Source organism: Mauremys reevesii, linkage group 10 (assembly GCF_016161935.1).
Source record: "Mauremys reevesii isolate NIE-2019 linkage group 10, ASM1616193v1, whole genome shotgun sequence".
Classification (NCBI taxonomy): Eukaryota; Metazoa; Chordata; order Testudines; family Geoemydidae; genus Mauremys; species Mauremys reevesii.
Window position 1 is genome coordinate 47,486,872 of NC_052632.1, and position 140,515 is coordinate 47,627,386.

Genomic DNA, 140,515 nt, shown 5'->3' on the forward strand with positions numbered 1-140,515 from the left:
CAGTAAAGATGCTCAGCAGACACCTACAATGACGGTATAATTTTTTCAGCAGAGAAAGCGAGGCTTTCAGAGTGAACAGGTTTGTTAATGTTTTGCATGGATAGCAACACATCAAAGGAAAGATCTTTAACAAATTGTTTCAATTGAGTTTACATAGGTGATAAAGATTTCAAACATACATGCAAGTCTACATGCAAAGTAAACACATATGTTCCAAAGTTTAGCCTCCTCTCTTGAAGGACAGACCGAAAATCCATTAATGTTCTTCTCCCTTTCTCTTCAGCAACACTCCACTTCCCCTTGCACATCCAGAGTTCAGGTAGAAACTGTTGGGAAAGAAGGAAGCATCTCCTGACTGATCATGCTGGGGGCTCTACCTGTCTCCAGCACTCTGGACCCTCAGTTACCACCACCACTTGGGAACCCCGATCGATTAAAGCTTCACACAGTGGTGAGAACCCAGCTCGCTCACTCTCAATATAGCCTTCTGTCCCTGACTTGTGTTGATCAGTTTTAGTTTTCTAAACTTTACTTTTATAATCAAATTTAAGTTATATTTAATATTATAACTGTTTTGTTTGTTTAGCTCCCCTGTGGTTATTACCTGGCAATAAATAATTTTCATGGTTAAGCTGGTTGCTTCTCTCTCTCTCTCCCTTATAGGTGTTTTTTGGCTTCCTCATTCACTCCGCAGCAATGTTCCTCATACCTAAGATAAAGATCTCTGCAGTGTCCAAAAATCCTGTGGGGTTTGCTCATCAAATAGATCACTATCATAACAATAGTAATGTGAAAGTGGGTGTGACTGTTGGATCACAGGAACCCCCTTGGGAACTGCCAACTGATGTGCCAAGACTACGTCTGCCCCTGTTTTCCCTGCCAGCCTGAGAATCCAGTACCCTGTCTTGCTGAACCAGAAATGCCAGTCCACTCCAACACAGACCCAGGGTCTGAACCACGTGCCCCAAAATTGCAGACTTAACTGAAAGCAACTCACAGAAGTGTGCTCGTCTTTAACACTCAGATGCCCAACTCCCAAGGGGATCTAAACCCGAAATAAATCAGTTTAACCCTGTATAAGGCTTATGAAGGGTAAACTCATAAATTGTTCGCCCTCTATAACACTGGTAGAGAGATATGCACAGTTGTTTGCTCCCCCAGGTATTAATACATACTGTGGGTTAATTAATAAGTAAAATGATTTTATTAACTACAAAAAGTAGGATTTAAGTGGTTCCAAGTAATAGCAGACAGAACAAAGTGAATTACCAAGTAAAATAGAATAAAACACATAAATCTAAGCCTAATACAGTAATAAAACTGAATACAGGTACAATATCACCCTCAGAGATGTTTCGATAAGTTTCTTTCACAGATTGGGTGACAGCTTGGAGGTGCTGTTCAACCCAGCCTGCTGAATCCAAGGGACATATAAGGGGTCTGCTTGGGAGTGCTGATTAACCCAGTCCTCTCTGACATGCTCTGTTAATGTGTGTGTGTCTGATTCTGGGTCTGGAAGAACCCAGCCCTGGGGAACCTAGGTCCTGCAGGATAGCTCCATTGGGAGTGAACTTGCAGCAGGGAGAAGTAGAGCGCCGTATGAGAACACAAGTGACACATAAATGTTCTGGACATCAGAAGGAAGTTATATCAAGGCAAACAGTCATTCCAGGTCTGGAATTATACATTAAGTTACAGAACAGAGTGGCCCTTCTAAAGAAGAGAAATATATTCAGTGTAAATAAGTAAACATGATATAAATTAGTTCATTTTTACCTACTTTACACTGTTCAGTTTTTTAACAAATATACAAGATATATTATATAAATTACCAATGACAACAAGGTTAGTCAGGCTCAAAAACTGATCACTGCCTTCTCTTCCATTTTCTTGATCCAACCAGGGCAGATTCACCAATAACCCATCATATTCAGACAAAACTGGGAGTTAAGGTCAGGGAAGACCCTCAGCCCCTTCCCCAGAAACTAAGAGACACCATGAAAAAGGAACGCCACTCAATGTTAGCATTGAGGGTGATCGAGGAGTCTTTCAGTGACTGGAAAAGCCTCGTGGTATTGGTCCCTAAACCTGATGGAACCACCCACTTTTGCATTGACTTCTGCAAGGTTAATGCAGTATCAAAGTTCAATGCATACCTAATGCCACGTGTTGATGAGCTGCTTGACCCGCTAGGAGAGGCACAGTACATCACTACTCTGTACTTAACAAAAGGATATGGGCAGATCCCCCTCACACCCAGCTCCAGGGAAAAGGCACCTTTCTCCATCACCTTTGGGTTCTTCCAATTCCAGACCATGCCCTTTGGTTTGCATGGGGCCCTGGCCATATTTCAGTGACTAATGGACCAAGTTCTCCACCCCATAGCTGGTATTCAGTTGCGTACCTAGACAACATGGTGATTTATAGTCGCAATTGGCAGAACCACTTGAAACACGTGACCACAGTGCTACAGTCCCTTGAAGAGGCCGGCCTGACAGCAAACCCCACTTAATGTCACCTCAGTAAGGATGAGACCACCTACCTCAGGTACACATTGGGAAAGGGCACAGTCTGACCCTTGATTAGCAAGTTTCAGGTTCTCCAGCTGTAGATTTCTCCAGCTGTACACTGATTTCTAGGACTGGCTGGGTACTACCGCTGTTTTATTCCAGGGTTCTCCTCCATTGTGGCTCCTCTTTCTGATCTCCTCAAGAATGAGAGTCCCAAAAGGATCCAGTGGACCAGAGCCTGTGAGGAGGCTTTTCAAACTCTGAAAGCCCAGCTCAGTCAGGAACTCATCTTGTACAGCCCTGACTTCACCAAGGAGTTCTTGTTATAGACGAATGCCTCAGATGTGGGCCTAGTAGCCTCTGTATGTCAGGTAGTAGGAAGTAACAAACACCCCATACTTTACATTATCCAGAAGCTGTACCTGAAGAAGAAGGCCTACTTCCTAATCGAGACAGAAGCCTTATCGGTAAAATGGGCTATGGACTCATTCCGTTATTACATTCTGGGCACGCACTTCACCCTAGTCACTGACCTTGCCCCTCTCCGTTGGCTACATGCCATGAAAAACACAACCCCTGAATCATGAGGTGGTCCCTTTGTCTCCAGCCCTTCTCCTGCATCCAGCTCCGGGCTAGGAAAGCTCGTCTGAATGCAGACTTCTTTTCATGGGATGATGGAGAGCAGTTGTGGGGGGGTGTCTGACAGACCCCCCCTAATGGAGTTATGGGAGGGAATATGTGAGGGAGCAGAGAAACTGCCACCTGGTATGGCAGGTGCGAAAGAAAACCTTTGGGTTCAGCTAGCCCTGCCTTGCTATATCTGCAGCAAATGCCAGGCCTGGAGATGGGGAGAAAAGAAGGGAGCTGGGCTCACCTGGGAGCTGACTAATGAGGAGGCAGGAGCTCTCTGTTTGCCTGCCTAAAGAGATTGGTGACCTGCCAGCCAGCACAGCCACTGGAAGCAAGTAAGCCTTCCCCTGCCAAAGGGAGCCTGCAGATAAGCTCCAACTGTGGGGCAACTGGACTAGTGGGAACAAACTTTTGTGAGACTTTAGTAGGAAGTAGCCCAGAAAAACTGGTCTTGACACACAAGTAGTAGTATATACCTCGATAATATTCATCACCATGTATTTTTTACAGATTTCCACGCCCCCTTTAGTGCTTATATCCCACCCTCAATTCCCATTTCCGTTGGTGTCGAGGTTTGGCGACATCGGCCATTTTGAAAAAAATATATTTTTTTTAATGTTTGAATAGGGGGAATGTTGCATGCTTGTGCTTTGATTCATTTGGTTGATTGTTTAGAGAAAAAGGTTGAAAGAATAGCATGAGAGAGCTTAAAGATTAATAAAGAAAGCTTTGGTTAGGTTTAGAGGAAAAAGGAAAGAACGATTATTAAAGAAAAGAAAAGTTGTTTGGTTAGATTTAGTAAGGAGAAATGATTTTTAAATAAGAGGGAGGGAGAAAGGGATAGCTCAGTGGTTTGAGCACTGGCCTGCTAAACCCAGGGTTATTAATTCAATCCTTGAGGGGGGTCTGTATCTATTGGGTTTCTGGGAAACGGGGCGGGCAAAGCCCGCCCCATGCTAACGGAACCCCCCCCCAGCATAAGGGGAGCTTCCACAGGGCCTCAGAAACCCACTAATTGCGGGGGACAACTAATAAAAGAACAGGGACAGGAGTGCGGTCAAAGGGTCATAAGAAGGGAGCCTGACGGGAACACCGAGCAGAGAACCGGACAGCGCCCACTGCTCCTCGAAGGCGTCAAGGGAGCCAGCGGACGCCACCCAGAGGAACTCCGCCCGGAGACGTGAACAGACTAAGGATCGGAAACAAGCCCCACAGTCCCAGGAGTCTCCATTGGCCAACCGCCTCTCTCTGGTCACGTAGATGGCCATTTTTGCCAGGGCGAGGAGGAGGTTGACCAGGAGGCCCCGCGACTTCGTGGGGCCACGGATAGGGAGTCCGTGGAGAAGGAGGTGGGGGGAAAAGTGCAGTCAGAAACGCAAGAGGATATTAGTGAGGAGCCGGTATAGGGGCTGCAGCCTGGCGCACTCTACGTAAACGTGCGCCAGGGTCTCCCTCATGCCGCAGAAGGGGCAGGTGTCTGGGACAGGGGTAAACCGCGCCAAGTACACGCCCGTGCTCACGGCCCCATGGCGTGGTTTGGAAACGGACCGGCTGCAGATCGTGCAGCCGGCTGGCGGAGAAGGGGCGGGGGGCCGGTCGGGTCCACGGGGCAGGGGCCCGATGAAGAGGTCCGGAGGGCTCGGGGTAGGGGGTGGGCGGGGCGTGCCCTCACGCAGGACCCGGTCGAGTAGGCCCGAGCAGCGGGCGGCAAAGCGGCCTTCACCTCCTGTAGTATGAGCTGGGGAGTACAAGGTCTGGAGAGCCCCATCCGCCGAGCGAGCGTCAGGATCCAGCCAGTCTCCCCGGTCGTAGTCCAGGAGGTCTCTGACCCTGGTGGCTTCTGCCAGGACCAACCTCTGGCGCACCGCGGGGGACTCCGCCACCTGCACACGGAGCTGGGGGTTGTGTAGCAGGGGCTCCGCGAGGAGATCTGCCCCTCAGTGGCCGCCACGGACCTGGTCGCAGAGAACCTGCGGAGGAGGCAGAGGAAGGGCTTGATCGCCAGGGTGTACAGCTGGCCCGAGAGGGGGCACCCCTGCCGGACTTCCCGCCCGAAGCTGACCGGCTCAGTCAGGGTCCAGTTGAGCCTGACCAGACACTCTGCGGAAGCGTACAGCACCTGGAGAAAACCCACAAACTGGGATCCGAAGCCTAACACCTGCAGAGTGCCCAGGAGATACGCCTTCGCCTGATCCAGGGACAGGAGGGCGAACGACAGACCATCCCTGCACCCAAGCTCCAAGAGATCCCGGACCAGATACAGGTTATCGAAGATGCTACGGCCCGGGACGGTGTAGGTCTGGTCTGGGTGGATCACGTCCTCCAGCACGGCCCCCAGCCGCAGCGAGATGGCCTTGGCTACGATCTTGTAATCCGTGCTGAGGAGCGAGATGGGACGCCAATTCCGTAAGTCGTGGAGGTCCCCCTTCTTCGGCAGTAAGGCGAGCACGGCTCGCCTGCACGAGAAAGGGAGAACCCCGCTCCGCAAGGACTCGGCCCAGACGGCGACCAGTTCTGGGCCGAGGACGTCCCAGAACACGCGGTAGAACTCCACGGTCAGCCCGTCCATGCCCGGAGACTTGGTGGGCATGCGGCGGAGGGCTTCCGAGAACTCGGCCAGAGAGAGAGGCAGCTCTAGCCGCTCCCGGGCGCCCGCGCTGACCGTCGGGAGCCCGTTCCAGAGCACTCTGCAAGCGGCAGGATAGGTCGGATCCGGGGAGAAAAGGCGTGCATAGAAGTTCCGGGCCCTCTCGCACATCTCCACCGGATCCGTGACGGGGAGCCGTCCTCTGCCAGAAGGCAGGTGATGTGCTTCTTGGCCCCCCTCCTTTTCTCCAGGGCGTAGAAGAAGCGGGAGCCGCGATCCATCTCCCGAAGGAGGCGGATGCGGGATCGAACAAAGGCGCCCTGGGCCCGATGGTCCTCGAGGACCCGGAGCTCCTCCCGCTTCTCCTGGCACGCCCCTCAAAGGGATGGATCCTCGGGGCTGGCGGCCAGACGTCTCTCCAGCTCTAAGACCTCCTGCTCCAACTGCCCTATCGCCACATCCCTCCGTCGGCTGGCGCCCCGGGTGTAGTCACGGCAGAAAAGCCGGGTGTGCACCTTCCCACATCCCACCACCGCCGCGCCGAGGAAAGGCACGCCGCTGCCCTCGCCAGGCCAGCCAGAACTCCTGGAAGGACGCCATGAAGCCCCATCCTCCAGCAAGCTGTTGTTAAAGTGCCAATAGGCGGCCCGGCCTCTCCGCGTGAGAGAGGCTGTCACGGTGATGAGGTGGTGGTCCGAAAAGGGGCCGGCGGACGCTGGAGGACTGGGCCGCGAGAGATGGAACCGTGACAAATAGATGCGGTCCAACTGGGAGGCGGCGACCGATGGGCTTCCACCGGACATAGGTGAACGTGGAGGCATCGGCGGGTGGTGGTCGCGCCAGACGTCCACCAGGGAGTGATGGGTGACAATCTCCCGGAGGACGTCCACAGCGGCGGGCTCTGCTTGGTCCCAGCGGTCTTGCTCCTTTAAGACGGTGTTGAAGTCCCCGCCCAGGACCAGGCACTCGCGAGGATCCAAGGAGCCGAGGAAGGCGGACGCCTGCTGATAGAACTGCAGCCGCTCCGGGGCGATGTCGGGCATAGACGTTGACGAGGTTGACCACGAGCCCTCCATGCGGACCTGGAGGTGCAGCAGGCGACCCGGCACAACCTCGGCGACCCCAGCACCTCGGGCCGTAGGTCGGGGGAGAACAGGTTAGCCACTCCAGCCCGACGGGTTGTGAGATGGCTGAAGTAGACCCCGTCCCCCCACTCCAGCCGCCAGCTAGCTTCAGCGGCAGGATCCGTGTGGGTCTCCTGCAGGAAAACCATGGAGTACCCCCCCTCCCGAAGGAAGGAGAGCACCTGGCTCCTGCGGAAGCCCACCCTACAGCTCCGGGTGTTCAATGTGGCAAAGGTGACGAGTGCCATGAGGAGGGCTGCGGGGGATCCTTGCTGGCAGGGGTGCTCACGGCTCCCGTTGGGCCACGCAGCAAACCGTGGCCCACCCCGAAGGTGAGCAAGGAGTCACGGAATTTGCGCACCCGATGGTAAGCCGCGGCACCCTGCTTCCCAGTCCTCTTGCCCTCCCCCATGAGGGCCCTCATGGCTAGGAGGATCTTGTGGAAGTCCCCACAGCGCTGGAGAGCAAGCGGGATCTTGTTGTGGGAGCCCCGGACGTCCTCCAGGAACTCCCGCAACTCCTCTCTCAGCGTATGGGGGGGTGGGGCCTCTGGTGCGGCCCCGTGGCCTACTGGGACGGGCAAGCAAGGGGCGGACCCTGGCTCAGTGGGAGGGCGGCGGAGGGAAGAGCGCAGCCCCTAGTGGGTCACGACTGTGGAACTCAAAGGCCGCTCCCTGGGAGTTATCCTCCGGGAAAGGGAAGGAGACAGCTCCAGGGGCGGCAATAACATCATGGGAGGTGGAGGGGGCAGGGACGGGGTCAGGAGTAAGGGCAGGGCTGGGGTCAGGATCAGGGGCGGGGGAGGGACAGAGATGGGACCCTGGGCCGCAAGAGCTGGGCCATCAGTGGGTGGCTCCTCGCGGCCAGGCACAGGGGTTTGAGGGGTAGGGAGGGGGTCCCCAGTGACACCGGGCTCGGGCTCAATGGCAGGTAGAGCAGCCTCGGCGTGGAGCAACGCAGAACCCTCAGGGGGGCCCCCCACCCGGGAAGGAGCTCGGTTGCCCCGCACCACCAAGGGACACCCCCGGTAGCCCATCTCCCGGCGACGAGGCACCGGCCGTCGCCACAGCAGGCTCGGCGGCCAGCAGCAGGGTGCCGTCCGCAGCCAGGCAGGCTGAGGAGTCCAGGGGACCCTCGGAGGCGGGAGCAGACGCAGCAGGAGGGTCGGTGGAGCATGGGGAAGGGGAAGCTGGGGTGAGGTCGGCTAGGTCGAGGCCCGCTGACAAGAGGTCGTCCTCCCCCAGGGTGACTGGGGTCAGACCCAGGGCCTCGATCTCCGCAAAGATGGAGGGGAGCTCACCTCCCCCCACCCCGGGGTCCTCCCCACTCGCACCCAAGGCGACGCTTACCTCGGGTGTTGCAGGGGGCACAGGCGGCAAAGGAACAGGAGGGGCCTCATCGGAGGCCTCCGGAAGGAGGGACTGCGGAGGAGGGATGGTGGTACCTTCCGGTGCTGCCACGTCTTCCCTAGCCAGAACCGGCAGATGGGTCGACCCCGTGGGCATGGCGGAAGGCTCGGTGTCCGTAGCCCCTCTTCTGGTCTTACGGGGGGCTTCCACGTCAGATGGCACGAGCGGAGCCCGAGCCTTCCGCTTGCCCCGCTTACCCTGTACCCGGGTCCAGCCCTCCATGGCATCGTCTGCGGGCTGGTTAACAGGGGTTTGGCCAGGGGGCAAGGATGCCAGTTTGGGGGCTTGGAGAGGCACAGGTGGGACAGCAGGAGAGAGGGAAGAGTCCCCCTGGGGAGAGCCCTCTCCCATGCCCGGCAGTACCCCGCCGCACCCTCCTCCACAGGCCCCGCCAGAGTGCAAGCAGCAGAGGCAGGGCTCTCCCGCTCGTCTGGGCGCCCTGGAGGACGTACCCCTGAGGCCCGAGCGGGAGCAGTGATGGGCTGAGGAGGAGGAGGGGCGACTCTGGGCACCGGGCGGCCAGGGGCGCCGGCGGTGACAGGGCCAGCACCCTGCCGGGGTTCGGGGGTCCCGGGCGCTCCTCCGTGCCAGGCCAAAGGGCAGTCCTCTGAACATGCCCGTCGCCTGGCAGAGGTAACACCGGGCCTCCCCGTCGAGTAGTGCACCCGGTAATGGGCCCCTGGTAGGGGACCAGGAAAGACCTCTCGGCGCCTCTCCGCCACGCGCCGCGGTGGGAGTTGAAGCTGCACCTGCCGGTGGAACGAGAGGACGTGACGGAGGGCGGGTCTTTGCAGCCCAAGGAGAGGGCTCACCATGGAAATGGGCTTCCCTAGGGTCGAGAGGGCGGGTAACAGGGCGGCATTGGGCAGGAAAGGAGGGACAGAGGTCAGGACCACACGAACCCCCAGGTCCTCCAGTGGCTCCAGGGGGACGAACATGCCCCCCCACCGCCAGGCCCTTCTCCACCTCCTCCTGGGTGGCAGCCTCTGAGGCAAGGAAGAAGACCACCTTGCCGCACATTTTGGAGGCCGCCACGATGGCCGTGGGCCCCACCACCCTCGCCAACGCCCGCACGTAGGTCTCCACGTGGGGCGAGGTGGGCACCAGGAGGCAACGGACGCCGTGCTTCCGGGTCAAGGTGGGGAAGGGGCCCCGGCCGCTGTAGATGGTAGCGGAGGCGGCGGTCGGGGGAGATGATGGAGCGGCGGGCGGGGGGGCTGCCGCCACCTGGGCGTGCGCTCTGGGGGCCAAGGGAGGGCGCTGCGGCGGTGGCGGGGCGCGGCAGCGTAGCAGGCTCTGCCATGGAGGGCTTAGTCTTCCTAGCGGGGCCCTGTCCCTTCTTTTTGTCCCGACCCTTTCCACCCATTGGGGGGGCTCCCCCAGAGTCGGAGGGGGCGAGGGACGTGGCAGCAGCAGAAGTCACCCCGCTAGTCGCCACTGCCGGTGCTTCAGCGGGAGCGGTGGCAGGTGGTCCGGCTCCGGTGGTTGAGGTCAAGACTGGGGGGTTTTGGGGGGAAGCAGGCGGGGAGGGGACGGGCGTTGTCCCAGGGTCCCACCGCCGCATCTCCCGCCATGCTGAGTAGGAAGGGAGGAAAACACCCGAGAAAGGGAGGGGGCGAAACAGGCCAGCCACTCCTCTCCGCGAGGCGGTGGGCAGGAGGAGGGTGCCAAAAATGGGGAGGGGGGGCAGATAGGGGGAGTATCGAGGACTTGGGGGGGGGTGTCAGTCACCGACAGAGGATTGAAATCCGGCTCCTCTAGCTGCACTAGGGGAGGGGAAACAAGAGCAATGGGGCGTGCAGTGCTATAGGGGCAAACTTAAACAGGGAGAAGCACAAGCGCACTGATGGGGCTATGGGCGCACGAGGAAGGGGCTAATCAGGGTGAGGGGCTGCGGAGGAGGGAGCCAACCAGGCTGGGAGTGGGGCAGAGGACCAAGGGGCTGGCTTCCGGGCTGGGGCAGGACAAACAACGCGGCAACGGGCCCGGGGCCGGGCAGGCAAAAAAACCGAAGCGGGGGTGGGGGGGGAGGCTACGTGGGGCAAACGGGGCAGGCAACAAGGGGCAAAGCTAGGGGGCCTGTTGCAGAGGGGAAGGGGACAGTCCGGGGAAGGCGGGGGTGCGTGCACCAACGAGAACTAGTGCAAAGTCTATGGCTGGCTGGCTGCTGCTGGAGGCCCAAACGGTAGCACTAGCGCGTGGCAGGCCAGGCAAGCAGCTGAGTCCCAGAGGCAGGAACTGAGGCAGATGGTAAGTGGCCTGCGGGGGTGGTGGAGGGGGCAGCGGTGGTGGTGGGGGTTGGGGGGGACACAGATGGACCAGGGGGCGGGCTCCACACCACACCCCCTGTGTCCCCACAAACACAGTCTAACCCCCCACCACTAGAGGACAGTTTGAGAGTTACTCAGTCTTTGAAGGCCCCCTCCACTGTGGTCTCCAGAGTCCTGTGCGCTCCCCAGCAGCCAGTGGTCTTCTCAGCCCTCTTCCTCCTCTTCCAGGCTCCAGCAGCTCCCCAGGACAAACACAGCTCCAGCAGCAGCAGCAGCTCCTCCTTCTCCAGCAGCCCTGGTGGCCAGGCAGGAAGGACCCCCCACAGGTGGTAGCTATAGTGGTGGTGGTGTGGGGGGGTCCTGGCTTCTTCCTCCAGAGATGGGGGAGTGGGGGCTGGCCAGCAAGGACCCCCCACCCCTCACTCACTTGCTCAGCAGCAGCAGCAGTCCAGGGAAGGAGCACTCCAGCCAGCAACAGCAGCCCAGGAAGGGAGAAGGCGCTCCAGCCAGCAAGGCAGCCAGAGAAGGGGGAATGCTCCAGCCAGCAGGGCAGCCCAAGCAGGCAGAGCAGTAGCAGGGAGGGACCCCTGCTTCTGCCCTGAGGGGTTTAAAAGGGGCCTGGCAGGGTTTGAGAGTGGCTGCTCTCAAGGCTGGGCTGATTGGGGGAGTGGCTGCAGGTGAGGCCACGCCCCAAACTGAGCGACAGCTGGCCCCTATAAAAGGCCAGCGAAGCCAGAAGCAGGCAGTCTTCCTCTGCCTGAAGAGGAAGAAGGGCCTGGCTGCAGGGGCTATAGGCAAGGTACCTAGGGTGAAGCAGGGCTGGGGAAAGGCTGAGGAGCTGGGGGCTCCAGCCTAGAAAGCCCCAAGCTGCAGCCTAGCGAAGGGCCAACAGGTACTGGGGTTGCAGAGGGCAGCCCAGGGTAGGCTAAAGCAGCAGGTCCAAACCCCTTTGCTTGTGATGAATAGGCTGATACTGCAGTCTGCCCCAGAGTGTGGGGCTAGACAATGACTGGCAGTAGCCAATACTGAGGCAAGGTGGGGATAGAGGGTGGGGGTTCCCTGGGCAGGGGAAACCCAGAGAGAACGGGGTTACTGCTAGAGCAGCACCCCATGTAAAGGGCACCAGGTCCAAGGTGGGATACGGGGGCCTGAAGACAGGCGGATCACCGGCTTGCAGAGGGCGCTCTGGACTGGAACGGAGCTAATTCCCGGAGTCACCAGCAGGAGGTGTCGCGGGGGTGAGTCCGACCCGTCTACACGTGGTGGAGAATGCGGGCATAGCGGTCCGCCCCTGAGACAAGGGGCCAGGGCAAGGACTATGGGACTATTGCCTGGACTTTGAAACGGTGGAGAAAATGAAGAAATGAACAGAGACTATTACTGGAGAGCCTGCGGCAGGAGAGAGATTCTCTGCGGGCCCAGCTGAGGAGAAAGCTGGGCCGGTAGAGCACCCCACCTGCCCCCCGGTGGAGGGGTTCTTGAGGTGGGGTTGTGTAGCAGGGTGGACCCCTGCTCCTGCCCTGAGGGGTTTAAAAGGGGCCTGGCAGGGTTTGAGAGCAGCTGCTCTCAAGGCTGGGCTGATTGGGGGAGTGGCTGCAGGTGAGGCCACGCCCCAAACTGAGTGACAGCTGGCCCCTATAAAAGGCCAGCGAAGCCAGAAGCAGGCAGTCTTCCTCTGCCTGAAGAGGAAGAAGGGCCTGGCTGCAGGGGCTATAGGCAAGGTACCTAGGGTGAAACAGGGCTGGGGAAAGGCTGAGGAGCTGGGGAGCTCCAGCCTAGAAAGCCCCAGGCTGCGGTCTAGCGAAGGGCCAACAGGTACTGGGGGTTGCAGAGGGCAGCCCAGGTGTAGGCCAAAGCAGCAGGTCCAAACCCCTTTGCCTGTGATGAGTAGGCTGATACTGCAGTCTGCCCCAGAGTGTGGGGCTAGACAATGACTGGCAGTAGCCAATACTGAGGCAAGGTGGGGATAGAGGGTAGGGGGTTCCCTGGGCAGGGGAAACCCAGAGAGAACGGGGTTACTGCTAGGGAGCAGCACCCCATGTAAAAGGGCACCAAGTCCAAGGCAGGACACGGGGGCCTGAAGACAGGCGGATCACTGGCCTGCAGAGGGCGCTCTGGACTGGAACTGAGCTAATTCCCAGAGTCACCAGCAGGAGGCGCCGCGGGGGTGAGTCTGACCCGTCTACAGGGCCATTTAGGGAACTGGGGTAAAAATCTGTCTGGGGATTGGTCCTGCTTTGAGCAGGGGGTTGGACTAGATGACCTCCTGAGGTCCCTTCCAACCCTAATCTCCTATGAAAGAGAGGAAAAATAAGCACAGGGCAAAGGAAAAAAAGGTTTTAGAGAATCCCCAAAAAAAGGCAATAAGAGAGGCTGTGTTACTGAACACATGCAGAGCAAAACTTCCTACGCCAGCAACCATTGGTAGTGAAATGATAGCTATTCTGGGCGGCAAACATTGCGAGCTAGCCCCGCCTTCGGTGGACCAATCCCTAGCTGTTTTACAGAATGCACTTTTTGAACCAATCCTTTTTAAAAACGTGTCCTTCAGAAACGGATTATTTGAAAAACTCTAGCCAATGAGCATTTGACTGTGTGTATAAAACCACATGTTTTTGTGACCAGCAGTTTTAAAATTGGTAGCCTATGGCCATGTCCTTTTACAAGATGCCTACAGACGCCAAGAAGCCAGAATTGCCTGTGGGTGCCCCAGCTCATGTTCAGAAGAGATGACCCATTTATACTTATTTTGCTAAAGAGGAAGACCTGTTGCCAAACCCTGCATTTCATCCTGAAACTGAACCGAAGAAACAGGAAGCCTTTATGGAGTCACTGCCAGTTGTAAAAGAGAAAAAGGATAGTGTGTGAAAAAATTTGTTGCCGGCTTTGGAGGAAGCAGACTCGAAGGCAGAGGTAAGCAGGGCTGGCTCCAGGGTTTTTGCCGCCCCAAGCAGCAAAAAAAAAAAAAGGCCACAATCACAATCTGAGCCACTACCGCCGCTGCTTCAGTCTTTGGCAGCAATTCGGCAGCTGGTCCTTTGCTCTGAGAGGGAGTGAGGGACCCGCCACCAAAGAGCCAGACTTTCCGCCCCTCTCCGTTGGCCGCCCCAAGCACCTGCTTGCTGGGCTGGTGCCTGGAGCCGGCCCTGGAGGTAAGGCCCTTTTTATAACAAACTGATGAAAAATTACAAATGTTTTATAAATATTTATGGTTAAATATTTTTTATTTTTCAGTGGCAAGGACATGGCAACCGAGGGACGGTTGGAGGATAGCGATGTCGAGAACCAACCGATAGACCCCCAAGTCATGGAAAGATGGCAACATTGTTATGTTAAAAGCAACAGAAAGCTTTACCAGTTGTGAAAAAATTATTACATTTATGCTCTTAAAAATGATTTTTTTGTTTTTTGGACAGATAACCAAGTCAGGGACATACAGGATCACCTCTCTGGTGTGTGATGAGTGGCCGACAGATGCAGAGCCAGAAGAGCACGATGAAGTAAAAGCAGCTTAAATTATTCAAAAGAAAAGAAATATATCGATATAAGGTGGTGGTTAAATGCTACTATATGGTTGTGCTTAATAATAGGTTGCTGAAACGATTACCGATGGAACCTCTGCCTATGGTGATTCAGAAACAAACGATACAGCCAGGGTTTGCAGCGAGCCGTTGTCAAATGTAGAATCAAAAGAACATGATGAGGTAAAAACAACTTAGAGAATCTTGAAAAAAATATAAATATATATATGTAAGGGGCGGTTTAAACAAGGCTATATGTTTGAGTTTAATAACAGGGAGCTGACACGGTGCCCGACAGCGCAACAGCCGGGGATTATGATGATTCAGAATAAGACGAGGGTATGATTGAGGTAGCATGAGTAAATTGTTTGCCTTTTTTATTTTTAAATGATTGCACCAAAGAATTTAAAACATGTTTTTTTCCTCTGCTTTTGCCAGACATGTTCAGAGAATAAAGAGAGACGCCCTTTGAAAAGAATAACCATGATATGCACCTGCTGTTCTTGCATGAAGCAAGATTTTTTTTAAAAGACTGTAAAAAGTAAGGAGAGAGACTAGCAGAGCTGCAAAGATGACGTTATGGCCGATATTATTATTATTATTTATTGTAGTAAAAACCATTTACCACTGCTTGAAAAAAAACTTTTTGAAAACTGTACAGCCTGAGCAGTAGACGCTCCCAATCCACTTAGTCACCCTGGTATCTTTTGGGGTTGCTCAGAAGTATTTCACCAGATTAGACATATTTCTTCTAAACTGATGTGGCCCACATCCTAAATATAATTATAGCCAAAGGCTACAAACTGAAAAAGCTTAACATGACCACTGAAATTGTAATTGAAGTTGTCAAAATGATCAGGGAGGTTGCAGAGATGTCAGACCCGGTGGCATTGCTGGTAGACCTATCAAATAAGGTGGCAGCGAAAATTGGCCGATCAGTATGTAGCAGGGATGGTAAAATGGATTCTAAAACTTTTTACATGCCAGGTCCTTACCCTAAAGTGTCAAAAAAAAACCAACCCTGAATATTGATTAAGATGCACTGTAAAATAAAAAAGCCTGTATAATCATTTCCTTTGCTTTTGCATTAAAGTGTATATTTGTATCCTATATTACTTTGCTTCTGTATTAAATAAATGTGTATAGTCATATTGTATATTACTGTGCTTCTGCTATAAAAGCTTGTCTTTTAAAAAGGAAGATTTGTATAACCGTTTCTGTATGAAATAAAAACAAAAGCAAAAATTTGATCTTGTGTATACATATGTTTTAAAGTAAGATGGGTTAGACATGGTGAGGTTGCTAAAGAAAATTTATGTGTCCTGGAGAAGTTGGGAGTTTTGAGGGGTGTAAAACCCTTATTTCAGGCTGCTAAAAGGCACCGTAAAACTTTGAGCAGCAAGCAGGTTGCAGCTTGGCTTGCGGATCAAGATGCTTACACTTTACATAAGGATTAAATTTAAAAGAAATAAAATGGTTGTGTCTGATGTAGATGCGCAGTGGCAGGCGGATTTGGTTGACATGACCTCCTATTCTAACCACAACAATGGTTGTACATATATTTTAATGGTGTCTAAATACACCTGGGCGATATCCCTAAAGAATAAGACAGGGGAAGAGGTGGCAAAGGCATTTAAAGCTATTTTTAGACAAGGCCGCGTGCCTCAAATTACAAACAGATTGAGGAAAAGAGATTTAAAACAAAGCTTTAAAGACTTTAAGCAACATGGAGTACCAATAACGAAGTCAAGGCCAGGTTTGTGGAGAGGTTTAACAGAACTTTAAAATCAAAGATGTGGAGGTATTTTACCGCCTGTAGCACCTTTCGATACATCAATGTGCTGCAGGCCTTCATAGATGGTTATAACAGAAGTTATTACAGAACTCTCAGAGGATGCCCGATCGATGTAACACGTGTGAATGTGCTGAGTGTATGGAAAACCGTCTACGGGGACAGTTTAAAAAAGGCGCCACGAGTGATTTTTAAGAAAGGGTATAAGGGTTTCTAAAATGAAGGATACTTTTGAAAAGATATATCAGCAAAATGACTGAATGAGGTTTTACATTACTTTACCTAGCAACGCTTCTGCGGGGGCTTTTCCTCAAAATACTAGTTCCAATTTTACAATAGAACTGATGAAATATTTATTGTGTTTGGGGTTTTATTACGAGGACAGAGGCCTGTGTATGCATTACAAGATTACGTAGAAGAGGAAGTCACAGGCTCTTTTTATCCCGAAGAATTACAAAAAGTAAACCCTAACCAGGACTGCGTTTACAGGGTACAAAAGATTCTAGTGAAAAAAGGCCGGGAAAGGAACGAGTATTTTTCAGTGAAATGAAGAGGATGGCCTGAAAAATTTAACAGTTGGGTAAAAGCATCTCAAGTTCAAGACCTCTAATAAAGGGGAAAAAATGACTGAATGAGGTTTTACATTACTTTACCTAGCAACGCTTCTGCGGGGGCTTTTCCTCAAAATACTAGTTCCAATTTTACAATAGAACTGGCCAAGCCCTTAAATTTTATATGTTACTGGGATGTCACTTTATCGGAAATACATTATTGTCACTCACAGAACACAATTTTTCACAATACACTGTTTGTGTTAGCGTTGAAAAAATAAATTTGATCCTACAACATAGACGCCAGCTATTATTCAAGCATTTATCATTTAATAGAGAATATCAACAAGAACATCGACAAAGATTCTGAAAAACCGGAGGTCAGTGTCATTTACAGCTTGGTTACTAGAAGGTTAAGTTAAAAGCAAACAATGAAAATTACTTTTTTTCTGCACAGGAAGAATTGGCAGCAATATTGGGAATGATTCTGAATCATCCGTGTAATATAGCACCACACCCTGCAGACATCATGGGAGTGTCTGCAGGGTGTGTACATGTGTGTGTACTCTTAATATGTGTACATGGACATAGAGGAACATCAGTTAGTGGGGGACTACTACGTGCTGCTGTTGCGCTGCATGCCCATCCACAGAAGCAACAACGAATTTATTACCATCACATATGACAAAGTGCATTACATCCCCATGAGTGAGTGAGCAATTACAATTGAAATAAAGATGGATCAGACTAAACACGTTTCATTTAGTTTTGGGAAGATGATTGCTAAACTACATTTGAGCCCCAGGAAACTTGACGAATGGTGACTATAAAAAACTACAGGGATCCCTTTTTGTATAGGAATTACTACAAGGCCCAGGCTGGTTATGCCCAGGGGCGGCTCTAGAAATCCGGCTGCCCCAAGCAGCGGGGAGCGCTGCGCCGCCCTTCCCCGGTCCCGCGGCGGGTCCCGTCTTCCTGCGGCTCCGGTTGAGCTCCCGCCGGCATGCCTGCGGCAGGTCCACCGGAGCCCGGGACGAGCGGACCTGCCGCAGTCATGCCTGCGGGAGCTCAACCGGAGCCGCGGGAACACGGGACCCGCCGCAGTCATGCCTGCGGGAGCTCCACCGGAGCCAAATGCCGCCCCCCCGGGAAACGGCCGCCCCAAGCGCCTGCTTGGTGCGCTGGTGTCTAGAGCCGCCCCTGGTTATGCCTTACCGGGCTATCAAGGATTACTCGTCATGTACGGGGTCAGTTTAGGAGGGATATTCCACAGTCTTTTTAGAAAAGCCGTGCTGCTTTTGAGAAGGGGTTTTGAAATTATTAAACCCCACATGAAAACAGCCGCAAAAAATATAACCAGAGATGTAGCGAACCACGTGTCTAGCACCATTATAAACAAAATAGGAGTGCACACGCCACAAGAAGGTTCTGGTTTAGTGGTGATGAGAAGAAAAAGAACAGCGTCGCACCAGCCCTTTAAAAAAAAAGCTGCCAGAAGACGGCTCAGCCATAAACCTAAAAGACACCCTAAGAAAGGGAAGCGGAGCATCGCCCGTGGTAAGAGGGATATATTTTAAAATGGCTGTTATTCATTGTGGCTCTAACAAATGCACCAACTCAGAACTGGATTTATTTCAAATAGCCCCAACACAAACCAGTATCGAGAATAGCTTTTATGCATGGGTGGCAAGTTTGTAAAAATTTTGGTGGTGCCCAGAACCCGCCCCCCAACTCTGCCCCCCCAAACTCCGCCCCCACCTGCCTAAGGCTCTGGGAGGGGGCTCAGCGGTGGAGGTCTGGGGTGCAGATCCTGGGCTGGGGATTAGGGTGCAGGAGAGGTGCAGGGTGCAGGCTTTGGGATGGAGTTTGTGTGCTGGGTGCAGGCTCTGGGCTGGGGTAGAGGGTGGGTGTGCAGGAGGGGGTGAAGGGTGCAGGCTTTGGGACGGAGTTTGGGATTGGGAAGGGGTGTGTGGGAAGGGGAAGGGGGTGCACCTTCTGGGGAGGGAGTTTGGGGATAGGAGGGAGTGCAGGGTGAGGGCTGTGGGGCTGAGGATGAGGGGTTCATGATGCAGGAGGGGGCTCAGGGCTAGGGAAGAGGGTTGGGCTGTGGGGTGAGGGCTGTGGATGAGGGGTTCATGATGTGGGGGGGCTCAGGGCTAGGGCAGAGGGTTGGGATGTGGGGTGAGGGCTCTGGCTGGGGGATGAGGGGTTCATGATGCAGGAGGGCTCTGGGCTAGGGCAGTGGGTTGGGATGTGGGGTGTGGGCTGTGGGGCTGGGGATGAGGGATTCATGCTACAGGGGGGCTCAGGGCTGGGGCAGAGGATTAGGGTGTTGGGGGATGAGGGCTCTGGCTGGGGGATGAGGGGTTCATGATGCAGGAGGGGGCTCAGGGCTAGGGCAGAGGTTTGGGGTGTGGGGTGAGTGCTGTGGGGCTGAGGATGAGGGGTTCATGATGTGGGGGGGCTCAGGACTGGGGCAGAGGATTAGGGTGCGAGGGGGATGAGGGCTCTGGCTGGGGCTGAGGATTAGGGTGCAGGGGGATGAGGGGTTCATGTTGTGCAGGGATGCTCAGGGCTGGGGCTGAGGATTATGGTGCAGGGGGATGAGGGGTTCATGTTGCGCAGGGGGGCTCAGGGCTACAGGCATGATACCCTTGCTATGCAGTTTTTGACAGGAAGGTTTCATAAAGACATGATGGGGGCCCACAAAAGCACCATTTTGGTCGGCGCAGGTAACAAGGGGTTTATGCACAGGGACAGACTAATGGCCAGCAGCAGGAGGCTGGATTTGTTGGGGCCTCTACACAGTGATTTGTTTTTTCAAGAAAAACTATTACTGAATGGCATGGACTTGAAAATTAAACGGATGCATAGCAAAGATATTTTTTGCCTCATGAGCGGGAATGCCAACCAGAATTATAATGTTCACATTATTTCAGTGTCCCTGTTTGTAAAATGGGTGAAAGTGACCCTGGGGGTCTGTTTGGGGCACGCAGAAGCTCTAATGATCACCAATGCTAAGTACCCAGTAGACGGGGTGGGCATAAAGGTGTTTAGCATTCTGGCCAGCAGTTGTGTCAGTAACCAGGAAAACCTCTTTTTGGGACAGTAACCCAAGCAGCTCGTAATCAGTTTTATAGATAATGAAGGCTTCAGCGGCAGCTATATTAAAAACCCTTTTAACTTTAAACATTATAACATTAATTTTGTGGCCTTGTATGTGGATGGTGAACAGGTGTCGGTGAAACCCCTATAACCCGATATTGAGAATGAAAACTGTGTGAGGGAGTACACGCAGCTTATGCAAGTGACTGGGAAATATGTAAAAGAGCGATTGATCTTGAATGACCGTGGTGAATTTGCAGTTTCTCCTCCCTTGGTGTTCACACCTCAACTGGTAGAAGAGGGCCTCATCCTCCCTGATTGAACTAACCTTGTTATCTCCAGACTGAGGGCTTGGCTACACTTGAGAGTTGCAGCTCTGGTGGAGGCTTTCCAGTGCTGCAACTTAGTAACTGTCCACACCTGCAAGGCACATCCCTGGCTGCAGCGCTGGCTATACACCTGGTCTGCTTGGGGTATAACGAGTGCAGCGCTGGTGATGCAGCACTGCTCGTCAAGTGTGGCCACACACCAGCGCTGTTATTGGCCTCCAGGTTATTAGGAGATATCCCAGAATACCTTTTCAGCCACTCTGCTCATCAGTTTGCACTCTACTGCCCTGGCCTCAGGTGACCCGCCCTTTAAATGCCCCAGGTATTTTAAAAATCCCCTTCCTGTTTGCTCAGCCAGGTGTGGAGTGCAATCAGTGAATCTTTCCAGGTGACCATGCCTCCACGTGCCAAACGAGCCCCAGCATGGAGCAATGGCGAGTTGCTGGACCTCATCAGTGTTTTGGGGGAGGAAGCTGTGCAGTCCCAGCTGCGCTCCAGCTGTAGGAATTACGATACCTATGGGCAGATATCAAGGGCCATGCTGGAAAGTGGCCATGACCGGGATGCACTGCAGTGCAGGGTTAAAGTAAAGGAGCTGCGGAGCGCCTTTTGCAAAGCCCGTGAGGGAAACCGCCACTCCAGCACTGCCCCCACAACCTGCCATTTTTACAGGGAGCTGGACACGATACTTGGGGGTGACCCCACTGCCAATCCGACGACCACGATGGACACTTCTGAGCGGGGTGGGGGAGAGGAGGAGGGGGGGAGGAAACCGAGAGTGAGGGTGTTGCGGTGGGGGGAGACACCCCAGAGTCCCAGGAGGCATGCAGCCAGGAGTTCTTCTCAAACCAGGAGGAAGGTAGCCAGTCGCAGCAGCCAGTACTTGGTGAAGGACAAGCTTTTATTTTCAGGATGGAAATGTTTCAGGAGCGGATGGGGGATTAAGGCTGCATGCATGCATGCCTAGATGTGGAATAGCCCATTGATGTGGTATATCATGTCGCGGTAATCTCCTCAAAAGTTTCAGCCAGAGCGTGGGCAATGCACCTGCGCAAGTTTATAGGGAGAGCCACTGTGGTCCTTGTCCCAGTCAGGCTAATGCATCCGCACCACTGTGCCGCGAGGGGTCAGGGGACCATTGCTGCACACAGGCAAGCTGCATAGGGGCCAGGGTGGAATCCGCATTGCTGTAGAAGACCTTCCCGCTCTTCCCTGGTGACCCGCAGCAGTGAGATATCTTCCAGGATTAACTCCTGTGGAAAATGTTGGGAGAGTGTTCAGTGCAGATGCCCCCTGTAGCTGTTTGCTGTCCCCAATGCACAGAAACCCCTGCACAGCCCTGAAGCAATCAGTCCCCCTTACTCACCATTTCGTGGCTCCTGTGGGTTATGTGCACTCTGTTTGGTATGGGAAAAGTATGCTAAAGTGAAGACTGTAAACTCCTTCACTGTGTGGGAATTACTGTCTGGATGAGATTATGAACAATGCTACCCCTGTTAACTGTTGCCATTTTTGCCTTTCGAAAAGCGACCTTGACTGCTGGACTGCCCGTCTCCTCGTCTGCACAGAGACTACAAAACCTCAGGAAGAAGCCGCGAAAAACCAAGGAAGACATGCTGAAAGCAGTTATGGATCAGTCTGCCAGAGAGAGTAAAAACCTGCAGGACTGGCGAGAACGGAAAGCAGGATCCCCCGGAGAAATGCAGCAGCCAGGAGGAAAAGCACAAAGCAGCTGATAAGCATCCTGGCACGCCAAGCGGACTCTATCCAGTCACTCGTAGCCATGCAGGCAGAGCAATACCATGCTGTCCCCCCCCCCCCCCGGCCCAAAGCTCTTTCCCTTGTGCCCCAATGTCAGCTCCAAACCTCCTTCCCCAGCATCCAGGTTCTTACCTCCACCAGCTGCCTCCAACACCTGTACATTCACCAACCAGTCCTGAGAACTACGACCCTTACTCTCTGCACTCAACCCCCATCACCATGCAGTATATGCACCCTGAAGTGCAGCACTCATTGCACAGCACTCCAGACAGGACATATTCAAACCTGTGACTGTAGAGTTCACCAACCCACCACCCTGCCCTTTTAGGTTCCAAATTGTTTTGTGTCTGTCAAGGAAGTTATTTTATTTTCAATAAAAGAATTCTTGGCTTTGAAAGAAGTCTTTATTATTGCAGAAAGTGAAAGATACCATAGCCCAGTACAGAAACAGGCACTGCAAATCATTTTAGGGAAAACAGAATCCTACTAACATTGTAACCACTGCACTTCACTCCCATGCAAGGCAACAAACATTACTGTTGGCTTTCAGCCTCAAATTCCTTCCTCAAGGCATCCCTAATCCTTGTAGCCCTGTGCTGGGCCTCTCTAGCAGCCCTGCTCTCTGGCTGTGCAAATTCAGCCTCCAGGACTTGAACCTCGGTGGTCCATGCCTGACTGAATGTTTCACCCTTCCCTTCACAAATATTATGGAGGGTACAGTACGCGGATATAACAGCGGGGATGCTGCTTTCCCCCAAGTCTAGCTTCCCATACAGAGATCTCCAGCACCCTTTTAAATGGCCAAAAGCACACTTCACAGTCATTCAGCACCGGCTCAGCCTGTAGTTGAACCGGTCCTTACTCCTGTCAAGCTTCCCTGTATAGGGTTTCATGAGCCAAGGCAGTAACTGGTAAGCGGGGTCTCCAAGGATCATAATGGGCATTTCGACGTCCCCTACTGTGATCTTCCTGTCTGGGAAAAAAGTCCCTGCCTGCATCTTCCTGATCAGGCCACTGTTCCGAAAGATGCGTGCATCATGCACCTTTCCAGGCCAGCCTGTGTTAATGTCAATGAAACGCCCACGGTGATCCACAAGTGCCCGGAGAACCATAGAGAAATACCCCTTCCGATTAACGTACTCGGATGCTAGGTGGGGGGGTGCCAGAATAGGAATATGCGTCCCATCTATCGCCCCTCCACAGTTAGGGAAACCCATTTGTGCAAAGCCATCCACAATGTCCTGCACGTTCCCCAGAGTCACGGTTCTTCTTAGCAGGATGCGATTAATGGCCCTGCAAACTTGCATCAAAACGATTCCAACAGTCGACTTTCCCACTCCAAACTGGTTCCCGACCAACCGGAAGCTGTCTGGAATTGCCAGCTTCCAGATTGCAATAGCCACCCGCTTCTCCATCGTCAGGGCAGCTCTCAATCTCGTGTCCTTGCGCCGCAGGGTGGGGGCGAGCTCAGCACACAGTCCCATGAAAGTGGCTTTTCTCATCCGAAAGTTCTGCAGCCACTGCTCGTCATCCCAGACTTCCATGACGATGTGATTCCACCACTCAGTGCTTGTTTCCCAAGCCCAAAAGCGGCATTCCACGGTGCTGAGCATTTCCATGAATGCCACAAGCAATTTAGTGTCACACGCGTCAGGCGACTCAATATAATCGTCGGACTCCTCACTGTCACTTTGGAGCTGAAGGAATAGCTCAACTGCCAAACATGATGTGCTGGCGACATTCATCAGCAAAGTCCTCAGCAGCTCGGGCTCCATTTCCCACAGAAATCGCGCTTCACAGAGACTCACAATGGCACCAAATGTGGACGGAAAAACTGTGACTGCTGGGATGTGAAGTGATACACCACGGGATATTGGGACAGGAAGTGGAATGACCCGCACCCTTCCATCCCCTTCCCACAACCCACGGCGCCAAAATGGGACGAGGTGCTCTGTGGGATAGCTGCCCACAATGCACCTCTCCCAACAGCGCTGCAAATGTGGCCTCACTGCAGCGCTGGTAGCTGTGAGTGTGGCCACACATCAGTGCTGTCCCTACACAGCTGTACGAACACAGCGGTAACTCCCAGCGCTGCACATCTGCAAGTGTAGCCAAGCCCTGATTCTGGCCTGCATATTTATACCTGCCTCTGGAAATTTCCACTATATGCATCTGACGAAGTGGGTATTCACCCACGAAAGCTTATGCTCCAATACATCTGTTAGGGCTTGGCTACACTTGAAACTCCAAAGCGCTGCCGCGGGAGTGCTCCTGCAGCAGTGCTTTGAAGTGCGAGTGTGGTCATGGTGCCAGCGCTGGGAGAGAGCTCTCCCAGCGCTGCAGGTACTCCACCTCCCCGAGGGGATTAGCTTACAGCGCTGGGAGCCGCACACCCAGCACTGGGGCACTGTTTACACTGGCGCTTTGCAGCGCTGTAACTTGCTGTGGTCAGGGGGGTGTTTTTTCACACCCCTGAGCGAGAAAGTTGCAGCGCTGTAAAGCGCCAGTGTAGCCAAGGCCTTAGTCTATAAGGTGCCACAGGACTCTTTGCTGCTTTTTAAAGATCCGGACTAACACGGCTACCCTTCTGATACCTGATTATTAATATCATCTAGCAAATTTTCAATAGTGGTGTCAATGGCCACCATGGCCTCTGGACAGAGTAATGGGGGTCACAAATTAGTGAAAAAATTTCTTGAAAATATTCATAAGCATTAAAATATTCATAATACAGCTGAGGAGGTGTATTAGGAGTGGGAGAATCTGTACTTTCAGAAGAGGGGGTCTATGTCTATTTCCCTTTCTTGGTTGGGCGGGGTCGTTTTCATAAAAAAGCTCTGGCTTTTTAAAGTTTCTTCCCCAAAAGCCTCCTCAATCTTTTAGATTTTTTCCACTTCCCCTACCCCCCCAACCCCTCTTAATGTTTTTAGGTTTCATGTTTAGTCCCACCCTCCCTTCCTCCTTCAACACGCTTTCCACCTTTTCAAACAGTGCATGTGTATCTTATCTTTTGGTCTAAAACCACCCTTTCTTCTGGAGAATGTTGCTTTTGAAACACCTCAAGATTTGGCTTTGAAAACTTTTTATCTAGTAAACGCTTAAGAGATGTACAAACACTAAACAGCTTATTACAAACACAACTGATGCAGCAAGACCTACAGGTTGGTTGTTATTTGTAGCAATGGTTCTATGGTGACCAGAATCAGGGAGGGCTGTGGCAGGGTGATGACTCACTGGCACAGTGCCTCCTGCTGGTCATCCAGGGAATTAGCTCCGTCCAGCCCAGAGCACCCTCTACAGGCCGATGTCACGCCTGCCGCTGGCCCCTGTGTCTCTCCCAGACCCCGGTGCCCTTTGTCCAGGGGTTCTGCCCACCACAGTACCCCCTCACTGTGGGTCTTCTCTCCCGGGGGAACCCCCTATCCCCACCTTGCCTCAGTGGCTACTTCCAGGCTCCGTTTAGCCCCCATTCACTGGGGCTGATGGCAGTCTGTTAACCACTCACCATTGGCAAGGGTGGGTCGGACCAGCTGCCTCTGCCTATTCCCGAGCTGCCCCTCTGCAGCCCTAGTACCCTTTTGTGGACCCTTAACTTGGCCTGCAGCCTGGGGCTTTGCTAGGCTGGAGCTCCCCAGCTCCCTCTGCCCTTCCCCAGCACTGCTCCACCCTAGGTACCCTCCTCAGCTTCCCAGGCAGCCAGGTCCTTCTCTCTCTAGGGAGCTAGAGAGTGTCTCCTTGTCCTTCTGGCCCACCACCCTCTTATAAGGGCCAGCTGGGCCCTGACTGCACTGGCTACAGCTGTGGCTGCTTTGCCAATCAGCCCAGCTTTTCTCCTGCCACCACTGTCTCCCAGGGCTGTTTTAAAGCCCTTCAGGGCAGGAGTGGGGTAACCACCCCGCTACAGGTGCTGACACTTGACCCTGCTCAAGCCCATGCCTGGACACTGTTGCTGCTACAGGGTTGTTTGCCTTTACCCTTTTTAAAGTTGATTTCTTCTGGGCTGTGATGGCATAGGGTTGCTCAGAACTAGGGATTTGACCCCTTTGCATCGCTTACCAATGTCCCTGGAAGCTTCAGAAGTAGATTTCTTGGAGGTGCAGGGCTGTTCAAAATCGGGGGGTCTGATCCCCTTTTTCTCACCCCTGGAAACTGTCGCTGCTTCAGAGGACAGTTTCTTGGCCCTTTTTAAGGATGGTTGGCTCTGTGTAACGAAGGTTTTGGATTTGCAGGGCTGTTCAAAATCAGGGGGTCTGATACTCTTGCTTCCAACACTGGAAACTGCAGCTGTCTCAAAGGGAAATTTCTTGGCCCCTTTAAGTGAGATCCCTTTCAACATTTCTTCTTGTGGGATAACATTTGATAAATCTGCCAATATACACCTCTACCCCGATATAACTCTGTCCTTGGGAGCCAAAAAAATCTTACCGCGTTATAGGTGAAACTGCGTTATATCGAACTTGCTTTGATCTGCTGGAGCATGCAGCCCTGCCCCCCGGAGCGCTGCTTCACCGTGTTATATCCGAATTCATGTTATATCGGGTCATGTACATAAACAAAATGTTTTTAACACATAATCCCATATGTTCTTTTTACTAACAGCCAGAAATATATCCCCCATATATATATTTCTAAAGCTTTTACACATAACCCATCCTGTGACGCTGAAACACTTTATATAGTACTGGTGCTGAAACTGTTCAAATACAATGTCCAAAAAAAAATTTTTTAAACTGCTATTCTGGCTTATGCCACATGGGTGCAGTACAGCTCCAAAATTCTCAACAATTGCCAGCAAAACTTCTCTCTCTCTCTCTTTTTTTTTTTTTTTCCTTAAACAGTAAACCCTTTGGGGCAAAGGCAACTTCTTTTTTACTAACAGTAACAAACATAGCCCCAATATACATGTTAATGCACAACCCCTGGAGGGGGTGGGAGGGAAGGTACACTAATTCCAATAACCGTTATTTCAAACACATTAAAAAAAACAGCTAATACCGTCTTCTGTAATCTTAGGAAAACCTATCTGTTGATTTTGACTGCCATCTTGTTCTAAATTAAAAAAAAAATTAAATCTTTAAAACCATTTCTTTTAAAAATAAACCATAATTGTGTAACACTTTAATCAGCTTACCAAAATTTAAAACTTCTAGTGCAGAATCTGGTATGTCAAGGAAAAAGGTATTGTCCTATTTGAAAGGAAAAAAAATAAACTTTTAACTAAACCCAACACATGCATAAAACAGTGGTGGCACACACACATACACACACACAAATAGTAATTTTTCTTACCATGTCGTTGCTCCCCATGACAACAGAAATCTTGTATCAGCAATATTTCTTTGACAGCCTCCTCTCAGGCCAGCTGTACGCTCTGGTGATCGAGCCCTTCTTCTGTCTCGTCCGCTGGAGGCTGATGGGGTTGGTGCTGCGGGAGCCAGAGCTGCGGGTGGTCCAGTCGGCGCACTCCGACGACGTGCTCCTCGTGGTACAGGACCCGGGCAACTTGGTGCGGGTGGAGGCTTGCCAGGCCGTCTACTCGGCAGCCTCCTCTGCCTGGGTCAACTGGGTCAAGAGCTCTGGCTTGGTGGTTGGGGATGGGTGGCAGGTGAGCTCCCTCCCACCATCAGGCCATATGATGGAGCGCGGGTCCGCTGATTTATCTTATCATAGAATATCAGGGTTGGAAGGGAACTCAGGAGGTCAACTAGTCCAACCCCTTGCTCAAAGCAGGACGAAACCCAACTGAATCATCCCAGCCAGGGCTTTGTCAAACTTGACCTTAAAAGCCTCTAAGGAAGGAGATTCCACCACCTCCCTAGATAACCCAATCCAGTGCTTCACCACCCTCCTAGTGAAAAAGTTTTTCCTAATATCCAACTTAAACCTCCCCCACTGCAACTTGAGACCATTACTCCTTGTTCTGTCATCTGGTACCACTGAGAATAGTCTAGATCCATCCTCTTTGGAACCCCCTTTCAGGTAGTTGAAAGCAGCTATCAAATCCCTCCTCACTCTTCTCTTCTGCAGACTAAACAATCCCAGTTCCCTCAGCTCTCCTCATAAGTCATGTGCCCCAGCCGCCTAATAATTTTTGTTGCCCTCCGCTGGACTCTCTCCAATTTTTCCACATCCTTCTTGTAGTGTGGGGCCCAAAAATGGACACAGTACTCCAGATGAGGCCTCACCAATGTCGGATAGAGGGGAATGATCACGTCCCTTGATCTGCAGGCAATGCCCCTACTTATACAGCCCAAAATGCCATTAGCCTTCTTGGCAACAAGGGCACACTGTTGACTCATATCCAGCTTCTCGTCCACTGTAACCCCTAGGTCCTTTTCTGCAGAACTGCTGCCCAGCCATTCGGTCCCTAGTCTGTAGCAGTGCATGGGATTCTTCCATCCTAAGTGCAGGACTCTGCACTTCTCCTTGTTGGACCTCATCAGATTTCTTTTAGCCCAATCCTCCAATTTGCCTAGATCACTCTGGACCCTATTCCTACCCTCCAGCATATCTACCTCTCCCCCCAGTTTAGTGTCATTTGCAAACTTGCTGAGGGTGCAATCCATCCCATCATCCAGATCATTAATGAAGATGCTGAACAAAACTGGCCCCAGGACAGACCCCTGGGGCACTCCACTTGGCACCAGCTACCAACTAGACATCAAGCCATTGATCACGACCCATTGAGCCTGACAATCTAGCCAGCTTTCTATCCACCTTATAGTACATTCATCCAAACCATACTCTTTTAACTTGCTGGCAAGAATACTGTGGGAGACAGTATCAAAAGCTTTGCTAAAATCAAGGTGTGACGGGTTGGATCATAGAAAGCCCCTTGGGAGCTGCCAACTGATATGCCAAGACTACTTCTACCCCTGCTTTCCCTGCCAGATCAGGACTCCAGCATCCTGTCTTGCTGAGCCAGACACTCCCGTCTGCTCCAACACAGACCCAGGGTCTGAATTACTTGCCCCAAAACTGCAGGTTTACCTGAAAGCAGCTAACAGAAGTGTTCCTGTCTTTAACACTCAGAAGCCCAACTCCCATTTTACCCTGGATAAAGCTTATGCAGGTAAACTCATAAATTGTTCACCGTCTATAACACTGATAGAGAGATATGCACAGTTGTTTGTTCCCCCAGGTATTAACACATACTCTGGGTTAATTAATAAGTAAAAAGTGATTTTATTAAATACAGAAAGTAGGATTTAAGTGGTTCCAAGTAGTAACAGACAGAACAAAGTAAGTCTCCAAGCAAAATGAAATAAAATGCGCCAATCTATGTCTAATCAAACTGAATACAGATAATCTCACCCTCAGAGATGCTTCAGTAAGTTTTTTCCTCAGACTGGACACCTTCCAGGCCTGGGCACAATTCTTTCCCCTGGTACAGCTCTTGTTCCAGCTCAGGTGGTAGCTAAGAGATTCTTCATGATGGCTCCTCTGTTCTGTTCCACCCATTTATATATCTTTTGCAAAAGGCGGGAATCCTTTGTCCCTCTGGGTTTTCACCCCCGCCCCCACTGGAAAAGCACCAGGTTAAAGATGGATTCCAGTTCATGTGACATGATCACATGTCACTGTAAGACCCCAAGCCGTCATTCCTCCCAGCCTGACTTACAGGAAGGCCTGCCTGCAAACAGAGCCATCCAGTCAATTGTCCTGGTTGATGGGAGCCATTAAGATTCCAAACCACCATTAATGGCCCACACTGCATAATTAAAGAGTTATATTTCATATTTCTAGTTTCAGATACAAGAGTGATACCTTTATACAAATAGGATGACCACACTCAGTAGACAATAAGCTTTGTAATGATATCTTACAAGAGACCTTTTGCATGAAGCATATTCCAGTTACATTATATTCATTCATTATCAATTTTTTATAAAATCATATAGACTGCAACGTCACACAAGGTATATCACTGTGATGTTCCCTTGGTGTTATCTGGACCAGTGACTGCTAGGTCACTCTAGTCCTCGATTCTGGGAGCCATCTTTACCCTGCTTTGCTGTGAAAACCCCCACACCCGGGCTGCTCACACACAGCCTCTGGCATGTAACCTGCTCCTTGGATTGTGCAACCGAATGACACTAGCCAATATCTCTGGTCCCAGACACAACCCTAGGAACCTCCGTCTTGCAGTGTCCAGTTATGCCCACTGGACGCTGCAAGCTTATATGAGTGTGTCAATTTACCAGGCTTGTTATCCCAAGGTGAGTCTCTGACACGCTTCAAACCAAATGCACTGCTTCAGGTAGAATAAACAAACAGATGTATTAACTACAAAGATAAATTTTAAGGTATGTAAGGCAAAGCATAACAAGTCAGATTTGATCAAATGAAATAAAAGCAAAACGCATTCTAAGCTGATCTTAACACTTTCAATGCCCTTACAAACTTAGATGCTTCTAACTCTTCAGCCAGGCTCTCCCCTTTGATCAGCGCTTCAGTCACTTGGTGTGGTGTCTGTAGATGTAGGTGGAAGAGAGAGGAAAAGCATGGCAAATGTCTCTCCCTTTATCATGTTCTTTCTTCCCTCTTGGCTTTGCCCCCCACCTTCAGAGTCAGGTGAGTATTACCTCATCGCAGTCACAAACTGACCAAAGGAAGGGGGGGACTCACTCAAGAATCCAACATATCCTTTTGTTGCCACCTAGGCCAGTGTCCTTTGTTCCTGTGAGGCTGGGCTGGGTTAGAATAATAGAATATTAGGGTTGGAAGAGACCTCGGGAGATCATGTAGTCCAATCCCCTGCTCAAAGCAGGACCCACACCAACTAAATCATCCCAGCTAAGGCTTTGTCAAGCCGGGCCTTAAAAACCTCTAAGGAGGGAGATTCCACCACCTCCCTAGGTAACCCATTCCAGTGCTTCACCACTCTCCTAGTGAAATAGTGTTTCCTAATATCCAACCTAGACCTCCCCCACTGCAACTTGAGACCACTGCTTCTTGTTCTGTCATCTGCCACCACTGAGAGCAGCCTAGCACCATCCTCTTTGGAACCCCGCTTCAGGTAGTTGTAATCCCCAAGTCCATTTCTGCAGAACTGCTGCTTAGCCAGTCAGTCCCCAGCCTGTAGAGGTGCATGGGATTCTTTCTTTCTAAGTGCAGGACTCTGTTGAACCTCATCAGATTTCTTTTGGCCCAATTCTCCAGTTTGTCTAGGTCACTCTGGACCCTATCACTACCCTCCAGCCTATCTACCTCTCCCCACACGTTAGTGTCATCTGCGAACTTGCTGATGGTGCAATTCATCCCATCATCCAGATCATTAATAAAGATGTTGAACAAAACCAGCCCCAGGACCGACCCCTGGGGCACTCTGCTTGATACCGGCTGCCAGCTAGACATTGAACTGTTGATCGCTACCCACTGAGCCCGACAATCTAGCCAGCTTTCTATCCACTTTATAGTCCATTCATCCAATCCATAGTTTTTTAACTTGCTGGTAAAATACTGTGGGTTTGTCCTATACATGCCATGATGAGGTGTGAACTGCCTCATCTGCTCTTGGAGAGTTTTTGCCTGGGCTTATTTTAAGCCAAGAAGACACATTTTCAGCCTCATAACTATATACATGAAATTATAATCTATAACATTACTGTAATAACAATTACTATAACATCAGTATAACAACAATGTTCAGTGCATCATGAGCCTTCTGAAGACACCCAACATGACAAACTTTGCACTGGATAACACACAATCATTTTACAAGGATGAACATGGGGGTACTGGGGTTCAGAGTGTCACAATCACGTCCACCGCTTTCCCCATATCCACAGAGCCACTTATCTCATCATAGAAGGAAATCAGGTTGGTCAGGCATGACTTGCCCTTGGTGAATCCATGTTGACTATTCCTGATCACTTTCCTCTCCTCCAAGTGCTTCAAAATGGATTCCTTGAGGACCTGCTCCATGATTTTTCCAGGGACTGAGCTGAGGCTGACCTGTAGTTCCCCGGATTCTCCTTCTTCCCTTTTTTAAAAGATGGGCACTATATTTGCCTTTTTCCAATCGTCTGGGACCTCTCCTGATTGCCATGAGTTTTCAAAGATAATGGCCAATGGCTCTGCAGTCACATCAGCCAACTCCCTCAGCACCCTCGGAGGCATTAGATCTGGCCCCATAGACTTGTGCATGTCCAGCTTTTCTATAAAGGCTTTAACCTGTTTAACCTGTTCTTTCACCACTGAGTACTGCTCACTTCCTCCCCATACTGTGGTGCCCAGTGCAGCAATCTGGGAGCTAACCTTATCTGTGAAGACGGAGGCAAAAAAAGCATTGAGTACTTCAGCTTTTTCCACATCATCTGTCACTAGGTTGCCTCCCCCATTCAGCCCCACACTTTCCGACTTTCTTCTTGTTGCTAACATACCTGAAGAAACCCTTCTTGTTACCCTTCACATCCCTTGCTAGCTGCAACTCCAATTGTGCTTTGGCCTTCCTGATTACACCCCTGCATGTTTGAGCAATAACTTTATACTCCTCCCTAGTCATCTGTCCAAGTTTCCACTTCTTAAAATCTTCCTTTTTGTCTTTAAACTCACTGAAGATTTCTCTGTTAAGCCAAGCTGGTTGCCTGCCATATTTGCTATTCTTTCTGCACATTGGGATGGTTTGTTCCTGTGCCCTCAATAAAGCTTCTTTAAAATACAGCCAGCTCTCTTGGCCCTGATCTGCACTACGAGTTTCGGTCAAATTTAGCAGCATTAGATCGATTTAACCCTGCATCCGTCCACACGACGAAGCCATTTTTGTCGACTTAAAGGGCTCTTAAAATTGATTTCTGTACTCCTCCCCAATGTTGGGATTAGCACTGAAATCGATCCTGCTGGGTCGAATTTGGGGTAGTGTGGTGCATATTCGATGGTATTGGCTTCCGGGAGCTATCCCAGAGTGCTCCATTGTGACCGCTCTGGACAGCGCTCTCAACACAGATGCACTGGCCAGGTAGACAGGAAAAGCCCTGAGAACTTTTGAATTTAATTTCCTGTTTGGCCAGTGTAGCAAGCTGATCAGTACAGGTTACCATGCAGAGCTCATCAGCACAGGTGACCATGGAGTCCCAGAATCGCAAAAGAGCTCCAGCATGGACTGAACGGGAGGTACTGCATCTGATCGCTGTATGGGGAGACAAATCCGTGCTATCCGAACTCCGTTCCAAAAGATGAAATGCCGGAATATTTGAAAAAATCTCCAAGGGCATGAAGGACAGAGGTTATAACAGGGACCAACAGCAGTGCCGTGTGAAGCCTACCAAAGAACCAGAGAGGCAAACGGCAGCTCTGGGTCAGAGCCCCAGACATGCTGCTTCTATGATGAGCTGCATGCCATTCTAGGGGGTGCCCCTACAACTACCCCACCCCTGTACTTCCCTCCTCCACCACCCCTCCTGGGCTACCTTGGCAGTTATCCCCCCATTTGTGTGACGAATTAATAAAGAATGAATGAATTTGAAACAACAATGCCTCTGCAAGTGGAGATCAAAGGTGGGAGGGGAGGGTGGTTGGCTTACAGGGAAGTAGAGTGAACCAAGGGGGTGGGTTTTCATCAAGGAGAAACAAACAGAACTTTCACACCATAGCCTGGCCAGTCATGAAACTGGTTTTCAAAGTTTCTCTGGTGCACAGCACGCCCTGCTGTGCTCTTCTAACCACCCTGGTGTCTGGCTGCGCATAATCAGTGGCCAGGCAATTTTCCACAACCTCCCACCCTGCCATAAACGTTTCCCTCTTACTCTCAAAGATATTGTGGAGCACACAGTAAGCAGTAATAATGATGGGAATATTGGTTTCACTGAGGTCTAACTGAGTCAGTAAACTGCGCCAGCGTGCTTTTAAATGTCCAAAGGCACATTCTACCACCATTATGCACTTGCTCAGCCTTTAGTTGAACTGCTCCTTATGACTGTCCAAGCTTCATGAGCCATGGGAGCAAGGGGTAGGCTGGGGTAGGTGCGACTACGTGGTGCTGCCGATTGGGAGAGCAGCCTGAGGCAGAAGCCTCCAGCTGGCATGATATTCCAGGCAGGACTGAATCTCCATTAGACGAAACTTAAAGAAGAGAATGACCTGGAGTCATTCCTATTTTTGTCCAGGCGCCCCCGACCAACATCACCCAGGCCAGCCAGGAGCACCTATGTCTGCCCAGGCGCCGCTGACCAACCTAACCCATGTCAGCCAGGAGCACCCATGGGACAACGATGACAGCTAGCAGTCGTATTGCACCATCTGCTGTTGGCAAGGCAAAGCAAGGGGATGCTGCTGTGTAGCACTGCAGTACTGTGTCTGCCAGCAACACCCAGGAGACATACAGTGACAGTGAGCTGAGCGGGCTCCATGCTTGCCGTGTTATGTCGTCTGCATGGGTAACCCAGGAAAAAAGGTGAGAAACGATTTTTTGCAGTTGCTTTCATGGAGGGAGGGAGGGAGGGAGGGAGGGAGAGAGGGGGGCCTGACGACATGTACCCAGAACCACCCGTGACAATGTTTTTGCTCCATCAGGCATTGGGAGCTCAACCCAGAATTCCAATGGGCGGCGGAGACTGCGGGAACTGTGGGATAGCTCCGAAAGTCGATGCTAGCCTCGATACTGTGGACGCACACTGCCGACTTAATGCGCTTAGTGGAGACACACACGATCGACTGTATTACATCGATTTCTAAAAAACTGACTCCTATTAAATTGACCTAATTTTGTAGTGTAGACATACCTTTGGATTCCTTTCCCTCTCATATTAGCCTCCAGGCATAGGCAGCGAGTTACATAGGCTCATGGTGCCTGGGCTCCAGCAATATTCCAAGCCCAGCTCTACCAATGTTTGGGGCCGAGTCTCTCCCCCGGCCCCTCCTGCCAACCCCACACGCCTCCCCCGAGTGTCCCCTGGCCCCCACTTGTTGCCCCGCCCCGCGCCTTCCAGGGTCCCTGGAGCAGAGCATCTCTGTCTCTCTGCTGCAGCTCCATGCTGCCTCCTGCATCAACTGCTGCTGCAGGGTCCTAGTGCCCCCTGTTCACTACTGTCAAGGCAGGCTGACCCTGAGCCTGCCCTTCCCCGTCAGACCCTTTCACTTTCCAATGGGACCCTCCACCAGCACAGCCCCCCCACCCCAGTCACCGCTCCTGCCCCACGCTGGACAAGGGGAAGCCCCACCCCCAGTGAGTGAGGGGCAGCAGCAGGGGAGGAGGCGCACATGTGATGGCAGGCCCCACCCCTGGCACCCACTGCAGGGGAGACAAGGGGGCTTCCTGTACTTGAGAGGGGCCCTAGGAGCACATGCAGTGACAGTGGTGTGAGCTGAGTGTGGTGCAGGGGGAAGTGGGGGGGGACCCTCCCCCGGAGCTCGCTGCTGCCTGTGGAGAGAGGGCCAGGGGGAATCCTCCTCTCCAGCCCTTGCCCTGGGGCAGCCTGTCTGCACCCCAAATTCCTCATCCCCAGCCCTGTCCCACCCCAGAGCCCTCAACCCTCTGCCCCAGCCCTGAGCCCCTCCCACACCCCAAACCCCTCATCTCCAGCCCTACTGCAGAGCCCTCACATTTTTACATTATTTTTAAAAATATACAATCGAGTGGGGAGCTAGCTCATGGAGGAGAGATAGCTCAGTGGTTTGAGCATTGGCCTGCTAAACCCAGGATTGTAAATTCAGTCCTTGAGGGGGCCATTTAGGGAACTGGGGTAAAAAGCTGTCTGGGGATCAGTCCCCCTATAAGCAGGGGGTTAGACTAGATGACCTCCTGAGGCCCCTTCCAAACCTGACATTCTATGTATATTTAATGTTGTAGTTATGTTCCTGAAAAATGCTACTTTAAGTGAAATCCAATTTCCCCATAAGAATTAACGTAAATGGGGAGTTAGGTTCCAGGGAATTTTTTTTGCCAGACAAAAGACTATATTTTATATATATACACAGTATAAGTTTTAAACAAACAATTTAATACTGTACACAGCAATGATGATTGTGAAGCTTGGTTGAGGTGGTAGAGTCAGAGGGTGGGATATTTCCCAGGGAATGCCTTACTGCTAAATGATGAACTAGAACTCGGCTGAGCCCTCAAGGGTTAACCCACTGTTGTTAATGTAGCCTCACACTCTACAAGGCAGCATGAATTGGGTGCGGGGGAGAGACAGCATGGGAGAGAGATATAGACACACACCCTGTGTGTGTGAGAGAGACTTTGAGACAGCAGCTGCTCCAAGCAATCTCCCTCTATTCTGAGCCCTGCCATGTGGCCCCCAGCTCTGTGGAGATGGGGGGCAGGAATGCGGGAGGGGGACTCACTGACAACAGCACCCCTCTTCCCCACCCACACACACATAGGGTGACCAGACAGCAAGTGTGAAAAATCAGGACAGGGGATGGAGGGTAATTGGAGCCTAAGTATGAAAAAGACCCAAAAATCAGGACTGTCCCTATAAAATCAGGACATCTGGCCACCCTACCTGCACAGCAAGCAGGAGGCTCCCGGAGCAGCTCCAAGGCAGAGGGCAGGAACAGCACAGGACATTGGGTGGGACGGACACCTGAACTGCCCAGCAATAGATAGCTTGCTGGGCGGCAGCCGCACAGGGAACTTAGGAGAGCTGATGGGGGGAGCTGTTGGCCCACCCTGGTTCCAAGCCCCCACCAGCTAGCTCCAATGGGCTGCTCTTTCTGCAAACTGTGGACAAAGCAGGCAGCTGCCAAAGAACACTATAAGGGAGTACAGCGCAACTTTAAACGAGCATGTTCTCTAATTCAGAGGTTCTCAAATTGTGGTCCACGGACCACCACTGGTCCACGAGCTCCATTCAGGTGGTCTGCGGATAGTTCCCTTTAAGGTGCACTCCTGGGTGGCCGCACATGAGAGAATGAAGGGCCATCCACCTAATTAGTGGAGCCATGCAGGCGTGGCTCCTCTAATTACGTGCCTGGACCCTGGAGAAGATGCACATGTAAGGTGAGGTGGTGGCCTTGTGGGGAATAGGGAGTAGGTAGGAGGGAGCAGTGGTGTGAGAAGAGGGGGTTGGGGGAATTTGGGACGTGCAGGGCTTTGGCAGACAGAGAAAGAGGCTCAGGGCTGCGGCTGCTGGGGAGAGACCCCCTTCCTTCCCAGCTTCGACTCTGTGGCTGCTGTGGCAGAGGAGAGACCCACCCCGCCTTTCCAGCCTGAGCTCAGGGGCTGCTGTGGCAGGGGAGAGAGGGAAAGAACCCCTCTTCTTTCCAGTCCCAGCGTGGGGGCTGCTGCGGCAGGGGAGAGAGGGCACATCCATCGCATTAGAAAGGTTAAACTGATATTAAAATATGAGTTGTGTGCTTTTATGTGTAGAACAAAAAAATTATTATTATTATTTAGGGTTTTTTTATATAGTACTTTTATCCAAAGCGCTTTACAATAGTTAGATAATGGTTCATACAACATTTGGAAAGATCATTAAGTGGTCCTCCAAGACCCTCAGCAATTTTCAAGTTGTCCATGGAAAAAGTTTGAGAGCCACTGCTCTAATTGATCAACAATGTAGCAACAAAACAACTTTAACCGGGATGACTTAAAGTGAGGAGTTACTGTATATTGGCTTACAAGGCAGGTGTGTGGGCGGGGGGCGGGACTTGGACTTGGACTTGTTCTGGGCACCACCAAAAATTATACAAACCTGCTGCCCCTGCCTCCAGGGGATCCTGACCATCAGTTCCCTGAGGGAATCATTGCCTTTCTGACTTTGGGTCTGTATTCCGCCACTCTCCTTTCTTCCTTTTGTCAGGATCCTGAACTCAACCATCTCATGGTCACTGTTGCCCAGGCTGCCACGCACTTCTACTTCCCCTACCAATTCTTCCCTGTTTGTGAACAGCAGGTCAAGAGGAGCATGGCCCCTAGTTGGTTCCTCCAGCACTTGCACCAAAAAGTTGTCCCCAACACTCTCCAAAAACTAATATTTGAATAAAGCTAATGTTATTGAAAAGGTAACATAAACACAAGGAATGCTTCACTAGACACCCAAATTGTTCTACTCTGTTTTTATGGTTTACACACTGTAGTTGGCTTTTACTGTCAATAGTTTATACTCTTTCTTTATCTATATCAGGGGTCAGCAACCTATGGCACGCTTGCCAAAGATGGCATGCGAGCCGATTTTTAATGGCACGCTGCTGCCTGCCAGAGTTCTGGCAGGCAGCAGCGTGCCATTAAAAATCCTGCCCAGCCCAGCTCGCTCTTCTCCGTCATCTGCTCCGCCACCCCGTGGGGGCAGGGGACAGAAGCATAGGTGTGTGCACGGGGTGTGCCCAGGCACATCCTGATGCAAGGGAAGGCAAATGGCCCCAGTCTCCCAGTGCAGCAAGCCGTGGGGGCCGCACTCCTGGGCTGGAGCGCCGAGCCAAGTGCAGCAAGCTGCCGGCCCCTCCCACATGTTCCCTCCTCCAGGAGCCATGGCGTTGTGCGCAGGGTTGCCTGCTTCTGCAGGGCAGTGTGTCTGGCTCTGCGCGGAGCAGAACATGCTGCTAGGAGCCTCCTGGTAAAGGGTCCGGGGCCAGGGGGGTTGGAGCAGGGTGGGTTGGATAGAGGGTGGGATCCCGGGCAGGGAGGTTAGGGGCGGGGTCTCTGGAGGGGGCAGTCAGGGGACAAGGAGCTGGCGGGGGTTGGATGAGTCGGGAGTTCTGTGGGGGCTGTCAGGAGGCAGGGGTGTGGAGCGGGGGTGGGGAAGGCAGAGAGCAGGGTGGGTTGTATGGGTCGGGAGTTCTTGGGGTCCTGTCAGGGGGTGGGGAGCAGTTGGATAGGCATGGGAGTCCCAGGGGTCTGTCTGGGGGTGGGGGGTTGGATAAGGGTCGGGGCAGTCAGGGGACAGATGGGGGTAGGGTCCTAGGGGGGCAGTCAGGAGACAAGGCTCAGGGAGGCTTAGATAGGGGGTGGGGTCCTGGGGGGCAGTTAGGGGCAGGGGTCCCAGGAGGGGGTAGTCAGGGAACAAGGAGTGGGGGGATTGGAGGTTCTGAGGGGGGCAGTCAGGGGGCGGGAAGTAGGAGGGAGTGGATGGGGGCAGAGCGGGGGCAGGGATAGGTCATGGCGGGGGCGGGGCTAGGGCAGGGCTTCCTGGGTGCACACCCTAATGAAATGTGCTGTGCACGCCTATGGGCAGAAGCTTGGTCCTGCTGGCTTCCCTGCCTCTTCCCGTAGTGTGCTGGGTTCCTGCCCCTCCTCTGCCTCTCCATCCCTCCTTCCCTGCCGGCTGATCAGCTGATGGCCTTTGCGAGGGAGGGGGTCGAGAAGGAGCAGAGTCAGTATGCTCGCTGCTCCTGTCGGAGGCAGAGAAGAAGCGGGAGCAGGAACTTGGGGAAGGGGTGGGTGAGTGGGTGGATTAGGGGCATATCCCCTCCAGCCCCCTGCCCTGACTCCCCTCACACACACCCAGCCCTCTGCCCTGAGCCCTGACCCCCCCTCACATACACCCAGCCCTCTGCCCTGACCCCACCCACATAGCCCTCTGCCCTGAGCCCTGACCCCCCCTCACATACACCCAGCCCTCTGCCCTGACCCCCCCCCACATAGCCCTTTGCCCTGAGCCCTGATCCCCCTCACATACACCCAGCCCTCTGCCCTGACCCCCCACAGCCCTCTGCCCTGAGCCCTGACCCCCCTCACATACACCCAGCCCTCTGCCCTGACCCTCCCCCACAGCCCTCTGCCCTGAGCCCTGACCCCCCCTCACATACACCCAGCCCTCTGCCCTGACCCTCCCCCACAGCCCTCTGCCCTGAGCCCCGCAGCCCCACACACACCCCAGGCCCCAGGCCCTGAGCCCCGTGCCCTGCACACCTCCCAGGCCCCTGCCCTGAGTCCTGTACCCCCCTCATACACACCCAGCCCTCTGCTTGACTCCTTCACCCCCACCCCACGACCCCAGCCCTAACTCTGGCACCACCACACATACCCAGCCCCCCCTGCCCTGACACCTGCACCCCCTTCACATGCCCCCAGCCCTCTGCCCTGACTCTTGCACCCCCACATACACAGCCCCCACAACCCATGCACCCGCCACATCCTGACTCTTGCACCCCCCACATCCCCACCCGCACCCTGAACACCAAACGGGAGGTCCTGCACACACACACACACATTCCCACCTGCACCCCTCGCACCAAATGGGAATTGCCCAGGTAAGTGCCCCATACCCAAACCTCCTGCCCCAAACCTGAGCCCCTCCCTCATTCTAGCTCCTGGGCAGACCCTTCACCCCCAGCCCTGTGCTCAGTGCACTCCCACCCTCAGCTCAGTGCAGAGAGAGAGGAAGAGAATGGGCCAGAACCAGGGAGAAGGGCCAGAATCCCAGACCGGAAGTGGGCTGAGCGGGTCCAGCAGCCGGGACCCGGCTGGCAGGAGTCAGCGGATGGAACCCCTGAGTGGCAGTGGGCTGAGCCGCTCAGCCCACTGCTGGTCTGGGGTCCCAGCCACCGGCCCTGCACAGCCTGCTGCTGGTCTGGGGTTCTGGCTGCCGGACTCTTGCCAGCTGGGGTCCCAGCTGTAGGCCCCGCTCAGCCCGCTGCCGGCCTAGGTGAACAGAACCCCAGACCAGCTGAATGGGCTGGCGGTGTAAGATCAACATTTTAATTTAATTTTAAATTAAGCTTCTTAAACATTTTGAAAACCTTATTTATTTTACAATACAACACTAGTTTAGTTATATAATATATAGACACAGAGAGAGACCTTCTAAAAAACATTAAAATGTATTACCAGCACGTGAAACCTTAAATTAAAGTGAATAAATGAAGACTCGGCACATCACTTCTGAAAGGTTGCCAACCCCTGATCTATATGATCACACTCTCTTGACAGAAATACCTGTGCTCTTGCTGGCTAATATTGTTTGAGGTGAATGATATTGCTGAAGTTTCACATTCTCATGGCAGATAAGTTTGCTTAAATGTTAAGATTCTGTAAAGAATAGTCACTCTAGCCCCGATTCCACTGTAGCCCCAATGTGTGTGTGATTGGTGAGCATATGCAGAGCCCCATTAAAGGCTGCAGCAGCCTGCCTGTGTATTTTTGATTGCAGGATTGGGACATATATTTGTTTCTTGCTTCTGAAGTGATAGTCAAGTACTTTCTTTAAAAGCTTAAAATACCTTTCAAATAATCTTAAAATACATTAAAAGTGATGGTAATAGAAAGAAAACATAACTGTTTTCATGACTGAAAGGTAATTAGGTTCCTCGCTCTTCCTCTACTGTCTTGGGAAAGCATATTTTGCACTGAAATACTTGACACAATATTACAGAAACTATATTTATAAGCTGGAAAGGCAACCAGAAACAGTAGAGAAAGTGATGAAAATACCTATGCAGGAAAACTGTAATTTATAGAATAGGCCTAATCTGAAAAATGACTGTAAAAAGGACTTTGGGAAGTTCCATATTTGTTATTTTCTAATTATTCCAGATCAAATCCATTCCACCTACAAGATGGAACAATTCATCCAAATTCAGCCTAGTACCTGAAAATCCAGCCAAGTTCTTTCCATCTCACACCTACTCACCACTAATAAAGATTCTGTAGACCAAGTTCTCCCCTCAGTTACTGTTGTGCACTCTTCAAATTATATTCTCAGTAATACATGTGCAATCCCTTCACTGTTGTAAATGATTAGTGTGATGCTCTGTACCTCAGGGGAACACCCAGCACTCCCATGTTCATCCTTGTAAAATGACTGTGTGGTATCCAATGCAAAGTTTGTCATGTCAGGTGTCTTCGGAAGGATCGTGATGTACTGAGCATGGTTGTTAGAGTGATGTTATAGTATATAGGTTATAATTTCATGTATATAGTTATGAGGCTGAAAATGTATCCTCATGGCTTAAAATAAGACCAGGAAAAAACTCTCCAAGAGCAGAGAGGCAGTTCACACCTCATCAGCGCGTGTATGGGACAAACCCAGCCCAGCCTCACAGGAACAAAGGACGCTGGCCTAGGCAGTAACAAAAGAATCTGTTAGACTCTCGAGGGAGTCACCCCCCTTCTTTTGGTCATTTTGGAACTGTTCACCTGGTCCCCCCACTACAGAAGGGATGTGGACAAATTGGAGAGACTCCAGCGGAGGACAATGAAAATGATTAGGGGGCTGAGGCACATGACTTATGAGGAGAGACTGAGGGAACTGGGGTTATTTAGTCCGGAGAAGAGACGAGTGAGGAGGGATTTGATAGCAGCTTTCAACTACCTAAAGGGGGGGTCCAAAGAGGATGGAACTAGACTGTTCTCAGTGGTGGCAGATGACAGAACTAGAAGCAATGGTCTCAAATTGCAGTTGGGGAGGTCTAGGTTGCATATTAGGAAACACTATTTCACTAGGAGGGTGGTGAAGCACTGGAATGGGTTACCTAGGGAGGTGGTGAAATCTCCCTCCTTAGAGATTTTTAAGGCATTGCTTGACAAAACCTTGGCTGGGATGATTTAGTTGGTCCTGCTTTGAGCAGGGGATTAGACTAGATGACCTCCTGAGGTCTCTTCCAACCCTAATATTCTATGATTCTATGACTCTGAAGGTGGGGGGCAAAGCCAAGGGGGAAGAAAGGACACGATAAAAGGGAGAGACATTTGCCATACTTGCTCTCTCTTCCACCTACACCTAGAGACACCACACCAAGTGACTGAAGCACTGATCAAATGGGAGAGCCTGGCTGAAGAGCAACTAGCCAGCCTGTGGTGAGAAGCATCCAAGTTTGAAAGGACACTGAAAGTGTTAAGATCAGCTTAGAATGCATTTTGCTGTTATTTCATTTGACCAAATCTGACTTATGTTTTGACTTATAATCACTTAAAATCTATCTTTATAGCTAATAAATATGTTTGTTTATTCTACCTGAAGCAGCGCGTTTGGTTTGAAGCATGTCAGAGACTCTCCTTGGGACATATCAATTTTTTTGTTAGATTGATGAACCCATATAAGCTTGCAGCATCCAGCGGGCATAACTGGACACTGCAAGACGGAGGTTCCTGGGGTTGTGTCTGGGACTGGGGGTATTGGCTAGAGTCATTCGGTTGCACAATCCAAGGAGCAGCTTACATGCCAGAGGCTCTGCGTGAACAGCCTAGGAGTGGGGGTTCTCACAGCAGAGCAGGATAAGGCTGGCTCCCAGAGTCAAGGATTGGCGTGACCTAGCAGATCACCAGTCCAGATAACACCAGAGGGGAACATCACAATTAGGAATTAGTAACCAATTCTGTTGATGAGACCAAAAAAATACTATAATACAGGTCTTTCTCCTCTGCTGGGATTACAGAAGTTAAAAGTAGTAAAAATGTATTGTCACTAAAATCAGCAGATATAACTCTGAATAAACACACAAGGACATATCTGTTAAATGAGAAGGTACTTAGTCACTTTTCAGAGTAGAACCACATTTTAAAACTAATACACTGATTTTATTGGAGGTTTCATTGATAGTATATACTAAGAAGAAATACTGCACCTACTTATCTTTTTCCATACGTCCACCACACTGAATAGCCTTGGATTTGCTGACTAGAAATAAATCTGGTTGGTGAAGCTGTCATGCTAGGTGTCCTTTGCTACTTTTGCCAGTCAGATGGATTTGGTGCCTTCTTTAAAGTTGATATACTGAACTTCTCTGTTAGATCACTGGCATTGTTAATTAGTGCCACTCCCTATATGGTGAACCCATGTAGTGTAACTAGATGCTTCCTATTTTCTGGATTGCTTTGTTTCTTAAATTCCCTTGCTTTTTCCTTTTCTATTCCTTCAAAAACAATGCCAGTGATGAGTCTTTCTTTGATTTTTTTTCCCCACTCCCTATTTCTGCCATGGATCAATTTGCAAAGTAAGAATTAAATGATAATGGGGGCACTGCATGCCATTGTCACTTGGGCTTTGTCACTTTCTTCCCATCAATGTAGGCTCCAGAGAACTGGTTGTGCTGTCTGTGTGCTGTGAACGTGCAAGTTTGCACCTGGGTGATGTGGTAGTAGGTAGGCATTCCTTTCTTTTTCAGTATTTTTTCCCCCTCAACTCCACACAGTGGATGAACAAGGCCAATTTCTTGAGACACCAATTTGGAGCGAATTTCCCAGCTTCTTTCTCTCAGAGCTGATCAAATGGCAGCCAAACGTGATTTCCAGACCTGGTGATCTCCAAATATTATCCTGGCTAATTACACAAGCCATAAGATCTGGTTCATAGAGAACCCACTTTGAGTCCTGCAGGGCCCAGTGTGGCAGTGAAGTAGGGTTGCCAACTTGTGCTGCCCCATGCCCCGTCCCTCCTCTGAGGCTCCTCCCATGCCCCGCCCTTTCTCCAAGGCCCTACCCCACTCACTCAATTCCCCTCCCTTTTCTCACTCTCCCCATCCTTGCTCACTCATTTTCATTGGGCTGGCTGGGGGGGGGGGAAGTGTGGGAGAGGGTGAGGGTTCTGATGTAGGGCCGGGGATGAGAGATTTGGGGTGCAGGAGGGTGCTCCAGGTTGGGACTGAGGGATTTGGAGTGTGGGAGTGGGATCAGGGCTGGGGCAGGAGGCTGGGGTGGTGTGTGTGTGTGTGTGTGTGAGGGCTCTGTCTGGGTGTGCAGACTCTGGGGATGAGGGGTTTGGGGTGTAGGAGGGTGCTCTGGGCTGGGACCAAGGGATTCAGAGGGCAGGAGGGGATCAGGGCTGGGCCAGGGGGCTGGGGCATGGAGGGTTGTGAGATTTCCGGCTGTGGGTACGGGCTCAGAGGTGGGCCTGGGGATGAAGGGTTTGGGGTTTAGGAGGATGCTCCAGGCTGGACTGAGGGGTTTGGAGGGCAGGAGTGGCATCAGAGCTGGGGCAGGGTGTTGGGGTGAGGGAGGGGGTTGCAGGCTCCAGGAGGCGCTTACCATAGGTGTCTCCCGGAAGCAGCGGCATATCCCCCCTCCAGCTCCTATGCGGAGGTGTGACCAGGAGGCTCTGCATGCTGCCCTGTCTGCAGGCGCTACTCCCATAGCTCCAATTGGCTGTGGCTCCTGACCAGTGGAAGCTGTGGGGGCAGTGCTAGGCGCAGAGGCAGCCTGCAGAGCCCCCTGGCTGTCCCTATGCATAGGAGCCAGAGGGGGCTGTAGTGAGGCGGTCTGGCTCCCGGCCGCTCCTGAGAGGGAGGAGCCAGAACAGCCGCCACAGTGGGTGGAGCCACTGCCGCCTGTCCCCGCCCCCCGGAAGTCAAGGGGCGGGACAGGAAGTATAAGAGCCCCGGCCCAGCGCTCAGTTGCAGCCCGGCGGCCAGAGAGGACAGACGCTCCTGACCGAGCTCCTGCGGGACCGAGCCTGCCCCGAGCCTGGTACCCTGAAGAAGGCTGGCCGAGCCTTCTCCGAGCCCGGTACCCTGAAGTGGACTGGCCGAGCCTTCCCCTAGCACGGTACCCTGAGGAGGACTGGCCAAGCCTTCCCCGAGCCCGGTACCCCGAGGAGCTGCCCGAGTGTAACCCCGACCCGCGTCCTGAGGAGCAGCCCGAGCTAGCCGGCTCTCAGCACGACGAGGAGCCCATGGTGTGGGACCCAGCGCCGGACACCAGTAATGAGCAGGTACCCATGGAGGGGGAAATGGAAAGTAGCCCGGGGGTAGCTGACCCCAGTCTGGCTACAGCAGACTGTGAGCCGATGTCGGTGTGTTGCGGTCAGGACCCCACCGACACAGCAGCAGACTAACTGCCGCTGTTAGGGCCCCGGGCTGGGACACAGTGGAGTGGGTGGGCCTGTGTCCCCCCTGCCACCCCACTCATGGGTGGCAGTCTCCCCCTCATCCCAGCGCTCAGACGGAGAAGTCTGGACTTACCGACTGGTTGCTCAGCTCCTGCCAAGGACCTGAGCCCTGAACTGTTGCTCAGCTCCTGCCAAGGACCTGAGCCCTGAACTGTTGCTGTTGCTCAGCTCCTGCCAAGGACCTGAGCCCTGTATCTGTTGCTGCCCCACCCTGAGCTAGGGCTTGGGCTTTATAAACTGAACTGCTGCTCAGCCCTGCCTGAGGGTCTGAGCCCTGTACTTGTTGCTGCCCCACCCTGACTGAGGGTTTGGGGCTTAAATTGCTGACTTTGTTTGCTCAGCTCCTGCCTGAGGGTCTGAGTTAAAATTGCTGTTTGCTGCCCTGCCTTGACTGAGGGCCTGGGGCTTAAACCACTGACTCTGTTTATTGTTGCTCAGCCCCTGCCTGAGGGTCTGAGCCCGTGGACCTTCGGAGACTGACTTGTGGATTTAGGCCGTGTAGTGACGCAGTCTGGCTCCCGAGACGGCCGAGCCCCCACACCGGACCCTTACAGGGGCACATGCTAGCTACTTCTTGGGAGCTATGGGGAGTGGAGGCTAGCACGGAGCCTGCCAGCCTCACTGTGGGGTGCCGCCAACCGGACAGTCAATGGCCCAGTCAGTGGTGCTAACTGGAGCTGCCGGGATCCCTTTTCGACCGGGTGTTCTGGTTGAAAACCAGACTCTGGTCATCCTATAGAGAAGCCTAGAATGGTAATCTGAAAAGATCATTTTTGTCTGCAGATTTGGATTGGCAAGTGTAAGGCAGGAGGAGGATTGCCTGGAAATTATTTGTGCCTCATCCCAAGATCTGTGGGATCATCCCCACCGTCTTAGTGTCTTCATGGGCCCAAATAACCTTTGGACCCGTGAAACATCATTACATTGAGACACTGCATTTTGCTGTGATGACATTTTAACACAAGATGAGGGGCACAGACACTATGGTAAGGCTAGTTTAGGTTACCCTGCTAAACCTGCAACCAAGAGCAGTGGTTCTCAACCAGGGCTGCATATACCCATGAGGTCCAGGGGGGACATCAACTCATCCAGATATTTGCTTTTTATGTTGCTTGTTGTAAACCTAGGCATTAGCAAAGTCTGTACAAACTAAAATTTCATACGATTGCTCTATATACTATACATTGAAATGTAAGTGCAAAATTTATATTCCAATTGATTTATTTCATTTTTATATAGTAAAAATGAGAAAGCAATTTTTCAATACTAGTGTGACACTTACATATTTCTCAGATTTTGTAAGTAGTTTTTATGTGAGGTGTAACGGGGGTACAGAAGCCAACTCATACTCCTGAAAGGGGCTCCACCTTCCCAAGGTCAGGTTGAAATGCTAGTGGCTTGTTTACTGCTCATGCTCCAGCACTACACAGTGTGGGCTATAAGGTGCTTTGTAATAACTGAGCACTCTGGGGCATTAATGCCCTGAACCAGGCTGTTCCTTTCTTTATCACACCCCAGTTGGGGCACATGGGCAGACCCTCCCCCCCCCCCTAACTCTGCATGGGCACTAGTCTAATGGTCAGCGCCTGAGTCAAGACCCAGGCAGGATAGGAGCACTAGGGCCAAGGTAGGCACAGACTCATAGAAAATTAGGGTTGGAAGAGACCGCAGCAGGGCCGGCTCCAGGCACCAGCTTATCAAGCAGGTGCCTGGGGCAGCAACTTTGGAGCAGGGCGGCACTTTCAGCTATTCAGCCGGCCCTGGACCGCAGGAGGTCATCTAGTCCACCCCCTGCTCAAATCAGGACCAATCCCCAACTAAATCATCTAAATCACAGGAATAATTACGGCTGCTGGTCCTAGGGTAGGGCTGGCACAGCCTCTCAGTCAGGTGATTTGGCCATTCCAGACCTCGCTTCGCCCCCCACCCGGGGTTAGCAGCAGCCCACCGCCGCTGGGTCCCAGCTTGCCTTGCGCTGCCACGCGAGGGGGCGGTGCTTGAGGCGGAACCCCCCTGGCCGTTTCGCGCCTCACTTCCCACGCGCCGTGCTCGGGGGCGGAGCCTCGGGAAGAGGCGGGGCGGAGGGGCATCTCAGAGGGGCAGGCCCGGCCCGAGAGAGGCAGTGGCCAGTGGGGGGGGACCGGGACCGGGGTCGGCGCAGAGCGAGCGGAGCCGGAGCCATGGTGGCAGCGGCGGAGAGAGGTACAAGCCGGGCGGTATAGAGACCCCCTCCTCAGAACTCGGGGGAGCGCTGCGCCAAGTGACTGCGGTGGTATCGATTGACCAGCCCCTCTCACATGACTGAGGTGTCACGTGACTGTTTCCCCAGAGCTGGGTCGGGTGCTTCTGCTTGCCCCTGGGCGCTGTGCACAGGCTTCTCTTCCCCAGCCTCTCGCTGGGACCTTGGATGCCCCGCCGTTAGGGAGGGGTTCGGGGACCCCAGTTCCCCGGGGTCAGGCCTGCTGCTGCAGGGCCTGGGGACCCTCTTCTTTGGGCCCGTCTCCACAGTGTATGGTGCTCTAATTCCCTTCCCTTTGTGCTGTGGGTCATGCCAGCCTACTGCTGAATCCAGGAACCTTTAGGATTAGTGTGTTACTATGTGTATTATGGAAGCGCCTAGGAGCCCCAGTCATGGAGCAAGACCCTGTTGTGCTAGGTGCTGTACAAACACAGAACTCTATATTTGTCCTTCCCCTCGGGATTGGGTCTGATCCACAAGCTCAGACCAGGGGATCCCCGAACTTGCCAGTTGTCACAGAGTTCCTGTAATATGCCACCATAGAGCCTGAGGTGCCCACAACACCTCCACCCAATCTGGGACAGCCGTCAACCCCCACTGCAGAACTCCTGAATTATTTCAAAACCATGCCCTCATGGTTGCTCCAAGAAGCTGCTTCTGCATAGCCCTGGGTTAATCCAATTCTATACCATGGTCTTGATATTGTTTTAACTCACTGCACCATCCCAATGTCCCATGGCAGGTTACAGTGCTGTATGTAGTGGAGTGAGAGGTGATGAGCATTGGAAGAGGTCTATGCTGGTAAATGTAGTATAGTTCCCTGAAACTGTTGGTAATCCCACAACATTAACCCTGGTTGCATTGTTGACTATATACTTGCTAATAACTGTGAATTTCTAGTGCACTCACAGTGTATGTAGGTGCTATTATGTATAAGAATCAGTAGAATCTGTATTATGAGAGAGAGACTATTGAATGGCATTGGGAATTAGTGTGCATGTATATATAATCACACATGGGTAAAAGCATTTTGCTTCCTCACAGTTCCCTTTACAGCTTTTTAGTACTTTGAATATTTTATATTTCAAAAATTGAGTATGTTAAGACTCCATCCCCTCTGCCTGTTGTATACCCCTCTCCTTGTGAAGAGGCAGAAAGCGGTATGGATCAGTTTGACTGGAAGAGGGGTGGGTAGGTCTATCAGAGCAGGAGGGAGCAGTTTGGCTCCCAAAACCTCACTGAGCCAGGAACTTCAACCACTCCAAAAGGGGCATGCTGAATCCTGAGCCACTTGCCCGGGGCCCTGGGGGACAGATTGCCCCCATTTCTGAAATGGCAGCCCACAGGGAAAGAGACTCCCAGCATGCACTGCAGTCTGCCTGTTTGTGCCATGGCATGCTGGCAGTCACAATTCTCTGTTAATTCTGCTGGTGGCTTAAGGGTTTGTGGTGAAAATTAGAGCTGCCTGAGAGAGATTGGCACACTTATAGCCACTACTAAATTTCCATATAATTTGACACACACTTCACCATACTGTGAATACTAAACAGAATTCTATAAACCAGTTTACAGTGACCAGTATGTCAGGTCTAGCATACTCTAAAATGAATATTACTTGTATATCACCATAGACGTGCACAATACTTTATTATACAGGTATAAAGAGATTCCCGGCCTCAAAGAGCTGGTCTGCGCAACCTTACCTTTGTGCGGAGACCCACTGAAATTAATCGGGACTGGCATGGGGTAAGGGTCCCCATCAATGCAAATCCAATTGTGGGATCAGGGCTTAAGAGAAGAACAGGAAAAATCAACACAGGGATACGAAATAGCATCTCACAATTATTAGGGACCGAATTAGACTAGGGACTGAATGGCTGGGCAGCAGTTCTGCAGAAAGGGACCTAGGGGTTATGGTGGACGAAAAACTGAATATGAGTCAACAGTGTGCCCTTGTTGCCAAGAAGGCTAATGGCATTTTGGGTTGTATAAGTAGGGGCATTTCCAGCAGATCGAGGGATGTGATCATTCCCCTCTATTCAGCACTGGTGAGGCCTCATTTGGAGTACTGTGTCCAGTTTTGGGCCCCACACTACAAGAAGGATGTGGATAAATTGGAGAGAGTCCAGCGGAGGGCAAGAAAAATGATTAGGGGGCTGGAGCACATGACTTACGAGGAGAGGCTGAGGGAACTGAGATTGTTTAGCCTGCAGAAGAGAAGATTGAGAGGGGATTTGATAGCTGCTTTCAACTACCTGAAAGGGGGTTCCAAAGAGGATGGATCTAGACTGTTCTCAGTGGTAGAAGATGACAGAACAAGGAGTAATGGTCTCAAGTTGCAGAGGGGGAGGTTTAGGTTGGACATTAGGAAAAACTTTTTCACTAGTAGGTGGTGAAGCACTGGAATGGGTTACCTAGGGAGGTGGTGGAATCTCCTTCCTTAGGGGTTTTTAAGGTCAGGCTTGACAAAGCCCTGGCTGGGATGATTTAGTTGGGTTTGGTCCTGCTTTGAGCAGGGGGTTGGACTAGATGACCTCCTGAGGTCCCTTCCAACCCTGAGATTCTATGATTCTATGATTAGTTAGTGTTAGTTGATATATCTATATATTTAAAATAGGGTTTTTTAATTATTAGCAGATCAAACTGACACTTGTCTATTGTCAATGACAAACTTTCAGTGAGTTTTGAATTCTAAATATGTTACAGGACGTGTGTATATAAAAGTCCCAAGAATGGCACAAACTTTGTCAACATGAGCATATTTTGTAACATAGACAATAACATGTTTGTTCACTCTACAGCTTATTACAGGTTCCTAGTGCTTTTCTTCAACTGCCTCTTGACTTTTGGCTCTTACTTCTGCTTTGATATTCCCAGTGTCCTGCAGGAGCAGTTTCAAGGGGTAAGTCACTAGGTCACAAGGGGAAAGATAAAACTTTTGCTAGGCCCCCTTGACTGCAGTCAAAGAGGAGACTGGGAAAGTGGTGTATAAATTGAAAAGCAGAGATTCCCAGTCACAAACAGGGAATTTAAAAAAGAACCTGAGAGATGTTCTGCTATGAAGAAGTCTAGTGCAGGGGTTCTCACAACATGCTAAGAAAGATGGATTCACTGTATCCAGACAATGATATCTAGACAGTCCAGGAGAGATGGTAACTTGTACAAAGCAAGTGCAAGCAGTTGGAGGAACAATTGTTGTTTGGTGACTTATGTACATGTTACAGGCTAATATCTTTCCCATGCTCAGTCACAATGTAGTGTAGATTGTTAGTATTATATTTACAGGACTATAGATGTTCACGGTCTCTGTTGTAGATTTTATAATCTAAATTGTATTGAAAGAACAGGGATGTTTAATTAAAAATTACCTAAATCAATTACATCAAGCTGTTGTAGTGACTGCAAGTGGGTCTGTGATTAAACTGAGAAGTAAACCAAATAATGCTCCTAACTGATATAAGTAAAGCCCTTTATTCTATAGGGTTCATACTACTACTATCTCCACCTCGTTCAGTGCACCAAGCCTCTCCTTTATTAAAGAAATGAACTATCTGTATTGCAGAGTACATTTTCCTCCATAGAGCATTGGGTGCTGTTGTAGACCAAGATCTGAGATGCTTACTTGGAGCTCTTGATTGTTTGTGCCACTGTGTGATGTTCCCCTCTGGTGTTATCTGGACCAGTGATCTGCTAGGTCACTCCAATCCCCGACTCTGGGAGCCAGCCTTACCCTGCTCTGCTGTGAGAACCCCCACTCCTGGGCTGTTCACGCTCAGCCTCTGGCATGTAAGCTGCTCCTTGGATTGTGGAACTGAGGGCATGGCTACACTTGCGAGTTAGAGCGCATTAAAGCAGCCCCATGCACTCTAACTCACGATGCATACACACTAGCAAGGCATGTAGAGCGCTCTGACTCCGTAGCTAGAGTGCTCCTGGTAATCCACCTCGGCAAGTGGAATAACATTTGATGTGCCCCCGCTGGAGCGCCGCAGCGCCAGTGTGGACACCCTGGTCTGTTAATGCTCTCTGATCGGCCTCCAGAAGTGTCCCACAATGCCTGTTCTAGCCACTCTGGTCATCACTTTGAACTCTACTGCCCTGCCTTCAGGTGACCAACCGTCAGACCCGCCCTTTAAATTCTCTGGGAATTTTGAAAATCCCCTTCCTGTTTGCTCAGCCAATCTTTCCAGGTGACCATTCCTCCACATGCCAGGTGATCCCCAGGATGGAGCAATGGCAAGGTGCTGGACCTCATCAGTGTTTGGGGAGAGGAAGCTGTCCAGTCCCAGCTGCACTCCAAGCCGTAGGAATTACAATACCTTCGGGCAGATATCAAGGGACGTGATGGAAAGGGGCCATGACCGGGATGCACTGCAGTGCAGAGTTAAAGTGAAGGAGCTGCAGAATGCCTACTGCAAAATCTGCAAGGCAAACTGCTGCTCCGGTGGTGCCCTTGCAACCTGCCGTTTCTACAAAGAGCTGGACATGATACTTGAGGGTGACCCCACCTCCACTCCGAGTACCACCATGGACACTTTAGAGCCCAGTTGAACAAGGCAGGAGGAGGAGAAGGAAAGCAGGAGCGAGGGTGCTGAGGAGGAGGAAGACACCCTGGCATCCCTAGATGCATGCAGCCAGGAGCTGTTCTTAAGTCAAGAGGAAGGTAGCCAATCGCGGCAGACAGTGTTTGGAGAAGGACAAACACCAGAGGAGGTGCCTGGTAGGCGGCTTTTATTTTGGGACGGTAGTTATTTGGTGCAGGCTCTTGGGGTGAGGAGGGTTAGGGCTGCATGCATGCCTAGATGTGGAATAGGGCCTTGATGTGCTCTCTTATATCGCAGTAATCAGCCTCAGTGATCTCTTCGGAGGTCTCATCCAGAACTTGGGCAATGCGCTTGCGCGGGTTTCTTGGGAGAGCCACTGTGGTCCTTGTCCCAATCAGGCTAACATGTCCGCGCCACTGTGCCATGAAGGGTGGGGGACCATTGCTTCACACAGGCAAGCTGCATATGGGCCCGGGTGGAAGCTGCATTGCAATAGAAGACCCTCCCTTGCTTCCCAGGTCACCCTCAGCAGCAAGATATCTTCCAGGACAAACTCCTGTGGAAAATGTGGGGACAGTGTTCAGTATAGGGACCGCCTGCAGCTGTTGGCTCTCCCCAAGGCACAGAAACCCAGAGGACAGTACAGCCGTGAAACAAGCAGTCCCCCTTGATCCCATGCTTACTCACCATTTTCGGGCTCCAGTGGGTTATGTCCGCTCACTTTGTGATGGGCAAACTATGCTATTGTGTAGACTGTGCTTGCCCTTAAGTACGGGGGAGTCATTGTTCTGTCTGGTGTTGCATTTTGCCTTTACAGATGCAACCGTAAGATCTCAGCAATCCATGTTATCACCATCCGAAAGACTCTAAAGAATTAGGAAGAGGCCACATAGAAGCAAAGAAGACATGCTGCACAAAGTAATGCAGCAGTCCCTTAACAAGAATCTAAAAGCACAGGAGTGGAGGGAGAGTGAAAGAAGGATCCGCCAGCAGAATGAGGAGTGCCGGCAGCAAAGCATGGATCGGCTGATAAGCATCATGGAGCGCCAAGCGGACTCGATTCAGGCACTCGTAGCCATGCAGGTGGAGCACTACCGCACCCGCACCCCCCTGTCCCAAAACTCTTTCCCTTGTGCCCCCATGTCACCTCCAACCCACTTTCCCCAACCAGCTGCCTCCAACACCTGTAGCTTCACCACCCAGTCCTGAAAACTACGACCCTTACCCACTGCACTCAACCATCACCATGCAGTATAGCCATCCTGAAGTGCAGCACTCATTGCACAGCGCTCCAGACAGGAAGGCTGAGTATGATAACAGGACATACACAAATCTGTGATTGTACCGTTCCCCACCCCATCCCATTGCCCTTTCTGTTTCCCAAGCAGATGTTTCTTTTCAATAAATGGATTTTTTTTGGCTTTGAAAAAATTCTTTATTATTGCATAAAATAAAAGATACCTTAGCCCAGGAAAGCAGCAGGAACTGCAAGTCAGCATAGCAAACACAGATTCCTACTAACATGGAACCACTGCACTTCACTCCCGTGCAGGGCACCAAACACTACTCATGGTTTTCAGCCTCAAATTGCTCCCTCAAGGCATCCCTAATCCTTGCAGCCCCGTGCTGGGCCCCTCTAATAGACCTGCTCTCTGGCTGTTCAAATTCAGCCTCCAGGTGTTGAACCTCCAAGTTCCATGCCTGAGTGAATCTTTCACCCTTCCCTTCACAAATGTTATGAAGGGTATAGCACGCGGATATAACCGCGGTGATGCTGTCATTGGCCGGGTCCAGCTTCCTATACAGAAAGTGCCCTTTAAATGGCCAAAAGCACACTCCACAGTCATTCTGCACCAGCTCAGCCTGTTGTTGAACCGCTCCTTGCTGCTGTCAAGGCTTCATGAGCCATGGCATTAATGGGTAAGCGAGGTCTCCAAGGATCACAGTGAGCATTTTGACTTCACCTACAGTGATCTTCTGGTCTGGGAAAAAAATCCCAACCTGCAGCTTCCTGAAGAGGCCAGTGTTTCGAAAGATGCGTGCATCATGCACCTTTCCAGGCCAGACTGCGTTAATGTCAATGAAACACCGACAGTGATCCACAAGCACCTGAAGAACCATAAAGAAATACTCCTTCCGATTAATATACTCAGAGGCTAGGTGGGCTGGTGTCAGAATTGGAATATGCGTCCCATCTGTCGCCCCTTCACAGTTAAGGAAACCCATTTGTGCAAAGCCATCCACAATGTCCTGCACGTTACCCAGAGTCACGGTTCTTCTGAGCAGGATGCGATTAATGGCCCTGCAAACTTGTATCAACATGATTCCAACAGTCGAATTTCCCACTCCAAAGTGGTTAGCGACCAATCGGTAACTGTTTGGAGTTGCCAGCTTCCAGATTGCAATAGCCACCTGCTTCTCCTCCGTCAGGGCAGCTCTCAATCTCATGTCCTTGCGCTGCAGGATGGGGATGAGCTCCTCACACAGTCCCATGAAAGTGGCTTTTCTCATACGAAAGTTCTGCAGCCACTGCTCGTCATCCCAGACTTCGAGGACAATGTGATCCCACCACTCAGTGCTTGTTTCCCAAGCCCAAAAGCGGCGTTCCACGGTGGAGAACATGTCCGTGAATGCCACAAGCATGCTCATGTCGTATGCGTTACTTGAGTCGATATCATTGTCAGTCCTCACTGTCAGTTTGGATCTTAAGCAGTAACTTGACTGACAAATGTGATGTGCTGGCGAGACTCGTCAGCATATTCCTCAGCAGTTCAGTCTCCATTCCTGCAGACCGAAAGGGAAGACAAAGTGCCCTGTACAAAAAATGTTGAAAGATGGTGCCAAATGTGGATGGAAGCACAGGGATTGCTGGGTGCGAAGTGATGCATCATGGGGCATTGGGATAGGACCCAGAATGCCCTGCACCCCCCACCGCCTTCCCACAAGCCACAGCGCCAGAATGGGAAGAGGTGCTCTGTGGCATAGCTGCCCATAATACACTACTCCCAATGCCACTGCAAGTGCTGTAAATGTGGCCATGCCAGTGTGCTTGCAGCTGTCAGTGTGGACAGACTGCAGCGCTTTCCCTACTGTGCTCTCCAAAGGCTGGTTTAACTCAAATCACTCTACATCTGCAAGTGTAGCCATGCCCTTAATGACACTAGCTAATATCTCCAATCCCAGCCACAACCCTAGGAACCTCTGTCTTGCAGTGTTCAGTTATGCCCGCTGGACACTGCAAGCTTATATGAGTTTGTCAATTTAACAAAGAAATTGATATGCCCTAGGCTTGTTATCCCAAGGAGAGTCTCTGAGACGCTTTAAACCAAGCACACTGCTTCCGGTAGAACAAACAAACATATTTATTAACTACAAAGATAGATTTTAAGTGATTATAAGTCAAAACACAAGAAGTCAGATTTGGTCAAATGAAATAAAAGCAAAATGCATTCTAAGCTGATCTTAACACTTTCAGTGCCCTTACAACTTATATGCCTAAGAACATAAGAACGGCCATACCGGGTCAGACCAAAGGTCCATCTAGCCCAGTATCTGTCCACCGACAGTGGCCAATGCCAGTGCCCCAGAGGGAGTGAACCTAACAGGCAATGATCAAGTGATCTCCCTCCTGCCATCCATCTCCATCCTCTGACAAACAGAGGCTAGGGACACCATTCTTTACCCATCCTGGCTAATAGCCATTTATGGACTTAACCACCATGAATTTATCCAGTTCTCTTTTAAACACTGTTATAGTCATAGCCTTCACAACCTCCTCAGGTAAGGAGTTCCACAAGTTGACTGTGTGCTGCGTGAAGAAGAACTTCCTTTTATTTGTTTTAAACCTGCTGCCTATTCATTTCATTTGGTGACCCCTAGTTCTTGTATTATGGGAATAAGTAAATAACTTTTCCTTATCCACTTTCTCAACATCACTCATGATTTTATATACCTCTATCATATCCCTCCTTAGTCTCCTCTTTTCCAAGCTGAAGAGTCCTAGCCTCTTTAATCTTTCCTCATATGGGACCCTCTCCAAACCCCTAATCATTTTAGTTGCCCTTTTCTGAACCTTTTCTAGTGCTAGAATATCTTTTTTGAGGTGAGACCACATCTGTACACAGTATTCGAGATGTGGGCGTACTATGAATTTATATAAGGGCAATAATATATTCTCAGTCTTATTATCTATCCCCTTTTTAATGATTCCTAACATCCTGTTTGCTTTTTTGACTGCCTCTGCACACTGCGTGGACATCTTCAGAGAACTATCCATGGTGACTCCAAGATCTTTTTCCTGACTCGTTGTAGCTAAATTAGCCCCCATCATATTGTATGTATAGTTGGAGTTATTTTTTCCAATGTGCATTACTTTACATTTATCCACATTAAATTTCATTTGCCATTTTGTTGCCCAATCACTTAGTTTTGTGAGATCTTTTTGAAGTTCTTCACAATCTGCTTTGGTCTTAACTATCTTGAGTAGCTTAGTATCATCTGCAAACTTTGCCACCTCACTGTTTACCCCTTTCTCCAGACCTTTTATGAAAAAAGTGAATAGGATTGGTCCTAGGACTAACCCTTGGGGAACACCACTAGTTACCCCTCTCCATTCTGAGAATTTATCATTAATTCCTACCCTTTGTTCCCTGCCTTTTAACCAGTTCTCAATCCATGAAAGGACCTTCCCTTTTATCCCATGACAGCTTAATTTACGTAAGAGCCTTTGGTGAGGGACCTTGTCAAAGGCTTTCTGGAAATCTAAGTACACTATGTCCACTGGATTCCCCCTTGTCCACATGTTTGTTGACCCCTTCAAAGAACTCTAATAGATTAGTAAGGCACGATTTCCCTTTACATAAACCATGTTGACTATTGCTCAACAGTTTGTTTGTCTATGTGTCTGACAATTTTATTCTTAATTATTGGTTCGACTAATTTGCCCAGTACCGACATTAGACTTACCGGTCTGTAATTGCCGGGATCACCTCTAGAGCCCTTTTTAAATATTGGCGTTACATTAGCTAACTTCCAGTCATTGGGTACCGAAGCCGATTTAAAGGACAGGTTACAAACCTTAGTTAATAGTTCTGCAACTTCACATTTGAGTTCTTTCAGAACTCTTGGGTGAATGCCATCAGGTCCCGGTGACTTGTTAATGTTGAGTTTATCAATTAATTCCAAAACCTCCTCTAGTGACACTTCAATCTGTGACAGTTCCTCAGATTTGTCACCTACAAAAGCCAGCCCAGGTTTGGGAATCTCCCTAACATCCTCAGCCATGAAGACTGAAGCAAAGAATCCATTTAGTTTCTCCGCAATGACTTTATCATCTTTAAGCGCTCCTTTTGTATTTTGATCGTCAAGGGGCCCCTCTCACCACAGGCTGGCTAGTTGCTCTTCAGCCAGGCTTACCCCTTTGATCAGCACTTCAGTTTCTTGGTGTGGTGTCTATAGATGTAGGTGGAAGTGAGAGAGAGCAAGCATGGCAAACATCTCTCCATTTAATCATGTCCTTTCTTCCCTCTTGGCTTTGCCTCCCCGCCGCTTTCAGAGTCTGGTGAGCATTACCTCATTGTAGTCTCAAACTGACCAAAGGAATGGGGGTGACTCACTCAAGAGTCCAACAGATCCTTTTTTCCTGCCTAGGCCAGTGTGCTTTGTTCCTATGAGGCTGTGCTGGGTTTGTCCCATACATGCCCCTCTGCTCTTGGAGAGATTTTACCTGGGCTTATTTTAAGCCAGGAGGATACATTTTCAGCCTCGTACCTCTATACGTGAAATTATAACCTATAACATTACTGTAACAAGTACTATAACATCACTGTAACAACAATGCTCAGGGCATCATGAGCCTTCCGAAGACACCCAACATGACAAACTTTGCATTGGATACCACACAATCATTTTACACGGATGAACATGGCGGCGCTGGGTGTTTCCCTGAGGTACAGAGCGTCACACACTGACTGTCAGGGATCCTAGAAATCCATTTGTCAAGGAAAAACACGGAATTTGCATTTTTACAGAGAATCTTTAGTTTTTACATTTTGTGAAAAAATAAGAACATATACAGTGGAATCCTGATTATCCAATCTAACTGGGAGCAAGGCTAGATTGGGTAATCAAAAATTCAGTAAATCAGGCGAATGGGCGGGGCCTGGTCTGCCAGCTTAAAAATTGTAAATACATCAATAAACATTGTGTTCTACTGATACCTATACATATATTATGGTTAAGCAAACTAAAGTTCAGCGTTTCATTTTAATCGTGGAAAAAAATGGATTTTTATGGGCTTTTTTAATCAGATAATTTTTTTATTTTTATCACAGAAAACTAGGATCCCTGCTGATCATTACTGCTGATGGATTATGTTCAGTCTCTGGCAAAGGGATGGGTTTACTCATGTGCACCCTCTGCTAGTAGATCCAAGACATGTGATTGGCTAAAGTTCACTGTCCTTCCTAGATTATGGAGCTGGGCCTATGACTTTTAGAAGGCCTGCAAGAAATTCTTACACACTCAGATAATAAAGACTTCTGAAGAGACCCCAAACTAAGATGGGTTCAGAGAAGGAGAGTGTGCACCATTGCTACTGTTTTGTGGTGATGGCATTGAACTATGATTTATAAGGAATTGGAACCAGATCTCCTAAAAGTTTTTATAGCAGGGAGCTGGAATGAGGTCTCATTACTGAGGCTTCATTAGTTTTATAAAAGCTGCTGCAGAACACTTCTCTGTACCTTTATTTAGTATCAGATCATTAAAAATTAAGCTACAGCTGATTACAATACACAGACCAAGTGCATTTTGCAATGCAGTATCCTTGCCTTTCTCTCTGATTCAAATCTCAGTGGTGTATTTATAAGAGGTGCTGAGACCCCACAGCTCCTATCAAAGTCATGTGCCAATATATATTTATACCTGTATCTGTAATTATCACTCCATGCATCTGAAGAAGTGGGTTTTTTACCCATGAAAGCTTATGCCAAAATAAATCTGTTAGTCTTTAAGGTGCCACTGGACTCCTTGTTGTTTTTGTGGATACAGACTAACATGGCTACCCCTCTGATACTTGGTATCACAGTCTACGAATGTCAAACCACAGTAATTTCCAATGGGTTTCCCAGTTGCCAGTGGGAAATAGGTTCTGCTGTAGTCTCTTATGATCCCTTGTATATTGTTTCAGCTCCTTTGTCACTCAGAACATTTTAATTACTATCGTATCCTCAAGATGCATACGCTATACACACAAGGCCACTGAAAATCTTTGAATTCCTTCTATCAGGTTGGGAAGTGAGTGGTGGAGATGAGTCTAGAAAGGAAGTCAAAACCAGGCTCTTGTACCTATTGAGGCCCACCACCCAAAAAGAAGGTTTGGCTAATTATTGTGTAAATCCAAATTAGACCTCTATTACTGTTGGAATACAGACTTTTTATGTCAACTTGTTACACAGAACCTAACCTGCCCCAATGGAACCCAGCATAATGGCACTGGACATAATGGCACATTGGCCTGCGTGGAAGGTCTGGGGATGACGCCTGCACAGTACAACCTGCTGTATGCAATCTATGCTTGGACGTGAGTCACCTTTCTTCTGTTTAGGGGAGGCATCATGTGCACTGGTCATAGGATGTGCAGGGAGTAAAACCAAACGTTTGTGGTATTCTCCATAGGAATGCGCTGGTGGTGATTCTGGCTGGATTCCTGATTGATAAACTGGGAAATCACTGTAAGTCCCAATTATTTCGTTATAGCTGATCTTTCTTCTTGCACAGAAGTGACCTTTCCAGCTATTCCTTCAATGGAAAGAGATATTGCTTCCCAACACCAGAATTACCTTTTCAGTAAGGTCCTGCAGCATGAAGCAGTGTGGGCAACAAACAGAGCAAACCAAGGAAGATACTTCCTTCTGGTGTGAAGAGAAGATGAGTGTAACAAAGGCTGCTCCATAGAATTACAAGCATAAGGGATCTCTGCTGTTAACTTGCACAGTTCTCCCTTTGGCCTGATTGTAGATCACTAGAATTTAGTATGACACACAACAGTTGAGTAAACATTGTTTTAATCTCCTGACACGCGATAAAAGGAAGACAGATAAGTTCAGAGCTGGCAGTGGATGTGACTGTCTGATAGTCCTGTATTCTTCTCTTCTACATGGCCTTCTATTTGGTATCTGTCATCATGGTATCTAAGCTCCACAACACAGTAAAGAATGCAGTCCTGGCTATTCCGTGTAGGGCTGGTCAGCATTCTTGTCTCTGTTTTTGCAGATGAGGACACTGACACAGAGGTGAAGTTACTTGGCCAACATCAAAGAGTCAATGGCAGAGCTAGGAGTAAGACTCAGGAGTATGAAGCCTATAGGCTTGTGGTTGAGCCACTTAACGTTCCTCTGCCTCAGTTTTCCCATGTATAAGGCACACAATAATATTTTTCTCCTCTGCAAAGTGACCTAAGATCCTTCAATGAAAGGGGCTATATAGTAGTAAAATAATATGTCATAGAGAAAATTTGATGGGAGACCCAGGGATTTACCTGTCCTGGGATAAAAATTCAGAGCTCCTTTCCTATTGCACAGTAATTTTCTCTTTATTTATTTTATTTTATTTTATTTATCCATTGCCTTTATTTCAATGTGTCCCTGTGTTTTTCTGTCTCCCTCCCTAGTTGGTGTCTTTCTTTTCTCTTTCCTGATTGTCTTGGGATCGTCCATCTTCGCTCTGGGCTCTCACTTCAAGGGAACTCAGTACCTTCTGCCGCTGATGCTGATGGGACGGTTGCTGTTTGGATCTGGGAATGGGTCACTTACCAGTAAGGAATCTGAGAACTCCTGTCCTGGTTAGACCCCAAATGGGATTTTTGTCCCTGGGCCTTTGTTCCTACAGTCAGACCTTCACCTGCTCTGTGCACCAGGAACCAGGCCTGAGTGGTGATGGATGAGGACAGAATATTTGGTCTGCCTGCTGGGAGCGTAGAACTTTCATCTGCCCTTCTAATATTAAGATCCACAATTTTAACCAGCCTTTGCCCCCTCCTGGGAGCAGCAGCTGCAATACTCACACTACAGCTTGGCTTTTCAGAAGCCACTTGACCTCCCCCCTGTTGCGGCAGTGGTAAGGGCTATCCCAAAGGGGTGCTAATCTGACACACTGTATCTCTACCTCAGATATCCAAGAGTCTTTGACTCTGATTCCATCTGGCCCACCAAGCATGAATTGGGAAATTGCCCCAGGTAAGTGTGTTTAATGCACTAGGCTCGGTTTCTGTGCATCTATTGACATAGCCCTTTCTCCTCTGTTCCCACCCCCTCCAAGTTGTGCAGAATCGCATCACTGCCTTCTGGTTCAAGGGGAAGGAACTGGCCTTGGCATTTGGACTGACCCTCTCCTTCTCCCGGCTTGGGAGTGTCCTCAACTTCTTCTTCACCCAGCAGTTTGAGACCCACTTCGGTATCCAGTGGACACTCTGGGGAGGTGAGCTTTTCCTTCTGGCTTCTGCTTCACTTGCTTCTAGGCCCAAGACGAAGCAGCCAAGCGATACTGTCTAACTCTGGTAAAGAATATGCATAGGAAAGATAGTGAACCTGGTGTGTGGCAGGTGGGCTGTGTGTCTTCCAGACAGCATTCCCTTGCTCTCCTTCCTGGCTTGAGGACACAATAGAAGATGCTTCATTGCTGGCTGAAGCTTCCTTCTAAAACTGTTGCATTTGCCTCTAGCTTTGTTTGCAGCCTTTCTGTGACTTTACAACACTTGCAGGAACGTGTGAACAGTATTGTGTGTGAATGTATACTCTCATTGAATCAATGGAGTAAAACTGAATTACTTGTGTGTGTACACACACACTGCCATATTCTGGGTTGGCAATGCACTCTGACCAATTCCCACTGAGTCGATGATAGTTTTGCCTGTAGACATATTTTAACATGGGTCAAATTCTGAATATTTATAGATTTAAGACCTCACCTCAAGAAAGCATGTGTCTGTGCGTGCATGCGCGCGTATGTACGGGGGGGCGGGATTTTCACTTCCCTGTTTTTGATGTAGTTCTGCTCTGGCCTCCATGTTGCTTGACGGTTTTTTCCTTTTCACATTGACAAATGGAATCCCTGTGTAGCAGACACTATGATGTAGGGTCATAATATTGCCTAGATGATGATGGTGCCTGGGTATTATGGTGGTGGGTGTGTTAAAAATGCCTTTGAGGAGATGGTAAAGGGAATCACTGTGTTTGTACTTTGTGTGGGGTCTCTTGGAGATGGGGAGTGTAGGATAAATATACTTACCAAGTAACAAATCAGTGAATGTTGTACCAGTCTTATTCAGGGATGTGATTCCAGCCGAGAGGCAACTATGAGAAAAATCCTGCCCCTCTGCTCTACTAAGATGTTCTCTCAACCAGCTCTGCTTTAACAGATTCCCCTCCAGATCTTTGCTGTGTACTTGGGTGATCATTTTCCAATTGCAGCAGCATCAGAACAACTTGAGTATCCTACATGTGGAGGGTTAAATACACCAATGCTAAGCAAACGCACATCTGAACAGGCTTTTCAAGTGAACTTTGCTCGATTTTTCCAAAGGATTCAGATAAAAAACTAGTCTGATTTGCAACAGTCACTTGGGGGCAAATTCACTGCTGGTATAACCCAGCATAACTCCATTGATTTATTTCTGAGTTGTACCTGTTTACACCAAGGCTCAATTGGACCTTCCTTATCTGCAGTTACTCTACAAATGTGAGGCAGACCATCAAGTATGGGAGTTGTTTTTCTCCCATCTGTTTTCTGGAGACAGGCCGGGTGATCTCCTGGTCCCATGGTCTCCTGGTCTCTTTAGCCGTTTTCAATAACTAGGACTATTTTAATCCTCAGCTGGGGGAGGAAGGTGTCAATAAGCAGAAATATTAATACTAAAGCATAGAATCATAGAAGATTAAGGTTGGAAGAGACCTCAGGAGGTCATCTAGTCCAACCCCCTGCTCAAAGCAGGACCAACCCCAACTAAATCATGCCAGCCAGGGCTTTGTCAAACCGGGCCTTAAAAACCTCTAAGAATGGAGATTCTACCACCTCCCTAGGTAACCCATTCCAGTGCTTCACCATCCTCCTAGTGAAATAGTGTTTCCTAATATCCAACCTAAACCTCCCTCACTGCAACTTGAGACCATTGCTCCTTGTTCTGTCATCTGCCACCACTGAGAATAGCCAAGCTCCATCTTCTTTGGAACCCCACTTCAGGTAGTGGAAGGCTGCTGTCAGATCCCCCCCTAACTCTTCTGTTCTGCAGACTAAACAAGCCCAGTTGCCTCAGCCTCTCCTCATAAGTCATGTGCAACAGCCCCCTGATCATTTTTGTTGCCCTCCGCTGGACCCTTTCCACTTTGTCTACATCCTTTCTGTAGTGGGGGGCCCAAAACTGGACGCAGTACTCCACATGTGCTGAATAGAGGGGAATAATCACTTCTCTCAATCGGCTGGCAGCGTTCCTACTAATGCAGCCCAATATGCCGTTAGCCTTCTTGGCAACGAGGGCACACTGCTGACTCATATCCAGCTTCTCATCCACTGTAATCCCCAGGTCCTTTTCTGCAGAACTGCTGCTTAGCCAGTCAGTCCCCAGCCTGTAGCAGTGCATGGGGTCCTTGTTGAACCTCATCAAATTTCTTTTGGCCCAATCCCCCAATTTGTCTAGGTCAGTCTGAACCCTATGCCTACCTTCCAGCATATCTACCTCTCCCCTCACCTTAGTGTCATCTGCAAACTTGCTCAGGGTGCAATTCATCCCATCATCCAGATTATTAATAAAGATGTTGAACAAAACCGGCCCCAGGACTGACCCCTGGGGATCACTCCGCTTGATAGCTGCCAGCTAGACATTGAGCCGTTGATCACTACCCGTTGAGTCCGACAGTCTAGCCAACTTTCTATCCACCTTATAGTCCATTCATCCAGTCCATACTACTTTAACTTGCTGGCAAGAATATTGTGGGAGACCGTATCAAAAGCTTTGCTGAAGTCAAGATATATCATGTCCCCCACTTTCCCCATATCCACAGAGCCAGTTATCTCATCATAGAAGGCAATCAGATCTTATTATATTATCAGATCTTATAAAATAAGTGAAAACTTGGCCTTACAATCATAGAATCATAGAATCTCAGGGTTGGAAGGGACCTCAGGAGGTCATCTAGTCCAACCCCCTGCTCAAAGCAGGACCAAACCCAACTAAATACCCATCTTAGAATCATAGAATGTTTGCAACCCAAATTTTTCAGCCTTGTGCTGATCCATACATTGTAAAGGATCCAACTTGTGGCTCAATGGAGAAGTGCTAGTCATGTTGTAAGAGAGAAGTCAGGAAGATGAATCGTGCAGAGGGCTCTGTCATTCAGCTCTCTCTGCTCCAGGGAAGTCCTAAAATCTCTTCTGTGTTTGCAGGTACCCTGCTCTGTACGTTGGGTTTTATTTCAGCCATCACAGTCAGCATGTTGGACAAAGTGGGCATGAAGCAGCTTGGCTTGGATGGGGTTATCCAGCAAGAGTCCAAGAAAGTGGTATGTGGAATACAGACCGCCTTTTCCTCCAGAGCCTTGAGGTTCTGGCATGGGCTAAACTGAATTTTGTTGTCTCTGCTGAGTTTATTTTGTGACTAAAGTTTTCAATAGCAGTAGCTGATCTTGGCCAGAAGAGGGAGCCAATGCCACTTATCCAAGTTTTATATGGTAGTTCTTCACATAAGTCTCTTAGGCTTCTGCAGCTGCAAACAACAAGGGATCATGAAAATTAAACTAAACAAAGAGAATAAATGTTGCCAGCCTATTAGAGACCAGAGCCAGCACTCTGAGCATGAGGAGTCAGCAAACATTCACCTGAGTTCATTGTGCAAGTTGCTTATGAATACAGATGAGATTCTAGCCTCCTCTTGTGTGATTTACAGAGTAATCTGGTCAGAACTAGCCCATCTTCCTGCCAAGGCAGAACCAGTCTTTGTGCTACACTCTCCAAGAGTATGTCTATACTGCAATTAGATACCTGTGACTGGCCCATGCCAGCTGACTAGCCCAGCTGGGCTAAGGGCCTGTTTAATTGTGGTGTAGACGTTCAGGGCTCAGGCTGCAGCCTGAGCTCTGGGACCCTCCCAAATCTCAACACTGCAATTAAACATCCTGGTGAGCCCAAGTCAGCTGGCATGGGCCAGTCATGAGGGTCTAATTGCAGTGTAGACATACCCTTAGTGTCCCAAGTAACAGGGCTGCCATTGCTTCAGGTCATCAGATCCATTAAACTTCAGAAGAGTATACCCTGACGGAAGGTCTTAATGATAGTTTTCCATTCTTAATGTACTGGTTATATTCTGATATTTCCCTTCATTAATAACTCCTAGTTGTACCTACATCCCTGCTGTGTTTCATCCCATGGTTTGCCTCTGGCAGCTGCTAGTTCTGCTCAGAAAAGTCTTCTGCTGCTACAGACTTTTATGAAGGGAAGAAAAAGCACTTGACCATACGGCCAGAGAAGGGTGGTGTGTGGGTATGGAGGGGCACAGCAAATGCTGGAACTCCCAGAAGCGAATGAGTGACCTTTCAGACTCCAGTCACCAGCTGGCCTTTCTCATGGAATAGTAGAGGAAGAAGGTAACATCATTATGAAGTTGGAAGTAGTCTGTATCCTATTAATCTAGGGGGCTTTTCTCTTTACAGCGAGTTCAGGATGTCCGGCGACTGCCACTTCGCTACTGGCTCCTAGTCCTAACCATCATGTTCTTCTACAACGGGGTCTTCCCTTTTGTGGCAGATGCCAGGTACTGACCAGAAAGGTAGCATTGGTGCTGGTAACTGTTCCCAGCACTGGAGCTTTGGTACAGAGCTAACAGTGTCCATCTTCCTCTCCATTCAGCTAGCCTGGGAATCTCAGAGGAATGGGGAGCTTTCCAAACAGCTTGTTTACTGCTGCCTTTGTGAGCACAAAGCCAGAAAGGGAGCAATGTCCCTCTCAAGCAAGGTGCTTAACATTTAGCTATAGAACATCAGGGTCCTTGATTCTTATCTCCCTTGTACCGTGTTATGCAGCCATCTCTGAAGATGATGCGAGACATGGGGATTTCCAGTCCAAAGCAACCTTAAAGGAACTTGGATTCTTCCAGAATTCCAAAGATTGGAGACATTCCAAATTTGCTTTCCTGCAAATTAATACTTCTCCCCTGACCTAGGTGGGACAATGGCAAAGAGGAAACCCATCTGACCGGCACCTGAAAGGCTCATGAAGTGCATCTAGATGTAACTGCCCAGCTTCTGGGGTCAGGGGGTTTGTGCTGCATAAATCCATTCAAGTAAAACACTTACTGTAGTGGCAATGTCAACAGGAGGAAGGTGCTGAGGGCTCCAGTGGGATCAGATTCATGGCCATGATGCTGTAAAGTGTTTCCTGGCTAAACAACTCAGAACCATTGCAGCCTTCCCAAGGTGCCTCCCGGGACTGCTACACATGTGAGCAGCTGCCTGGAAGGTGTCCAGCAGCCAGCATCTTAAGATAAGGCATAGATTAAAACTGCTGTGCATGGCAGTTCCTACAGCACACTGCCATTTCCAAAATTTTAGAACCTCAGTGGGAGGGAATGCAGTTAGAGTAGCAGACTAGGGGTTGAGAGACCTGGGTTCTTCCCACCGTGGCTCTGACACAGACTCTATATAACCTTGGGGAAAGTGCTTCTCCTCTGTCTGGTTTCCTCATTTTGCAAATGGCTATACTTCTACTTTTCTAAGAGGTGGCTTGCAAAACTTAACATTAGCAAAGTGCTTTGAGATCTTGGGAGAAAAATGAAAAGGAGGGCTCTATATTTATAAATATAAACAAACAGCTCAGCAGTTTGGGGTGGGGAGGGGTCCTTGCACGCTTCATAGGTTCATAGACTTAAGGAAAGAAGGGACCATTATGGTCATCTAGTCTGACCTCCTTCACAATGCAGGCCACAGAATCTCACCCACCCACTCCTGGAACAAACCCCTAACCCAGGGGTAGGCAACCTATGGCAAAGGTGCCGAAGGCGGAACACGAGCTGGTTTTCAGTGGCACTTGCATTGCCCAGGTCCTGGCCACCGGTTCGGGGGGCTCTGCATTTTAATTTAATTTTAAATGAAGCTTCTTAAACATTTAAAAAACTTTATTTACTTTACATACAACAATTGTTTAGTTATATATTATAGACTTATAGAAAGAGACCTTCCAAAAACGTTAAAATGTATTACTGGCACACTAAACCTTAAATCAGAGTGAATAAATGAAGACTCGGCACACCACTTCTGAAAGATTGCCGACCCCTGCCCTAACCTATGTCTGAGTTATTGAAGTCCTCAAATCGTGGTTTAAAGACCTCAAGGTGCAGAGAATCCCCCAGCAAGTGACCCCGTGCCCGATGCTGCAGAGGAAGGCTAAAAACCTCCAGGGCCTCTGCCAATCTTCCCTGGAGGAAAATTCCTTCCCAGCCTCAAATATGGTGATCAGTTAAACCCTGAGCATGTGGACAAGACTCACCAGCCAGCACCCAGGAAAGAATTCTCTGTAGTAACTCAGATCCCACTCCATCTAACATCCCATCACAGACCATGGGGCATATTTACTTGCTAATAATCAAGATGAATTAATTGCCAAAATGAGGCTATCCCATCATACCATTCCCTCCATAAACTTATCAAGCTTAGTCTTGAAGCCAGATATGTCTTTTGCCCCCACTACTCCCCTTGGAAGGCTGTTCCAGAACTTCACTCCTCTAATGGTTAGAAACCTTCATCTAATTTCAAGTCTAAACTTCCTAGTGTCCAGTTTATATCCATTTTGTTCTTGTGTCCACATTGGTACTAAGCTTAAATAATTCCTCTCCCTCCCTGATATTTATCCCTCTGATATATTTATAAAGAGCAATCATATCTCCCCTCAGCCTTCGTTTGGTTAGGCTAAACAAGCCAAACTCTTTCAGTCTCCTTTCATAAGACAGGTTTTCCATTCCTCGGATCATCCTAGTAGCCCTTCTCTGTACCTGTTCCAGTTTGAATTCATCCTTCTTAAACATGGGAGACCACAACTGCACACAGTATTCCAGATGAGGTCTCACCAGTGTCTTGTATAACGGTACCAACACCTCCTTATCGCTACTGGAAATACCTCACCTGATGCATCCCAAGACTGCATTAGCTTTTTTCACAGCCATATCACATTGGTGGCTCATAGTCATCCTGTGATCAACCAATACTCCAAGGTCCTTCTCCTCCTCTGTTACTTCCAACTGATGTGTCCCCAATTTATAACCAAAATTCTTGTTATTAATCCCTAAATGCATGACCTTGCACTTTTCACTATTAAATTTCATCCTATTACTATTACTCCAGTTTACAAGGTCATCCAGATCTTCCTGTATGATATCCCGGTCCTTCTCTGTGTTAGCAATACCTCCCAGCTTTGTGTCATCCGCATACTTTATTAGCACATTCCCACTTTTTGTGCCAAGGTCAGTAATAAAAAGATTAAATAAGATTGGTCCCAAAACCGATCCCTGAGGAACTCCACTAGTAACCTCCTTCCAGCCTGACAGTTCACCTTTCAGTATGACCCGTTGTAGTCTCCCCTTTAACCAGTTCCTTAGCCACCTTTCAATTTTCATATTGATCCCTATCTTTTCCAATTTAACTAATAATTCCCCATGTGGAACCGTGTCAAATGCCTTACTGAAATCGAGGTAAATTAGATCCACTGCATTTCCTTTGTCTAAAAAATCTGTTACCTTCTCAAAGAAGGAGATCAGGTTGGTTTGGCACGATCTACCTTTTGTAAAACCATGTTGTATTTTGTCGCAATTACCATTGACCTCAATGTCCTTAACTACTTTCTCCTTCAAAATTTTTTCCAAGACCTTACATACTACAGATGTCAAACTAACAGGCCTATAGTTACTCGGATCACTTTTTTCCCCTTTCTTAAAAATAGGAACTGTCTTAGCAATTCTTCAGTCATACGGTACAACCCCTGAGTTTACTGATTCGTTAACAATTCTTGTTAATGGGCTTGCAATTTCATGTGCCAGTTCCTATAATATTCTTGGTTGAAGATTATCTGGGCCCTCCAATTTCATCCCATTAAGATGTTTGAGTTTGGCTTCTACCTCGGATGTGGTGATATCTACCTCCATATCCTCATTCCCATTTGTCATCCTACCATTATCCCTAAGCTCCTCATTAGCCTCATTAAAGATTGAGGCAAAGTGTTTGTTTAGCTATTGGGCAATGCCTAGATTATCCTTAACCTCCAACTCCATCTTCAGTGTTTAACGGTCCCACTTCTTCTTTCTTTGTTTTCTTCTTATTTATATGGCTATAGAACCTTTTACTGTTGGTTTTAATACTCTTTGCAAGGTCCAACTCTACATGGCTTTTGGCGTTTCTCACTTTATCCCTACATGTTCTGACCTTAATAAGGTAGCGTTCCTTGCTAATCCCTCCCATCTTCCACTCCTTGTAGGCTTTCTTCTTTTTCTTAATCACCTCTCTAAGATGCTTGCTCATACAGCTTGGTCTACAACATCTGCCTATGAATTTTTTCCCCTTTCTTGGGATGCAGGCTTTTGATAGTTTCTACAACTTTGACTTGAAGTAATTCCCGGCCTCCTCCACCTTTAGATCCACAAGTTCTTCAGTCCAATCCACTTCCCTAACTAATTTCCTTAATTCTTTAAAGTTAGCCCTTTTGAAATAAAAAACCGTAGTCCCAGATCTATTTTTGTTTATCCTTCCATCTAGTTTGAATTGAATTAGCTCATGATCACTCGAACCAAGGTTATCCCCTACCACCATTTCTTCTATGAGGTCCTCACTACTCACCAAAACCAAATCTAAAATGGCATCCCCTCTTGTTGGTTCTTCAACTACTTGGTGAAGGAATCCATCATCTATCGCATCCAGAAAAATCTGAGCCCTATTATTATTACTAGCACTTGTCCTCCAGTCTATATCTGGGAAGTTAAAGTCTCCCATGATCACACAATTCCCATTAGAGTTTACTTCATTAAAAACATTAAAGAGGTCTCTATCCATATCCAAATCGGATCCTGGCGGTCTGTAGCACACCCCAAGCACTATCTATGGGGAGGCTCTAGTAGCTTTCTTCCCAAATGTGATTTTTGCCCAGACAGACTCTGGCGTATCCATTCCATCACTTCTTATTTCTTTACAGTTTACCTCATCATTGATATACAATGCTACTCTACCACCTTTGCCTTTATTTCTGTCTTTCCTAAACAGCACATAGCCTTCAATACCTGTACTCCAGTCGTGACTACTATTCCACCATGTTTCTGTTATCCCTATAATATCCGGTTTCACTTCCTGCACCAGTAGCTCTAGTTCCTCCTTTTTGTTACCTAGGCTCCTCGCATTGGTGTACAAACATCTTAATTCTTGCTGTTTGGCTTCACTCACATTCTTTACCCGATTAGGCACAGACATTCTATCATCAGTATCACCTATTAGACTGGTATCTATGCTACCCTTCCTCCTTATGTCCATTCTCCTACCCACGGCTGTATCCTTTCTTACTTTGTTTTCTTCCCTCTCAATGTTAAATTCCAGTGTGGAGATTACCTGGACATCTCCCAACCATGTCCCCCAGATTCCTAGTTTAAAACTCTCTTAATCAGTTGTGCCAGCCTCCATCCTAGAAGTCTATTTCCCTCCTTACTCAGGTGAAGTCCATCCTGAGAGAACAGTCCTCTGTCCATGAATGCTTCCCAGTGGCCATACATCGCAAAGCCCTCCTTATAGCACCACTGTCTGAGCCATCTGTTGATCGCCATAATTTTGTCACACCTTTGTTGCCCTTCTCTAGGAACAGGCAGAATCCCACTGAAGATCACCTGAGCCTCGATTTCCTTAAGCGTCTTCCCCAGTCTGGCATAGTCTCCCTTGATACGTTCCAGCGAGAATCTAGCTGTATCATTCGTTCCCACATGAAGGACAATCAGCGGATTCTTTCCCGCTCCCGTTAGGATCCTTTTCAGCCTCAGGTCCACATCCTGTATCTTAGCACCCGGCAGACAGCACACCCTTCTGTTCTCTGGATCAGCTCTGGTTACAGGCCTGTCTGTTCTTCTCAGTAAGGAGTCCCCAATCACCTGCCTTTTCCTGGTGACAGTGCAATTCTCCGGTCTATCCCTTGTTCCCTCTGGCTGCAAGTCCTCTCGATTTCTATTGTCCCTTGCAATCCTCTGCAACCCATCCGGTATCCTCCAGGGGCTCATATTTGGTGTTGTCTCTATTGACTCTTCACCTCTTCCTATAGGGCTAGCTGTTCTTCTCTTCTTCCTTGCCCCCTCAACTTCAGCAACCACCTGCTGTGCCCCTTCTTCATTTTCCAACTCTGCAAACCTGTTCCTTCACTGGCCCGTCTTTTCCTCTGCCTGGTTCTCTTAGTCACATGCTTCCACTGTCCACTTTCCTCACCCAGCAGTCTCCCCTCAGAATTCTTTGGTGCTGCTTCCATCTGCAAGTCTGAGCTTTTCCCTTCAGCCTCCTCATGTCTTTGCTCCATCATCCACTCGAACCCCCCTTCTAAACTCGACCAGAGTTTCCACCTGCATCTCTGGTCCTCAGAGCTGATGGAAGAAAAGATCCATCAGGCGGCACTTCATGCAGACGAAACTCTTTTCAGGTACCCCCTCCAGGATCATGTACATGCCGCAGCTTCCACATCCAGTCATCCTCATTGTGTCTTTCACTGCTGCCTCTGTATCGGTCATAGCCTTCCCACCTAAAACCTGTTAGTCCAGGAAACACAAACCAAAGCAAACCACCACCACCTACAGCAAAACAAACCCCCAACAGGCACCAGGCAGAACACCACCCCCTCCCTTCACTAGCCTGTCAATTCCTCTGCCTAGATCTCTTAGTCTCCCCCGCAAACTCCCACAGAAACTCCCGTTTACAGCTCTGTTTGCTGGCTCCTGTGCCGCTGCAGCAATTAACAAAAAAGGTCCTAATATTAGAACCTATTGAAAGCAAAACGCACAGTACTTGGCTCTTTGGGGCTCTCCCTGCACTCCTTGAAATGGGCTCTCTGGCCAGCTGTCATCTGCTTACCTTACCCAGAAATGGTCCCCATACGGCCTGATACCTGCACTGCTGTATCCCCACGTTCTGTCATGGAGCAATACTCCACACTGCCTCCGGAACAAAGAGTCATGTTTCAAATATCTGTTTTGGCAGATTAATTCCAGGCTTGTTTCCAAAACAAGAATCATGGCTCAGTGCCTTCCGTGTCATTGATTACTTGGATCTATGGCAGTAAATCTGCAGGGACAGCATTTTTAATTATTTAATAATTCTAGTCACTTAAAAGCATCCAGTCAAAATTTAGGTGAGCAGAGGGTTTCCAGATAAATTAGTTTCTCAAAGCTGCTAAGCAGAGGCTGGCCACTAGAAATCTAGGGGCCCGACAAAGGATTTTAAAAACACTAGGTTTATGCCAGGTTTGTCCTCCATAATGTACAAAGGAGCTTGTTTTCCGCTGTAGAAATATTTGGGCCTGTCTTCTCTGCTTTTATTGGATATCTTCTTGGAGCAGTAGAGAACTGGAGTGGGAAATTTCTGGGCCCTTAATCAGAGGGTTGAAGTTGCTAAATGCTCATCCTTCTTCCCTCCACTGTTTTGAGTTAATGTATCTAAAAATTTAACATCCCTCTCAGCCTTTCAGTTTCAGGGCTGAGAAATCTTCTACTCCCACAAGGAGAACACCAGGGAAAACAGGACTTGTTGTTCCTGGAATTTCCAAGATGCATGCCCCCCTCCCCATGCCCCCAAACTTTCAGGCCTCCTTTATCCATTATAAAAGGGTATGTCTACACTATGGGATTATTCCGATTTTACAGAAACCGATTTTTGGAAACATTGTGTAAAGTCGAGTGCACGCGGCCACACTAAGCACATTAATTCAGCGGTGTGCATCCATGTACCGAGGCTAGCGTCGATTTCCGGAGCATTGCATTGTGGGTAGCTATCCCATAGTTCCCGCAGTCTCCCCCACCCATTGGAATTCTGGGTTGAGATACCAATGCATGATGGGGCAAAAACAGTGTCACGGGTGATTCTGGGTAAATGTCGTCAGTCAGTCCTCCCTCCGTGAAAGCAACGGCAGACAATCATTTCATGCCCTTTTCCCTGGCTTGCCTGGGCAGACGCCACAGCACAGCAACCATGGAGCCCGTTCAGTCTTTTTTCACTGTCACCGTATGTCTACTGGACGTTGCTAACAGATGCGGTACTGCAGCGCTACACAGCAGCATCTCCTTGCCTTTTGCAAGTTGACAATGACAGTTACCAGTCATACTGTACCGTCTGCTGCTGTCATGGGTGCTCCTGGCCGGCCTCGGCGAGGTCAGCCGGGGGCACATGGACAAAAATGGGAATGACTCCCCAGGTCATTCTCTTCTTTAAGTTTTGTCTAATGGAGAGTCAGTCCTGCCTAGAATATCAGGCAAGCCTACTAAAGAACCAGAGAGGCAAACGGCCGCTCCGGGTCAGAGCCTCAGACATCCAGCAGAAATGATGAGCTGCATGCCATTCTAGGGGGTGCCCCTGCAACAACCCCACCTGTTGCTTCCCTCCTCCCCCACCTCTCCTGGGCTACCATGGCAGTTATCCCCCCATTTGTGTGATGAAGTAATAAAGAATGCATGAATAAGAAACAACACTGACTTTATTGCCTCTGCAAGCAGAGATCAAAGCGGGGAGGGGAGGGCAGCCTCCAGCTGCCATGATATTCCAGGCAGGAGTGAATCTCCAGGAGACAAAACTTAAAGAAGAGACTGACCGGGAGTCATTCCCATTTTTGCCCAGGCGCCCCCGGCCGACCTCACCGAGGCCAGCCAGGAGCACTCACGGGACGACGATGATGGCTATCAGTCCTACTGTGCCGTCGGGAAGGGAAGGGAAGGGGATGCTGCTGTGTAGCGCTGCAGCACTGCGTCTGCCAGCAGCATCCAGTAGACATACGGTGACATTGGAAAAAGGTGAGAAACGATTTTTTTCCCTTTGCTTTCACGGGGAGGGGGGCTGACGACATATACCCTGAACCACCCGCAACAATGTTTTTGATCCTTCAGGCTTTGGGAGCTCAGCCAAGAATTCAAATGTTTTTTCAGAGAGTGTGGGAACTGTGGGATAGCTACAGTCGTCAGTCACCCCTCCCTCTGTGAGCGTTCATTTTATTCTTTGGCTTTCTGGTACGCTTGTCTCAGCTCCTTAAGTTTCACGCAGCACTGTGTTGAGTCCCTGTTGTGGCCTCTGTTCATCATAGCTTTGGAGATTTTTTCAAATGTTTTGGCATTTCGTCTTTTGGACTGGAGTTCTGATAGAACAGATTCATCTCCCCATACAGAGATCAGATTCAGTGTCTCCCATACGGTCCATGCTGGAGCTCTTTTTTGATTCTGGGACTGCATGGTCACCTGTGCTGATCAGTGCTCCATGCTGGACAAACAGGAAATGAAATTCAAAAGTTTGCGGGGCTTTTCCTGTCTACCTGGCCAGTGCATCCGAGTTCAGATTGCTGTCCAGAGCGGTCACAATGGTGCACTGTGGGATAGCTCCCCGAGGCCAATACCGTTGAATTGCGGCCACACTAACCCTAATCTGAAATGGCAATACTGATTTCAGCGCTACTCCGCTCGTCGGGGAGTACAGATATTGATATTAAGAGCCCTTTATATCAAAATAAAGGGCTTCGTTGTGTGGACGGGTGCAACGTTAATTCGGTTTAACGCTGCTAAATTCGAAATAAACTCGTAGTGTAGACCAGGCCATAGCAAGGAAGGGCACAAACCTCCCTTCTCCCTCCAACTGACCTTTTTGTTCAGCACACCTTTTTAAAAAATGATGAGTATACAGATTGATTTGAGTTTTCGCTTTGACAAGTTCTCTAATTAAAAACTCCCTGGCCAGATGTGTGCTCAGACTTGCTTTGTGCCAAGATAACCAGACCAAGAATCCTAATGTAATTTTTTTTTGTCCCCCTCAATTTTATTTTTAGCAAGTTTATCCAGGATAAGTACTCTGGCTACAGTCAGCAGGCAGCCGCTTACATTGCTGGGGCGGTATACGACAGCTCTCTTGTTCTCTCTGCAGCAGTTGGCATATTAATCGTGAGTACCCAGTACTTAGCAGAACATCAGCTACATGGTGGATTGTCTGCTAATAGACCAAGGCTTAGTACAAATATTTTGCACATCTCTGACAGAGATTGAGTGTTTAGAGCTCTGGAGTTGGGTCATTAGTGATGCAGGGAATCAACAGACTAGTTTAGAAACCCTGAAGACCATTCTGTATTAGGTCAGAAGTGAAATGAGTTTGATCGCTGATCCCTTAGTTCCTGTTGTAGAAGTATGACACCAATAGCTGAATACTCATGAGAAGCCCAAGATAAAACAGTGAGGGAAGTGTTGCAGGTCAGGATTGAGGAGCACAGGCAGAGCTTTGTAAGGGATGAGGAGCAGTAGCTTGCACAGAATCAACTCATGCTTTGTCTAATGTATCAATCCCTCACTTCTGTAAGCACTAAAATGCAACATACCACCTTAAAACTAAAACCTTGGAGTTTCAAATTCAGGTGATTTGGAACACCCTTACTCTCTGATAGGCCCACCAATCTCTTCAGTCCCTCTCGGTACATATAAGGAACTGGGAATACTTTGTGAGGTGTTCTTTTCCATTAGCTGATACTCTTATAAGTTATCATTTACCAGCATGCATTGCTCAGCTGTGCTCATTGAGGAGGAGCACACTGGAACCCTGGTGGAAACAGTGGGGGACTCTCGGTAAATCACCTTCTGTTTGTCCTTCATCAGGACTATGTAGGACTGAGAGGTGTGTTTGCAGTTGGTTGTGCTGTGCTGACTCTGCCAGTCTTTGCTCTCCTGGCATTTACATTCGTTCCTCCGCTTGTGTCTACCATCTGGCTGGGGATCACTTACTCCTTTGCTGCTGTAAGTATGTAGAAGCCACAGCACTAGCTGGTCACTTTATAACTTTGGTTCCCTCCTCACTCCTTTCCAGACACTGGCATTTTACACTAGCCAAGGGCTAAACATTGGGCATATGTGCATTCTGAGGTCTTTGGATTACAAAGCCCAAAGGATGTAGTCAGCAAACACCTCCGTATAACCCAAAACAGCTTAAGGAACCCATTGGCATGGTCTGTGGGAAACATTAGCTGTTAAGCAGTACTGTCCTTTCAGGACACCTTTTGAGCAGGATCCAGAGTGTCCACCTAAGGCAGTTATCCCAGCTCCTTATTGAGATGTTTGACTCTGAATTGTGTGTGCTTTAAGTTGACTGCAGTAACGGGAGAGGAAAGATGTAGGCACTCTCATCATCCATTTACTGTAATCGTCTGGTCTGATAGTGGTCATTGGTGGATGAGTCAGAAGAAGGTGTAAACCCCTCCATAAGGCATCCAAATGTGTAATGGGGACAACTTTCTTTCTCCCTCAGTCGATCAGCTAGTAGCCTGAAGCTGGGGCTTGAATTGTTACACTCTTCTAGAAAGTGTCTTGGCAGCAAACTTTTCCTATTTTAACATCAGCCCATTTCATTACTCCTTACAACAGGCGAGTCTGTGGCCATCCATACCCCTTGTGGTTCCCCAGGCAACATTAGGTACAGCTATGGGGCTTGCAACCTCGGTGCAGATGATTGGAAGTGGTCTCTCCAATCTGATCGTTGGACACATTCTGGGAACCAAGTCCAGGTGAGAACTAGTGCCTTTTGTCTCTTAAGCAAAAGCCCACAAGTTGTGCTGATGGGGACTAAACTGAGAGCATAAAACCAGTTTCGTTTGTGGTCTAAACCATGCCTGGTTTCAGGACACAAAAGCCAACACTATGTGCTGCTTCATTTTATTTGGATGTTATATAGCACGAGGAAACACATTCTCACATGATCATTGTTTGTTCATCTTCTGGACCCAACAGTGAACTAAAGATCCCACTATGGCGCTGGCAACAGATGATGATCTTCCTGCTGGCAAACACCATTGCATGCATTACTGCCTCTGTTAGCCTCACCGTGGTGGACAAGCAGCAGGTAGTAACATGCTTAAACTTTCATTACCCTCCTACATCCAGGGCAAGATGCCTTGGACACTAGTTATTTCCTACAAAAAGTGCATTGGGGCAGTTCTTAGGTGTAAACTTAGCTCCCAAAATGTTGGTTTGAAAGGGACCTTAGGTAGTGCAGAGTTTGTATAAGGAAGGTTTTCTCACTGACTCAGGATAGGTACTGCTGAGTTGGTCACTGCAGAATATCCTGCAGATACCTACTGCTTTATGTGTTTTGTTACCATACTTTTAAAGATAGGAGGGGTAATGGTGGGAACCACCAGTATCACGTATGTTGGTGGCCTAATCACACATTCTTTCCCCAAGATGGGTTGCACAAAATATTGAAGACCTAAATATCTGCTGAAAGGTTGTCTGTAAGTGTAAGCCGGGGCTGCTGTCGCTACCTCCGCTGGCGGTGGGGGAGGGACCCGGGGCATGCCCTTCTGGCACGGGCAGGCTAGCAATTGTCCACAGAGCGCCCTCAGGCCGGGGACGCCGGCAAAAGTCTCTAGTGGGCCCCTCTTGGCAGGGGACCGCGGGCAGGGGTCCACGGCGCGCCCCAGGCAGGGGAACGCCGGCAAAAGTCTCTAGCGGGCCCCTTTTGGCAGGGGACCGCGGGCAGGGGTCCACGGCGCGCCCCAGGCAGGGGAACGCCGGCAAAAGTCTCTAGCGGGCCCCTTTTGGCAGGGGACCGCGGGCAGTGGTCCACGGCGCGCCCCAGGCAGGGGAACGCCGGCAAAAGTCTCTAGCGGGCCCCTTTAGCAGGGGACCGCTGCCAAAGGTCCGGATACACAAACCTCCGGCTCGGTCGGATAGACCGCAGCGGGTAGCTCCGGCTCCTCAAGGGGTTCGGGGTCCTCAGTTTCCCCGGGGTCAGCAGCTGGGTCGGGTGGAAGCAGTCCGGTGTCAGCCTCTGCCTGCGTCCATGGCGCCGCCCCCACAGAGCAAAGGGCCCTGCCCTTTGTACCCCCTGCTCCGCCCCTCCCACAGCTGGTGACGGAGCGAACTTGCCCTGGCCCTGCCCCCTCCGGCGGAACGTGCGGCGCGTCCCGGCCTGCTCCGCCCCTCCTGCCGCTGGGAGTGGAGCGAACTCGCCGTGGCCCCGCCTCCGCCGGCGGGGGACGCGGTGCGTCCTGGCCCGGCTCGGTAGGGGGCCACCCTGGCTCCCTACAGTAAGCTATACACATTCTCTAGGAAAGCTACTTGTTTGTTTCACTATCTGCTTCTCTGAATTGCCAGGGTGGGACACTGAACAGAGCAACAAAGCGATCATCTGCAGAACAAGTCAGACAGCCTGTAGACACAGCACCGCTCCTGGATGAAGTGGGAGATGAAGGGTTAATCAACTAACAAGCATCAGGATGCCCTGTTTTGGATCCTACAGTGACAGAGTACAACTGGTTGCTGACACAGTATTGTCCTTCTGTATTTCCAATTGTATGCTTTTAAGGAATACATTGTAATATTTTTAGGTTTTTTTTTTTTGTTTTTTTGTTTTTTTTAACAAGGGTAACCTTATTCAGTCATCCATGAAAACAAGCTGGTATGAAGGGAATTATGCATATGAAGGGAAAGTTGTTTTGTTCCTTGTGTCAGGAACAAATCAGCCATATGGTACATTAAGCCAGTGATGAAGCTTATGTGGTGCACTTTTTGAAATGGACTACACTACAATGTTTAGAGTCTAAACTCAGTCCACCTGAAGTTTGTTCTAAGCAACTATATACCATCTTATAATTCACCTTAATTCATCATTATAAATGTGTCAATGTAAGGTATTTTATTAAAATATCACTGCACCTTCACAGTGGCATGAATGGGTTGAGTAGCCTTCCATTTCAATAATTGCGGTTGATTGACAATGTTCTTTCACAAATTCACTGTGTGTAAATAAGAGTGCCACTTTGTCCTGGTAGAGGCTGTTGGAATTGTTTTACTTATTTTAAATTGGCAAGACCAATTATGTGAAAACTAGCCAAACTTTTTGCTTAACACTCCCACAAGCTGCATTATTCAGATACAGCAATGTTGCCTTCAAATTGTATGAAACTGTTGATCAAAAATAGTAAATAAACCCCCTTAAAACCTGATCTTATACTAGTGATTGTCAGTGCACATTGATCATTGACCTGTACAGATATGTAAAATAATCATCTTTACTATGCAACCTTTTGAATGGTGCTCTTGTAAGCATTGAGGATGATGCTTCAAGTGTGTGTTAATTTCATTGTTAAACAGAGCTGAGAGCTACCACTTGAAAGATGCTTTGCTTAAAAAAAAAAAAAAAAAAAGTTTGGAAGTTGCTGCTTGTACATGGTTAAACAATTGCAGAGTAAAATTACTAACTTCTGTATTAATGTGAGAACAAAAGGTGTACTGATGAGTCCAATAAAGTAACCTTTTCTAAAGTAATTGTTACAGAGAAGAAATCCTCTATTACAACAAATTTTGTTCCTGTGACACAGCTGAGCTAGGATAAGTTTTTATGTAACAATTCCCTCTCTGCCTTCTGTTAGTATGTGTAAGTTCATCTAAAGCTACTCTGACTCACAGTACAACTTAATGCAAACAATGGAAGGACTGGACTTTAGGAACACCTATGACTAAGGCAACTGAAAGGCTGAGGGGAGAGGCTATAACCTGCTCCAGTTCCTGTGGCAGAAGATTTTGAAAGATATGGTGCCTGTTCCTGAAAACTTGATAGCTTATGCTCTCTTCTATTTCTACTATCATGACGCAGTACAATGGAGATGCTTGTAATGTGTGTATGTATCCTATAGAGATGGTCATAATGGGACTTAGCTTGAAACTTCCTAGGGGCCAAGTGTGAACCTGTATTATTTGTCCACAACAGCTTATTTAGTCTGCAGAAGAGAAGAGTGAGGTGGGATTTGATAACCTGCAGGGGGGTTCCAAAGAGGATGGAGCTTGGCTGTTCTCAGTGGTGGCAGATGACAGAACAAGGAGCAATGGTCTCAAGTTGCAGTGGGGGAGGTCTAGGTTTGATATTAGGAAAAACTATTTCACTAGGAGAGTGGTGAAGCACTGGAATGGGTTACCTAGGGAGGGGGTTGTATCTCCCTCCTTAGAGTTTTTTAAGGTCAGGCTTGACAAAGCCTTGGCTGGGATGATTGAGTTGGCATTGGTCCTGCACTGAGCAGCGGGTTAGACTAGATGACCTCCGAGGTCTCTTCCAACCCTAATCTTCTATGATTCTAACAATAGTTTTAGCCACCAATTAAGTGAGGGGAGACTTTGATGGGTTAGTAAAGCAGACCTCATCTATACTATCCCTTTAAATGCATCTTTTTACATGCAATCACTGCTATTCTGCATTGGCATCAATGCAGAATAGCATTATAGTCAATAGTAATAACTAGACCTCCATGCTGTAACATTCTGTAGTTGCATTTGGAAATGCATGCTGGGATTTCTATAGTCCAGTGTAGGACACAAATAGTAGGGCTCTGCCTCAGAAGAGTAACAGATGTTCTGTGCCTAGTTAACATCATCATAAGCAGCAGTCTAACACTTCACAAAAAAACATAGCTGTCAGCACTAAGTTATCAAAGTTACTACTTAACATAATGGCCACACTGGGTCAGACAATAAATCTCCTGACAGTGGCCAATGTCAGATGCTGTAAAGGGAATGAATAGAATCAGGCAATTTTGATTGATCCATCCTATCATCTATTTCATTGAGTAACCCTTGGTTCTCATGTAATTTTATAGGCCTTGTCCCCCACCCCCCCTTAGTCATTTCTTTTTCCAAGCTGAATCATCCCAGTCTTTTTAATCTCTCCTCACAGGGCAGCTGTGCCATACCTCTAATTATTTTTGTTATCCTTCTGTTCCTTTTCCATTCATTATTTTTTGAGATGGGGTGACCAGAAATGCATGTAGTACTCAGGGGAAGGGGGGGGCAAATACCATGGATTTATATAGTGGTATGCTTACTCTCTTATCTATCCCTTTCCTATTGGTTCTTAACATTAGCAGCTTTTTTGACTACTGCTGCACATTGAGCAGATGTTTTCATAGAACTGTCCACAATGCCTCTAATATGTCTTTCTTAAATTAACTGTTACCACTCAGGCCCCATCATTTTGTATGTGTAGTTGGGAGTGTTTTATAATATGCATTACTTTGAATTTAGCCAGACTGAATTTCATCTACTATTTTCTTGCCCAGTCATGCACTTTAGTGAGATTCTTTGCAGTCAGCTTTGGACTTAATACAAAATTCCTTATCTGCAAATTTTGCCACCTCTCTATCCTACATCCCCTTTTCCAGAACAGCACAGATCCCACTACAGATCCTTAACCCCCCCATTTAATTCCTTCCATTGATAAAACTGATTGTTTATTCATAGCTGTTGTCTCCTATATTTTAACCAGTTACTGATCTAGGAGAGACTCTTCCCATGACCGCTAACTTTGCTTAAGAGCTTTTAGTGAGGGACATCTTCAAAAGCTTTCTGGAAGTCTAAGTACACTCTATGGATGCTTGTTGACATCCTTAAAGAATTTTAATATGCCTCACCACTCTAACTTTCCTTTATTTCTTTCATTCAAAAGGTAATGGGAAGGTTGGTAGCCTACTGCTCCTTCCTCTTCCCTCCCTCCTCAATTTAAGAAACCGAAAACTTACATGAGTTATGCATCATGAATTTTAAACTAGACTGTCAGATCATACCTGACTGATATTTAAGACATGGAAAAGCCTACAAATGTTTTCTCTAGTGACGTGCCAAAGCATGCAATTGATCAACACTTCTGCTACATCTTAAGCTAACTTTAGTATGTACACTAGGCACCTGCACTTTTCTGTTGCATTGTCTAGAGCATTAACCTGGATAATGTTTACCTTAAAAGTCAGGAAACAGTACAAAAGTCAGATTTGTTTCTTCTAGAAGAGAAATAAAGAACTCATTTGCAGATTCTGTAGTATGACTTCGTCATATAGTTCTGTAACTGTGGTCATGTACTAATAAGGTTGCTTAATCCTTTACAAACACTGGATGTAATCCATAGATTACCATACTCATTTATCTCCTGCCTATCACTGTATTAAGATTTAATTATCCTTGATACTAGTTCATAGGTGCACAAGCTCTTACCTAAACGATTGGCTTAAGAATGTGTTCCACCAAGAGATGAAATATGAAAGCTTAGTCTTACAAGCAGCACAGAGGTACAGTGAAGTTCAGTCTGCAGATGGAATCTGGATCCCTGGTTGTTTATATCTTCCAGCTGTGACAAAACATCAACTTTGACAGAGTGCCTGCATAGTCCACCCTAAGTTAATATTTCTCTCTAACTGCCATGCTGTCTAATTTATCTGGAGTGGGATGTATAATAGTCCCAAAGTATCTAGTCTACAGAACAAAAGCAGCTAGATATATAAAGAGTTTTATGCACTTACATTTGTTTCACTAGGGAAAAGGCTTACAGCTATGAATTTTCACAAATACGGATCAATTTCTAGGGACAAGTGTAGATGCTCAATAACATAGCAATTAAAGGCAAATTCAGACAGACAGACAATTTCAAGGTTTATGGAAAGGGGCTTAGACAGCAGAAAAATGCATCTAAACACAGCCTGTTGGAAGCTGCTACACTTCCATTCTTGTATCCATTACAGGGGAAGCTAGTGTAGATTGATTCCAGGCATGCTCTAGGCCAGTGGTCCCCAATGCAGTGCCTGTGGGCACCTATCTGTGCCCACGTACTGGCCTACAGACAAACATCCGCCAAAAAGCAGCAATGTCAAGTGGCTCATCGTCCGGCGCCTGCCACATGAAAAAGGTTGGGGACCACTGCTCTAGGCTACACTGCTTCTGCAACAGAGAGGGAGGGAGGCAGGCTGGCTTGCCCGCCCCCAGTCAGAGGATGGAGCACCTTTAAAATTAACTGTGGCAGGAAGTAAGTGTTTGAGAAGGCTCATTGTATTACACAAGAAATGTTATATGGAATTTGATCACAGGCTAAAGTGTTTGCTATAGACTAGAACAGTGACTTATTTACAGGAGTACCCAGCTACACACAGTGAATAACAAAATACTGTGGTTTATTGAGAAGTCCATGATTTAACCATTAATACAAGTTCCATTCCCCTGTTGCATGTGTGTGTAAAAAAAAGTGTCCTTATCAAACTTAAACTTGAGACACTGAGCAGAGTGTATGCCAGTGAGGGAAATGCTAGCCAACACAATGGCAGGAGGGAACAGGAGATCCTTTACAGACTTGACCAAATAAGCAAAATAGGAATAGCAACTAGGAAACTGCTATATTGGGGGGGGGGGGGGAAGATATGAATCTAAAACAGATGTATTGGGATCACACTCCCTCAATCCTGATCACCATCCTCGTACAGTTAGAGGCGGCCAGCAGCAGGAGCGCCAAGCCTCCTGTGGAAGAGGCACAGGAGGCATTAAGATTCCTGCCACTTCCACCCTGTAAAAGGGGATTTTCACACTTCCATAAGTTAAAAGGCAGCTGCGAGTCTCTGTGGTACAGTCAGTCATTCATCTTTGCTGGGCACTTTAACAATCATTATGACCTCTAAGCTGTTGTAGCACCTAGCTAAGAAATAGCTCTTCTGAACAGTTTGTCACAGAAATAGTTTTCAGTGAACCTGGGCTAGAACAGCTACTGGTATGTGGAGCCACTGTGTAGATAAGGCCACTTGGTCTTTGGTGGACCTGAACAACTACTGTATGTAATGAGTTAGGTAGTTTAAAAAAACAACAAAACAAAAAAAAAAAACAAAAAACCACACCCCCACACAACCAACACTATTACAAGTGGCCAACAGTCTAAGCACCTAGCGTTATCCAAAGTATCAGCATTTGATATGTTTGAGGAAAGTCCAGTCAGAACTAACTGAAATTTAAGAGCCCTCTTTCAACCCCCCACCCCCAAACCCACATACCTAATTAGAGAGAACAATGCACATTCTTGCAAACATAATTCAAAACAGCCACTGTGCCAGAAGAGTATTGCAGTGATCCCTAGACTGTCCCAAGCAGATGAACAGGGATTAACAGTCTTAAAATAGCTACACGAGTATGTGTGGATGAGCAACTTGGAATTGTCCACACTACCAAGGAATAACAGGCAGTCAAAGGCAACCCATGGCTAACAAAACAGAGGTTTCACTAACAGAGTCAGCATAGAAACAAAAAACAAAGCTACTGGAGGATACAAGCAGAACAGTCCATTATTTCTCCAAGACAGAGGGAGGGGGGAAAAAAACCCTGCAGAAGCTAAAGCATGGGTACATGAGGGCTTTTAGAGGCTGGTGATGGGACATTAAAGCTGGCTCACTAGAGATGTCCTGGGACAGTTTCCAGAATCTAATTATACACTACTGTAGTTTGTCAGAGTTCTTTCAATAGATGCAACTGTGTGTACCCAAATCACTCCCCTCCCTACCAGGAGGGCTGGAGGCACCCTTGCATGACATCAGTGAAATAAGATCTTTCCAGGAGTGCCTGGATGAGACAGTACACTAAACTATAATTTTTCTCTTTGTCGAGCAAATATCAGTACAGACTATTACTGAAGTGCTCCAAAACTTTACACAACTTGATGGCTTGCGAGACTGACACAGAACAATGAGAGTTTTAACATAATAAACCTGGGGAGGAAGCTTCTTCTTATGGCCAAGGACTAAGCAGAACTTTTCAGAGCCCAGCAACACCACTTAGAATGGATCATGTTTATATTAAAATGGTTGCAGATAAATTTTTAGCTTCTTAAGGTTAGGATACACTGCCTAGGAGAGCATTAGCTCCTGTTAGGCTCAATTAGATAGATGCCAAGCCTGGCATCCAAGTCCCCATCCACTGGGATAGAATTTCACCATACTGACTGTACCTAAATTCTTTGGTCCAAAAGTCTGAGCTACTAACTAGCTGCAAGATTAAGAGTATTTTTTTTTTAATTGCCCACCACAAAGGAACACTCCTCTTGCACCTATCTAAGCTACTGTCTCGCTGAATCCTGCACTGTCTAGCACATAAGAGTCATCAGTTATTTCCATAAGCACCATAACTAACAGGTCTTACAGAAGTCTTGAACATGAAGATGTCCTCCATTTGGATTAGATGAGTCACTAAAGTCCCCATCCTCCTGCCTAAAGCATCTGAAAACAAACCTCAGGACCTATAGATAAAGTTTCTGTGCCGACTCCATTAGTGAAAGTGAATGTTCCTAATAGAATGCAATGCTGGATTTGCCACCAGGGGGATTGAGGACTTTGTTGTGCGACCGTGGCCTTGGTCCCAGTCTGGGTTCATGATCATCTATCTTGGGGCCTGGCTCTTCTTTCCCAAGATCTCTCTTCTCGCCTCTGTCTTCCATCTGTGGTTTGTGGTTTTCTGTAGCTGTGTGATGACAAGGGAGGTTAGAATGGTTACACTGCACTGCAGTAACATTGCTTTTCATACACATCTTCAATAGTCGGTACATTCTTCCCTCCTTCCAACCCCTCACATCCTTCCGCTCCCTTTATCTCCCCTCTTCACTTGTGCAGGGGTAGAGAGAGACTGTTCAGAGCCAGGACAGCACTTTTCCTGCTCAAGGCCTACTTCTTCCAAGACACTCCTATCTTGTTCTCACCAATTATTTATGCCCACTTTTAGACATCTTAGGTCATTACTTATTCTGTAGAGTGCTGTGTAAGATTATTATATACTATAAAATGTTGACATCACACACTTATTACTGATAGTGTGCCAACCCATAAATGCTATGTCCTGCCAGGTAGGAGCTTCGAGCTCACAAGTACAGCTTCCATTATGCTCTCACCTAGCAGCTAGTAATGGAGCAATAATGCATTCTGGGAAAATCAGTTACTCCATAGCTACAGTTAAGGAAGGCCAGAATTACAAGCTATGAATGCGGGAGAAGGAGGAACAGTTTACCACAATGTGTGTCTGTCTATATCTTATAAATAATTGCACATTCCCCCACTTAAATAAGGAGATCATTCTGCTCAAGATTCAGATATATTATAGCTCAACTGCTTGAGAGAGCTGCAGAAATGGGAATTACATCTGAACTTGTTCAGTTAACTTGTGTCCTTGCTGCTTCAAAATGGGATGGTCCAAGTTGGCCCACCACATTCTAAGGGCTTGGGCTTAAGTACAAAAACAGTCTCCTATAAAAAAAAAAAAGACAGACAGACCATCTAGGAGGGCAGGCATCAAGACAGACACTTCTCATATCTAGAGATCAGCCTAGCATAGGGCCCACTTTCTATACCCTACCTAAAGTGACCCAGCTTAATAGAAGAAGTTGGATGGTTATTTCAGGATCACTTCCTATCATGTAACTAATACTGAAAGTTCTATAGCCATGACCATGCTTGATTGTGTTGTCCTTAGAACCAGCATTAGTCTTGTTTATTCTTCCTCTTTGCATACACAGGCCAAAATACTCTTCACAGCATCTCAGAGAAAGAGGTTTATCTTGCCTTACCTTTCAGTTCCTTTGATGCATCTCCTGCCTCTTGTAAGACTATGTGATCCTGCAATAAAATCAGAACTGTTTTAGGGCTTCATAGGCCATAGGTCAACTACTACTCCACTGCAAGCTTTTCTTAAATCTTAGACCTAAAAGATCCTTTACACCAAGACCATGTGATTTCTGCAGTAAGAGCCAAATGCTGCAGCTTGCTCTCCATGAAGCTTCCTGCAATGGCACTGGGACAGCAACTGTAGCATCAAGTTCTTTAAGGAGACAGTGATCCCTGTGATGGGTTTGGTCACAGAGATCCCCTTGGGACTGTCACCTGATGTGCCGAGACCATCTCTGAGCCAGTTTTCTCTGCCAGTTTGGGCCTTCAGAACCCTGCCTTGTCGAGCCAGACACACAAGCCTGCTGCAACACAGATGCAGGGTCTGAACCACACCCCAAAGCTGCAGACTTAACTCAAAACATCTTAAGTGCTCCTGTCTCCAGCACCCAGACACCCAGTTCCCAATCCAAACCCCAAATTACCCTTTATACAGAGTAAAACGGATGTAACTCATAAATTGTCCACCCTCTATAACACTGATAGAGAGATAACGGAGGAGGAGAAGGACCTAGGAGTCCTGGTTGATCGTAGGATGACTATGAGTAGGCAATGTGATGTAGCCGTTAAAAAAGCTAATGCGGTCTTGGGATGCATTAGGCGAGGTATTTCTAGTAGAGATAAGGAGGTGCTAGTCCCGTTATATAAGGCATTGGTGAGACCTCATTTGGAGTATTGTGTGCAGTTTTGGTCTCCCATGTTTAAGAAGGATGAATTCAAACTGGAACGGGTACAAAGAAGGGCCACTAGAATGATCCGAGGAATGGAAAGCCTGTCGTATGAAAGGAGACTTGAGGAGCTCGGTTTGTTTTCCTTAACCAAAAGAAGGATAAGAGGAGATATGATTGCACTCTTTAAATATATCAGAGGGATAAATACCAGGGAAGGAGAGGAATTATTTCAGCTCAGTGCTAATGTGGACACGAGGACAAACGGATATAAATTGTCAGTCAGGAAATTTAGGCTTGAAATTAGACGAAGGTTTCTAACCATCAGAGGAGTGCAATTCTGGAACAGCCTACCGAGGGAAACAGTGGGGGTGAAGGACCTCCATGACTTTAAGATTAAGCTGGATAAGTTTATGGAGGGGATGGTATGATAGGATAACGGGCTTAGTCAATAGGTCAATAACGTGCCACACTGGTAAATTAGTTCAAAGGGTCAATGTTGGGATATTGTTAGCCTTTTCTAGAGGGTCTGGCTGGAGAGTCTTGCCCACATGCTCGGGGTTCAGCTGATCGCCATATTTGGGGTCGGGAAGGAATTTTCCTCCAGGGTAGATTGGCAGTGGCCCTGGAGGTTTTTCGCCTTCCTCCGAAGCATGGGGCAGGGGTCGCTTGCTGGTGGATTATCTGCTACTTGAAGTCTTTAAATCATGATTTGGAGCATTCAACAGCAGAGTCAAGGGAGAGAGAGAATTAGTTCAGGAGTGGGTGGATCGGCTTATGTGGCCTGCATCTTGCAGGAGGTCAGACTAGATGATCATAATGGTCCTTTCTGATCTTGAATTCTATGATTCTATATGCACAGCTGTTTGCTCCCCCAGGTATTTATTAACACAAAGTATAAAAAGTAGAAGTTAAGTCAGGGGTAGGCAACCTACGGCACAGGTGCCGAAGGCGGCACACGAGCTGATTTTCAGTGGCACTCACACTGCCTGGGTCCTGACCACTGGTCCGGGGGGCCCTGCATTTTAATTTAATTTTAAATGAAGCTTCTTAAACATTTTAAAAACCTTATTTACTTTACATACAACAATAGTTTAGTTATATATTATAGACTTAGAGAAAGAAACCTTCTAAAAACATTAAAATGTATTACTGGAACGCAAAACCTTAAATCAATGTGAATAAATGAAGACTCGGCACACCACTTCTGAAAGGTTGCCGACCCCTGAGTTAAGTGGTTTCAAGTAATAACTTCCTTTGTTCTGTCTGTTACCAAGCCAAATCAAATAAAACACACAAGTCTAAGCCTAATACATTAAGAAACTGAATACAGGTAAATCTCACCCTCTGAGATGTTCCAATAAGCTTCTTTCACAGACTGGGCTCCTTCCTAGTCTGGGCCCAATCCTTTTCAGACCAACATGGTAGTTTATAGCTTGGGTCCAGCAATCACTCACACCCCCGTAGTTACTGTCCTTTGTGCCAGTTTCTTTCAGGCATTTCTTTGGAATGGAGAGGCCATCTCTTGAGCCAGCTGAAGACAAAATGGAAAGGCCTCCGGGACCTTTTATATTCTCTCTTGTGGGTGGAAACTCCTTTGTTCTTCTGTGCAGAATCACAGCAACAAGATGGAGTTTGTAGCCACCTGGGCAAGTCACATGGCTATGAATGATTCAGCTTTTTGCAGGCCGACGCCATTGTTTACATGTTAGTTTGAACGTTCCCAGGAAAGCTCGGATGTGGATTGGCATCTCCCAAAGTCCATCGTCAGTTAAGTGTTTCCTGATAGGACTATTTTGAGTAATTGTCCATTCTCAAGAAGCTGACCAAATGCTTCACTGATGCTACTTAGAATCAAACACTGAGATACAAGTACATAGCCAATATTCATAACTTCAAATATAAAAATGATACACACAGACTGCATAATCATAACTAGCAAATTACAACCTTTCCTTAGACACCTTACTTGACCTCCTTTGCACAGCATTTAGTGCAACTGAAGGACCTTGGTTGCAACAATGATCACGGTCACAGTTCATGTTAATAACATCACACCCTCCTCCTGAATTTACTGCCAGAGACTTGGACACTGTCCATGGCATAGGCAGTACTTGTAAAATCCCTGTCTGGCTCTTGTCACACATTCTCCCAGTACCTTTAAAACTCTATGATGTAATTTACAGGTGTTCTAGCAAGGTTTGGGGTTCCTGGTCCCCAGGTGCCTGAAAACATGTTGTGGTGTAGTACTGTTAACAGAATGCAGATCACAATATCTGTTAAAGTGTAGGTGTCTTGGCATTTAGCCACCAATGCCATGAGGCGGTGTGCCTCAGTTTCCCCTTCCACACAGCAGCATAGGCCTGTTATGCTTTTGCTGCTGTGCCAAGCTTCCAGCCTGTTTACAGGTATAAGCTGAAAAGCAACATGCTTGTGGGACAGTCTTGTCACCATCCCTAGCATGTACAAAAGTTTTTCCCATAAATCAGGTATGTCACATCTTTAAAGGTTACCATTAGTATTAACTCCTTTGTCTTGACCCCTAGATGAAGTAGCAAAAGATTAATAGAGCCTGTCTGCCATAGATTTGCTGTTCACACAATTTAGCTTGTTCAGTGTCTATTGCATTTCCCAATTCCTGTGTGTACCATGGTAGAGGTTTAGACAGTTTCCTGTCTCTTTGGAGAAGGCTCCCAATTCAGGCATGGGTTTGAGGATTTGGCAAGGAAAGGGTGCACTGTGACCATGCCTGCCCCCCGCCCCTCCCTTGGGAATTTCTTTGGGTTGTACCCCATCCCCTTGTGAAGCTTCCAAAATGCAAAGTTTTTCTTCCCCCAGCCTTGAAGAGACAATGTTATCTTTTACAAGGGTAGCAGGAACAACATTCTTTAATGGAGTGCTTTGGATTCGTAAGATCCCCTCTTTGTTCCCAACAGGTGAGCTGGGTTGACTCTCCCCTCCAGGAGATCTGACCCCAGTCATCTCTCAAAACCTGATCCATAGGTGAGGGGTCTGGCATTTTAGATGCAGATCCTTCACCCTCCTCCTGGGGAAAAGCCTTCCTACAAAACTTGGGCAGACCCTCCTGTCCCCCCTCACCTTCCATCTTGACTTCCCTCTCTGGGCTCCCCTCTGAGGCCAACACTTCTGTGTCCTGCAAAAGGGAAAGTGACCCTGATCCATCTGTGGGCTCATAGCTACCAGCTATGACAGACCCTTCACTGGCCAGCAAAATCCCCCCCTTTCACTCAGGTTGGGCTTGCTTCCAGCTACAGAGTCCTTGGGGTCTGTTCCCACCACAGTGGTCATCAGGACCCAAACCTCCATCTCTGGGATACATGTCTCTGCACCCAGGGAAGGCCCTGTCCCCTGCTGACCTGCAACTTCCTAGCAGTCAGCAGCTGGGAACACCTCTGTCATAAACATACAGCTAAGGGTAGCATAAAAATCCCTCTTTACCCTGTAACTGGTTAATTCCTCTTTTACCCGTAAGGATTAAGAAGCTCAGGTAACCTAGCTGACACCTGATCAAAAGGACCAATGAGGGTACAAGATACTTTCAAATCGCAGGGAGGGGGTGGAAGAGGAGGAGACAGGCTTTGTCTGTCTGTTCTATGGGCTTTTGCCGGACACAGATCAAGGAAGCAAGCAATCCAGCTCCTATAAAGTTAGTAAGTATTTAGCAAGGAAATGCCTTAGGGCAGCGGTCCCCAACCTTTTTGCCACCAGGGACCGGTTTCGTAGAAAAAAAATTCCGCAGACCTGTGGGATGGTTTTGGGACGATTCAAGCACATTACAATAATAATAGAAATAAAAGTACAAAAATAAGTGTAATATATAATGAAATAATTATACAACTGATCATAATGCAGAATTAGTGGGAGCCCTGAGCTTGTTTTCCTGCAACTAGACGGTCCCATCTGGGGGTGATGGGAGACAGTGACACCCGAAGTGTGTTGCTTATGTCCAGTCTACTCCGTAATCTCGTTTTGGTTGCTGTCACTGCAGAAAACCCTGCTTCACAAAGATAGGATGTTGAAAATGGAAGTAAGCTTTTCAGTGCTTTTGTGGAAATCTCAGGATATTCCGCCTTGACTTTAATCCAGAACGTATGGAGATTTGAAGTCGTCTCAAACATACTTTTAAGGCCACCGTCATTTGTGATCTCAAGCAGTTGATCCTCTTCTAGCACGGATAAAGTCGATTCACCTGGCTTATTCCCAAATGGGTCACGGATCCATTCCTTCCCAGTTCGGGGGTCTTTTGTGGTTGGGAAGTAATGGTCAAACTCTTTTGAAAGCTGAGATAGGTGATCATGCACCAGCTGGGAAAAAGAAGGCCCTGGCTCAGTCTCTTTCAAAATCTCTGCTAATGTTTGAAACATGTCAAAAATCCCAATGTTCACTCGTCGCCCCCATAATTCTAGTTTGGCTTTGAATGCAGCCACTTTATCTGCCAACTTGAACACAGTTGCCGTTCTCCCCTGAAGTGACAGATTGAGTTCGTTGAGCAGGTTGAATATGTCACACAAGTAAGCAAGTTTTATGACCCATTCTGTGTCACTGAAATGTGCTGCCCGTGGTGACTGTTTTTCTAAAAGAAATCTCTGGAGCGGCTCTCGTAACTCAAAAACTCTGGCCAGTGATCTACCTTTAGAAAGCCATCTCACTTCTGTGTATAAGAGAAGACGTGTGTGCTCTGCGTCCATCTCCTCACAGAGCTGCGCGAACAGACGTGAGTTAAGGGCATGTACTTTAATGTGGTTGATAATTTTAATCACATCCTGCAAAACGTTGTTAAGTTCAGATGACATTTTTCGGCTAGCTAGTATTTCTCTATGGATGACACAGTGCGTAGACTCACATTCATAAGCGACCTCCTTGACCCGAGTAGTGAAACCAGAAAGCCGTCCAGTCATGGCAGCGGCTCCGTCCGTGCATATAGAGACACTAAATGACCAATTCAGTTTTCCTGACATGTAATCATTCAAAGACTTGAATAGTTCTGCAGCTGTGGTGTTGGTTGGCAACAAAAGTGCACATAACATATCCTCATGCACATCCTCCTGAAAAATATATCGCACAAAAACAAGCATTGTTGCCTTGTTGTCAACATCGGTAGACTCGTCAACCTGGATTGTGTACCACGGTGACTCATTCACCCTCTAACAATTGTGCCTCAATATCCTCTATTTCATCAATTCGTCTAGTTATGGTGCTAGCCGAAAGAGGAACACGTGCCACCTTTTGAACTACAGCCTCTCCTAAAAGTTCATGACAAATGTCCTTAGCAGCAGGCAGGATCAACTCTTCACCAATAGTGAAGGGCTTCTTAGCTTTAGCAATGACGTTAGCCACTAACAATGATGCTTTCAGTGCAGACACATTTGATTCTGTTCGTGTTCACTTTTTTTCTTTTGAAAAACTCCAAAGGCTTATCTTTTAATGCAGGGTGCTTGGTCTCCATGTGGCGAAGCAGTTTTGAAGGTTTCATGGCTTCGTTGGATAGCCGGTCGCCACATATTATACAAAGCGGGCGTGGAGAATGTGAGTCACCTGTTGCAATGAACCCGTAATTTAAGTAGGACTCTTGGTATTTTCTTTTAAATGCAGCTTTCTTTTTGTTGGCCGTCTTAGAGTCTTCTGCTGTCTCATCACTGGGTCTTTCCCCCTTTTCAAAGAAGCTTTGCAGTGACGTTTGTTTTTTACTCATTTTGGCCAGGGTTAGCTTGTGGGCTTACCAAAACTGTGCGGGAAAGAGGCACGGATGGAAGTGGTAAATAAAATAATGGGCGGGCCACGTGCGGACTAATATAAGTGTCGGATTCTGACTTAAAGCCTGCCGCCAGATGCAGCTTAATTTTCACTTGCCACTCACTGATAGGGTTCTGATATTAATAAATCAATCGCTTGTAGACTATGGTCTCTGTGCAGTGAAACCTCTGCTAATGTAATCTGTTTTTGCAGCCACTCCCCAGCGCTAGCATCATGGCCTCAGCTCCACCTCAGATCATCAGGCATTAGATTCTCATAAGGAGTGCAAAACTCCCTCCATCGCATGTGCAGTTTACAGTAGGGTTCGCGCTCCTATGAGAATCTAACATCTGACAGAAGGCGGAGCTCAGGCAGTAATGCGAGCGATGGGGAGCGGCTCTAAACACAGATGAAGCTTTGCTAGCTCACTCACCGCTCATGTCCTAGCTGCTCATGTCCTGCTGTGCACTCGGTTCGCGGCCCGGTTCCTAACAGGCACCGGTACCGGTCCGCGGCCCAGGGGTTGGGGACCCCTGCCTTAGGGTATGGCTACACTTGAGAGTTGCAGCACTGGTGGAGGCTTTCCAGCGCTGCAACTTAGTAACTGTCCACACCTGCAGGGCACATCCAGCGCTGCAACTCCCTGGCTGCACACCTGGGTCTGCCTGGGGTATAACGAGTGCAGCGCTGGTGATGCAGCGCTGCTCGTCAAGTGTGGCCACACACCAGCACTGTTGTTGACCTCCAGGGTATTAGGAGATATCCCAGAATGCTTTTAACTAAATTACTCTTTGTTTTGTTATGATGCCTCTCTTTGTTTTCTTGTGAACTCAGGGCTCCGGGAGCTGCTCATCTAAAAAACAAACACAGCTCTTGTTTGCTGTGATCAATCTGTGACTGTGAACAATCAATTGAGATAACCCACTACCTTGCTGTGAATGAAGCAGGCAGGGGGATGAGTGTTTGCTTGAGGAGAGAAACAGTGGGGGGAGGGGGAGAAAGGGAGTCCGTTGGAGCAGCTGCTTATCTGGTCTGCAGGCTATTTGCAGTTAAGAGTAAATGAGGGGGTCGAGGAAATTCAGATTTTGCAAGGCAGGGAGCTGAAGTGTCAGCTCCAAAAATCCACTCTCTCTCTCTCCTCCGCTCCCTGTCACACTTCACCCCACCCCCCTCTTTTGAAAAGCATGTTGCTGCCACTTGAACGCTGGGATAGCTGCCCATAATGCAACACTCCCAACAGTGCTGCAAATGTGGCCACACTGCAGCGCTGGTAGCTATGAGTGTGACCACACACCATACAGCTGTGTAGGGAAAGCGCTGAACACAGCTGTAACTCCCAGCACAGCACATCTGCAAGTGTAGCCATACCCTTAGTTTACTTTTATTTTGGCTTGTGCTTTCCTCTGTGTAAGAGGGAGGTTTATGCCTGGTTTTCTAACTTTAAGGTTTTGCCTAGAGGGGAGATCCTCTGTGTTCTTGAGTCTTTTGTTATTCTGTAAAGTACTTACCATCCTGATTTTACAGAGGTAATTTTTTACTTTTTCTTTAAAAGAAGAATTTTAATTAAGAACCTGATTGATTCTTCATTGTTTTAAGATCCAAGGGTTTGGGTCTGTGTTCACTGTACCAATTGGTGAGGATATATTCTCAAGCTTGCCCAGGAAAAGGGGTGTAGGGACTTAGGGCGATATTTGGGGAAGGGAGGGCTCCAAGTGGCCCTCCCTAAATGTTTGTTTAAAAATCACTTGGTGGTGGCAGCGTTACTTAATCCAAGGTATAAGAGAGGAAATTGTGCCTTGGGGAGTTTTTAACCTAAGATGGTAAAAATAAGCTTAGGGGTCTTTCATGCAGGTCCCCACATCTGTACCCTAGAGTTCAGGGTAGGGAAGGAACCCTGACAACCTCCCTGTTACAAGGTGGAACATCTCTCTCCCCTAAGGAGATGATTACAGGACAGGAGCTGGCTTTATCCAGCCCTTCCCACCCAGACCTGCCTTGAGCACCGGGGTGACAGGAACTGGTTATGACCATCCCAGAGCTGCATTCTCCACTGCTACAGAGGAATTAAAGAGACACTCTCCTGTTCCCCCAGCAGCATGTGTGATGTTAGCCTCCCCTCGGGGGCTTTCAGCACAAGATTCCTTCTTGATGCTAACAAACCCTGGGACAGATTCTGCCACAAAGAATTCATCTCCCAGTAGAAATGGTACAAATTTTTGTGCCACTGCTGCACCAGTCAGTTCAGCCTGCAAATCACCAGTTTCCATGTGTACCTTAGATAAAGGTGCAAGGACTTTGTAACCTTCTACCAATTCTAATTCTGCCATTTTCCCTGGTAACAAATCCTTTTCATGGATCAGGTACCTTCTGACCACAGACATTTCTGCACTAGTGTCTCTCCATCCTTGGAGCACTTTGCCATTAAGTTTAACAGCATGCATATGCTCACTGCTTGGTTGTGTAGAAGCAACCTTTACAAATCCTGTGTGGAAAGAGGCAGCAGCCTGGGATAACCCTGTGCTCTGAGAAGCAGCAGCTTCGTGCATTACCTGCTGCCTGTGCCCACTCAGCCAAGGACGTTTATTCCTCAGGTGCTCAGTGGACTTACTATGATAGCACCTTTTGGGCTCCTCTGCTTGTACAGGAGATTTGGGACGAGTAACGGGAATGGGGAGGTGAATGCCCAGCCTCCCTTTTCCCAGGGGTAAAACAGTGATTCTGCTTTCCACCAGTGCTGTAGCCCTCTGCCAGTGGTTTATGTTTAATTGCATCTTGTGACTGCTCATAAGAGTCTGCAAACCCAGCTAATTCCCACACTGCATCCACCTTTTTGGTCCCACAAATACTGTTTTACATCATCACTGCACATATTCAGGAACTGCTCCTGAGTAATTAAATCTCACATTTCTTCAAAACGGTAATGCCTTTTCCCCCTCACCCACTTGTCTAACAAATCTCTCATTTTATTTACATAAGCCACATTACTTAATCCAGATCCCCTCGTAAAACTCTGGAATTTAACCCTGTAGGTTTCCAAGTGTAATCTGAAACTATTTCAAAACCAGTTCCTTAAATTTTACCATAGTTTGAAGCATCAATAGGCATCTTATTGAATATGTCCAGAGCTCTGATTGCAAAATTGACTGGGCAAGTGGTCATTTTTGGATCTTCAGAAATCACATGGAGGGTGCATAGTCTCTCAAAAGGTGACAAAATATTCGGCAGTATCACTGGATTCATCATACTACCGACATAACCGCTCCCATTTATGGATTTTTGGGGAAGTGGAGCCAGCTGCTGAAGGGTTCTGTCTCTTCCACTCCATTACAGCCAGTTCATGCTTCTGGGTCTCAATTTGGGCCTGTATTTCTCGGGGTTTTTTTTTTTTTGTTTGTTTTTTTTAATAACTCCAGGGCAGCTCAATTTGAGCCTGTTTCTGGGACTCCATGGTTTCCCCAAGCCACAGCTGCTTCTTTGGGCCTCACTTCTGCCTGCCACATTTGAAACTCACAATCCTTTGCCTTTTCTTCCGCTTCCAATCTGGCCAGCTCTAGTTTTGTAGCTGCCTCCCTGGTAGTCATTTTCCTTCTTTCTTGTGCTTATATCCCTCACTCGAAATAAACAAAAAGATAACAAACCAGTAACCAGTTTGTCTGTTCTCCGGCCACCACACTTAAAATCGATACCAGTGTCTCACAGCAATCAGCTGTGCACAAATCCTGCTGACTACGCCACTGTGACAGGTTCGGTCACAGAGACCCCCTTGGGACTGTGCTGAGACTACCTCTGAGCCCATTTTCTCTGCCAGTTTGGGCCTTGTTGAGCCAGACATGCAAGCCTGCTGCAACACAGACCCAGGGTCTGAACCACACCCCCAAAGCTGCAGACTTAACTCAAAACAGCTTAAGAAGTGATCCTGTCTCCAGCATCCAGCTCCCAATGGGATCCAAACCCCAAATAAATCCATTTTACTCTGTATAAAGCGTATACAGGGTAAAAACTCATAAATTGTCCACCCTCTATAACACAGAGAGATATGCACAGCGGTTTGCTCCCCCAGGTATTAATTAACACAGTAAGTAATTAACAAAAGTGATTTTATTAAGTATAAAAAGTAGGATTTAAGTGGTTTCAAGTAATAATTTACTTAGTTCTGTCTGTTACCAAGCCAAATCAAAACAAAACACACAAGTCTAAGCCTAATATATTAAGAAACTGAATACAGTACTCGGAGATGTTCCAATAAGCTTCTTTCACAGACTGGGCTCCTTCCTAGTCTGGGCCCAATCCTTTTCAGACCAACATTGTAGTTTATGGCTTGGGTCCAACAATCACTCACATACCTGTGATTACTGTCCTTTGTGCCAGTTTCTTTCAGGCATCTCTTTGGAGTGGAGAGGCCATCTCTTGAGCCAGCTGAAGACAAAATGGAAAGGCTTCCAGGGCCTTTTATATCTTCTCTCTTTTGGGTGGAAACCCCTTTGTTCTTCTGTGCAGAATCACAGCAACAAGATGGAGTTTGTAGCCACCTGGGCAAGTCACATGTCCACGAATGATTCAGGTTTTTGCAGGCCGACGCCATTGTTTACATGTTAGTTTGAACGTTCCCAGGAAAGCTCAGATGTGGATTGGCATCTCCCAAAGTCCATAGGAGATGTCCCTAGCCTCTGTTCGTCAGAGGATGGAGATGGATGGCAGGAGAGAGATCACTTGATCATTGCCTGTTAGATTCACTCCCTCAGGGGCACCTGGCATTGGCCACTGTCGGTAGACAGATACTGGGCTAGATGGACCTTTGGTCTGACCCGGTACGGCCTTTCTTATGTTCTTATGTTCATTGTCAGTTAAGTGTTTCCTGATAGGACTATTCTGAGTAACTGCCCATTCTCAAGAAGCTGACCAAATGCTTCACTGATGCTACTTAGACTCAAAACATTGAGATACAATTACATGGCCAATATTCATAACTTCAAATATAAAAATGATACACACAGCATAATCGTAACTAGTGAATTACAACCTTTCCATAGACACCTTATTTGTCCTCCTTTGTACAAGATCTGGTACAACTGTAGTACCTCAGTTGCAACGATGACCTATACGGTCACAGTTCATGTTGATAACATCACAATCGACATGTGCTCTTCACATTATGCTGGCTGCCTGTACGTCGTACCAAGACAACTCACGGAAGCAAGATACAGCAATAGTCTATTAGATTCTTAAGACTTTCTACCCTTGGATCTATATCAATTCTAGACCATTATCTTGCAAGACTCTTTCTACAAGTACCCAATGGCACCAAAAAAATAGCAAGTGTTCAGACCCAGAACAGCACACTCTTCAGTGCTCCAGTGGGCATCTCAGCAATAAACACATGCTCAGTGAAGTATCCAGAGTAGTTTGGATTACTGTATCAGATGAGCCTAAGGATAGTTTTCACCCACCCTCACTGACCCATTTTCAGATTTAGGAATCAGCTGTGATGAGCAAGGATGGCTTCAAAGGATCTCCTCACACCAAGACCGCTGTAGTCAAATCAATACAATTCATTAGAATACCTAGTACATCAAATCATTACAGTTCTACTGTTTCTAGGATAGTTTTATCCCCAGCAGAAAGGGCTGGCATGAAAATGACATTAAAAGATTTTTTACCTTTAACCCCCTCTTTAAAGACAGCATCACATTACCCAACAGTGCAAATTCTCTCAAGCATTTCTCAATCGGTGAGTTGTGAGCTTAAAGTAGGTTGCAAGAGGGCACACATACTGGGCTGCATGCTCTGAGGGTGAGCAACTGACTAGAATTCTACCTAAAACCCGGAGAATGATTTCATCCCCCTCCTCTTGCTGCTCCCACTGCATCCCTGCTCCATCCAAAATTACAATGGTCCATGCCACCCTCCCCACATCCAGCGCTAAGTTCCAGGGCTGGGTGAAACTGCGTTTCTAGAGAGTGGAGCCAACTTCACAGAAGTGCTACCCCAGAGCCATCCAATGCAGAGGGTAGGAAGAGAAGCAAAACACGCCTCCTCTAAAGTAACACAAGACCCCTGAGCAAGCATACACCCAGCCCTCAAAATTCTCAGTTTCTTCCTATGACCCAAATCCCAGAATCCCTTGGAGTCAATACTGGCAAGACTGCATAAGAGGTTGCAACAAAGAATATCACTTCTGACTCCTGCCTCAAGTTTAGTTCTATGTTCTTAAATCAGATTCTAGTAACATTGGTCAATTAGAACTTTAGAAGCAATAAAGCTTCTACCATCAGTTTCCCTTCAGCAGAAATTTTAGTGAAGCACAGGTTCCATTAACACTACTGCTTAATAGAGAGTATGTTTCCAAGACTCTCCACTTGTCAAGAACTTTGCCAGTATGATGGCTGACTCACTCAGTGGTGCAGTTTCGACTTAAGGAAAGAGTTAACCAGCCAAGATGCAGGAGCCAATCTACTATGCAAGAAAATGGTACATAAGTAGCAAATATTTACATTCTTGTTTTCCCCAGAAGAATGTTTGCTCATAGCTATGACCTTGTGTCTAATGTGATTATGCAGCCAAGTAAATTGCCACATAGTAGTCCTATGACTGCCACAACTGTGCACCAGAATTAAGCTTCTGTACACAAAAATAGGTCTCTAACCATTGTTGTTGAGAACCTCAAAAATGAAAATATAAACTGATATTTTGACATGTGCTTGAATCTGCAGATACTGAAATAAGGGGGTGTTGGGACTAAAGCTTAATGGAGGATAAGGCTGACATTAAAATTAGCTATTTCATTGCTGATCATGTTAGCACAGAGGTAGGCAACCTATGGCATGCATGTCAAAGGCGGCAGATGAGCTGATTTTCAGTGGCACTCACACTGCCCGGGTCCGGTCGGGGGGGGGGGGGGGGGGGGGGACTGCATTTTAATTTAAATTTTAAATTAATTTTCTTAAAAATGTTAAAAACCTTGTTTACTTTACATACAAAAATAGTTTAGTTATATATTATAGACTTATAGAAAGAGACCGTCTAAAAACGTTAAAATGTACTACCAGCACGCGAAACCTTAAATTAGAGTGAATAAATGAAGACTCGGCACACTACTTCTGAAAGGTTGCTGACCCCTGTTTTAGCAGAAAGTCAAACTAATGTTGTTGTGTATACTGAGATGGGATGCAGAAGGCAGCTAGTTTATGTAAAGCCTTGTGAAGGTGAATAGTAAGGAATTCAGTACCTCCGAAATTTGAAGTCAGCACCCCCCATTTAAAAAAAAAAAAAAAAAGCAGCAAGGAGATCCATCTCTTTCCAACTCCAAAAGCCTGAAATGCCTCCTGGTTGTCAGAAGACAGCCTCCTACACCTTATCTGGGAGACAAGACGCACCAGTTCTCCTGTATCCAACTGTAAAAAGCTTTCTGCTTCCCCCTCATAGCTCCACAGTGCAACTGTATATTTTTACGTACAAAAATCTGCAACACACTGAGAACTGATGCAGCATAAATGAGTTTACTATCAAAAGTAACAAGGGATCCTTGACTAGAAGAGGGTTGTGGAAGCAGTGCTTACTAATGTTGGGTTTCCTGAGGCATAACGTAGGACTAACATGCCACATAATGTTAGGAACAAGGCTCCTACGTACTAACTCTACCAGATTATAGCAAGCCCTGTTAGCAATTTTTTCTAACCATTTTCACAGCCACAGCAGTACAAATACCTTGGGTTTGTTTGGGTGTGCTCGAACAGGGCTGGCCGGTACTGGAGACCCAAAGATATCACTTGTCTTCCCACCAGGCGGATTCATGCGTTGACGAGACTGGACAGGGCTAGGATCCTCAAAGATACCACTTCCTTTCCCCCCTGCAAGGTAACGAACAGTTACTTGGAAAAGGGTTTTAACTGTTTTCTATTCTTCCTTTATAACTTTCTTTAAAAAACGTTAACTAAGATGTGATTTAAAAAAGTCAAATATCCAAGTTTGAGGTTTTCGGTATCACTAACTGAATCTGTCCAGAAATCCTAGACTTTTGCTTACTACAATATCCTGAAAATATTTAAAAGACTTGTGTCACCAGGATTCAGAAAAAAAATCTTGGATTTATATCTGTTACAGCTGAAGTAGTTTCTTTGTGTATGTCACCATTTCAGCTGGAAAAGTCTCTGGAATGAATCCTCCAAGTCTCTCCCCGATCTGCCTCCTCCCCACCCCGACATTATATGGTGGCTACATTAGGAAAGATCTCCAATTCTCTACTAGGATTGGGCAACCTGGTGGTATCATACCTATGCTATAGCTTAGGCCAGAAAACTAAAGGCCTGAGTTCTGCCAATGCAGACACAGACTTAGAAATCATACAGTAGTTACTGTATAGTCTTGAGCACTTACATCTCAATGGCTACAAACAGGCAGGGCTAGAAAGTTGCCTATGGTTTTAGTAAAAGAAAAAAAATTTTAAACCAAGAACTTCTAGTAAAGTCCAATGTAGCAATCTAACTGTACATGCCATTCTAATTCATGCTTTGAAGTGAAATTACTGCACAGAATTGAACAAACAGTAAGTTTTCATCAGTGGTTTGTATAGTTAATAGCTGCCATATTGGACTAATGGTAACTATTTACCTAATGCCCCATATTTCACTGCTGGCAAGCTTACCACCACTAAAACTATCCATGTAACAAAAGCTCACACTAAATATGCAAGCAGAAACATCACCCTCGTGTATGTTTACACATTGCAATTATAAGAGTTCTATTTCAAGCTTAAAAATGGCTACTCCAAGGTTCTTATAAGTGGGCCGAGTAGTCTCATTTCTGCCTGTAGGCAGAAAAAAGGCTACCAAAACTCTTATCCCACATTAGCTTTGTTCAATGTTTTAAGTCCTTTAAGCCTAGTGGGTAGATTAATGATTTCCCCAATCCCTATATTTAATAAGGTCAGCCTGATGGCTCATCAGGAGAAAAAGTACTCTATTTTACAGCACAAGTTCAGTTTAGAGCTAAACTCAGCACTCATGATTGAATGCTCCCTGACTGGGTTTAGTGCACAAGCTCAGTCAGCTAGCAGCAGTGTATAGTTTACAGGGACAGCAAAAATTGCTGTTCAATTGGTATTTACCTGATACATTGCTCTAGGATACTCAGCTGGAACATGAACATTGTACAAGAACCAAATATATCTTCCAACCCAGAATCAGCTATACCTCTTCTCCTCAGTGGTTTCCCTGAGGAAACTAGTGTTCTCACCTGGAGGGTATGTTCTTTTTGGAAAGTTCTGAGGTTCCTCAGCTGCTCCAAAGATGCTAGATGCCATTCTGTGTGGTCTGCTGGAAGAGGAAACTTCTTCTGTGTTCCCAAACAGATTACTAGAGCCTCCTCCAGGGGGTTTCAATACTCTGTTGCAGAACATTAACAGTTACTGACAGATGCCAACTTATTTGAAGTCTACTGCATTCAGCATGTTTGCCACATTCCTCCCCATCCCCAAAGTTAAGATTAAATTTGGTTAAAGTGCTCAAATTTTTATACTACATAGTTTAGGATTAGCAGACCAGAGTTAGAAATACTCTGTGCAGGTCTATCATTAAAATTCACATACCTGTCTGGTTGGTCCTTGACAAACTATGACAAACACTTGTAAGTCAACACTGAGCAGTAGTGGGGTGCCATATCTGCCTCTTCCAGAACATAAATTATTCAGAATGTTATTCTAGTAATTAGTTTGACACAGATATTAGTTCTGACCAGAATATGCCTGAATATAATCCCTTTGTGACCTCATACTACTGTAATAATTGCAGCCTGAAGGGTTACATTCCAGAACTTGGATATAACCCTCATGTTAATACACAGCAACATTTCCTTTGGCTTGACATTTTCTTTATAAAAAAGTGTAGATTTATCTGTAGTTTCCACTTGAGCAAAGCAAACGTAGAGATAGTCTGCAAGTGAAGGAAGACAGATATATTTGCTAAAGCAAGATTAGAGTCAGCCCTATGTTAGAAGGCTTTCCCTTCACCCTCCCACTTCCCTGGTTCTTGCCATACAGACAGCAAACAGCAAAAGACCAGAAGTCCAAAGTACAGACAATGTGATGTTTATTGGGGTCAATTTCTAGCAAGCATAAGAACAGCCATACTGGGTCAGACCAAGGTCCATCCAGCCCAGTATCCTGTCTACCGACAGTGGCCAATGCCAGGTTAACTCCCTATGGGGCACCTAACAGGTAATGATCAAGTGATCTCTCTCCTGCCATCTATCTCCACCTTCTGACAAACAGAGGCTAGGGACACCATTCATTACCCATCCTGGCTAATAGCCATTAATGGACTTAAATTCATGGAAGTTATCTAATTCTCTTTTAAACCCTGCTATAGTCCTAGCCTTCACAACCTCCTCAGGCAAGGAGTTCCACAGGTTGACTGCGCACTGTGTGAAGAACTTCCTTTTATTGGTTTTAAACATGCTGCCCATTAATTTCATTTGGTGGCCCCTAGTTCTTATATTATGGGAACAAGTAAATAACTTTTTCTTATTCACTTTCTCCACACCACTCATGATTATATACCTCTATCATACCCCCCCCCAGTCTCTTTTCCAAGCTGAAAAGTCTTAGCCTCTTTAATCTCTCCTCATATGGGACCCGTTCCAAATGCGTAATCATTTGAGTTGCCCTTTTCTGAACTTTTTCTAATGCCAGTATATCTTTGAGATGTGGAGACCACATCTGTATGCAATATTCAAGATGTGGCCGTACCACCATTCCTGCATTAGTAAGAGCACTGCCAGCAGATCAAGAGAAGTGATTATTCCCTCTATTCTGGTGAGGCCACATCTGGAATATTGCATCCAGTTTTGGGGCCCCCCACTACTGAAAGGATGTGGACAAATTGGAGGGAGTCCAGCAGAGGGCAATGAAAATGATCAGGGGGATGGGGCACATGACTTACAAGAGGCGGCTGAGGGAACTGGGCTTGTTTAGTCTGTAGAAGAGCAGAGTGAGGGGGAATTTGATAGCAGCCATCAACTACTAGAAGGGAGGCTCCAAAGAGGATGGAGCTCAGCTGTTCTCAGTGGTGGCAGATGACAGAACAAGAATCTTAGAATATCAGGGTTGGAAGGGACCTCAGGAGGTCATCTAGTCCAACCCCCTGCTCAAAGCAGGACCAACCCCCAACTAAATCATCCAAGACAGCGCTTTGTCAAGCCAGGCCTAAAAAACCTTTAAGGAGGGAGATTCCACCACCTCCCTAGGTAATCCATTCCAATGCTTCGCTATCCTCCTAGTGAAAAAGTGTTTCCTAATATCCAATCTAAACCTCCCCTACTGCAACTTGAGACCGTTACTCCTTGTTCTGTCATCAGGTACCACTGAGAACAGTCTAGATCCATCCTCTTTAGCAGCTATCAAATCCCCCCTCATTCTTCTCTTCTGCAGACTAAACAATCCCAGTTCCCTCAGCCTCTCCTCTTTGTTATTGGAGACTAGGCTAGATGGGTCACTGGAGTGAGCCAGTGCAGCAGTTCCTATCTTCCTGTTAATCTCTGGGAGTTTGTACATCTGTATTTGTTTGTTAGATGTAGATGAGGTATGGGGAGACCAGCAAGGTGCAGGGGCTACACAATTGAAAAGAGCCTTTCTATTCTCTCAAGTGCAAAGACTTCTGGCTGCAGTGAGGGAATGGGTCTTCTTACTTCTCCCCCAGCTTCCTGGCTCTTGAGAAGAAGTCCTTGCTATACTACCCTCCCACACAATTTAATCCCCCTCTTCCCCCCTCCCCCACCCATGAGTAAGTAACTTAGGGCTTGTCTGCACCATGCAGTTTTTAGCAACAAGGCTGTGTTGAGACAGCCTTGTCGCTAAAAGTCGGCATGTGCCGACAAAATACTTCCAGCCCCAGGAGCAGCATTAACTTTTTGTCCTCAGGAGAGTGCTCCTGCCAACAAAGCCACGTTCATGCTGCCACTTGCGTCAGCAAAACTTTTGTCTTTCTTGGGGGGAGGGGGGGGTTTAAAGTATGCATGAAAGACAAAGGTTTTGTCAAACCCTAAAGTGCCTGCCTCAGTCTTAACAAAATTATGGCCACAGAGCTCTGACTAGCTGCTGTGAAAATGATCTCTCTGAAAACTTTGCCACTTGGTTTACATGACGACATGTAAATTGACAGCTTCATGTATCTGAAGCTGTCTGATCCCTGAAGACATGTAAACCAGTGTTGGGCTTTGCTTCATGTTTTTGAAAGTTCTTAGCAATTAAAAGGGCTAGAAACATTTTTTAAGATACAAGAACTGCCAAAATTGATGTCTTAGGTCCCATGCTCACTAGGGAAACTTCAGTGAGGAGGATTTCTTCCACAAGTGCTGTAAGGGAGTGTTAACTGTGAAATCTGATTTATTATATTTAGCTAACTTGGGTATGAATTTATGGGAGCAGCTACCACAGTTGTGTATATAAACTGAGCAAATGCATGCACATAAGCAGAAATGTTCCTAAAAGTGCTCTGCATCATTTCTCCCATCTATTGAATGCAGTAACTTTGTAAATAGCTTTTTATTTATTACATAATGGTTATATTCTACTCTCTAGTGTTGTGCAAACATCCCATTTTTATCCTTGGGAAGTCTGCTCTGGAGCGAGGGTAGTTAGCACATGCAGTATCTCCTGGTGTATTCCATTCCCAGTTCCAACTGTGGAATACCACTTGTCATAAATAATGCACCAAATGTAGGTTCTAACTTAAACTTTTTCTGGACCTCTTTGTTTTGAAGTAAATATTAAAGATGTGACCTAAGTATAACAGGTGCATTGGCTTCTGCCTAAATCGGCAGAGAGCCCGAACAATACCTTTTGAGGGGTGTATACTGAAGACTAATAATGAGAACTTGTCACTGCTGGTTAATATTAGCAAAAATGACATTATCCCACAATCCCAAACAGCCTCTCTGTGCAACTAGCAACTTCCAGTTTTGCTCCTGTTAATGAATAACTGCATCAGAAGCTATCAATACAAAAATCATTGTCATATTGATAGCTGAAAATGTGAGGACCGCATAATATTGAATTTAATATCAAAATAGCAAAGGGATTAATATATTGACTATTAATCTTCATTTTAAGCTTTTGGCTTTTAATGAATTAAATATCAGCTGTTGCAGAATTTCCAGTCAGCCACAGAATCAGGAAATCTTGCCACAGAACCTAGGTTCGTTTCCCATGTAATAGGGTGTTGGAATGCATGGTCCCATTTGGGAGTACACTTAAACTGACCCTCTTAATACAATGAGGGTTTATACCCTTGCTCTCCTGCAAACGTGCATGCTAACAAGAATTCTAACAGCAGGAATTTCTTCTAAGTCAGTGTATAACTTCTAAATTAAGCTATGCATTTCTTTTTCCTGTATATCTTTGGCAGTATTCTTAGACTTCTCCCTTTCTATCCCTCATCCTCTGGCCATACATAAGTGCTATAGTTCTTAAAACAACAAGACCACAAAAAGTAAATCTCTTAACCGGCTCCATTAGTGTCTTGGTATGTCCTCATTTGCTCTTCTTTACAGAAATTCCTCCCCCCAGCTCCTGTGTTATGGTTTTTGGTCACTCAGATGACCTCAAGCCATAAGTTGGCTTTGTGTAAATACAGCGCTTAGATAAAGCTGACTCTTTCTAACATGGTTTTCTTATGTATGTTTTGATAGCAATTTAGTTCTTTTTAAAATAGCTAGAAAAATATAGCTCACTCAGCTGGAGAACTGATTAGCTTAGCATTGTGACAAATTCAACCTTAAACTCGAACCTGATACATCATGAGCAAAAGGCCTTACCTGTTGTGTTTGAGTTTGTAGCTAAAAATCTCAGCAAACTGGTGTTCACAGTGAGACTAGGAAGTGTAAAAAATTAATGAAACCGGTGAAAGCAAAATGCAACAAAGGCTTATTTTGATGGAAGAAATTGCTCTGAACACAAAAGGGGAACTTTCTGCCACCCTCCACCCCCCCCCCCCCCCCGGCCCCCTTGTAACAGACTGGAACTACTTCCCTTTTCAGGAGATCTGAAATGCTGCCATTTATTTTGTGTAACTGAAGTCAAGCTTCATAGAAACGGGGATACATGGCAGCAGGCTACAAGATGCTGCACTGAATATAGACTGTGTACCTGCTGCTTGAGTTAGGTGTTGCTTTTATTATGCACAGCACAGAAACCGGCTCTTTCATATCTTCCTTTGTGTCTGTAGTATTGGAATCTGACAGGATTGTGTTATCCATATGAAGGAGATGTATTGCACTAAAGATTTAGCTGAGGTAAAACATAATTTAGAGTGGAATGAGGTGCTTGCAGTTACTCTGAATTGAGTTGTTTTTTTTTTAAAACAAAAAAATGCTTAATTTAGGCTGTGAACCAGATGATGATGTTTGCTCCAAGATCTGGAGGCACTTGGTGGTAAAGGGGAAAGAACTGCATCATGAGAAATGTCCCTAGGGTTAGTTGTAACCGCCATAGATTCTTGTCCTTTCCCACAATTCCTAACTAAAGCGTACTGTGTAACAGGCTAACTTTTCCTTTCTGCTGCTCTGGGTTCCATCACATTGCTGATGCGACTCCTTTTTTGTACAAGATAAATTTGCTACTCAAACGTAGGAGGTAAAGGCAGCTGACCTAGGCACTGATTAAAGCTACGGACCTACTACTCCAGGGGCAAGCCTTAGCTGTTGGTACTTGTTGCTAGGCTTCACTAATCTGATTCTACTATAACCACCTCTCCATGCACTTATTCCTGTCTCCCTCGCTGCAGTCTTATTATGGCTGCATTCTGTTTGCTGAAAGCTTGGCTTTCACTGGACTACATTTGTCCACTGTAAACCCTAGAATGGTTAATGAAGTCTGATCTTAAACTAGAAAACTTGTGACCCCATCACCAAAGAAGTTTTTACATGTCCTAGGACTGAAATGCTTGCTCTTTTTTCCAACTTTAAAGTGGAATTGTAGCAGAAAAACAGGCATAAAGATACCAAAAGAACTCTGGCAAAAAGTCTGATACAGTTTGAAGATTAACTTTATGAAATTTTTGTTGATTCAGACTTCCTTTTAGTCTCTTATTGCTTCTGGAGCATCACAAATAACCAGTACCTGTTCTGTAGATCAGAGGTCTCAAACTCAAATGACCATGAGGGCCACGTGAGGACTAGTACATTGGCCCGAGGGCCGCATTACTGACACCTCCCCTTCCCCGCCGCTGCCCTCGGCCCTGCCCCCACTCCACCCCTTCCATGAGGCCCCGCCCCTGCCCCTCCTCTTCCCGCCCCTTCCCTGCCCACATTCCAACCCCTTCCCCAAAATCCCCACCCCAACTCCACCCCCTCCCTACCCCCAGGGGGTGCAGAAAGAATGAGGGGTGCAGCAGGGGGTCAGGGTGCAGGAGGGGTGTGGCAGGGGGCTCAGGGCAGGGAGTTGGGGTGTGGGGTGCAGGGGGGTGAGGGGTGTGGCAGGGGGCAGGGGATTGGGGTGCAGGAAGGGTGTGGCAGGGGGCTCAGGGCAGGGAGTTGGGGTGTGGGGTGCAGGGGGTGAGGGGTGTGGCAGGGCGCAGGGGATCGGGGTGCAGGAGGGGTGCGGCAGGCAGCTTAGGGAAGGGGGTTAGGGTGCAGGAGGGGTGCAGGGTGCAGCAGGGGGCTCAGGGCAGTGGGTTGGGGTGCAGGAGGGGTGTGGCAAGGGGCTCAGGACAGGGAGTTCGACTGCAGGAGGTGTTGGGGGGCGGGCTCTGGCCCGGCATGCACCAGGGGCAGGGCAGGCTCCCTGCCTGCCTTCCCTGTCCCCATGCCGCTCCAGGAAGCGGCTGAAACGTGGGGGAGCAGGGACACAGATGTGTGTCTTGCTGTTGCTTCACGCACTGCCCCCTGCAGCTTCCATTGGCCGCAGTTCCCCATTCCCGGCCAATGGGAGCTGCTGGGGGCGGTGCCTGAAGCAACATCAACACACACCCCGCGCTTCTCCTCCCCCAGGTTCTGTTCGCTTCCTGGAGCGGCACGGGGGCAGGGCAGGCAGGCAGGGAGCCTGCCCTGCTGCCGGAGCAGCTCTAGGTAAATGCTGGGGGGGGGGGCATAGAAAATAACCTTGCGGGCCGCGTGTTTGAGACCCCTGCTGTAGATGGTTTTGGTCAACCGAAAAAAGATGTGTGGGACAAAAACTTATACCTGGCTCTTTTTTTAAAAAAAATTAGTTTGACAAAGCCTCAGTTTAACTTGAAAATTTGTGCTTAATGCCATTTTAGTTTAAATATAAACTTTATGCTATTTCAGCCACTGACTTCAGTGTCCCTGTAGATGTCTTATCTAAATTTTACAAACTGCTGTACGCAAAGAATAAAGTATTAAAAATATCTTTATTCAAAACAGTGGGTGCTGTTGGGTGCTCAGCACGTTGAAAAACAGGTTAGTTTGTTTAGGTACCTAATATATGGACTTAAAAATGGGTGCCTGAAGTTAGACTCAAGTCTTGGCCTGGGTCTTCTCCTTTTGAACCGCTTCATCCAGAAGATGTCTGGTGCCATTCCAAACCCTGAAGTATTTCAGCTTTCTTGATTTGTGAATCCTCAGTTTATCAAAAGGTGGTGTGTGCTGCAGTTAGAGCAAAGCTTATTACCTTAGTGTTCTGAGGTTTCTGGTTGCTTTCTAACAGAGGAGGCTAATAAGGCCCTGAACCTAAACTCTTGGCATAGATAAGCATTTCAAGGCCCTGAAAACACTTAAATTGTAAGCACTTTGAGACAGGGCCCATCTTTTTGTTCTGTTTATATAGCACCTGGCACAACAGGTTCTTGGCCCATGACTGGGGCTTCTAAGTATTAAAGGAATTCAGGTATTAAATACACAGTCATGTTGATCTCAAATAAGTGCGTATAAATGTGTATAGGATCAGAGCTGAAGATTTCTCTTTAAATAAGAAACCTTGTGTAAAATCTGAAATTCTAACAATGGGGAAACTCTTGCCTCTGTCACAGTGATTGTATTAATCATCTGGTTTCTAATTTTAAGACTACAACATTAGAAGACAGGGAAAAGTAGCAACAGCTAACCATTTGTTTAACTTAGACTTCACTTAAACCATTTTAGCCATCCTGGAGACATCAAAGCATCCATGTATAGCTAAACAAAGGTCAGAAGTAGGACATTAGCCTCTAATTACACACTACAGGTTATATAAACAAATAGCAAGTTAATTCATATCAAAAGTCAGAACACTGCGCTACAAAGTGTAGAGGACAATTTCCTTGTGCAGATGCTAGAGTCAGAGCTCTTCTTGACCTGCTGCTCACAAACAGGGAAGAATTAGTAGGGAAAGCAAAAGTGGATGGGAACCTGGGAGGCAGAGACCATGAGATGATTGAGTTTAGGATCCTGAAACGAGGAAAACAGGAGAGCAGCAGAATAGGGACCCTGGACTTCAGAAAAGCAGACTTTGACTCCCTCAGGGAACTGATAGGCAGGATCCCCTGGGGGAACAACATGACGGGGAAAGGAGTCCAGGAGAGCTGGCTGTATTTTAAAGAATCCTTATTGAAGTTGCAGGAACAAACCATGCTCATGTGTAGAAAGAATAGTTAATACGACAAGCAACCAGCTTGGCTTAACAGTGAGATCCTTGCTGATCTTAAACACAAAAAAGAAGCTTACAAGAAGCGCAAGATTGGGGACCAGGGAGGAGTAGAAACATTGCTCAGGCCTGCAGGAGTGAAATCAGGAAGGCCAAATCACACTTGGAGATGCAGCTAGCAAGGGATGTCAACAGTAACAAGAAGGGTTTCTTCAGGTATGTTAGCAACAAGAAGGTCAAGGAAAGTGTGGGGCCCCTTACTGAATTGGGGAGGCAACCTAGTGACAGAGGATGTGGAAAAAGCTAATGTACTCAATGCTTTTTTTGCCTCTGTCTTCACGAACAAGGTCGGCTCCCAGACTACTGTACTGGGCAGCACAGTATGGGGAGGAGGTGACCAGCCCTGTGTGGAGAAAGAAGTGGTTCAGGACTATTTAGAAAAGGTGGACGAGCACAAGTCCATAGGGACTGATGTGCTGCATCCAAGGGTGCTAAAGGAGTTGGTGGATGTGATTGCAGAGCCATTGGCCATTATCTTTGAAAACCCATGGCAATCTGGGGAAGTTCCTGGATGGCTGGAAAAAGGGAAGGAGGAGGGTCTGGGAAACTACAGGCCAGTCAGCCTCATCTCAGTCCCTGGAAAAATCATGGAGCAGGTCCTCAAGGAATCAATTTTGAAGCACGTAGAGGAGAGGAAAATGATCAGGAATGGTCAGCATGGATTCACCAAGGGCAAGTCATGCCTCACTAATCTAATTGCCTTCGATGAGGAGATAACTGGCTACGTGGATGAGGGGAAAGGAGTGGACATGTTATTCCTTGATTTTAACAAAGCTTTTGATACAGTCTCCCACAGTATTCTTGCCAGCAAGTTAAAGAAGTATGGGCTAGATGAATGGACTGTAAGGTAAATAGAAGCTGGCTAGATCATTGGGCTCAATGGGTAGTGATCAATGGCTCCAATTTAGTTGGCAGCCAGTATCAAGTGGAGTGCCCCAAGGGTCAGTTCTGGGGCTTGTTTTGTTCAATATCTTCATTCATGATCTGAAGGATGGCATGGATTGCACCCTCAGCAAGTTTGCAGATGACACTAAACTGGGAGGAGTGGTAGATATGCTGGAGGGTAGGGATAGGATACAGAGGAACCTAGACAAATTAGAGGACTGGGCCAAAAGAAACCTGATGAGGTTCAACAAGGACAAGTGCAGAGTCCTGCACTTAGGACGGAAGAATCCCATCCACTGCTACAGACTAGGGACCAAGTGGCTAGGCAACAGTTCTACAGAAAAGGACCTAGGTATTACAGTGGACAAGAAGCTTGATATGAGACTTGTTACCAAGAAAGCTAACTGCATTTTGGGCTGTATAAGTAGGCACATTGCCAGCTGATCGAGGGATGTGATCATTCCCCTCTATTTGGCATTGATGAGACCTCATTTGGAGTACTGTGTCCAGCTTTGGGCCACACACTACAAGAAGGATGTGGAATCATTGGAAAGAGTCCAGCGGAGGGCAACAAAAATGATCAGGAGGCTGGAGCACATGACTTCTGAGGAGAGGCTGAGGGAACTGGTAGTATTTAGTCTGCAGAAGAGAAGTATGAGGGGGGATTTGATAGCTGCTTTCAAGTACCTGAAAGGGGGTTCCAAAGAGGATGGATCTAGACTGTTCTCAGTGGTACCTTATGACAGAACAAGGAGTAATGGTCTCAAGTTGCAGTAGGGGAGGTTTAGATTGGATATTAGGAAACACTTTTTCACTAGGAGGATAGCGAAGCATTGGAATGGATTACCTAGGGAGGTGGTGGAATCTCCCTCCTTAAAGGTTTTTTAGGCCTGGCTTGACAAAGCGCTGTCTTGGATGATTTAGTTGGGGATTGGTCCTGCTTTGAGCAGGGGGTTGGACTAGATGACCTCCTGAGGTCCCTTCCAACCCTGAGATTCTATGAACAAGAACCACATGCTTCAGAGAAATGCAACAAGTCCATTTTATGATTCTTAGAACTGTTTCAGGTTAAGAAAATGCTACAAACTATTTCCATTTGGACTGTTTTCTTTGCAGCCATAAAGGATAGAGGCTTTTTAAAAAGTGAAAGTTCACTTTCTGCAGAACCTGAATCTGTCATAGGTGTCAATACTGGAAATAAGCTGGAGCTGGTCTACTGGCTGATAGTGTGACAAGTCATCTAGAGGAACAAAGTTAAACTCTTTGTACTGCTGTACTCATTTAAAATCCTTTATACACTTTTTTTTTTTAAGTAAGTCAGGGAGGGGACAAAGCATGGCACGTTAGTTTTTAAACTTCTAGGACTTAGGAAGTTGTCTGAAACATTAGTACATTTGAAGTTTGAATATCTGAAAGATGTGATGTGATAAGGACAGTATCTTCTTGCCACTTCAACTCCAACAGCTAGTTCTTTGAATGGAAGCTTCCAATACCTGATGTTTATGACAAAATGCAACATCTTTAAACCAGACCTCCAGCTTTACTATCTTTCATCATACCCAAGGAGTTATTACTCATTAAATACTGCTTGCTAAGTTATAGCTTTTTAGTCCAGTAAGCAAATAGGGGTTTTACTAAATACCTACTCCCAGAGAAACACAATGTTCTTCTGCTCTGCCATTACTGATTTAGAAGAGGCATCTTTGTGTTCCAAATCAATACACAACAGTCAGAGCAAGACTTTAGCTGCTAGGTGAAGAGAAGACAAGTAATGTACAAAGCAAAAAATAAATTAGTTCTAAAGGAAACTGAAGTTGGCACACACAGTTTTGTTGAAGATGCATAAGACAGAGCAGCACAGAACTACTATTACTGCAGCACCAAAAGCCAACCAGGAATGATGATTCAAAATGTATGGTAAAAAAGGTACTAAATAATTCTTTGCCATAACTGCTTTTAAAATGATAAATCTGTCATTTGGATATTCTTTTGGCTCTATTACTTTAAAGATGATTTAACATTTAACATGCTATAGCAATCTGGGTGATGGTGATGGTGAAGAACCATCCTTGAAGTAGGTTTCTTGTCTGGAAAGTTACTCAGACAGCAGCTTTAATATGAAAAGTTTTATAATGGTGTTCAGTGTGCCTCATTGTATGAAATTACTAAAAAAAAATAAATCACTATGCAAAGAGTAGTTTTTACCTCCTTTTAGAGGCTTGCTGTCTTACAGAGAGTCTGTGTTAAGAGGATTTATTTTGCCATGCTTCCAGATGTTGATGATTGATTTTGAATTAGGCACACAAATAAAACAGGCCCCTAAACATGACAATGGCAAAGGGTATCTGTATTATCAATTAATAAATTGGTCAGCATGCTGACTAGAATAAGTTTTGGGGGGAAAGTTCTATATGACTAGTGATGTGAATTTCATTTGTTCATAGATACAGGAACCATCTCAGAGACCACAACAAAGCAATAGGGCATAGATCCAATATATGATGCACTGCAGCATTAGCAAATCAGATGCCTGCCTTATTTGAAGATCCACTCAAATAAGTGTTTGTGTTACTGTATCAACAGCTGAAGAAGATTTTGCCTTCCAAACGCAGTGTAAACACTGCCACGATACAGATTGTTTCTGCAACCACAGCTTCATGGTTTCTTATTAGAAGAGTTCTTCTCTACAGTCCAGACTCCATGCCATACAACCTATGAGTTACGAAGAAAACAGTTCCCAAGCTGCCAAAAGTGAAAACAGAAAACTCTTCAGGGGTTATACTGAGTGTGCAGTTTTCATGGCAGCCCTTCCAAATTCAAGTTATAGCTTATTTTGGACTTTGAAAGTTAGATAAACTAAAAAGGGGCCTCATAATTTCCTAACTGTTTTTTAAAAAAGAAACTTAAACTGCAAATTCAAAAGTAAAACTAGTCTCCTTCCACCATATCACAAAGCCACGTGGCCCAATTGAGAAGGAAGGAAGCGTGCAGACACATTGTAAGGGTATTTGCTCATAAAGAAACTCAACATTAAGCTTGCTGCCGCACCGATCTCTTCAGAGACATACACAGTACCAAACAGCATGATCCGTAAGCCAACCTATGGTAACCCTGAGGGAAGTGGCACCAGGTAGCCTGTCCCTTCTTCCAGGACTAGAATCCTTCCTAGGAGCCAGCGAGGGGCAGACCAGCAGTGTCATTCCCCATGGAAAGACTCCAGCAAGGAGTGGGGTCAGGATTCCTAGTCACCGACTCTCACATACCCAGCGCCGCCAAAGCCTGGTAGTAATCCGGGCAGGCACGAGAACCGCCGGGACGTTCTCCGGCACACAGAACACGTGTTTACAGTGTCCAGCACAATAGGGCCCCATTCCCTAGAGCAGCCTCGAGATGCTACTGTAATCGGAACTACTGGAGCTTCCCGTCCTCCCCCCACGCCACGCCACGCCACGCTACGCTACGCCCCGCCCAGGCCAGGCCTGGCCAGCGCACTGCAGGCAGCCATAGAGGGTAAGCGCCCGGCCCCTTCAAACGAGAGCGAGCACTCACCTCGCCCCCTCCAGGCAGGGACAAGGTCACCCCGCCCTGCCCACTGTCACATGCAGGAGCCCGAGGAACTGAACCCAGGCGTCCTGCCTCCGCCCCTGGCGGTGGGGGGGGAGGGTAACACCCAGATAGGGGAAGCGGGGTATGGGCTCCGTCCCTGGAGCGACCCCGCAGCCTCCGCCCGCCCAGGAGGCCTCCCCAGTCCTCAGGGCCGCTCCCCGCGGGGCAGAAGCCTGCGCTCCCTGCGCCCCGCCCTGGGGAAGGCAGGGCCCTGCCACCTCAGGTACCTAGAGCTGGGCTTGGCGGACTCGGCCTCCGGCCCCTGGAACATAGCAGCAGTAAGCCGGAAAATCGTGCGCTGCTGACTCCACTCTACGGCTCTCTCTCGCTGGCGGAGCTCGTTCCGGCAGACTAGACAACAGGTAGCTCCCTAGCCCGCCCTTCTAACTCATTGGCTGGCCTGTCCGCCAATCACGTCGAGCAGCCTACCACACGCAGCACACTCCCACAGGTACCCGCCCACCCGACCTGGGAGGGAAGCTTTAAAACAACAGCTCCGTGGCTCACCCTGCCCCTCTGCCCATTGGAGCAGTCACCTGCCAGTCAGGAAAAGCCGCGCGGCCATTGGGCAAAGTGTGGGGCTAGGACCAGGAGGGCAACCCTCGATATTTAACGGGACAGGTCTAGGCGCTTCCCCCCTTCTCTGTTCCTTAAAGAAGGCCTGTCCCTAGGATTCTTCCCCAGCCTGCCCAGGGCAGGGGATCTGGAGCCACGCCGGCCCCAGATATCTTTTATTGGACCAACTTTTGCAGTGAGCAGGACTGGCTCAAGGCACCAGCAAAGCAAGCACGCAGGGCCAGCTTTAGGCCGATTCACCCGATTCCTGGGAATCGGGCCCAGCGCCTTAGGCGCCTTTTAAATTTTTTTTACTTACTCCGGCTATTGTCTGCTCCGGGGTCTTCCGTGGACCTGCTCCCCTAACCAAAGCGCTGGCTGGAGCTCGGCAAGCCCCGCAGCCCCGCTCTCCTGGCTGGAGCTCGGCAAGCTCCGTGGCCCCACGGCCCTGGCTGGAGCTCTGGCCGGAGCGCGGCAAGCCCTACCCTGCAGCCCGGCTCTCCCGGCTGGAGCTCTGGGCCCTTTATATAGCCCCCAGAGCCCTGGGGTAGCGGGGGGCTCCGGGGGCTATTTAAAGGGCTGGGGATCCAGCTGTCTCTGCCACCCCGGTCCTTAAAATAGCCGCCGGAGTCCCGCCGCCCCCATTCATTCCCCAGGGCTCTCTATTTAAAAGGTCCGGAGTGGGGTAGAAGCAGGGGAGCCCTGGGCCCTTTAAATAGCCCCCAGAGCCCTGGAATAGCAGGGGGCTTGGGGGCTATTTAAAGGGCCGGGGCTCCAGCTGCCTCTGCTGCACCCCCTGCCCTGCTCGCACCAGCCCTGCCCACCATGCCTGCAGCCAGCTCTGCACCCCGTGCCCACAGCCAGCCCCTTCCAAACCCCCTGCCCTGTCTCCAGCCAACCCCTGCCACATCCCCCTGCGGCCCTGCCCAAAGCCAGCCAGCCCCACACACACCCCTGCCCGCACCAGCCCTGCCTGCACCCAGCCCCGCACCCCCTGCCCTGTCCCCAGCCAACCCCTGCTGCACCCCCCTGCCTGAAGCCAGCCCGCCGCACACCCCCGTCTCCAGCCAGCCCTGCACCCCTTGCCTTGCCTGCAGCCAGACCCTACCTCCAGTCAGCCCCTGCCCTGCCTCCAACCAGCCCCATGTCCACTGCTGCCCTGCAGTTCCCAGGGCAGTAACCCTGCACACCTGCTTCAATGAGGGGGGCAGGGAGCAGCTGGGACCCACACATGTGCACACCCCCAGGGATTGGCGGGGACCCACACATGTGAAATGGCGGTCATTAATAACCAATCAACAGCATATATGATGCAATGTACATAAAATTATATATTATTATTTATATAGTTATGGAAAGTAAATAATACATGGAAGAAATGAAAGGCTTTTTTTTTTTAAATTTTTTTTTTTTTTTTAGTCATCCCTGCCAGGGCCCCGCTGAAAATGTTCGAATTGGGCCCCGCACTTCCTAAAGCCGGCCCTGCAAGCATGTGGTTGGGATGGCACATTTCCAGGGGCGGCATTCCGGCCATCCTTTTTTTTGGAAAAATCCACCAATGTATAACAAAAAAAATACCTGAAGATCAAAAAAATCTCTAGTAGTGTGGTAGGAGTATGATATGAAAAATATCATCTCACGTCATGACACGGTCACTGGTAATGTGAACGTGCGTAAATGTGTAAACGTTAACAGTTATTAATTAAATCAGAAATCATGATTACTTGTATGTACTGTGCCGCCCTATCGGCGCCATTTGCGCCAATTTCCATGTCGCATTGGTACCAGTGGTTATAGGGCTAAAATGCCAGGACAAAATCGACTTTCCAGTGCTGCCTGCGGGCAACAAAGAGAGAAATGGCAAAAAGAATTAGAAAAACTCTCATACTTCAAATAAGTATTTTTAAAAAGTCAACAATCAAGGAGAAAGCTCTAAGCAATGCATTGAAAGTGATTATTCAGCAACTGATGAAGACAAATCGAACCAGAGTATCTTTATCAACTGATAAAGATGAACAATCTGACCAAAGATTAACTTTGCTAACTGATAAAGACAAACAATCACAATCCATCCAAAGATTTACTTCTTCAGCTGAAGAGTCCAAAAACGAAGAACTGTTATCCAAATCTAAAACTGAAGAGCAATTATTAGAAGGTGGAGACTGACATAGGATCAGATCCAAGTACATGGCCGACAATAATTACTGATGCAATACTAATGATTATTCAATGATTAATCATTCAAACCTAGATCCTATATTTGAATATCCATTTAATGAGTCGAATAGTTGATTTATGCCATCCAGTATGAAGAAAAAAAATGAAAAATGAGGAACAAATTAACAGATTGTGGTTAGTGTATTCACAGACCAAAGATGTAGTTTTTTGTTTTTGCTGACTACAAATTCTCTGATTTCATTTTTTTTTAAATTTTAAACAGTCAAAAAAAAATTGCAAAATGCAAACGTGTAAAAGCCAAAAAAAAAAAAAGGGGGAGGTGGGGGGATGGGAAATCAGCCAATTTTTTTTTGCTTGGGGTGGCAAAAAACCTAGACCCGGCCCTGCTGGTGAGAGACAAGCTCTGGGTAGCTGGAAGCCTTGTCTCTCTGGCAGCAGGCAGAAGTTGGTTCAATAAATGATATTGCCTCACCCATTGTCTCCCTATATCCTAGGTGAGGTCCAGATCCTAGCCAGGCCTGCTTAGGCCAAGGCAAGGCCCGCTGAAGCGCCTCTAGGCCTGCCCCCATCCATCCCAGTTGGGCCTACTCCTTCAGTGGCAGTTGATGTTGTTCCATCCCTAACAGGGTTAGTAAAAAAGGCTGTTCCCAGCATTCGCTCCAGTGATCGTAGTGGCCAAGAGTTGTAGTTCTGCGTGTGGTTCAAGCTCTGCGTGGAAGCATGGGACTGTTCTGAAAACAGCAGGGTGGGGTTCCACATTTGTGTCTTCCTGAAGCCCCTATCAAACATGCTCCATTTACAAGTAAAATTTTTCTTTTCTATCTCCTAGTCCTCCAACCATCCCATACTCACTGTGAAGCTGAATCTTATTTTGCATTTCACCATTATTAATAAAGATTTGGCAGGCTAAATTATACCCTCAGTCTTTGAACAGGTGTGGAAGAGTATTCATGACTTACTCCCCACTTACTCTGTATCTTCTTTTTAGCACTGACCATAATAAGTAAAAACATGTCAATGGCCAATGGAAGCTGCAGGGGTGGCGCTTTGGACGGGGGCAGCATGCAGAGTGGAGCCTCCTGGCTGCCCCTATGTGTAGGAGCCGGAGAGGGGCCATGCTGCTGCTTCCAGGAGCTGCATGGAGCGGCCCCCGACTCTGCACCCTGGCTGGAGCAGGACAAGCCCCAGACCCCACTCCCCAATGGGAGCTCAAGGGCCGAATTAAAAGGGTGGGGGAGGGCGGATCCAGCCCATGGTTTGCCCACTCCAGTCTAGTTCATGTACATGCTGAGTGCAAAGTGGATTGCCTTTCCTCTGATCCCCAAAAAGTACAAAAAGCCAGAGGTCTTATGATGAAATTCAGACATGATGCCTTTTGTGATGTATATTAGATCCTACTTACACACACTCTAGCTATGCATAAGAGAGACTAAGTAAATTTGTGCTTAAAAAGAAGTGTGACTAACTTTCACCAGCTGGTCCTTACACAGAAGAGGCCTTCCTGCAAAACATAGGATTGTCCTTGTAATGGGTTCGGTCACAGAAAGCCCCTTCAGGCGGTCACCTGATGTGCTGGAATTAACTCTGAGCCAGTTTTCCACTGCCAGCTTGAGACTCTAGAACCCTGCCTTGCTGAGCCAGACATGCTAGACTGCTGCAACACAGACCCAGGTCTCGTCCACGCTCCCAAAGCTGCAGACTTTAACCAAAAACTGCTCAGCAAGTCACCTATCTACAGCACCTAGACACCCAGCTCCCAAATGGGATCCAAACCCCAAATAAATCCATTTTACTCTGTATAAAGCTTATACAGGGTAAACTCATAAATTGTCCGCCCCCTATAACACTGATAGAGAGATATGCACAGCTGTTTGCTCCCCCAGGTATTAATCACTTACTCTGGGTTAATTAATAAACAAAAATGATTTTATTAAGTATAAAAAGTAGGATTTAAGTGGTTTCAAGTAATACCAGACAGAACAAAGTAAGTTACCAAGCAAAATAAAACAAAACACACAAGTTTAAGCCCAATACATTTAAGAAACTGAATACAGGTAAATCTTACTGTGGAGATTAATGGAAGGAGGAGGCACTCATCAGAGCCCTAGGGGGGCTCCTGTTAGGCCCTTAGTGGGGCTCTAGGTGATCACTACTTCCCACCACCCAACACAGATGTAATGAGGTTGAGTAATGTCCACAAAAGAGAAACTAACAACTAATTATTCCTTAAGAAAGGTTTTTAATGACATGACTGTAAAGGCAACACAGACAGAATGTGCCTAATGACAATGTGCCTAATGACTTTACATGTACTGTAACCATCCCCAACCAACACAAGTTCATATGCAATACTAATACATTGATTAACTATATTTTAGTAACCTTAACCTATTTATAACTTTATCTAATCAATTTATAAACTCTTATTGACTTTTATGATAACTTGATGGTAACTTATACTGAAGACAGGCACAGCGGCTTGCAAAGCTACTATGATTCATAAACTATTAACTTTACCAACGCTGTACCTGTTTCCAGCAAGGCACAAAACATATACAGTTACTATATATTGATTAAACCTATAGTATTAATACAGACTTAAGATTAACCAGCTCGAGCATTACCAGACCGTTTTAGTTTTATATCTCACCCTGCATTTGTCCAAAGATACGTTACCTTTCAGTTGACCATTTCCTGCGCTGGCCAGGCACAAATAGTCAGTGAAGCGCAAGTCCCTTTGGTTCAGAGGGTGTATGTGAGCCTGACAAAGAGCGATTTCTTTTAGGTCAACACACACATGCACACATACGCCTCTGCATCTTATTGATACGGTATTTGCTGGCCGTGCTTCAAAACAAATCAACCAATCAAGGTGGCCAAATATTCCAGGGTGGCATTTGCGGTTGTTTTGAACTAATGAACTGTGCACCAGTGCTCATCTCATCTCTTCTCTATGTGGCTAATAGTGGTCAATTTGCTAGACTCAAAAATGCTCGATTCAGTTTAAAGTGGTGTCTGGTTGCAGAGCATAGTAACCACAAGCCTGTATCAACCTTTATAGAGTTTCCTTCTTAGTCTATAAAGCTTCCTAGATAGATTATGCTTATGCTTGCAGGATTCTACTGTACTCGCTTCTTACAACTTCCGGAAGTTTGAGGCCTATCAGTACTTAGCCTGACACTACTTGACAAGGCTTATGCACATTCATCACACTTGCCCTCAGAGATGTTCCAATAAGCTTCTTTCACAGACTAGAGTCCTTCTTAGGCCTGGTCTACACTAGGCTTTTAAACCGATTTTAGCAGCGTTAAACCGATTTAACGCCACACCCGTCCACACTATGAGGCCCTTTATATCGATATAAAGGGCTCTTTAAATCGGTTTCTGTACTCCTCCCCAATGAGAGGAGTAGCGCTAATATCGGTATTACCATATCGGATTAGGGTTAGTGTGGCCGCAAATCGACGGTATTGGCCTCCGGGCGGTATCCCACAGTGCACCACTGTGACCGCTCTGGACAGCAATCTGAACTCGGATGCACTGGCCAGGTACACAGGAAAAGCCCCGCAAACATTTGAAATTCATTTCCTGCTTTCCCAGCGTGGAGAGCTCATCAGCACAGGTGACCACGCACAGCTCATCTGCACAGGTAACAATGCAGTCTCCTGAGAATCGAAAAAGAGCTCCAGCATGGACTACACGGGAGGTACTGGATCTGATCGCTATATGGGGAGAGGATTCAGTGCTAACAGAACTGCGTTCCAAAAGACAAAATGAAAAAGTATTTGAAAGAATTTCCAAGGCTATGATGGAAAAAGGCCATAGCAGGGACTCAGTGCAGAGTGAAAGTTAAGGAGCTCAGACAAGCCTACCAGAAAACCAAAGAAGCAAACAGAAGGTCCGGTGCAGGGCCAAAAACATGCCGCTTCTATGCTGAGCTGCATGCAATTTTAGGGGGCTGCGCCACAACTACCCCACCCCTGTCCGTGGATTCCGAGGTGGGGGTTGTAATCTCTGCCATGGCTGAGGATTATGCGGACGGGGAAGATGAGGAGGAGGAAGAGGAGGACGACCTTGCAGAGAGCACACAGCACTCCGTTAGCACCAACAGCCAGGAGCTTTTTCTGACCCAGACGGAATTACCCTCCCAGCCCTCCCAAGCCACTATCCCAGACAATGAAGCCATGGAAGGGACCTCTGGTGAGTGTACCTTTGTAAATATCAAACGTTTTTTAAGCAAGCGTTTTTTAATGATTGATTTGCCCTGAGGACTTGGGATGCATTCGCAGCCAGTAAAGTTACTTGGAAAAGTTTGTTAACATGTCTGGGGATTGACAACCCAACCAAAAGGCTGTCATTAATGTGGAATTTTTTTAGTGGCCTTTTCCTTCCTTCCTATCCTCCTCCCAAACCACACCCGGGCTACCTTCTCAGTTCTCTCCCTCTTTTTATAATGAATTAATAAAGAATACATGATTTTTAAACGATAGTGACTTTATTTCCTTAAGCAAGCTGTAATCAAAGGGGGAGGGTGGGTTGCTTACAGGGAATGAGTCAATCAAGAAGGGGGGGGGGGGTTCATCAAGGGGAAACAAACACAGCAGTCACACTGTACCCTGGCCAGTGATGAAGCTCGTTTTCAAAAGCTTCTCTGATGCGCACCACTTCCTGGTGTGCTCTTCTAATCTCCCTGGTGTCTGGCTGCACGTAATCAGCGGCCAGGTGATTTGCCTCAGCCTCCCACCCCGCCATAAAGGTCTCCCCCATACTCTCACAGAGATTGTGGAGAACACAGCAAGCAGCAATAACAAAGGGGACATTGGTTTGGCTGAGGTCTGAGCGAGTCAGTAATGTGCGCCAGCCTTTAAACGGCCAAAGGCACATTCTACCACCATTCTGCACTTGCTCAGCCTGTAGTTGAACAGTTCCTGACCACTGTCCAGGCTGCCTGTGTATGGCTTCATGAGCCATGGCATCAAGGGGTAGGCTGGGTCCCCCAGGATAACGACAGGCATTTCAACATCCCCAACTGTTATTTTCTGGTCTGGGAAGTAATTCCCTTGCTGCAGCCGTTTAAACAGAGTAGTGCTTTTGAAGACGCAAGCGTCATGAACCCTTCCTGGCCATCCCACATGGATGTTGGTGAAACGTCCCCTGTGATCCACCAGTGCTTGCAGCACCATTGAAAAGTACCCCTTGCGGTTTACGCACTGGGTGCCCTGGTGCTCCGGTGCCAAGATAGGGATATGGGTTCCATCTATCGCCCCACCACAGTTAGGGAATCCCATTGCAGCAAAGCCATCCACTATGGCCTGCATGTTTCCCAGAGTCACAACCTTTCGTAGCAGCAGCTTAATGATTGCTTTGGCTACTTGCATCACAGCAGCCCCCACAGTAGATTTTCCAACTCCTAATTGATTCCCGACTGACCGGTAGCTGTCTGGCGCTGCAAGCTTCCAGAGGACTATTGCCACTCGCTTCTCCACTGTGAGGGCTGCTCTCATCTTGGTATTATGGCGTTTCAGGGCAGGGGAAAGTAAGTCACAAAGTTCCATGAAAGTGCCCTTCCACATGCGAAAGTTTCGCAGCCACTGCGAATCGTCCCACACCTGCAAAACTATGCGGTCCCACCAGTCTGTGCTTGTTTCCTGGGCCCAAAATCGGCGTTCAATGGCTAGAACCTGCCCCATTACCATCAGGATCGAAAGTTTCGCAGCCACTGCCAATCGTCCCACACCTGCAAAACTATGCGGTCCCACCAGTCTGTGCTTGTTTCCCGGGCCCAAAATCGGTGTTCAATGGCTAGAACCTGCCCCATTACCATCAGGATCGCCAAAGCGCAGGGCCCCGCGGTTTGAGAGAATTCAGTGTCCATGTCCTCATCACTGTCATCGCCGCGCTGCCGTAGCCGCCTCCTCCTCGCCTGGCTTTGCAGGTCCTGGTTCAGCATAGACTGCACGAGAATGCGCAAGGTGTTTAAAACGTCCACGATTGCAGTATTGAGCTGAGCAAGGTCAATGCTTGCTGTGCTATGGCATCTGCACAGTTCACCCAGGAAAAAAGGCGCAAAACGGTTGTCTGCTGCTTTCACGGAGGGAGGGGTGAGGCTGTACCCACAACCACCCGTGACAATGGTTTTTGCCCCATCAGGCACTGGGATCTCAACCCAGAATTCCATGGGGTGGGGGAGACTGCAGGAACTATGGGATAGCTATGGGATAGCTACCCACAGTGCCACGCTCTGGAAATCGACGCTAGCCTCGGACCATGGACGCACACTGCCGAATTACTGTGCGTTGTGTGGCCGCGTGCACTCGACTTTATACAATCTGTTTTACAAAACCGGTTTCTGTAAAATTGGAATAATCCTGTAGTGTAGACGTACCCTTAGTCTGGGCCCAATACTTCCCCAGTACAGTTCTTGTTAGTTCCAGCTCAGGTGATAACTAGGGGATTTCTCATGACTGGCAGCCCCATTTGTTCTGTTACACACCCTTTTATACCTTTGGCACAAGGCGGGAATCCTTTGTGTCTCTCTAGGTTCCCACCCTTCCTTCTAAATGGAAAAGCACCAGGTTTAAGATGGATCATGTTCACATGTCCTGTGACCAGGGGTGAGCTGCAGACGGTTCGCAATGGTTCACGCGAACCGTTTGCTAAAATTAGACGCCGGACAGAGAACCGGATGCTAAAGTTCTCTGTCCGGCGTCTAATTTTAGCAAACGGTTCGCGTGAACCGTTGCGAATTCTGCCTCCACCTCCTGCCATGAAGCTCCTCCTTGCTTCTCCTCCCCCACGGCTTCCCGTGAATCAGCTGTTCGCGCGGGAAGCCTGGGAGGGCTGAGAAGCAAGCAGGCTTCCCTGGCCCAGGAAGACGACGCTGAGGTAGGAAACTGGGGGGGGGCGTGTGCCCCGGCCAGTCCCTGGCCGCGGCCTGTCCTCGCCTCCCCGGCTGCGACCCTGCCCGGCCACCCAGCCACCCGGGGCCCCGCCCGACCCTCCTGGCCGCGTCCCCGCGTTCCCGGCCCTGCGTTCCCGGCTGCGACCCTGTCCACCCCGTCCCCAGGTCCCCGCCCGACCCTCACTGGCTGCAGCACGGCCCCGCCCCCGACCCCCGAACCCCTCCCCGGCCGCCCGGCTCCGGCCGCACCCTCCCCCGGTCCCCGCCCGACCCTCCCTGGCCGCGCCCCCCCGCGTTCCCGGCCGTGACCCTGCCCGCCCCCCCCCGTCCCCGGGTCCCCGCCCGACCCTCACCGGCTGCGGTATGGCCCCGCGTCCCCGACCCCCCCCATTTCTAGCTTCAGATACAAGAATGCTACATTCATACAAATAGGATGAACACACTCAGTAGATTATAAGCTTTGTAATACCTTACAGGAGGCCTTTTGCATAAAGCATATTCCAGTTACATTATATTTACACTCATAAGCATATTTCCATAAAACATATGGAGCACAACGTCACACCCTCCTCCTGAATTTACTGCCAGAGACTTGGACACTGTCCACGGTGGAGGCAGTACATGTAAAATCCTTGTTTGTTTCTGGTCACACCCTCTGACATTCTATATCTTGGGGGAACATGGTGTAACCCCCATATTCCTCATTTTCATATAATCATGATCTTACATATAAGCATGCCTTGTAAGGTATTGGGGAAAGGTTATGATCTGCTGAAAGTCATTTCTCTATCTGTTGAGTCTGAACTTTTCATGAGTTTAAACTTAACCCAGACTTGATGTCTCTATCTGAAACTTTTAATCAAAGCTCTGACCTGCGAACTACTCATGACACCCCCCCTCCCAATAAGCAGCCATCTCCTCCTTTGTCTTTTCTAATTTACATTTTAACCTGTTTTATTCTGTAGAATCTTGATTGATTATGCATGACCATTATGATCTGTTAATCACTTTGTTTACTTCTGTGTATAAACATTGATGCTCACCCCTAATAAACTTGCCACACTTACTCTGAAGCTTTTAAGCTAAGGATGGTGTGAGCCCGTTGATCAACGAATTGTCTGGTCTCTGACAAATTTGTGAGCCCCATACCAACTCCGCACAAACTCGGGTGCTGGAGAGGTGAGTAAGGACTTGCTTTTTACCTAACATATCCATATATGTATATCATTAATGCATATGAAGTTATGAGAATTGTGTTGTATGGTTGTCACTAAAACTTGCTTTAAATTGGGGGAAATCAGACAGATATTAGCTCCCCAGAGGCAAAAGCAAGGAAAGTAACCAGCACCCAGGTGGGGTGTGAAACAGCCCATCAACAGCCATTGTCCAGCAAGAGCTACAATGCAATGACTCACCTGCATGAGGCCCCACCAGGGGAATTGCTCAACCTTGCTGGGAGAGACTCAGCAATGCCCCACAGACACATATGCCTGGACTTGTGTTCTACAAGCACATGGACTGAGAGTATAAAACAGAGTGGACACATACTATGCCATTCTCCTACCCCACCTATGCTGCAAGCAACCAAGACATTGAGAAGACAAGACTCCAACACAGGAGATTTGTTCCTTAAACCTGGGCCAGCCTGTATATTAAGGACTGCCATATGCAGTGGGGTGAGAAAAACTGATTAATCTAGTTGCTACCTAGTCTAATAGGGTTGAGAGTTTAGACTGCGTGCTTATATTTTCTTTTCTTTTGGTAACCACTGTGACTTGTTATGCTTTGACTTATAATCACTTAAAATCTCTCTTTATAGTTAAATTTGTTTGTTTATTCTACCTGAAGCAGTGAGTTTGGTTTGCAGTGTGTCAGAGACTCCCCTTGGGATAACAAGCCTGGTACATATCAATTTATTTTTTAAATTGACAAACTCATATAACCTTGCAGTGTCCAGAGGGTATAACTGGACACTGCAAGACGGAGGTTCCTAGGGTTGTGTCTGGGACCGGAGGTATTGGCTAGTCTTATTCAGTTGCAAGTAGTTAGGAGCAGCTTACATGCCAGAGGCTGTGTGTGAACAGCCCAGGAGTGAACAGCAGAGCAGGGAAGGAGGGATAGCTCAGTGGTTTGAGCATTGGCCTGCTAAACCCAGGGTTGTGAGTTCAATCCTTGAGGAGGCTACTTAGGGATCTGGGGCAAAAATTGGTCCTGCTAGTGAAGGCAGGGGGCTGGACTAGATGACCTTTCAAGGTCCCTTCCAGTTCTAGGAGATTGGTATATCTCCAATTATTACCTTTTTTATTACCTTTAAGGCTGGTCCCAGAGTCAAGGATTGGGGTGACCTAGCAGATCACTGATCCAGATAACACCAGAGGGGAACGTCACACCCTCCCAGGACCTTTAAACCCTATGGTGTCATTTACAGGTGTTCTAGCAAAGTTCTGGGTTCCTGGTCACTGGGTGCTTGAAAACATGCTGGGGTGCAGTATTGCTAACAGAATGTAGATAGCAATATCTGTTAAAGTGTAGGTGTCTTGGCATTTAGCCACCAATGCCATTAGGTGGCGTGCCTCAGTTTTCCCTTTCACACAGCAGCGTAGGCCTGTTATGCTTTTGTTGTGCCAAGCTTCCAGCCCATTTACAGGTATAAGCTGAAAAGCAACATGCTTGTGGGACTGTCTTGTCACCATCCCTAGCATGTACAAAAGTTTTCCCCATAAATCAGGTATGTGACACATCTTTAAAGGGTTTACTATTCGTATTAACTCCTTTGTCTTGACCCCTAGATGAAGTAGCAAAAATACAAGATGAACAGCCAACTCATGACAGACAGACTCTGTTCACACAGCCTGGCTTGTTCAGTGTTTATTCCATTTTTTTAATCTCTTTGTGTACCATGGTAGGTGTTCAGATATAGATACTCCTGTCTCTTTGGAGAAGGCTCTTAATTCAGGTATGTGTTTGGGGATTTGGCAAGGAAAGGGTGCACTGCAACCATGCCTGCCCTTGGCCCCTCCCTCTGGAATCTCTATGTTAGATCCCACCTGCTTTTGAAGTTTCTCAAATGCAAAGTTTTTCTTCCTCCTGCCTTAAAGAGTCAGTTTTATCTCTTACAAGCATAGCAGGAACAACATCTTTCAATGGAGTGCTTAGGGTTGGTAAAATCCCCTTGGTCACCCCACTCTGTTCCCAAAAGGTCAGCTGGGTGGACTCTCACCTCAAGGAGATTTGACTCCCAGGCTTCCCTTAAAACCTAATCCACAGGTGAAGGGTCTGGCATTTCAGATGCAGATCCTTCACCCTCCTCCTGGGGAAAAGCCTTTCTACAAAAGGTGGGCAAACCCTCCTGTCGCCCCTCACCTTCTGTCTGGACTTCCCTGTTAGGGCTCCCCTTTGAGGCAGACACCCCTGTGTCCTGCAAAAGGGAAGGTGACCCTGATCCAGCTGTGGGCTCACAGCTACCAGTTATGACAGACACTTCACTAGTCAGCAAAATCTCTACCCTTCCACTCAGGTTCATAGGCAGTGAGTTATATGGGCCCGTGGGGCCCATGCTCCAGCAATATTCCTGAAGGTGGGCCCAGCTCCACCAATGTTTGGGCCCCAGGCCCTGTGCTTTGGGGGTCCCCGCGCTAGGGGTCGGCAATGTGGGGCGCTCTCACCTCAGGGGCAGCTCTCCCGCTCCCCACAAGCAGCTCCCCCCAGCCCCGGAGAGGCCCCAGCGCTGACTCGGCTCACAGCCCATTGGCCGGGAACCCCAGCCAATGGGAGCTGCAGGGGGCGGTGCCAGAGCTGCCTGGCCACATCTCCACAGCAGGGAGGGGGAGGGAGCCACAGGCAGCGGCTCTCAGCCCTGGGCAGAGCGAGTGGCAGGGTCTGTTCCTGTCAGACTGACACAGCTGGTGAGCCGGGGGGCTGTCCTGTCAGACAGACACACAGACACAGCCGGGGGGTTGTGGGGACAGACAGACGGACACAGCCGGGGGCTCTGGGGGCAGACAGATGCAGCCGGGGGTTATGGGGGCAGACAGATGCAGCCGTGGGCAGGGGAAAGGAGCAGCAATGGGCATCCCAGGGCTGGCATAAAATACACAGGACAGGGGGGGCTTCCTGAGGGGACTATAGCAACACCCCCCGCAGAGCAGACCCAGGTTGCAGCTGGCTCCGCCCATCACAGCCTCCTGCCCCAGAGACCCACACAAGCCTCTGCCCCCTCGAGAGACTCCCAATGACCCCTGTGCCCGTCACTCCTCTCCAGAGAGCCCTCCCCTTTGTGCCAGACCACTCCCCTCCCCCACTGCCTCCCCTCCTCCAAAGCTCCCTACAATCTCCCCCTTTTCCTTCCGCCCCCCAGCCCAGCCCATTCCATTGGCTGGGAGGCTCCCAGTCTATTGGCTAGCAGGGCCCATGAGAGCTGCACCTGAGGCAGGGTGCCTGCTTGCAGATGCAGACCTGCCTGGCTGTGCCTCCACAGCACAGGGAAGGGGAGCCACAGGTGACCAAGCCCTGGTCATCATCATCACAGGCCCAGTAATTCTCTGGATATTTAATTTCACTAAGGCAAAATGTGTGCAATTTTATGGGTTGAATGATTGAATGACATAATACCCACCTGCCCGCATTGTCCATCACTAAGTCCAGTAATTTTGTCAAGTGTTTGTCACACAACATGGTGGTGCCTACCCCTACCTTGTGCTTCAGGGGGTGATGGGGTCCAGGGCAGCCTGGGGCGTTAGCGGGGGGCCTGGCACTGGCAGCAGCGAGTGACCTGGCCCCAGCCCACTCTGCTCAACCTCGCCAGCTCCCAGCATTGCTCAGGGGCAGGGGCTTCGGGGAAGAGGTGGTCTGGGGGCGTTGTGGGAAGAGGCTGGGCGGAGCAGGGTTGCTCGCTGCTGTCGGCGCCAGGCACCCCGCTAACCCCCCAGGCCACCCTGGACCCCACGTCCCCCTGAAGTATAAGGTAGGGGTAGGCATCCTATGGATGGAACGGATCCACTTGGGCACCACCAAAAATTATACAAACCTGCCGCCCATGCTCAGGTTGGGCTTGTTTCCAGCTACAGAACCCTTGGGGTCTGTTCCCACCACAGCAGTTATCGGGGCCCCACTCTCCATTTCTGGGATACATGTCTCTGTCCACTCCAGGGCAGGCTCTTTGCCCAGCTGACCTGCAACTTCCTGGCAGTCAGCAGCAGGGAAGGCTTCCCTGTTACAAAGTGGAATATTCCCCTCCCCCTAGGACATGATCACAGGACAGGAGCTGGCTTTATCCAGCTCTTTCTGCAGGGACTGGGCTTTAGGCCCGGGGCTACAGGAACTAGTTAGGACCATCTCTGCTGCTACCAAGGAATTAAAGAGAGACTCTCCTATTTCCCCAGCAGCATGTGTGACTTTACTCTCCCTTCTGAGGCTTTCAGCACAAGATTCCTTCTTGCTGCTAACAAACCCTGGGAGAGATTCTGCCACATAAAAAAACCAAACCAAAACAAAAAAAAACCCAACCATTCCCCAGTAGAAATGGTGCAAAGTTATGTGCCACTGCTGCAACAGTCAGTTCAGCCTGCAAATCACCAGTTTCCATATATACCTTAGCTAAAGGTAAGGACTTTGTAACCTCCCACCAATTCTAATTCTGCCATTTTTCCTGGTAACAAATCCTTCTCCTGGATCAGGTCTCTCCTGACCGCAGAAATTTCTGCACCAGTCTCTCTCCATCCTTGGAGCACTTTGCCATTAAGTTTAACAGAATGCATATGCTCACTGCTTGGCTGTGTAGAAGCAATCTTTACAAATTCTGTGTGGAAAGAGACAGCCTGGGATACCCCCGTGCTCTTAGGCACAGCAGTTTCATAAGTTACCTGCTCAGTCAAGGACATTTATTCCTCAGGTCCTCAGTGGACTTACAATGATAGCACCTTTTGGGCTCCTCTGCTTGTACAGGAGATTGGGGATGAGTAATAGGGGAATGCAGAGATAAATGCCCAGCCTCCTTTTTCCCAGGGGTAAAATGGTGATTCTGCTTTCCACCAACGCTGTAGCCCTCTGCCAGTGGTTTATGTTTAATTGCATCTTGTGACTGCTTGTAAGAGTCTGCAAACCCAGCTAATTCCCACACTGCATCCACCTTTTTGTCCCACAAATACTGTTCTACATCATCACTGCACATATTCAGGAACTGTTCCTGAGTAATTAAATCACACATTTCTTCAAAACTTGTAATGCCTTTTCCCCTCACCCACTTGTCTAACTAATCTCTCATTTCATTTACATAGGCCACATTACTTAATCCAGACCCCCTCGTAAGACTCTGGAATTTAACCCATGTAGGTTTTCGGTGTAATCTGAAACTATTTCAAAACCAGTTCCTTAAATTTACCATAGTTTGAAGCATCATCAATAGGTCTCTTTCACTCCATTAGAGCCAGTTCATTCTTCTAGGTCTCAATTTGGGCCTATATTTCTCTGTCTTAACTCCAGGGCTAGCTGCTTCTCTCTTTCCTTCTCCTCCTGAGCATCTTGCTGTGCTAGCCTCTGGGATTCAAGTTCTTTGTCTTTTAACTCCATGGCTCTTTTGTGAGCAGCTTCATCCATGGCTGCTTCTGCTTCTTTGAGCCTCATTTGAAACTTGCGGTCCTTTGCCTTCACTTCTGCTTCCAGTCTGGTCAGCAATAATTTTGTAGCTGCCTCACTGGTAGTCATTTTCCTGCTTTTTTGTGCTTATTTCCCTCACCCAAAATAAACAAACAAGACAGTAACCACTTTGTTTGTTCTCCAGCCACCACACTCAAAACTCACTTAAAATCATTACCAGTGTCTCAAAGCAATCAGCTGTGCACAGATCCTGTTTGACTATGCCACTGTGATGTGTTCAGTCACAGAGCTCCCCTTGAGGCGGTCACCTGACATGCTGGAATTAACTCTGAGCCAGTTTTCCACTGCCAGCTTGGGAATCCAGAACACTGCCTTGCTGAGCCAGACACGCTAGACTGCTGCAACACAGACCCAGGTCTGGTCCATGCTCCCAAAGCTGCAAACTTTAACCAAAAACTGCTCAGCAATTCAAAAATCTCCAGCACCCAGCTCCCAATGGGATCCAAACCCCCAAAAAATCCATTTTACTCTGTATAAAGCTTATACAGGGTAAACTCATAAATTGTCTGCCCTCTGTAACACTGATAGAGAGTGACAGCTGTTTGCTCCCCCAGGTATTAATCACTTACTCTGGGTTAATTAATAAACAAAAGTGATTTTATTAAGTATAAAAAGTAGGATTTAAGTGGTTTCAAGTAATAGCAGACAGAACAAAGTTAGTTACCAAGCAAAATAAAACAAAACACGCAAGTTTAAGCCCAATAAATTTAAGAAACTGAATACAGGTAAATCCTCAGATGTTCCAATAAGCTTCTTCCACAGACTAGAGTCCTTCTTAGTCTGGGCCCAATCCTTTCCCCGGCACAGTTCTTGTTAGTTCCAGCTCAAGTGGTAACTAGGGGATTTCTCATAACTCGCAGCCCCATTTGTTCTGTTACACGGCCTTTTATACCTTTGGCACAAGGCAGGAATCCTTTGTCTCTCTCTGGGTTCCCACCCTTCCTTCTAAATGGAAAAGCACCAGGTTTAAGATGGATCAGTATCATGTGACATGTTCACATATCCTGTGCGACTTCATTACTCACTGGCTGGCACCATGTATACAGGAAGGCTTACAAGTAAACAGAGCCATTTACAACCAGTTGTCCCAGTTAATGGGAGCCATCAAGATTCCAAGCCACCATTAATGGCCCACACTTTGCATAGTTACAATAGGACTTCAGAGTACTACTTCATATTTCTAGCTTCAGATACAAGGATGAACACACTCAGTTGATAAGCTTTGTAATGATACCTTACAAGAGACCTTTTGCATAAAGCATATTCCAGTTACATTATATTTATACTCATAAGCATATTTCCATAAAATATATGGAGTGGAACGTCACACCTTCCACTTCCACTTGTCAGGTGAAAAAAAAAAGAACTGAAACAGCAGAGGGCAACTCTAAGAGAGTTACTGTAAAGCATAGGTTTGTAAGCATCTCCCCTCCCCACAAAAAATGTCCAGGTCACATCCACTGGAAGATCCTCCCTATCCACCCACCCTAAAAGGCATACCTAGAATTGCTTCAGTTTAGACTGCAGTTTAGACTAGGCTATTATCTGGCCATTAAATTATCTCAAGCTTAAAGGTGCAATCCCATCACTGCTTTTGCAAAGAGCATTTGACAGAGTAGGCAGGAGAACCTTGTCCCAAGGAACCTTGTTTCATAAGAGAAACTACCTCAAAATGTAATTGTATCCATTTAATAAGTCACAGGCAATTTTGTTGCTAAGATGGTGGAAGTAGTTTTGGTGGAAGCTTGTACCGTGTGGGTTGCTTTAACGCATGGGTGGCCAACCTGAGCCTGAGAAGGATCCAGAATTTACCAATGTACATTGCCAAAGAGCCATAGTAATATGTCAGCAGCCCCCCCATGAGCTCCCCTGCCCGCTCCCAGTGCCTCTCACCCACCGATCAGGGCCTCCCCATCAGCTGTTTCGTGGCATGCAGGAGGGGAGAGGGGGGAGGAGTGAGGGCACAGCAGGCTCAGGGGAGGGGATGGAGTGGGGGCAGAGCCTGTGGCAGAGCCGAGGGTTGAGCAGTGAGCACCCTCCGGCACACTGGAAAGTTGTCACCTGTAGCTCCAGCCCTGGAGTTGGTGCCTATACAAGGAGCCACATATTAACTTCTGAAGAGCCGGTCTGGCTCTGGAGCCATAGGTTGGCCACCCCTGCTGTAATGGAAGATCTTCCCTGTCCTCATCTACCTGAGCACTGCCTAGGCTTTTGTTATTTTTCCACATTATTAAATAGCATTCAGGTACCAGTGCAGTTACTACACAGGCTTGGTGCTTTATGCAGCCTCACCATCAAGTTAGCTGTCCTCTTTCCTTCTCTCTCTGGAATACCTGGTGGAGGGGTGTTTGCCTCTTTGGAAGAAAAGGAAGCATTAAAAAAAGGAAAATATAAAAGTTTTAGCTTTTATTTATATTCTCTTCCACCCTGCCCCCAAAAAATCAAATCTAGAGCTTTTGGAATTTTTGTTCAGATGGTATGAAACAAAATAATGCCTCAATTACATGTTGCCTCACTGTGAAACTGACTAAACGCAGGTATGACATTAAGAACATAGGTTGACAGGGATTAAGAGTAACAAGAAATGTCTTTATAGGGAGTCTGAATTTTTTTTGTAGAATGGAACATAGTTTAAGGCACTTTTACACTGAGAGACACAGGAATATTAATCCAAATTAACCATAGGTGTAAATTTAAAGCATATTAAACCACATTAAGACTCTATATGGGCACTCACTTGTCATTAAAATGCCTTTAATTTGGTTCACTTTTATTCCTGAGAATTAAGCTAAACCAAATTAAGGTCATTTTAATTCCAAATGAGTGCCCACACAAGTGTTAATGGGACTGAATGAATATGCTTTAGATTTACAACTTTATTTAATCTGGATTAATTTATCTAAATTCCTCTAGCTAGACAAACCCTTAGTGACTCTCACATTTGACCTAGCCCCATTCCTACCCGAACATTCCACCTCCCCTCTCATTCATCCAGCTTTGTTTAATACCCCGAGGCAACTACAACAATTGCTTATATGTGGGAAAAGTAATATTATGAAGGCAACATTCAACTGTCTTTAGTGTGATGCACAGCAGCTGGAAAAAGGGGCAGGATCATGTGACTAGACAGCTCCTTGAGGCCTCTAATCCACAGAACACAGTTGAGGACTTATGTTGCTAAGACAAACAGGAGTGGGGAGGGGAGTTGCAAGATACAGAAATATCTTAAAGTGGTTCTCTCACCCATATCTTTTAGACACATGGGGTGAAAAATCTTGGCACCACTAATCAATGGGAATTTTGTCACTCACTTCAATGGAGCCAGGACTTCACCCCAAGAATTTAAATTTTGAGGACAAATCTCAATGGCATTGTTTCCAATGGGAGTATCACCAGTCACTACCAAGTAAATACTGGTTAAAACCCAAAACTTAATGAGAGATTGCAAGGCAGAAACTGTACATGTAACAAACAACTGACCATCAGTTAGACCAAGTATTAGTATGTATTTATGCACAATAAAAACAGCTTTACAAGTTGAACTGGAAATTTAAACAGGAAATTTAACAGCTTTTGTATATTATATTAAATAACCAAAACACCTTTTTCCAAAATTGGTAAAGAATAAATAATATAATTTACAATATGATACAAAAAAATCAGTAAGGACAGGCATTCTGCTTTATACATACACTATATATGTATATTTATAATCTATAAAACAAATTCACATCTCAAACAAGCCAAAAACCTTAGATGATATGGCTTAACTGTTATTAAAAGAAACAGCAATACACTTTGCTGCCAAACCAAAAGCTCTAAAGCCAGTTATCATGTTTCAATAACTAATGATAACTTATTGCTGTAGTGCTTGCCAAGGTTTCACTTATTTAACATTTATAAATCACTGTTAACTCAGGAGATTTAAAGGTTTGAAAAGATTAAAAAAGTGCAGTACTTTCCTTACAAATGTCTTTTGAGTGTAAAAAAAATGCAATAGTAATTTCCACTGAGGGATTGGTAGTCAGTAGACGAGCTTTCTTTGTAGATTATGTTGGATCCAAGCTATTTACTTCAATTTAGAAATATAAGTAAGAAGGGTGCCAAGGAAAAGTTACACAATGCCATTTTAAAAACCAATTAAAATTCCTATACTGGGTAGATTTACTGATGAAAGACAGAATGAATTGTTTGGCTGAGCAGAATCTGATGCCCTGGTAGCTGGCCCATCACTAAGCGCACACGTGCAGAAAAAGGCAGATGTATTCTTTAGGAGGTAATATTGTTTTATAACCAAACTACAATGACAAGTTTCATGTTTCCAACATCCCACTTTAGGGGAATACAAAGAAACCAGTTATATCATTCCATGTACACTCACAGGCTTGCCAGTCAAACAACTGAGGTTAAAAAAAAAAATCTAAACTTTAAGTCAGAGCACAAGCTTTACAGGAACTTACATCAGAAGTAGATGCCAGGTTGTCAATGTCTATTCCCCTCTCAGCCTCCTCAAAGTGCCTCATGAATAATAACAGAGTAAGCGTTACTTCCCTGAAACAATCCTGCCTGCAGTTGACTAGCAACATACTTGAACATCTGTTCAGAAAAAGCTGAAATGGTTACCAAAGTTGTTCTGGTTACTTAGTCATGTTGGAGGAGCTGAAATAGCATAAACTTTTATTTTTCTACTTTAAACAAGATGTTAGCTTTCCCCACAGCAGCCCTCGGTACAATCTGTTGAAGTCCAGCATACGATGGGGCATCTGCTAGAGATCCACCAATTCTTAGAGAAAGGTACCTCCTAAGGTGTGTCTACAAGCAACTTCATGAAGACTGGTTTCAGAGTAGCAGCCGTGTTAGTCTGTATCCGCAAAAAGAACAGGAGTACTTGTGGCACCTTAGAGACTAACAAATTTATTTCAGCATGAGCTTTCGTGAGCTACAGCTCACTTCTTCGGATGCAGTGAGCTGTAACTCACGAAAGCTCATGCTGAAATAAATTTGTTAGTCTCTAAGGTGCCACAAGTACTCCTGTTCTTTTCATGAAGACTGTGTTCTCTATTGATCTGAATTTAAAATTTTGTTTTAAAAATTTTCCCCGATGACAAGAAACTTTGCATTGTAACAGCAAAACCCAAGCAAAACAATGTGCAGGGTATCATAACGTTCCTGAATCAGAGACCAGATATAGCAGGTGGGAGTATTCTCTGTGCACTGCAAATATCAGGAAGGAGGGGAGAAAAGGAGGGGGCCATGGAGACCATGGGGAGAGGAGAGGATGTTCAAATATGTGTTTATAAGAAGATTTTTATCATAGAATTTCTGGGTGCTGAAAGGTGGCTCTGCCCTATTCTTCATATTTGCCGCCCCACCTAGTGCTCCTGTTCTGCCTTGAGAAGTCCAGGATATTAAAATCTGCTGGCCTCATGGGCCATTACAAATATCCACTACATTGAGATTCGTCCTGTAACAATTTTTTTCCTGTGGTAAGGCATATGGGCTGTAGACAGCTCCCTACATTCTGGCGATAGACTCATAAGCAGATTCTGGTGAAATGTCATACCCTTCACTTGCAACAGAGTTGGCATAATCTAGACCCCCTGCGGGGAAGAATCCCTCACAAGATCAATGTGACATCCGTCCTATTATCAATATCTATTTTGGGGGGGACGGGGGAAGGTTGAAGTAACTAAATATACTTGCCAGCATAAGACTAACTTCTCAAAATTTAAGACCCAAAAACCAACTGAAGGTTCAGATTTGTTGCACTTGACTAGAACTTGTCACTTCTCCTCCTTCTACATGTGCTAAATGTCATTATGTTTCAATAATTCACAGGCACATCTATACTAGGAAGCCTCTGTTAGTTAGCAGAAGTATTTCTGGAGAATATAGACAGCATTACTAATGTGGGTAGCCAAAACCTGGAGTTGGTGCTTTGAGAAAGACTGGACTGAAAGACATCTCAACTACAACAATCACTGGAAAGATTCAGATAGTGGGATTCTTGGGATTAATGGAAATCCTGGTTTCTACCAAGTCTGAACCCTTCAGAAACAAATATACATGACTAAGTGTAGATCTGGCTGGCAACCTTAAATGTGTTTGTGTTCTAGGACTGTGTGAGACCCTGCAAACTGTGATAGGATTTCAGACCGCATGTTCTGAGAGGAAAGAACCCAGGTGACCTATAGCCAAAGCAGGGAGTTAGCTTATTAGTATGAAATCTGCCCCCTCCTTAATGTGCTGACCCACTGCTTGCTAGTGATGCAAGTCTGAGTGATGCTGGGAATACTCAATTGTACGAATGCTGTGTCTAACTGGGCAGGTGGTTCCAACATCCAAGAGAAAAATGAAGCAACCAGACACAAGGCATCCTACAGCATGAATCAATGGAGTGGCCTCCAAGTCTTTCCGCCCATTAGAGAAGGAGGTAAATAAACCTGCTCTGGGTCAGAGTATGAACATCAGAAAACTGGTTACATTCTCTCTTAAAGCTAGAGAAGCACAATGCAAAGGCTATGTCAACCAATATAAAAAATGTCTAACTAGGTGGAGGTTAAGTGACAGGGAACATCGTATGCCCAATCAGTGCTTTGTGGTCAACATTTTAATAAGACTCCCAGTCAAATGCTTTGTAGGAGTAGGTAGAACTACATCCAGAGCATAGCACAAGTTGAGAAAATGAAGCCCTGGTAATGGCCTTAAGGATAGAGGGGTTTATGTTTGATTAATTAGCAAACAGCTATGTATATAAAAGTTTAAGGTTTATACAGGAAGAGCTCCTTGGAGAGCTTCAGAGCTACCTAAAATAGTCAAGGGAATCCTTTTACTGGAGGCTGCAGATAAATGCTTTAAAAATAGGCACAGTAAAAGTATTCTTTTCAAGAGTGATGGGAAAAGAAATAGGAGAAGGATGTATCCTGAGCTGTTAGAAGCAAAAGGAAAACCATTTGTAAAGGAAGTAACGTTACTAGAACTCCTTTGGACCTGCTGATATCAGGACTTGGGTCTTTCAGGCATTAAAACACTATATCATGGAAATGCATAACAGCTGGGAACTTCTGGACCCATCAGTGCCAGGGAGGGACTACAGTGAAAAATGATGCTCTGAGGTACCACAGAGCATCTAGGTAGGCCACGACAGGGTGGAGAGGTCAGATTAAGATGAGACTTGACACTTCGCTTCCTCATTTGAAAGATATAAGATTGTTGAAATCTAACTTAGTTATTTATATCTTTATATGAACATTATTCTTTCCTATCTCCTCTCCCATAAGAATCCCCAATGAGATGCTGGATCTGGCGTTTATGTGGAGAAAGATGGTGATATACAGGTTTCCTAACAAAAACAAAACCTATGAAGACAAAGCTTTAAGGGTGATTCCAGGAAGACCCCTTTCTGCAGTGCTTCCTCTCCTGGAAAGTAACCATCTTCCAGGGAAAACAGACCCCATTGGAGGTGGTGACCCACTGCACTGTCCAATGTGATAAAGAATCCTGTGTCAGCCTGCTAAAAGGATCAAATAGATTCAGTCAGAAGGATGCTGGCTGTGATGTAGGGTAGGATTTAAAAAAACAAGAAAAATCCGCAGAGATCCTCCCAATATTTAGGGGAGACTACATGCTCCACAAAAGAAGAATGCAGGCATCTGCCCCACCGGAATGTTCAATAAACGAGGCGTAGCCAAAGAAACAGAATGTTTTTTAAATTGCAGCACAAGCATCACAGAGCAATGGTGCCTTTCAGGAGAGTGCAAGAAACTTCAGTTTCACTGATTCGACAATTGTGCCAAACAGTACGTTTCAAGATGTGAGCAGAAAAAGGGATTTCCCTCTCCCTCCACCCCTCAATTTCAATGTGGATCCCAAATCATGGTATGTCGATCACCATGCAGAAAAAGATTCAAGTCAAAGAAGTTTCTAGCCATACTCTTGTCCAAGCTTCTTGCCTAGGTCATGCCACCTCAAACTCATTTATTCACCATCTTATATCACTGATGCAGACACATCACTCCCTGTAATGTTTCATGTTACATTTTCTCCAGCGTATTGCACATTCTAGGACTTGCAGATACTTCTTCAGACCTCTAAAGACAATGCTGCTCTTCTAGAAAGGCGTGCACTGGTCGACGGCATTTGGACATCAATTGCATACCCTCAACTTGCCTCTCAGATCCAGTACAATAAATTCTACTAAGCTGAACAGTCTCCACCAGCGTACTGGTCTCTTATGCTCACTGTGAGAGGTCTCCAATGCGGGGGCCGCCTCCTCCTCCATCAAAGAGGATTTCCCTACGGGTTGGCTCAGGTATTGACAGCTCCTGGGCCAGATCGTTGAAACGAGATATGTAATCGATGCTGTTCTCATTCATCATGCAAGCCAGCTGGGAATCCACCACCTAGAAGATGGATAGGAAAAAAGAAACCCACAGATCAGCAGAGGTTTGTCTCATTCATTTGGGTTAGAGAGAGTAACACTTGCCTGTGACTACTAAGGGACCAGATATTACAAGCTGAGATCAGGACCACATAGGAAAGTACAAGATTTTCACCTCCAATTCATCTGTTCCAATGCAGCCCAGCTCAACAGTTATCTGCTGGCTCTTCAGTGGCCTCTCTGAAATGAATTAGTAGCCTCAGTCCAATTTTAGCTGACAAGTGTCCACTTCACAAAAAAATTCAGATTGGTATGTCTGTGGCCACCTTAGCCAACAGGCTAAGAATGAATGGGACATACCATCACATCTTTACAGCTGACCCTCCAAATCAGCAGTGAGATGCACTGGCAGAGTGATATGGGGAAGCCTGCACAACTGCTGCCTGCACTTGTTTATGTACAGATCAGGTCCAGACTTCCTTCTGCAGGACCCTTGATGACAGACCTTT

The 140,515-nt window shown here is 47.6% G+C and overlaps 3 protein-coding genes across 13 annotated transcripts in view; 1 reads left to right on the forward strand and 2 right to left on the reverse strand.

Moving 5' to 3' along the window:
* Positions 1-47,372: 47,372 nt before the first annotated feature.
* LOC120373613 (major facilitator superfamily domain-containing protein 1-like) lies at positions 47,373-79,410 on the forward strand. Of its 6 annotated transcripts, XM_039492278.1 has the most exons (16): positions 47,401-47,496; positions 49,190-49,279; positions 50,335-50,435; positions 59,366-59,452; positions 59,535-59,659; positions 59,755-59,810; positions 60,749-60,892; positions 61,248-61,313; positions 61,396-61,554; positions 64,516-64,631; positions 65,778-65,878; positions 75,145-75,256; positions 75,959-76,096; positions 76,721-76,860; positions 77,084-77,195; positions 78,452-79,410. In XM_039492278.1, the coding sequence occupies exons 5-16, from the start codon at positions 59,613-59,615 to the stop codon at positions 78,560-78,562; spliced, it is 1,302 nt and encodes a 433-aa protein (XP_039348212.1). In that variant the 5' UTR covers positions 47,401-47,496; positions 49,190-49,279; positions 50,335-50,435; positions 59,366-59,452; positions 59,535-59,612; the 3' UTR covers positions 78,563-79,410. The 6 variants fall into 6 exon arrangements, with proteins under 6 accessions (XP_039348209.1, XP_039348210.1, XP_039348212.1 ...); XM_039492281.1 differs by lacking the exon at positions 59,366-59,452; XM_039492279.1 differs by lacking the exon at positions 49,190-49,279 and having other exon boundaries at positions 47,462-47,496.
* Positions 79,411-82,145: 2,735 nt separating this feature from the next.
* Positions 82,146-115,719, reverse strand: JPT2 (Jupiter microtubule associated homolog 2). Of its 2 annotated transcripts, none has more exons than XM_039492490.1 (5): positions 115,566-115,719; positions 102,450-102,598; positions 100,923-101,065; positions 86,700-86,748; positions 82,146-85,603 (listed from the first exon to the last, which is right to left on the reverse strand). In XM_039492490.1, exons 1-5 carry the CDS (start codon positions 115,607-115,609, stop codon positions 85,431-85,433), a joined length of 558 nt encoding a protein of 185 aa, XP_039348424.1. In that variant the 5' UTR covers positions 115,610-115,719; the 3' UTR covers positions 82,146-85,430. The 2 variants fall into 2 exon arrangements, with proteins under 2 accessions (XP_039348424.1, XP_039348425.1); XM_039492491.1 differs by lacking the exon at positions 115,566-115,719 and adding an exon at positions 102,802-102,958.
* A 20,906-nt stretch (positions 115,720-136,625) lies between these two features.
* The window catches only part of CRAMP1 (cramped chromatin regulator homolog 1), a 117,702-nt gene continuing 113,812 nt past the window's right edge, over positions 136,626-140,515 (reverse strand). For 4 of the 5 annotated variants that reach the window (XM_039492486.1, XM_039492485.1, XM_039492483.1 and 1 more), the window contains one exon: positions 136,626-140,028. In XM_039492486.1, coding sequence (XP_039348420.1) covers positions 139,864-140,028 — 165 coding nt within the window. In that variant the 3' untranslated portion in view covers positions 136,626-139,863. Of the gene's footprint in view, positions 140,029-140,181; positions 140,247-140,515 lie in introns of all 5 variants that reach the window. The other variant, XR_005585658.1, reaches the window with a different exon arrangement.

What these genes read in the sequence shown, in the direction of transcription:
- LOC120373613 (XM_039492275.1), top strand. Translation starts at nt 47,475, where the DNA reads ATGGTGGCAGCGGCGGAGAGAG. An exon ending in GAATTGGGAAATTGCCCCAG is followed by an intron (nt 61,314 to 61,395) that starts GTAAGTGTGTTT and finishes ACCCCCTCCAAG; the next exon opens with TTGTGCAGAATCGCATCACT. An exon ending in AGCAAGAGTCCAAGAAAGTG is followed by an intron (nt 64,632 to 65,777) that starts GTATGTGGAATA and finishes TTCTCTTTACAG; the next exon opens with CGAGTTCAGGATGTCCGGCG.
- JPT2 (XM_039492490.1), bottom strand. Translation starts at nt 115,609, where the DNA reads ATGTTCCAGGGGCCGGAGGCCGAGTCCGCCAAGCCCAGCTCTAG. An exon ending in TCCGCCAAGCCCAGCTCTAG is followed by an intron (nt 102,599 to 115,565) that starts GTACCTGAGGTG and finishes GTTCTGCAACAG; the next exon opens with AGTATTGAAACCCCCTGGAG. An exon ending in TGCATCAAAGGAACTGAAAG is followed by an intron (nt 85,604 to 86,699) that starts GTAAGGCAAGAT and finishes GTCATCACACAG; the next exon opens with CTACAGAAAACCACAAACCA.